The sequence below is a fragment of the Trachypithecus francoisi genome, unplaced genomic scaffold (genome assembly GCF_009764315.1).
Source record: "Trachypithecus francoisi isolate TF-2019V2 unplaced genomic scaffold, Tfra_2.0 Lachesis_group5, whole genome shotgun sequence".
In the NCBI taxonomy this organism is placed as follows: Eukaryota; Metazoa; Chordata; class Mammalia; order Primates; family Cercopithecidae; genus Trachypithecus; species Trachypithecus francoisi.
Genome location: NW_022681470.1, coordinates 123175009 through 123319187, shown reverse-complemented (window position 1 = coordinate 123319187; position 144179 = coordinate 123175009).

The following is a 144179-nucleotide window of genomic DNA, read 5'->3' as shown; positions in this document are numbered from 1 at the left end:
GCCCGGACTGGAGTGCAGTGGCCAGATCTCAGCTCACTGCAAGCTCCGCCTCCCGGGTTTCCGCCATTCTCCTGCCTCAGCCTCCCGAGTAGCTGGGACTACAGGCGCCCGCCACCTCGCCCGGCTAGTTTTTGTATTTTTAGTAGAGACGGGGTTTCACCGTATTAGCCAGGATGGTCTCGATCTCCCGACCTTGTGATCCGCCCGTCTCGGCCTCCCAAAGTGCTGGGATTACAGGCTTGAGCCACCGCGCCCGGCCAATTATTTTCTTTAAGATCTGTTGAGTCATTAAAACCACAATGTCATATTTTCTCTTATGCTTCCTTTTTCTAAGTTTAGCTTTGATTTTCAGATGTAGTTCTTTGGTTCGTCTGCATTTTTTGAAAAGTGTATTTTTTAATTTACATGAAGTACAATTCTTTTTTGTTTTTATTTTTGACTAAACTTTTGTGTGAGCTTTGATAGATGAATGGACTTGTGTAACCACTGCCACAATCAGAATGCAGAATAGTTCCACCACTCCAAGAATCCCTTTGTGTTGTCCCTATACAAACTCTCCATCTACTCCCAGACACTAGCATCCACTGATCTGTTCTATACTCCTGTAAGTTTTGTCTTTTTCAGAAAGTCATAGAAATTGAATATACAATATGTAATCTTTGAGTCCAGTTTCTTCCACGATTAAGATTTAATCATGTTGGTTCATGTGTCAATAATTTATTCTTTTTCTTGCTGAATACTATTCCATTGTATGTATGTACCACAGTTTGTTTATCTAGTAAGCTACTGTAAGATATTTAGGTTGTTTTCAGTTCTGGTGATTGTGAATTTGCTGCTATAAATAATTTTGAATAGGTTTTCGTGTGGGCATACATTTTCATTTCTCCAAAGCAAATAACAAAGGTAAGTGCTCATTTTACCTTATAAGAATCTGTCAAACTGTTTTCCAGAGTAACTGTTAGCATTTTACAATGTGGAAGGATTCCAATTACTCCGCATCCTTGTCAGCATTCAATATTATCTTTTATTTATTATTTTTTAGCCATTCTAACTATTGTCTCATCTGCACCTCATTCTGGTCTTAATTTGCATTTTCCTCATGGCAAGTGATTTCAAACTTCTTTTCATGTGCTTGTTTGCCATCACATGTTCTTTGAGGAACTACGTATTCAAATCTTTTGCTCATTCTAGGGGGGTTATTTTCTTATTGTTGAATTTCAAGGGATAGGGTTATTCCTGATATTTAGTCTAGCTCTCCTTGTAGGAACTGGAAGAGGAATAGTTGTCATTAGCCATCACATTCTGTCTTGGGCACATACCTGCATCAAGACATCCTAATAATTCCTACAAATGCTTAATAGTGTTAACTGTTACGTTAGTGTTAATTGTGGTTATATGGGGGAAGTTCTCTACTCTCGGTAATAAAATTGTCTTTTCACTTCCTATTGTCACCAAAGCATAAAAAAAGTTCTTTATATATTCCATATATAAGCTGCTCATTGGACATATGGTTTGTAAATATTATCTCCCAGTATACAGTTTGTTACTTTTATTTATTTTATTTTATTTTATTATTATTATACTTTAAGTTCTAGGGTACTTTTAAAGAATCCTGGCCAGTTATTTCATAGACTAATCTTCGTTTCAGGTTTGTCTGATGTTTCTATGATTAAGTTCAGGTTATGCATTTTGGGCCAGAATACCAGAGAAATGACCTTTATCTTTGGTTGTCTCTGTGCTTCATGTTAGGTGATATATGATGTAGATATGTCTTATTGTTGTGATGCTTTCATTTTTTACATAGGGGTTTGAGTTATCAGATTATGATATTAGTACATTAAAGTCTATCATTATGAGTGAACTTGTCAGTTTCTTCTTGAAATTCTACCAGTTATTGAGGTAGGAATTTTTAGGCTTTAAAAAATAACATGATAATTAATGTCTTTCGTGTTTATTCCTTAGTCTTGTGTGTTGCTTCCTTCTTTGTTGCTATGATGGTTTTTGACTTTAAATTCTCTTTGGTCTGATAGTAATATTGGTAATTTTCCCCACTTACCCCTTCCTTTTTAGTCTTTTAAATGTTTTTTAGCTCAATTTTGGTGTCTTGCCAATATTTCAGACTTTTATTTTTAAAAGATGCACTTATATTTTATCATAAATATTAACATATTTAGACTCATTGCTACCACTTTATTTTTCAATTTTTTCTAAGTATTCATCTTCCTTTCTTTTCTTTCTTCTTTAGAAAAAAATTCTTTTTTATTTCCTGTGCAGGTTTACAGGATCTGTGTTCAATTTCTCTTTGGGGCAAGGTCTCCCTTAATTGTTTTACGTGAGTAATTAAATATTTTTCTAACAAGGCCTACATTAATTTAGTGTTTTTCTCTTAATCACAAACACACTACGAAGATCTTAGTTAAGTTTAACTTTCCTTTGAACGTCTCACCCAATTCCACTTGCACACATGCATACATTCACATTGCTATTGCTGTTTAGAACAATAGTTTTATTATTAAAAATACTTAATAAACTATTTCATTTAAAAATCAATAGTTAAATACAATTTGAAGCAAACATTTATTAACCTATCTGTTCACTGTTGTTTTTACGTATCTTTTCTTTAGGGCACAGTTTTCTTTTATTATATATAACCTTCAATAGTTCCAAATTATTGTTTCTCAGCACACTGAATGGTTAAATATTGATCTCCTCAGGCCTAAAGGTGAACCAGTGATTTTCAGGTGACCAAGTGCTTCCAGCTAGGCATAGCTTTGCTTATTCACTCCTATTATGATTTTCTAAGTATGCCATGATTTTAAAATGTTTGGTAAATGTCACTCCAACAGCCTTTCACTGTGAGTCTGGAGCTTAAACTCTCATCTTTGAATATCCGAACAGCTCTTTATTACCTGGATTTAAAATTTGAGGCTGACAGTTGTTTTTCTTCAGCATTTCAATATTACTTTATTCTATATATTGCTTCTAATGGGACATATCCTGTCAGATTAATCCTCATTCTTTTGTTCATAATCCTCTTGCCCTGAGATAGCTTTTGTGATTATCGCTTTATCCTTAATGCTTTTACATTTCACAATGATGCAATTAGGTGTAAGTTTGTTTTCATTTATCTTGCTAAAACACTTTGAAGTTCAGAAGTAGTGTCTCCTTTCCACTTCGAAAAATTCTCACTCATTTCATCTTTAAATTTTGTGTCTCCATCACTTTAAAAAATCTGAACTCTGATGTTGGAACTCCTCTATTCTCTATGTCTCTTAACTGTTTTGGTTCCCGTTTAAATCACTTTGTGACTCTATGCTGCGTTATGGGTGAAGACTTCAGTACTATTATCCACTTAATCTCTTCTCATCTGTCTGCTACTGTGTCCAGGCTAGATTTTATTCTATCTTTTAAGATTTTTTTCTCCCACAATGGCTACATTTTTTATAGCCAAAATTTCTATTTGCCTATTTATTTTTATATTGTGATGATAAGAATTCTAAGGTCATTTCTGTGATCCATGTCCATGTTGGTATATACGCTTTTCCCTTTGAATGTAGGTGGGACCTGTAACTTGCTTCTAACCAATTCAGTTCAACAAAAGTGATAGAATATTATTCCCATGATTATGTTTTGCTATACAGCAAAACTGAAGAGAATTTGCAGATGTAGTCAAAATTACTCTATTGACTTTAGAGTAATCTAAAGGGAGATTATCCTGGGTGGGCCTGTCCTAACCAATCAAACCGTTTTAAAGAGGGTCCAGAGGTCATAGATGGGGGCAGTGGGGTTGCTTTTCTCTGGGTCTTGAAGAAACTAGTTGCCATGATTTCCACAGCTACAAGGAAATACATTTTGCCAACAACCATATGTGCTGTGAAGAGGCCCCCAAACCTCCAGTGAGACCACACCCCTGGCTGACACTTTGATTACAATGTGGGAGACCCTTAGTAGAGAAGACAGATACACTGCAACTGGCCTCCTGGACCACAGCAACTTTGAGATAATAAATGTATGATGTGTTTAGTCACTAAGTTTGTGGTAATCTGTTACCCATAAAACTAATATATATTTGTATCAATTTTTGTTTTATGGTTTGCTGGTTTAATTTCAGTATTTCTTGTTCTTTTCTTGACTATTATTTTTATCTCTTTAGTTATTTTATAATTAATTAAACTTTATGCCTCTTTTCTATTGTTTTTATTTCCTATTATCTGCATTGGATTTTGAATTAATTTTGTCAGCTGTCTAAGAAGTACATTTTTTTTCATGTAGTTTTGGGGTTCAGGCTTATTTAAATAGGAAATGTTCTCCCCTTTATCCCTTCCCACCACCTTCTTTATCTAAATCTCTGTTCCCACATTACCTGTTGCTTTGAACTGCCTCCCAGAGGACTGCTGTTTCAGAAAGAGACTTTGTATCAGCTGCACCATGGTGATTAGTCCTGAAGCCAGCTGGTTTATTTCTTTAGGTCCTGTCATGGAGATATTTCTGTCTTGTCCTCCCACCTCCTTAGGTAACATTCATAGAATAACTAACCCAGGAAGCAGACATTTTTTCAGATTTCTTTTAAAATAGGGAGCTTCATCATACCAGCCGCTGGTTTCAATCAGTTAGCCTGGTCTCCCTGGTAACATAAGACATTTTGCTATTTGTTGTTCCTCAGACTCTTCCAGCCCCAAGTCTATTTCTGAATCAGAAGCTCATCTGGTTTGCAGCTTCAGCTCTGCTCACTCCTCTAGTCCATTTTGGGATCTCAGGTGTATTTACCTTAATTTGAAGCCTAGTTGTGTTTTTTTCTCTTTTAATTGGAAATATTTATTATCATTATCCATTTATGTAGGGAATGACAGAATGTAAACTTATAATTCTTATTTACTTTACTGAAAACTAGAAAAAGGCTCATAACCATATTATTTTACTAGATATGGAACTATATTTAATACTGAATGCAATATTCACACCAGTATTCATGTATTAACATGTACTTATCTCATCTTTTTGGATACTTATAACATTTTTGCTCATTTTCTGAGTATTATCTCTTAGTCGTGGGTCCCTGACATCAATTTTATACCCTGATTTCTCTCAATGGCCAGAGTTGGCTGGATTAACGGTTGGTATCTAGGTAACCTGGGTAAATCAAAGGTTTTTCCCGAGAATTTGAAATTGAGAGAAAAAGAGGAAAATAGAGAGTACTCAGTTGCCTTTCCTGTGGCTTACCTATGTTAAGCTAATCAGGCCAAGTTTACTTTCAATGAAAGAAAAAGAAGAAGGTAGTTTTTTTTTCCCCCCAGACAAACAGGAGAGATAACCTGAGTAGAAACAAAGGTTAGAGATGGATAGAGGGCTTTATAATTCCACAATAATCTTTCCTATATGTGAATTTTAAGAGATACGTACAGATCCTTTACAATAAAGTTATCTAGTTGGTGTTACTTTATTGAATTTCTATTTCTTGCAAGTAAAATGAGTCCCAACTAACTGCGAGGGGTCTGCCTATCATTCACTTGGCTAAGCTGGACCTATGCTTTCCAGAACACCCTTCCCTTAATACTCTGGGCTAGAGTTGGCTGAAAGTGGTACTTGCATGAGATTTGTATAGCAGAAGGAAACCAGCATCCATTGCTCTCCGAAGGTTGTGATGACAGTCTTGTGATGAGATCTGTGGCTGTGGTGGCAGACTGAGTGATAAACTGATGGGTTACAGCTTGTTCTTTAAAAATCTCCTCTTCTCCACATCCAGCAATCTTGCCAGCTGCTGATCTTGCTGACCAATAAAAGCCTCATGTCCATCACCAGGTACTTGGAGGCAGACCCCTAGACTTCTTCCAGAGGCTTCTCCACCACCTCCCATTACTCAGTTCCATGTATATGTCTGAACATGAAATCAGTGGTTTCTCAGACTGACTGATTTCTGACTCCTCTGACTTTCCAGTTTTTCCTTTCAGACATTCATTAAGGAAGATCTAATTCCTACAGCAAATCTCTCATCCCATAGCTCATAATCATTTTGCTTCCCTGACTGAACCCACATTAGTGATACACTGATGTAACTTGTCATGTTAAAGCATTCCTCAGGAGTATGATTTCCAATCAATTTCCTCAATATGCTTCTCTACTGAAAGACTAGCTCCCATGTCTTCTAAATTGCTCCATTGCAAAGTTTTCTGTACCAATAAAGATTATTTTCTTCACAAATATTATTAAATTATTATATACAACATAACCTTTGAAATTTAAATCTATGGATTTTTTTCATACTGTTTATTGAGCAACTACTACATACTAAGCAAAACTCTCAAACTGGGGATGTAATAGTAAATAAGATTAAAATGCCTCTGATTTTATAGATTTTTGCATTCCATTTGGAGGGGGGATACAAACAAGCAAAAAGAAAACAAATACATACATAAGATAATTTCAAATAGTGCATATATTATGAAGGAAATGGGCAAGGAGATCTGAGAGAGAATAACTAGCAGTGATAGCTTCTTTAGACCAAGAGGTCAAAGAAGCACTCTTAGAAGTTGTCATTCGAACAGAAACAAGTGTCATGGAGGACCACCTCCATGTCATAGAGATCTTGGGAGAAAACACTCCAGGAAGAGGGAAACAGTGAAGTGCAAAGGCCTAAGAGGAGAAAGAACTTAGCAAGTTCTAAAGAAGGGAGAAGAGTGGCAGAAGATGAGGTCTGAGAGGTAGAAGGTATGAGTTAAATAATATGGGCCTTGTAGGTTACAGAAAAGAGTTTGAACTTTTTCTAAGTACAATGAAATACCAGTGCTGAATTTAGCTTTGTTATATGTTTTCTGTTTTAAACTTCCCTCTGATGACTGGGTGAGGATGGATGGTAAGGAAATAAGAGTGGAAACGGGCCGGGTGCGGTGGCTCAAGCCTGTAATTCCAGCACTTTGGGAGGCCGAGACGGGTGGATCACGAGGTCAGGAGATCGAGACCATGCTGGCTAACACGGTGAAACCCTGTCTCTACTAAAAAATACAAAAAACTAGCCGGGCGAGGTGGTGGGCGCCTGTAATCCCAGCTACTCAGGAGGCTGAGGCAGGAGAATGGCGTCAACCTGGGAGGCGGAGTTTGCAGTGAGCTGAGATCCGGCCACTGCGCTCCAGCCTGGGCGACAGAGCCAGACTCAGTCTCAAAAAAAAAAAAAAAAAAAGAGTGGAAACGAAGACTAGCATAACGAGCATGGAGAAGAGGCAGGACTCAGAGCTGGAATTATGTAGCACCTTTTTTCTCTCATGTCCCTTCATTATTTATTTCAGGAAGGGAAGTTTTTCCCTCACATTCATTGAAAATGTGAACCATTCTGTCTTTTCTGATTAATTTAGATAAATTTTATTCACTTAGAATTATTTCCAAAGTTAGAATGTGCATTCACATAGAATAATCGACACTTAGTTTTCATTCAAAGCTCAAGCCTGTTGCAGGTGCAAAGCCTACATCTGGGCAGGGATTGTGGTTGGCTTATTTCCACCTCCTACTGTGTGGTTTCTGTTTCCTGGTAAGGGAGATGGAGGAACAAATGAAAGCTAAAGGGAACTGGGGCAGGAAGGCTCTGACTTGCCTGGTACCTCAATTCCCTCTATGCCTATCTGATATTTAGAACTCATGCTTTCCTTTCTGGAGTACTTTTTTGTTTAATCAGCAACCCTACCTACACCCCCAATCACCTGCAATCTTACTGATGAGGGATGCTCTCTCTGCTTTTTCATTAACTACTTCTAGAGTCCTTTTGGATGGTCCTATGGGGCATGATATATGTGAACCTTACATCAACTCTTAGAGTATATGGACAAAATCTGATAAATGAGGAACATTTAGGCATCATTACACTGAAAAATTCTAGGAGAACATTCATAGGGACTTAGTCACCTCTTTTTTTACTACTTCTTTCAGAGCAGATAGCTCCTTATATATTCACTTTTGAATTTTCCAGGAAGGAGTCAGATACCAGTTTATTGTATTTCCCATGCTGCAGGGAATTTCCCTTGTATTCCCTTGCTCCTCACTGACACAAACCTGTCTTCCCAGACATATGTCTTATGCCGTCAAATAACCCACCTACTATAGCCCCTTCTGCAGTCTAACACAACACATGAGTCATTCCTCACTTGTTCCATGAAACATAGCAGAGTGGTTTAAAAATATAATTAGGGACACAGACAGCTTGGGATCAAATACGAGTTCAACCTGTTAGCTGTGTGACTTTCAGTAAAGTATTGAAGTTGCTTGCACCCCAATTTCTTTGACTGAAAAATAGTGATAATAATGAGAATACCATATAGAGTTGTGTGAGGTTTAAAAGAGTCATTATTTGCATAGATTAGTGTCTGGCTCATTGTAAGCACTCAATAGCTGTTGCCTGTTACTCCCTGAAGCTTTTTATTCCTAGAACACTGCCTCTCTTTCAGCCTGTCCAACACTGCTGTGCCCTTAGTTCCTGATGATTTGAATACCTTGGCATCTCTCTTCTTTAGTAACCTCTTCTTCAAGGGAATTGTGTACCACGTTACCTCAGAAATTCTCTCACTTTTTCCCTTGTCTCATCATTATAACAGTTGTAAACCTTCCATCATCTCACTTTTAAATGATCTAATTCTCTGTCTACAACCTTCTGTTTTCCCTCTGGTATCTCAACTTCAATAATCCCTCAACCTGACCAGAACCCATAATCCATTGATCTTACCATATTTGCACTATCTCTCAGCCCCATCATGTTCTCAAGTTACCTTTTACATATTCTAAATTTCATAATGGAACAGTAGACTCAATACTTTACCCATAATCCTTACCTTTCACGATCTTCTTGCTTTATTTGTACACACTTGGCAATAGCCCAGTCATGGCCTAATCCACTCCTTCCTTGGTCAGCTCCTGCAGGTGTGGACCTTGTTGCACATAGACGAAGACATCCTACCATGTTAACCTGTCTCACATCAAATTCATGGAAACTAGTCTCAAATGGGGTCCAATTGGTTTCCATCAAATTCTATAACCTTCCCCCAATTATTTGCTTTTCTATCCAGTGGAGGAAATTTTCATACCTTCTCAACCACCCTCAAACTTCTTCCTCTGCCTATGTCTCAACTGATGATTTAATAAGAAAAGGGAAGTAATTAGAAGAGATTGGACACAAGCTTTCTTGACTGTGTTTACCCAATTAGCAGCATGTGCACATACATATCCTTTCTTTTCTCCTCTTGCTGAAGATGTACTAAACATGATGCCACATAGGAAAAAGCCCCACTGCCCCCACTCCTCCCTGCCCATGTGCACCTGTCCCATTTCCTTTCATTGACTCAGTTATCTTCTCTCACTCATCAGGTTTTCCTATCTACTGAATCATGCTCATTAGCATCAGATACACTCATATATCTCAATCAATTAAAAAAATTCTCAGCTGGGCGCAGTGGCCCATACCTGTAATTTCAGCAGTTTGGGAGGCCAAGGCAGATGGATCACTTGAGGTCAGGAGTTCATGACCAGCCTGGTCAACATGGTGAAACCGCATCTCTACTAAAAATACAAAAATTAGCCAGGCTTGGTGGCATGTGCCTGTAGTCCCAGGCACTTGGGAGGCTGAGGCAGGAGAATTGCTTGAACATGGGAGACGGAGGTTGCAGTGAGCTGAGATTGCACCACTGCACTCCAGCCTGGGTGACAGAGCAAGACTCCGTCTAAAAACAAACAAACAAACACAAAAACCAAAACCAACCAAACAAAAAAGTATTCTCCGACTTCTCCTGACCTTCAAATTTCCTCCTTTTAATGCCCTCTTTTTAGCAGAACTCAGAGTTTTATAACTGCTGATTCCAGTTATTGCTGGTCAGTCTCTCGATTCACTGAAGCTGATTACTGCTTCACCCTTAATGTCACTTAGACTCATGATTTAAAATTCCACCTACCTATTGGCAACTCCCAAGATTAAAGTTTTAGCATGTCTACTAGATATTGAACAGAGGTATAATACAATTAGCATATTCCCAGTCACTGTACTTCACCTTCCCAACTCCCACTACTATTCTCTTCAGTCTTTCCCAATTCACCAATACCATCCTTCCCCTTACTCAGGCCAAAAATCCTTAGGCTCATGCTTGACTTCTTTCTTTCTCACATACTGTGTATCTAATTAGTGAAACCTATTAGGCCTACCCACCTCCATTGTTTTTATCCTGGCCCATGCCACCACTATCTCTGACCTGGAATTTTGCAATAGCTTCCTATTGCAACCCTGACTGCTTCTCCCCAGAAATATTGCTGTCAATTCAGAACACAGCAGTTGAAGTCATCCTCATAAACCCCTATGGCATGAAGACTAATTTGAGGGGAATTCTTTTTAACAAAATAGAACTAAAATCTTTAACATAGAAGGTGGAAGTAAGTGGCAGGAATTAAAGCATTCTGTTTATTCTATTAGATAACAACTAATTAAATCCATGCATTGCATTTGGAGAATTATGGGAGGAGGGGTTTTCTATGTCATGAAGCAATGTTCCATGAAGCTAATTCTCTGGTATAAATTTTCAATAAACCTGATGAAAGTGCTATATGCTAATTAGCCTTAAAATGGAAAGAACATTTTTAAACTTAATTAACACTATGTTATTTTTTGTGGCCTGTTGACAGAGACCAAGTTGTGTGGGAAACTTCCTTAAGAAAGGTATGCTTACTATATATATTAACTGTGGACTCTCACATTGTGAATCCATATTTTCCACTAGAGAGGTCTATTGGAAATAGAATTTTCCTCTAATAAGAACATATTGTTAGTGAAGAAATAAGTTAAATTTAGATTGGCTAGGCTCAGCGGAAACAAAGTAGGCACTCTTTTCCTATAAGTACGTGAAGAATCCTTTCATAAAGTTGTAATTGCTAGTCTTCTTAGTCATATGGTAAGTACTTACTGATATCCATTTTGGCAATGTTGGACATATAAATGTTGCATTATATATATGAAAGCAAGCTGGAAAATATTTAATTAGCGATGGTATTATTACCTATAGAGAGGAATGTTTCCATCCTATCACTGATGGGACACTTGGAATCACCTGTTTCCTGAACCTCATTTTCATGTTCAATAGCTCAAATATTCTGGTAATCCCATGCCCACTTTGTGAACTTGAGCTTCGGAAAGGAGGCAGATAGGATATGAAACAAATGTAAGCACCAGCCACACTACTCAAGAGAAAAGACTCCAGTGAATCCTCCCTCTTCTGAGTCTCCCTAGTTTTTCTCTCCCTTCTCTGATGCCCAGCTTTCTTGGTAGCTTAGGTAAAAATTTACATATGAAACATCCTTAAACAGAAAGGTTAAGAGTCTTGACTTTCCCCAACTGTAATATAGAGCATCCTCATATTTACAGTAAAATTCTTCAGTTCATTTAATTACTTGCATCATTCATGTGGGGCTTTTGTTTGGTAGATTCTTCCTTAGATCTTTCAGTATGCAATGCTTATACAGAACTTTCATTTCAAAATGTAAATATAAGGTCATTAGACTGTGCCCAGAAGTCATATGCCTACAGGACACTTATTCTTCTATAGTGTACCTTAAATGGCAGTCCCCATTAGTGAAATGCTCCTAATCCATAATCCCCTATTCAGAAAGAGGTTTGTTTTACTTTGTTTTCAAGTTTCAGTTATTAAAAATACTATCATAATACAAAATTTCCCCTCAAAACTTACAGTTTTGTTTAAATGCTTGATCTTGCTAAGTTTTGACAGGTTGCAAATTGTTTAATGCAGGTGCTTCAATTCCTTATTAGTTGGATTGACGTAAGAGCAGAAGCCAGATTGTCTTCTCTTTGCTGACATGGTCACATAGATGATAGGGCCTAGTTGTGCACTCATCTGTTAAACTCCATTAATAATATAATAGTTGACAGTTTTACAAGCTGACCAACTCAGTGTTTTATTTCATTGCTACTATACTAACTATACAAAGGAATGCATCGAATAAAAGTAATGACTTTTTTTTTTTTTTTTTTTTTTTTTTTTTTTTTTTTTTTTTTTGAGGCGGAGTCTCGCTCTGTCGCCCAGGCTGGAGTGCAGTGGCCGGATCTCAGCTCACTGCAAGCTCCGCCTCCCGGGTTCACGCCATTCTCCTGCCTCAGCCTCCCGAGTAGCTGGGACTACAGGCGCCCGCCATCTCGCCCGGCTAGTTTTTGTATTTTTTAGTAGAGACGGGGTTTCACCGTGTTAGCCAGGATGGTCTCGATCTCCTGACCTCGTGATCCGCCCGTCTCGGCCTCCCAAAGTGCTGGGATTACAGGCTTGAGCCACCGCGCCCGGCCGAGTAATGACACTTTGAAAGGCAACCAGTATTTCAAAAATAGTCGTTGGAATATATACAGACTCTGTGGAAGAGTTGAGAGATTATGCCCTATGCTAATATTTATTCACATCATTTTTTTACTGCATATGTCGTAATTGTCAGCTTGAATCACTAAGAAATGCAGAGGTTAGGAAATGGTATTCTTGAAAATTTCCTCCGGACAATTTTTAATGAACAGGCATATAAATATTTTGTTATCTTGAGGAAGAAGAGAAAATGTCCAATTTACATAATCTCAATTTCTTTGTTATCTACCCCACTGAAATATCTTAATGTTTTTGCATGATTTGCTACATAGATTAAAGTAAAATCACTAGGAGAAGCAAAGTATATATTGTAATAGAATGAACAAATATAGCTGTGAACACTGGGCAAGGACTCTTGGCAGCTCTTCCCTGAAAGCTGTGGAGGACCTGCTGTGCGGAGCCTTCAGGCATTCTGACAGTGAAAAAGCACACTGATAAATAATGTTTTAAAACATTTAATTAATAACTAAGGCCACAGTATGTATCCCTTCTAACTCAGACAAGAGGGGTTTTTTTTTTCTTCTTCTTCTTTACTCTGCAGTATTAGCTATTTTCCCAAGAGGTAATATGCAAAAGATAGGAGGAAATACCAATGTGTTTTTAATTAGTGTTTTTGACTATAAAAACTTTATAAGCATTCCAAAATGAATAATGGGGAGATAAAATGGCAACTCAATAACAACAACAACAACATGATACCATTGCCTGGAAATACAATACAGTGTTTAAAAGCGCAGGCTCTAGAGTTATACAGATTTGGAGTGGAAGCCTAACTTTGCCAGTGTAACCTCCCTGCATTTTCTCTGTAAAATAGGGATAATAATAGGACCTATGCCCAGTGCTCTTAGGGCTAACATAGATAATATATATAAAATACTTAGTGCTTGGCACATAACACTCGGTATATCTCAGCTATTCATAATATTATTTCAGGCTATAAGTCATTCGAGGGTCTTTGGGGCAGAAAACCCACAGACCCCTTTGGGTCTGCTATCCATAGAAGGTCACACACAGGACTCTCAATCTCCATATTCCTTCATGGTTTCCTCATGGATCCCTTTGAACTTGTTTTTTTTTTTTTTTTTTTTTTCCAAAAAAAAAAAATGAATGTGAGATGCCTTATGAATTCCTCCCCAAGCCACAAAACCAAATGTTCTCAAGTCCTGCTCATACTACAAACATGCCTGCGAATTCCACACTGGGGTTGTCCTTCTTATTTATCTTCCAGATGATGATTTATTTTCACCTATTCCCTTGTTCTTTCCAGGATAGGTTAATGTGGACTTGTAAATCCACATTAAATGTAAAACCTTCCTCAAAGAAGCCTTTTCTGACCACCACAGTCTAAGCTTGATGTCCCTCCCGTGTACTCCCAAAGCATCCTGTTTCTTCTGTCTCAGCTCCATGCCCTGTAACAATTACTCTGTTTTCTTGTTTTGCTTTCCCTTCCAGTTTATAAGCTCTACCAGGACAGGCAGCATGTGTGCCCACTGCCCAGCACAATGCGTGGTATATTGTAAGTGCTTAATAATTTGTATGTGGTTGTTGTTCATGATTGAGAGGGTGAGCTACCTATGCAAGTAGCTATATTCCAATGCCTGTGTCCTTAAGGATATATATGCTCCTCTGATAGAAATGCAGGTTTAGGGGATATGAAGTGAAAATTTAGTAATAGTAAAATAAATAAATTGATGCGCTACGGATAATCCTCTTTTATTTTTCACACTATTATCCCCTTTTAATTTTCACAAAGACTAAATTTTGCCATTTGTTTAGGAGACAAAAGAATGTATGAAAATATGAGCCTTGTTCACACACCCTCTTTGACTTATTCATTTATTTAATTATGTTGTGCACTTGGAAAATGACTAAGTTATCTATTTCACATAAGGTAATATAGTTACAAAAGGATTAGAATGTTCAGATAGTAAAATAACCAGAAGTAAATCTGTACATGGTTTTATATTTTACAGAGCACTTTCATACTATTGTTTCATAATAATTAGTCTTAATATGCACTCAATCTCATTTTCCCTTCAGATTGCCTATTGTCAGCCCAATGAATTTGGAAAATGACTTCCAGATCCAGAAATTTACCTAACCTTCCCTTACAACCTTGACTCTAATTCTTTTGTTTCCAACCAAAAAACAGCTCAAAGCTCTGTATTATTTTGTGCCCATTTGACTCTAGCTACTTTCCATCCAGTGGCAACACGTTTTTTTGTTTGTTTTGTTTTTTTTTTTCCTAAATGTAAGTTTCAGTCACATAGCTGAACATACCCTCACATCTTTTCTATCTTACTAATTATCAGTCTTCAAATGATTTTCCCCTTCTTTAATCCTCTACTAATTTGGCAAGAATGGCCTGGTACCATCTAGGTTTTTCACCCTATTTCAATATACTTGCATTGTGATTGGAAGGCTAATTTGTTCAGGACTTGTACAATGATGAGCTTTTCTCAAAACAGAAGCAGCAAGCTGCTTCACACCAACGTATACTTGGCCCCTCTCCTGTCAATCCATATGTAGCAGATGCAGATAGAATCTGTTGGTTGGCACAAGAAGCTCTGTTGCACATGGCTCCTATTTTTAAGCCTCTGTTGGTATCCATGTGCGGAGAACACGGCTTGTTACTGATGGACTCTGAATCACTCCACAAGGAACCAAATTCAGAAATTCATGCAAGCAACCTAAAAATGAAGAACTGCTTAGTGTGTACATGTGTGTGCCTGTGTGTGTGAATATATATTGACCAGGAAAACATGAATAATTCAGCCCCCTCGTACCTAGCCACTAAGATCACAGCACTCTAAATAGAATTGCAATGATTCTATATAAATCATATCAGTCTTGAAAGGTCCAATGATTTTATTGACAGATTTTCTCTCACTCCCCACCTTTTTAAACAGTACTATTACAGATACACAGATATATGAATTAATAGCTCTTTGATTTTAAATAATTGATGCAAAAGGCCATAAGGGTGGCTTGCTGTAATATGTCATTTTATGGAGAATAAAGGCCCAAAAGATAATTTCAAAAACATGTTATATCCTGTTATTAATGATAAAAGTGCATTAATTGATTTGACTGTCATCAAGACAAGAGATAAGTTTGATATGAGATTTTCAAATTGGTTCCTAGACAGTGAGAATCAAGTGATTACTTGATTTTTTGTTAGGGGTTCTAGTAATTCCTTACTATACATTATTTTTTATCACATGAAGTGTCTTTCAACATACACTAAAATTCTAACAAGAGTTTCTGGTAGAGAAAAGGACTGTTATTCAAAAAATATTTCTTTTGCTTAATGTTTTTCTTCCTATACCTGAGCTGACACTTTGTTCTTTTATCTTTATCTCATTCTTATCTGTTATGATATACACACACCTTGTATTTCCACCTCCTACTATCCTATAATAGCTGAATATATTAAGGAAGACCTAAGGTAATTCAGGCCAGTGAGGGATATGATGAAATAGAATGATTCTTTTGGAATAAGGGGCTCAAGAAAGGTTAGAGAGAGGCTAATACAATACAATAAAGCTTTTTTTAAAAAAAAAAATCATATAGATACACCACATCCACAAAAGGTGTATTTTAGTGTCCCCAAAACCTGCTGTAAGTATAATCTCAGACACTACACTATCTTGTCTCAGACTTTGATTTACAGTTTATAACTTAGTTTTGGAAAATACTGCCCTGTACCCTATACTGTGGGTATCTGTCAACAACCAATCGCATCCCAGACCAATGACACCCAGATAGAATTATCCTCTGGGTACAATTTGTTTATTATATATACAAAATGGAATAAAATATAAAATATCAGCATGTATATACAAAATAATGGACAGTATTAGTTTTGTGAAACATTTGTTTTGGTTATAGTTTGTGTGTGTGTGTGTGTGTGTGTGTGTGTGTGTGAGATTGGATTATGATTCAGTTGCTCAGCCTTCTATCCTTTCGAAATAGTTTGAAAGGAACTGCATTGGCTTATTATATCTGTAAAGTCAACATGGCTAGTTGGCCCATCTAATTACTTAAGGACTGGCTAGTAACAATCAGCTTAACCTCCTCACCCACTGTGTGTACCCACAACCTTGCTACTTCTCTGACCTCCCAGTACCCCAAACACCCTAAGCTTCACCAAGTATAGACAAATGACTAGTTAAGTAGAGTATTTTGAGATCACCTCCACTACACAAGGAATTGGTAAGAAGAATATTCCTGCTTTAGCACATCTGAGGGAGAGACAGATGTTGATGGCATGCTCTTTTCTCAGGCCATGCATAGATCACCTGTTGAAGGTAATCTATGATCAGCCCTATCTTCCCTTAAATCTATGCTCTGCCCCTTTCATAGGCAGTTAAGGATAAAAGTTGAGGTACAACCACTGACATTCTACCTCATGAATACAACAGAGTTTGCCAGAGTGTTTGGCTTGTGAGCATGGTGAAAACCTTGCTCTGTGCCACTCTGAGAAGGGGATACTTTTGATCGACCTCAAGTACTCGTACCAACCAAATTAATTATTACTTCCTTTCATGATCCTTGGCTGTGTGACTCACCTTTGCTCTGATCTTTTGCTTCTAGTTATCTCAGACCCTGTCATTAAACACCTTGTTTGGTTCTGTTTATCTGAACTGACCCTCAGTCCTGTCTTCAGGACAGAACTTTATATTTAATTTCAGTCTCTGTGTGCTTTTCACCTTAACACTGCATTCCCTAGGTCAGTTGAATCAGCCCTATACAGCGTTCTGGAAGGGAAAAGGGGATTAGAAAGATGTATCTTTCTTGCTGTTAGCTTGCATCCTAACTCACTTAGCCTCTGCCCCTCACTACCTGTCCACTGATGGAACAAGTTTTAGAAGGAAAGAGAAACTGACTGTGAAAGAGGAATGGAAGACAGAATCAAACTAACTTATGACTGTGCAATCTTCGCTTGCCTAAGTTGCAATATATATTCTCTTCTCTGTTCTATTACCTCCTTTCACTTTTTCTCTCAGGACAATTTCAAATTAAGGCCATCCTAGATCAGTTTTTTCTAGAAGCAGATCTTGAACCAAGGATTGGAGTGCAGATGATTTTATTAAGGACATGTTCTCCAGAAGCACCATGAAGGGAATAGGCAGCAGAATAGAGAGGGGAAAAAGCCCAGCCTGGCTTTGGTGGTTTTTTTTAAATCCAACTTAGAGTATAAGCCATACTTCAGAATTTCAGAATTTGTTCCCTACTCAGCAAAGGGGCAGGTTGTTTATGCTCTTACGCCAACTGGTCCATTAGGAAGTCCTTGGGGAGAGAAGGGCCCGGAAGCAGTAGTGCTGACCTCTGGGTACGTCTGGTTTTCCTCAATACCAAAGGCCAGTCTTCAGAGGCAAAGCAGGCAGGTGTTGGGGGAGGCCCACACAGGACTTGTAAAAGGGACCTTAAAAGATCTGGAAAGCCACCATGGGTGTCCAGTGCCTGTTTCTCTAGTCTGAAAAGTGGAAGCCATTTTCTAAATCATGAAAGAGTAATTTCTACTGGGACTCTGTTTCCAATCCAAAAGAATCATGTTTTCCAATTGCTGGTGTCAGGATTAGACAAAATGTTGTTTCCTAGACCCTGATCAATTCAGCCACAGTGGCAGAAAGTGACCTAAACTTGTTTAATACTACTGAGTCCTTACTATGGTTTAGGTACAATTTTAAGGCTAGAATATATATTATCTCTTTTAATCCCGCTTAATTCACTCATCAATCCAGTATGATACGCATTAGTATGTGGTTGAGCTGGGAAGTCTGACTTCAGAGCCTGCACATCTCTGCCAAAAGAGAAAAAAAGATAGCATGGATTCTGCAAAATTAGAAAGAAGAAACTTATGGCTCTCAGGCCTAAACTCAGTGGAATAAGAACCCCAAGCCTGTCACTAAGCTGGATTCTAAGATGTGTCATACATGACCGCATGCACAGGGTTTATGAATTGGAGCTATCATAATCAGAGTGTCATCTCCAGTGTTCCGGGACGCTTTTCCCTCCTAAGGGAAGATCTTGTTTTCTGACTAGTCTTCAGTACCGAGATAGCGATCTTCAGAGGTCCCAAGCCTTGTAAAGGTTATGGTGCATCTTCAATGTCAGATTTGAAATAAAAACAATACCAAACTACAAATCAATATAATGAAGCCTAACAATTGTTAGAATTTACTCAAAATGATTACTTCTTTCCTTATTTAAAATATATCAAAATCTTTCAGAAATTTATTTTTTCTCCCGTTTTGGCGGGGCAGGGAGAGGTCTTCCGGATTTCTGGTGTCTTGTGTACTAGCAGAGTCTTGACTGTTGAATAATCATCTCAACCACCTTCCTTTCTCTTGTCCTCACCCTCACCCTTCAGTATACTGTAGTCCTTCCTAATCCGCCATTCCACAGTCTCAGTTGATTGCAGTCAACTGCATCCTGAAAATAGGTGAGTGCAGTATATTAAGATATTGAGAGAGAGAGGGGCTACATGCACACAACTTTCATTACAGTATATTGTTATCAGTATAATTATTCTATTTTATTATGTTTTTGTTTTTAATCTCTTCTGTGCCTAATTTATAAATTAAACTTTATCATATGTATGTACATATGTATATATAGGAAAATATATAGTATGTATAGGGTTAGGTACCATCTGAGGTTTCAAGCATCCACTGAGGGACTTGGAAAGTATCCCCTATGGCTAAGTGGGAACCGCCATAAACACACTCTCTCTCTCGCACGTGTGTGTGTGCGCGCGCACACAATGTCACCCCAGAAGTTAGTCACCTTTTTCACCATGTGGTTCATAGCATTTATTAATCTCACATATCACCCATAAAAATAATGTTTTCTCTTAGGAATAAGGGAATCTATTTTCTAGAAATGAGATTTAAAAGCACATAGGGTTTTCTTTCACCCAGTTGCCTTTCTTTACAAATAGGAAGAGGCATGCTTTTTTCCTCCTTACTGTGTGATGGTTCTGTCCGTTGTATGATACCCTTTGGTATTGCTACAATTTCTACTACAAACTGAATTTTCCTCCTGTTACTGCTGGTTTATATTGTTCTCCCCTGCAGAGTTTCTTACCTGGTTTACTTCCATCAGCAGCAGTTTGTGAGTCTTGGATGCTTTGCTGTTTGTATTAAACTGTGAGTTTGTATCAAAGAAGCTGTGAATTCATTACCAGAAGACTGTGATTGTTTCCTGAAATTTGGTCTTAGTTACCTGACTTGTTCTTCATTATTAGTTACTTTTCATTTATAATTGTATCGTATTAACTGTTTTCTTAAGCTGCTGTCTTAAATGTTGCTTTAGAACATAATGGAATATAATACTTTAACAAAAAATGTGTGCATGTAATCATCTTTCCATTAAATTTGTTTCCAAAATATCTTTCAAATGTGTAGTATACATTCTCTCCAGCTTTTCATTTTACATATGCTTGTTTTGAAGTTAATGAATTCCTCGAGTTTTAGATAACTATTGACAAAATTTTTATATCAGTTGTCTTTATTAACATATCAAATTAATTCTGAATCAATGCTGTCTAGTAATACTAGAATGGAAAATGAGGTTGCATTATATTTTCTCTGAGAATTCTCTTCTAGAACTGCCTTTCCAACATCAGGAGCAAATCTATTAAAGTCACACCATCTTTGTCTTTTTAAGCCTTAGTTTCCCCCAAGTGCTCAGTGAGAAATAATATAAAAGGCTCCCTTGTGCTGTGTAGACTAATGACAAAAAATTATTGGATTAATGTTTGGAAAGTGTTTCAGAATTCTCTCAAGAAAGCTATTATGTAAGTAGCAAGTACTATTATTATTTTGCTTTTTCAACTTCCTTATTTTTCATCTCTCAAAGTCATTTGGGTCATTTACTATGGAATTTTCTGATTCCTTGACAATTTCTAATGGCTCTTTGGAGAGTCTTTTGAGGGCTTTTTAATCCCCCTGTTGATGATCTATCCATGCTTTTTTCACAACACATTAATATTCAGGTTTAAAATAAATAGTTGTAGCTATTTTGTACCTAGATGAAATTGCTTATCTTTTGGAGGAGAAATGTATGATCTTGCTTTTCTTTTTTTTTTTTTTTTTTTTTTTTGAGGCGGAGTCTCGCTCTGTCGCCCGGACTGGAGTGCAGTGGCCGGATCTCAGCTCACTGCAAGCTCCGTCTCCCAGGTTTACGCCATTCTCCTGCCTCAGTCTCCTGAGTAGCTGGGACTACAGGCGCCCGCCACCTCGCCCGGCTAGTTTTTGTATTTTTAGTAGAGACGGGGTTTCACCGTGTTAGCCAGGATGGTCTCGATCTCCTGACCTTGTGATCCGCCCGTCTCGGCCTCCCAAAGTGCTGGGATTACAGGCTTGAGCCACCGCGCCCGGCCGATCTTGCTTTTCAAATGGGATTTTTTATTTTTTGTAGACTTCCTTTGTGGGATGGTGAAAATGGAGCTAGGAATGCCAGTTATGAATGATACGCTTTGGAGAAAATATAATTGAGCATGGCCCTTAAGTCATCCTATGAAAGCACCCAAATGCTTTATACCTGTAGTAAGGCCATCTTTTTGCTCTCCAGATTAGAGTGAAAAGTTAGCAATGCTATTTTTTTATTATAGAGCATTTGCTATATTCCCATACATCTATTGTCAAATTTGTATTTCTCACAATCCCCAAAATTGAGGAATAGAAAGTGACAACATATTTTCTGACTTCCTGCTTATTTCTTCTAAGTTCCTGTGAATAGGAGATGGGACGACAGGCTAGTTTTTTTTTTTTTTTCCATAATATTATATTATTATGAAAATTCTAGAGTGGGAGAGAAGGATAAAACTGGTCATTAGGAGTATATTGCTAGTTAGTGGCAAAATTACATCTGTACAACGACTTAGGGTTTTATTCAGGATTTATTTTCATATGGAACTCCACCAAATATGGTCCCAAGTAAGTCTGACAGTTTAACATTTTACCTTTAGAAGTCTGGAATATAGAAAGGGAAAATACGCAAGCTCAAGCTTTCTCATCTTGGTAGTTTCCCTAAATTTTTTTTTTTAAATCTGACTGGACAATATTAAGTGCTTTGGTTTTTGAAAAAGTGAGAAGTACTAACTCTTTATTCTCATAATTAGCAATTGCAAGGAAATAATTACACATTATTGTGCATTTACTCTTCTGTATTTTACTAAGTATATTTTAAGGTAAACAAAAGCTCCAGTTGATGAGCACTAATGGAGTGTTCTTGCCACAAAGTAAGTTGATTCTGTATTTAATCAAGCCATCAGAGCTAACTTTCGTTTACAAGAAAAATAGAAAATAAAAATATAAACTTAAATAGCATTACAAAAAGTATAGGTAAATCAAAAAATGAGCCATTCTCCAGAATAAATAAACCAATTTTTGCTGTAAAGCAATGACGTGGGGAAAACAGGTATCAGGAATAAGGGCTTGCTTTATTTTAAACAACGACATATAATAGGTAGATCTTGTTTGAATTTTGATTCAAGTAAACCAACAGTGAAAAGGACATTTTTACAATACATCCAGGGAAATGTGATTATGGAGTGTTCCTTGGGCGATGACAGTGAGTTATCATTAATGTTTTAGGTGTAACAATGGCATCATAATTGCCTAGGAAAATGACATATTCTTAAAATAATACACTGAAATATATAAGGGTTAAATGAAAGGAGGTGTGGGATTTAAAATAGATCAGCAAAAGTAAAAAAAATATAGCCAAATCAAATGGAAGAAAATCTTGATGGTTGTATGGAGAATCATTCATTTTCTTCTTTTGTATATTCAGGATAAAATAAATTTTAAGTGGGGAAAAGGGCATATGCTTGAGAAGGCATTTCAGATTTCTTTTTTCTTTTCTTTTCTTTCTTTCTTTTTTTTTTTTTTTGAGACGGAGTCTCGATCTGTTGCCCAGGCTGGAGTGCGGTGGCGCCATCTCGGCTCACTGCAAGCTCTGCCTCCCGGGTTCACGCCATTCTCCTGGCTCAGCCTCCGGACTGGCTGCAAGTACAGGTGCCCGCCACCACGCCCGGCTAATTTTTGTATTTTTAGTAGAGACGGGGTTTCACCGTATTAGCCAAGATGGTCTCGATCTCCTGACCTCGTGATCCACCCGTCTCAGCCTCCCAAAGTGCTGGGATTACAGGCCTGAGCCACTGCGCCCAGCCAGATTTCTTGTTTTTTTTTTTTTTTTTTTTTTTTTTAACTTGTGTAACAACAATGTTATTGAATTCTTATTCACTGCCACTACTAATTATCTTCATGAAAAACTAATGAGTTGGATTATCTTCTTTTCCACTTGGGAACATCTGAAATGCATGATAGGTCTCTAATTATTCTATCTATCTATTATCTATCTATCTATCTAACTATCTATCTATCTCTTATCTATCTATCATCTGTCTTAGCAGTTACATTAAAACTTTTAATAAATTTAAAGCAGCGCGCACTCACTAGATGAAGTAAGAAACTGAAAAACACTCCTTTTCTTGACACTCTCACAGGTTTGTTCTTCTGTCTCCTCTCTCACAGCTTTGAGTCTTCATCATGTATTCTGGGAGAGGCCAGACATTCTCATCCTTGTGTACTTTGGTACATATTAGTCCCTTTGACAAAAATGCAGTCTCATTTCTCAATAATGAAAGACTTCTGTAATCATATTTAAAGCTTCAGTGCAAATACTCGATCATCTATGAAACTTGATTCCTTCCGTCTATTTTCTCAGTCTCCAGTGCTCCTTAGAACAGTTGCTTTTTCTATTTTTCTGTATGTTCTGCTGAATGACGAGATGCCCGAGGACAGGGCAGGTGCCCCATCTCTTCATAGTTGTATCTTCACTTAGCACAGAGCCTCATATATATTAGAAACTCTGTAGATATTTATTGAATGAGTGGGTTAAGGGGAGTCTGTTAGTCTAATTGCATGTGGGAAGTCTGAACACTGAGATGTGCTTATTGAAAGAAATACTTCCTAGTTTCTCTCCTCCCAGTCCCCCGGGATTGTGCTTTTGGCATCCTAGGCAGGAGCACTAGAATTTGACCAACTCAGATGTCTGGGGACTGGTTTTGCAGACTTTAAAATTCATGCCTCTTTTTCTCTTAAAACTCAACAACTTTGCCTTGAAGTAGAACATATTTCCATTGTTTCCATTCTATTGCAGCCACCTTTTTTTCTTTCTTCCAGTTTTACCACTTCCCCAGAGCTTTACTTCCTGACAGACTTCCTTCCCTGTGGTCTTCCCACAATTCATTTTCTGTTTACTGCTTATTGTAGGACTACATTAGTATGGAACGGATTGTGCACTTCATATTATGTCTCTTGTCTTCCCATGTTATGTACATATCAAAGACAACCTTCCCTGAAGCTGTGTTTGGCATCTTGGGACTCTCTCTTTGCAGAGTCAAAGATCTGAGACCAATACCTATTCACAGACTATTTCCATTGCTGCTGAACTCCTACAGGGAAAACAGTGGAGAAGTCTTGAAACCTATGGGCAAGTTCTTAAAGCTATCAGTTTCTTGACCTTTCTGGCTTATTCTTATTTCCCCCAAATGTGCTATATCTTTCTGAAATGCAAGCAGAAGGCTTGATCTCCCTTGGGCAGAAGCAGTGCCTTTTGTGACTTTCCTCTCTACTTAGATTAGTATAAGTCCTCTGTTAACTTGAGAAGCTCAATTCCAATCGTATAGGCTAACTGAAAACTCAGAAAGTCTATAAACTTTGAGAACTCTGATGTAGACTCCTTACCTCAATTGATATTTCAATGAATTCCACAACTTTGAGGTGTTTCTTTCCTTCATAGGGCAAGAAGAGTAGCATAAAGGTTACTCAAGGGAAGAGTCAGAACCACAGCATTTGAGTAAAAAGCCATAAAAATTATTTAGGAAACTACCAGAAAGTGGCTCTTGCCTTCTCAAGTTCCTCTCAAATCAACCTATGGTTATGTTCTATTACAAACTAAGAGAGATGTTTTCAGGATTAGGTAGAAAAGATGAAAAGATGTACAAAGAAAATAAAAGCAGGCTCTAGACATGAGGGTAATTGAAGGTTGTTAGACAGTAAAATAATTATATTCAATGTCCTCTAGAGTAGGGAAGCCTAATGGGGCAGATTAGGTACTTATAACTCAGTGTTTGAAATCATTGCCTATTCCCTTTCAAAGTAAAACATGGATCTCTGCAGATGACCATGGCAACACTTATAACAACAAATGTTATTTTCTTAAAGCAACTTAGTCTTATAATTCACAAGGAGAGAGAAGTAATGTCAAGAACAAAAAGTAACAGGCATGGCATAAAGACAAAAAAAGAATAGATATGGAAAATGTACTCCCAGAACTCTTCTGGTGATTAACAAGGGGGCTTTGTTGCATCATCTAACCATTTCTGAAGCTACTCTGACATATTTTCTACTTTGAAAACAGAGAAAGTAAAATTATAATTAGTTTGACATCTCATCATGCGTGAATTATCAAGCTCATTTTTGCTTGAGAGAAAGAAAAAATATCTTGAGCAACTCACACTAAGTTGCCCTTGAGACAGCATAGTCAGGAAAGACAGAATAGATGCTGCCCAAGATATTGCCCACTGGGTTTCTTCTTAATACACATGCCAAGACCAATCCACCAAGGAATGTCTTCATGTTTATCATTACGGTGATATACATGAGGATTTTCTACAATTGCTTTTTCCCTGCAGTAATTTGACTGTTGGAGATCTCATCAGTTTCTTTGTCAATGATGTGGGAGATATTTACTTCTAATGAGACAAGGGGCAACAGAGTGGAACAGCGTGTGAAACAAAGTAAAATAAAGAAAGGAAACTTAAATTATGGGGAGGTGTGTGAGAAAGACCATGGAGCCTGGGAATTGTGGAATGGTTTTATGACAGAGGAGTGACTGTGACTCTTGAAGTAGGTGATTCCCAAGAGGAAGCATAGGGTAGTAGTTACAGTAGTACCAGCATTAAAATTTTTGTGGTTTCACTTACTAGTTTTGTGATGTTGGGCACACTATTTAACCTTTGATGCATCAGTTTCCTTATGTATGAAACAGAAATAATAACAGCGCCTTTCTCATCGAGTAGTTATGAGAATTAAGTGAGTTACTGTCTGAACAACATTTAGAATAGTGCTTGACAGATCTCAAGTATAATATATGGGTTTGTTAATCAAGTAAATTTCCAAAATATTCTGGAAAGGTGGTCTCATCATGGATATGTAGGGAAATTAATAAACATTCACTTATGTCAAAATTTTATTTCATCCTTTAAATTCATATTTTCTATTTGTGTTATAACGTGTTCTTAGAATAACTTACTAATCTTTGTATATGCTGTGTAAGTTGTAGGAAGTGTCTGCAATTACTTTTTGTGTTGAATCACAAAAATTTGAAAGCTACTCTTTCAGATTAAGAATCTACTTATAAAACTTAAGCAGATATTTTATAGGAATATTTTGTAAGAGTATTGCCATTGTTTCAATAAGATCAGTATTCTGGAGACATTCATTTAACTTGTTGTGTCTCTTTCTAGAAGTGTCTATAGAATCTGAACTTCACAGAGTCTCTGTAAAGGGGAAACCTGGTGTACAATGTGATTACTGTAATTATCTGGTTGGATTATAAAAAGGTTGACCAGCAACAAATCAGATCCTCTTTGATGAGAAGTGGAACTGTGAGATAGAAACTTTGGTCAGTCATTGATTAGATCCTTAGCTAAGACTAATATAAAATTGGAATCAGTGTCAATATCACAGCTGTCATGTACAAGTGAAAGTTGGAGAGGAGCAAATATTAGCTGTTATATATTAGATTTTTTTTCATTATTTCAACCCTATTTCCTGATCTTCCTAAGTTATTTTCACGGATGTATATTCCTTGCAACCTAGTATTTCCAGGTTAGAATATTTTCTATGGTTTGGATGTGGTAATGCAAATAAAAGGATTAATACAAATGGCTAAGATTAGAGCAGCTTAATAAAAGAACAATTATACCACTGAGGTAGTGGGAAAACTGTAGAAGACAAATTGTTATGGTTTGTGTTTATATAAGTGAGAATTTTACATTGTAGCAGCTCATATTACTTACCACTTTTTACTGAAATTAGATATCTCCAAGTCTTTTCTTGAAACGTAATAAATGGAATGTAATCTTTTAAAATTTTTATACAATGTATCAGGATACTCATAAATTTCTATAAACTTTTTTAAAAACTTTTTTTTATTCAGAAGAAATTTCAAAATTCACACATATTCTAATACAAATAGAGAAGATTTATGGTGCTTCAGAAAAATTTCCATAAAATTGGGCAGATGCTCACATATATTTGTGTGCATTTTTAAATGAATGCACCTTGTTGTACTCCATCTGTTTGGTACTTTAAACTGTTTCTGGAAATGGCATCTCAAAGACTTGAGGAGCCTTACGTGCACATATATACAATAATAAGACTTCAGAGCTGCTTCATAGTGAAATAAAATATAAAAGCACAGTTGCCTAGGCAGTACTGCTTAAAACGTTTCTTTTATTAAGATTAAAACAGTTCATAGAATAACATCATAATATATTTAGGATCATTTTTCTTGTTTACTTGTGTTTTTCTGTCTTTCTGAATGTCTTTGGTTATAAAAATGTCCTATTATATTTTAAATACTGCAAGCATCAGAGAAGGAAAAGGCAGTGATTTGTACTTGTTACTGCACAAAGTCCAGTAAGGTTAATGAACTTCTACTACTAACAGGATTAAATATTCGATTTAAATCCAGGTCAGGTGAAGTATATGATTATTCTTTTTAAATCTACTATAATTGTACGTAAGCATTTCAATCTTAGTCTTTTTTGTGCCCAAACAAAATATGCTAGATAAAATGGTCGTCTTATTTAAACTCTGATCATTTAGTTTCCATCTAGTAAATTTCATTCATTACTTACAGAGAGGGAACAGGTTTAGGATTTTGTGCATTTTAAAGAAGAGCAAATAGCTTTGTGCAGCTGTTTGATGGAAGCTACAGGATCAATAAACATAATATGATTTTCAGTTCTGAAACTGAGATGAGAGTAAAGGATTTTTGACTTTAGTGGTATGTAGTATACTAGAGCTTAAACCACAGGACTAAGAATTTGTAAAGTAACACTGCCTCATGAAAATTATACTTTAATAAATCATGTAACACAAAACGCTGAATTTGTAAGAAATTCTTTATAGTAAACCATATTAATTTATCCACTTAAAAGATGGGTATATATTGGGCTAGCGTTTTAAATGGGATTCAAAGTTAGGATGTCTCAGTTAAATTTCTCTAGATTAGAATAAGATTGACAGCCTTATTTTGAGTAAAAACTGCCAGTTTTGTGTTTCCTGGGAAAAAAATCTTCCATATTGAATTTCCTCCATAGAAAGTATGGACATCTGGAGAGGGAAGGATGCTCCCTGGGGAAAAATTTACAGATCATTCTTCATAATTCTGTTTTAAATAGAATAGATATAAACCAACACACTCCTTCATTGATTTATTCACTCATTTAATACATTTTTTATTGTTTCCTATGTCTCAGATGTTTTGAAATCTTACCATACAGCTGTCAGTAAAACTAACTACTTGCCCTCCTGGAGCTTTCATTCTCCTAGAAAGCAACAGAGAATAAACTTGGAAACTCAGCAGAGTTATAAATAGAGCCCCTTTCAATCTCCAATGTTTTGATGAGAGTGAAACATTACTAGGTTCCTCTTTATATATATCAGCTGACAATAAGTATTGTCAAAAACAATAAGCTGGGTAAAGGACAAAGGAGTTTGCAGGAGGGAATGCCACTACTACTAATATAGAATGTCACGGAAAGCCCTTTAGTGAGAAAGGAGCAAGGAAGGCCAGTAGATAATGCAGGGAAGAGTGTTCCAGGCAAGTGCAAAAGCTCCAAGGCAGACTTTTGCTTGGACCATTCAAGGACCAGCAAAAAGACCAGTGTGGTTCCAGTAGAGCGGTGAGGGGCAGAACAGCAGGAGAGAAGTCAGGGAGTTTTTTTTTTAATTAATTAATTAATTTATTTATTTATTTTGAGACAGAGTCTCACTCTGTCGCCAGACTGAAGTGCTGCAGCCCCATGTCAGCTCACTGCATTTGTCTGACTCCCTGGTTCAAGTGAATCTCCTGCCTCAGCCTCCCGAGTAGCTGGGATTACAGGCATGCACCACCACACCCAGCTAATTTTTGTATTTTTAGTAGAGACAGGGTTTAATCATGTTAGCCTAGAAGGTCTCAATCTCCTGACCTCGTGACCAGCCTGCCTCGCCCTCCCAAAGTGCTGGGATTACAGGCGTGAGCCACTGCGCCTGGCCTCAATGGGTTCTTGAAGGACTTGGGCTGTTACTCTGAGTAAATGGGATTAATTATATAGTTTTGAGCACAGAAGTGACATGCTTTGACTCATGTTTTAAAAGGATCATTTGGGCTTCTGTGTTGATTACATGCTAGGAAGCAAGTAAGGAAAACAGCTACAGGGCAGATCCAGGCTGTGGGGATGGGCTCTTGAAAAAAGATTGATAGCACTGTTAGAAGTGGTTAGATTTTGAATATACAGGCATATCTTATATAAAATCTCTCTAATAAAGAACACCTCTTATTTGTCTGATTATCCACATTTCATATTACTCATATACAACTCTCTCAATACATTTTTAAGACTGTACTAATATAGGAAAAATTAATATTTGTGTCCTAAACACACAAACATTTAAAAATATAATATGCAGGAGAAAACTTGAAACTGAAAAATAGTTGCTAGAACTCCAGAATTATGTGTAGATATTAGAATAACAACAAATTGGCAAAAAAAAAAAAAAAAAAGGGATGTGCATTTTGGATTTTGCATATGCTGTGAGGCCTAACGGCATCACATTTAGCAGGAATGATGAGCATTATCTTTAAACATGAGGATGATAAGATGAGAAGCTTAACATTTTAAAGTATCCAATCCCTTATAGCTCTGTGCAAAAAATAATGGAAAGGTAAATAAAAATCGATTTTGCATTTTTTATCTAAATATATCAAATCTGTTTTTCAAGTTTTGACTTTTCAAAGATCTCTACAAATACCCAAATGACAGAGAATCTCTACTAGTTCCTCTGAGTTTGATAATTTGCCTGAAATTGCCCATTCATTACCCAAATTGTCAGTACCACCACCTTCTAAAGTAAGTGACAATGATAACTTTAATCTTTTACCCTTTTTCCTTCTCAACGTTTGCCAAGCCTCAAGTGTCCAACTCACTTGGTAAGTATGTATTAGAGTATTGTCTGTTTTTTCTGTACCTTTGTACATTTTGCCTACATATTTTGGATAAATATTATTTACCGTGAAAGATCTAACAACTCTAACATGAAAAATCTAACAACTTTTACTGTATTGTAGGTATCCTTTAGAAATTTAGTTGGGGACTTTTGATGTAACTCATTGTGTTTTACTCACTTGAAATAATGTGAAATAGGCTTCTGATTCGTGTTTTGGTGCAGAACATCTGATGCACAGGAACGCTTACTGATGTTAAGTAGAAGTTACCTATTCTTAAAAGGTAGGATCAACAGGGAAGGGATGGGGCATAAATGATTCCATGGTTTTTAGTCTGGGAAAATTGGAAGGATAGTCACATTTACTGAAATTGGTATGACTGCAGGAGGAGCAGGTCTTGGAGAAAAAGCAGAAATTCTGTCTTGGACATGTTGGGATTAAGATGCCTATTAGATATCCTAGTTGAAATATGAAATAGGTGGTTGAATAGATAAACCTGTTGTTCAGGAGAGGGAGCCAGGCTGGAGATGTAATGTTGGTAGTTACCAGTATAGGTTATCAGCATAGGTTTATAACCCTGAGATTTGTTTTGATCACAAAGGGTGTGGGTGTAGATGGAAAATAAGTTTAAAGAAAGAGCCCTGGGACTTTTCATCATTTAAGACCAAGGATATTTTAAAAATAATAATAATAAAGAAAGAAAAGAGCCAGCAAGGGAGGTGAGTAGAAGTGGCCAGTGAGGTAAGAGGAGAGCCAACGAAGAGGGACCTGAGAAGCCATGGATGAAGTTTCCTTCCTTTTCTTTCCTTCAGAAAAGAGGTGATAATATACTTTATTCAATGTTCCAGATCATTGGAGTAAGACAAGGGCTGACAACTAAGCAATGAGCTTAACAACCTGAAGGTCTTTGGTGATTTGATAAGGGCTATTTCACTGGAATGGAAGGGAAAAAAACCTGGGATCAAGGCAAAACCAGAGGGGAAGAATTGGCAACAATGAGTAGAGATAACTTTTGAGGAGTTCCTTTGGAAAAAGAACAAAGACATAGAATTTTAACCAGAAAAGAATACTGAGCAGAAACATTTTTGGATAGTTTTTTTTTTTTGTATTTTTTTTTTGACATGATGGATTCAGTACTGTGTCTGTAATGTTGAAAAAAAATAGAAAAACAAATGATTTAGGTAACAAAATATTGGCTGTAGAGATATCCTTAAGTGGGTAAGGGACCAGATCTTAAGCACAAGTGTGAGTTTGTGCAGAGTGGGGTGCTGGCAGTGGTGGCCTTAATGGGTACACTAACAATTCATTTCTAGGAACAGAAGAAAAGGCAGGGCATCTGGACACAGATGTAGGTAAGTAGGTAGATGTAGTAGTGGGAGTTTATGGAAAGTCTTTTCCAATTGCTTTAATCGTTGTCTATGTACAAAAGAGGCAAGTCCTTTAGTTGAGTGCTGAAAATAGTGAAATGAGTTTGAGGTTGTTTAGAAAATATGTCATCTCTAGGTCAAAAACTATTACTTATGCTAAGATCTAAGAAACGTGGAAGTGACATGAAAACAGAAGTCATTGGGAACAAGGAGGCAAAATAAGTGTGAGACAAAGGTGTTGCAAAAGACATCAAAATAGAAATGGATGTTTTTACAAAGACTTGCCACAGTAAGCAGAAAGGAGCCTTTTAAACAGGGTGCCACGAGCCTTCCAAAGTGTGCTATCAAATGGTTATCAATGTCCACAATATTTTTATATCTGACAAGATGATAAAATGGGACTCGTTCTATCCTTATTTTATCCAAAGCCCCACAGACTGAGAACAATACAAAGATACCTTGTTATTCTATGCCCAAAACCAAAGAGTTAGTCCACTTAATCAGGACATGTTAAAAGATCATGAGACTAGTTCAGACAACTTTAGCAATCTCTCACCTCTAGTCTCTGTAAGTGGAAGAGGTTGGAGAAGAGTGAGAATGTTGTGGAAAGAGTTTTTGGAGTGCCATAGAGTTTCACCTCCTCCTGCAAGCGACATAAGCTTTGAGAGGACTTTTTGTTTCATTTTTTAATTAAATTTATTATTCATTCATTCATTCATTCGTTCATTCTTTACAGAGGTAATCAAGTTATTGAGGGGACTTTCCAGGAGGGTTGAAATATGTCCACAGAGTTTTGGCTTGGGGTGGAAGAGCAGAGGAGAAAGGCTGCACTGGGAGTGAGTAAGCTGCACTTCCACCTGACTAGCACAGGGGTGATGAGTTTCCCATAGACCAAGTGGTCCGTGGGAGTAGGCTTGCCCAAAATAATTTTAAAGGAGACCTTGAAGGTCTTCCATCTTCTAGCCAAGAGCAAGGTGACCTGAATAGGAAAAGCAAGGCAATGCAAAACAAGACACCGTATCCTACAATTTCTGAATTGTAGGATGCTCATGAGGGCAGGAGTGGGTGACTGAATGATTAGGGAAAGTCAGAAAAACAGCATTGCCTTTACGTAAGGAGCTGTTTTTGTTTTCTAAAGAACCTACAAGAGCCTGCTTAGAAAAAAAGAGTTGTATCCAGGGATTCCCCACACCCTTATACAAAGTAAGACTGTGTCCTTGCCTTCTGATTCCTTCTTCCCCTGAGGCTGGACCCAGAAGGTTTTGAAGCTCTCACTATCACAGTAAGACAGACAATGGAAGAAAGAAGAAAGTACCATATTACACTCCCCACTTAAAGCTTTCAGGCCAGAGACAAGCCCTAGCTGGGAAAACGGGAGACTTAGCCTGGAAGTAAATTTCAAATTAGGGTATTACATTAAAAGGGACTGGTCATTTTAGTGCCTGGAATGACACTGTGACTAAAAAGGATCAGGAGTGTTAAGTGACCTGCCTGGAAATAAGTGATTTCCAAAGGAGGTTTGAAGAATAGTGGGGGAGGAATGAAATCGCATCATGATTCACTCATTGAGTGCTTCTCTTTCAACATGCCAGTTATACAACCTTATTAAAATTATAGATATATTTTGTATTGTTAAGCCTACACTGTCAGATGGAACACTGAGCCTAGCAAGTCTTGCCATATGGGTTAAATCGATACTACTCAGTGACTTTCTACAAGTTAATGGTAGATGATGTGACTTCACAAAACATTAAGTTGGTCTCAAAGAAAAATCAAGTATTTACTGGAACATGAGAATATTCCAGTTTTGAAAATATGAAGAAACATAGTCAAATAAGCTAATTATTCTGTTTCAATGGTAACCCAGTGATGAAGAGCAATCAAATGAAATCAACATGATAATATATAATATACAGTTTTCTACATTTTCAAAAAAATAACTCTATAAGATTCTTAAATAGGTCACCAGCAATTTGAGTTCCTAATTAAAACTGTGCCGTGATTAGAAAATGTGAAAACCTGCACAATATAGCCTATCAGCTGTGGCTGAGCTACTAAGCCCCACACCTTGGGAACATGGCTCAATTTAATGGCTCATGAATAGGTGATGATGAAACCATTGATATGTCCTAAGAGTCAGTTGATGTATTTGCGATCAAAAACATCAGCATTTGAATTCCCGATCTGTCCTTCATTTGAGTAGAGTGGCTCTCTGTAAGTTGCATACTCTACCATAATACAGTCATATATCATTTAACTATGGGACTACATTCTGAGAAATGCATTATTAGATGATTCTGTCATTGAGTGAACATCATAAAGCATACCTAAGCTATATGCAAACTTGTACAGCACTTTACTGTACTGAATGAGTACTGTAGGCAGTTGTGACACAATGATAAGAATTTGTGTACCTAAACACATCTAAACATACAAAAGGTACAGTAAAAATAAAGCATTACATTCTTACGAGACCATCATCATATATGCAGTTCACCATTGACCAAAACACCATTATTTGGCACATGACTGAGTATATATACATACACATGCATATGTATACATGTGTGTATAATTATATATAAAATGCAACACTATATTTAATCCTCGCTTTATAATATTGTAATGAAGATTAAGCAAGATAATAGGTAAAGAGTAAGATCCAATTCCTTTCCTTCCTTAAGGTTAGAGGCAACACCTTTTCATGTTTGCTTTCCTGGGATATTGCAGAGTAGGTAATGACGTGTTGACAGCTCTCACTTCAAATTCATGACCACTAACCTCAAGGGGGCAATCCTAAAAGCCATTCATACCTTTTTTCCTCCATAAATATCCAATAACTCCTCCTGCTTCTTATCCATTTGTGAATGTCCCCATAATCTTGATCATTCCTTCTTTCTTACCACTGGAAAATTTTATGCATGAGGTCATTCCTTCCTCAAATACTGAACTGACAGACTTCATCACATTTTTAGCATGCAGAGCCCCATTGTTTTTTCCTAATGAAATCTTACATAGAACATGAACGTAGAACTACTCTAATTCGAGCACAGGGTGTGGCCTGAGTGTGAGGTCTCAGAGCCCTGGATGCACAGCCATACCCTCCTTGTCACCCTCCATCACCCACCCCAGTGGCAGCCATATCAGTAGGTATTTATAGACATATTTCTCATTTCTTGGTACTCTACCCATGGCAACTCACTATTCATGGATAGGTATATGTAAAGCATTTAGACACTTGATCAGTTTCTCTTCCTGCTCTCCCTTAAACATAGGCTTTCCTAAAGTTTCTGGTCTCAGGCCCTTTATGATTTGTTTCAGACTCCTGCTTCAACGATCTTATCATCTCATCTAATGCCAGCTGTCACTTATTTATAGACAACTTCCTGTTATACATCTCTAGTCCCATCTCCTAGGTCATTGATCAACCTTTCCCTCTGCCAGAGTCATTGCCACATATCTTAACCCTGGTTTCTCCTTTTGTCCCAAAGCCAGTTCCACTTTCTTCTTTCTGTTTATGGTCACAATGTTCTTCTTCCAAGCTTAAAACTTCACAGTCATCTTTGAATTCTTTTTTTTTTTTTTTTTTTTTTTTTGAGACGGAGTCTGGCTCTGCCGCCCAGGCTGGAGTGCAGTGGCCTGGTCTCAGCTCACTGCAAGCTCCGCCTCCTGGGTTTACGCCATTCTCCTGCCTCAGCCTCCCAAGCAGCTGGGACTACAGGCGCCCGCCATGTCGCCCGGCTAGTTTTTTGTATTTTTTAGTAGAGACGGGGTTTCACCATGTTAGCCAGGATGGTCTCGATCTCCTGACCTCGTGATCCGCCCGTCTCGGCCTCCCAAAGTGCTGGGATTACAGGCTTGAGCCACCGTTGTCATAGTATACAGATTCTGCCTCTGAAGTTCAACTCACATACCTCCTCTTTTGTCCCTTCCTAAAACAATCACCCTGGTTTAATTTCTCATTGCAGTTTGTTTGGTCTAATGCAATGAATACTGAATTAGTTCCACCACCTCCAGCCTTCCCCTACACAAATCCATCACACTCACTGTTGCCAGGCTGATCTTCCCAAAGCACTGATCCACCTATTTCACTACCACAATCCTTCAATGACTTTCTTTCACCAATTGGATTAAGAACACACTCTTCTGCCTAGAATTCTTGGCCTACCACAATGTGTTCCCAACCTGTTTTTTGTGCATTATCTTGTCTAATGGCTCATAAAAAGTCTACATTAAAGACAAATTAGAAATTTTGCTGTTGTCCAAACACATCCCACGTTAGAGATATATTCCTCTGCATTTTATCTTTCTGCATCTGTGCAATTTGTAGATGCCCTTCAAAGCAGAATAATACAATGATTTAGAGTCTTGGCTTTAGAGTTAGACAAACCTGGGTTCAAGTGCTTCCATTTAAAGGCTCTATGACCTTGGGTTGGTTACTTAACCTCTTCAGAGCTAAATTTTACATTTGTAAAATGAGGATAATAATATTACATACATTATAAAGTTGCTGGGAGAATTAAATGAGATAATATGTCTTCACACTTAACGTTTTTAAGCAATGGTATGACATAGGAAGTGCTAGTGAGTACATTTCCTCAAACACGTAAGGTACTGTCCTCAGGAACTTTGCACCTGCTGTCCTTATTCCTGTAATACTCTTCCCCCAGGTACATGCATGACTTGTGCTCCTAGGTCACTATTAAAATGTCACTTCTTCAAAGGAGTCTTACCTAACCATCCTAAGAGTACTCACTGTATCCACTCTATTCCTTTATTTTGTTTCTTTTTCTTTAAAACAACTGACATTATATTATGTATGTATGTATTTATTTGTATATTGCCTGCTGCACTCAAATGTAAACTCCTTCTGAGTCAGGTCTTAGTCTATTCTGTTTATTGCCACATTCCAGGCACCCAGGACAGTGCCTGGCATATGGCGGCTATTAATGGATTTTTATTAAATGAATAAATAACCAAATTAATCTTTTAAATCAAGTTTAGCTTTAATTAAAGGTAGTTCCAAATATTTTTGTTATAATAAGTTTTTTGATCAGCCCGCTGAGTTAGTTACTGCCTTCTATGAAATCTGTATATACTGCCCTAACAAAAATGTATATTCTGATTTAGATATTTATGTCTGATCTTAGCAGTGTTTGGCAGATCAAGTATTTCTCAAGAATAGGAATATTCTAACAACAGAATTGAGTAGTTGTGACAGACTGTAAGGTCTACACACACACACACCCCCCTATATATAGTAAATATATATTTTAATTTAAATTAAAATTTAAATATATATAAATATATGTATACCCAGTCGCCACCACGCAATGAATTTTATATAGAAGTTACTCAATAATATAAAACCATTATTAAATAACTATTTAATACATAGTATGCAATTATATATCAATGAGATAAATAATAGAGAAGCAATGATAGTAAACATTGTAACTAGATAATGGAAATAGTCATAATTTATTGAACACCTAATGATGCTCAGTGTTGATTTCAATAATAGCGTGAAGAAATGGGCGTATGAAGCTCTTGGAAGTTAGGTCGCTTTTCCAGGGTCACCAAGAAGGAAGAATAATCATAGCCACAACAGCAGCCAGCATTTATTGAATATGTATTAGGCATCGGGCTGTGAACTTTACATGCATCACATCGTTTAATTTAATCTTTACAACATACTTCTGAGATAGATAATACAATCCTTATTTTATAAAGAAAATGAGGTTCAGCAAGTTTAAGTAATTTGCTTGATATCACATAACTCGTGAGTAGTAGAAGAGCAGGGTATGCCTGACTCCAAACCTTAGCAGAGTAATCACTGTATTCTGCTTTGAAACTTTTGTACTATAGGTACCTGCAACAATAGTCTCATGATGGAGGAATGAATTATTTACACTAGGAGGCTGGGATTACTTGATTTGTTTTGAAGAGAACTGAAAATAAGTCCACATTTGAAGTCTTTTATATTCTGGCTCCCCCATCTTTCAACCTATCTGCTCCTGCTCCCTCCCAAGCCTTTCAGGCCACCAAGGCTGTCTGAAACCTCATAGGCCTCTGAGCAGGCTGTATGTATTTCTTTTCCTTTGTTTTTGCTTCTCCACCTCTTCTCCACCCCGACCCCCCAGAATCCTCTAATCTCTCTTCTCCACTTATTTGATTTTTCTCTCTGCCCAAATGCCACCACATTCATGGTACCTGAATTCTTCTTGCTTTTATTGGCTCATGGTAAAATCTACATTCTATACAATTCTAATAGAAGAGGCATTTGGTGCTTCTTTGCACAGCACTTGATACTGATATTTAACTTTGTTTGTGTGTCTGTATATGTCTTGTGTTCTCCCCATTGGAATTTTAAGGACCAAATTCTATCATGACTTTTGTTTCTCCATCATAATAACAAAATACTGACACACAGTAGGTATTAAATTCCTACTTAATTGAGTTGAATGTACTAATAAAAATAATCCCTTTAAATTATACAATTAGTTTTTAATAAAGTATAAATGTTTTAATAGAAAGTAATACAACTAAATTAAGTGAATGTACTTCTATTACCTGCTAGAGGCATAAATTTAATGAGATAGAAGGGTCAAAGAAAGTACAATGGAATAGGGATGCTTTGTACAAGGGTCAACTAAGTATTAAAAAATGGTCTCAGGGTTAGGATTCATCTGTTGGGATTCATATTTTGCTTTTTGTATAAATGAAAAGTTCAGGACTAAAATAAGTACCCAAGTTATATTACTATTGTAGAGATCCAAATAGCAATGCACACAGCTTGAAATTATTATTTAGCAATCATCTCAGCCAGAACTGAATATCAATTAACATTAAGATGTCACTGTTCACATGGCACTGTGCTAGGCACTTAGAAGGGGTTGGAGGCACTTTCCTTAATCTCCGCTTGTATGAAGCTTACAGTTAAGATAAATGCATTAAAAGAGGCATACATATCCATGCATATATTAACAAGAGATCTAAATTATAGGATACAGAGTGTGGGGGAAGAGAAATACAAAACATTTTAAAGTGTTCTCACGGCATTCTATATTTTGATGTCATTCTGAAATGATTTGTAAAAAAGAGAGAAGACAAGTGGGACTGGAAATGCTGAAAAGAGGAAAATAAAATGTAAATGTGTTTAGTGGGAGGGCTCATATCTCCAACTGCTTTTGTATTTTTTTGCATTGCTAGCACATCACTGGAGTGACCAATATGTGTTTTGTAATCCTCTGCTAATTTTCCTTATAAATACACTTTAGATAAGTTTTCCTTATACAAATAAACCTACTCTTCACCAGAGGCTACTCATCCTATGTCATTGACTCTGCTACCTCATCAGACTTGCTTTTCTTTCACTGTTCTTTCCCTCTTCTATACAAACTTAATCGTCTGCATCTTTTCTCATTTCTCCTTCTATGAACACTACGATGACCTCACTAAATTGTTGAGGTTTCATGCTCTTCCTGACTTTTCTTGGCCTCTGAAAGCCCCATTGCATTTTCTCAACCTATAAAGAGGCACATAAAATCCAACAAAGAGTCGACAAGCCAAGATTCCCAATCTATCTTCCTGGCTGACATAGGCTGACTTCCCGAGAATGCTAGGGCCCTGCTCATGATCTATGGGATTTGGCACAAGCAGTGACGATTTCTAAGCCCACGCAAAGGGAAATCAATTATGTTGGGCATTCTTCTTTGAGATCCAAAGGATTTATTTCTTCAACATAAAATACTGCTGCATTTATTTAGGCTTGAAGGCAAAAGGCTAAGCAAAAGGTACAGAATTTGTGATTGAGTCTAAATAGTTACTGTTAAGAAGTGGAGAACTGAATGCTGTGGTGAAGCAAGCTTAGAGACTCCACCAGGAAGTGAAAAGCTAAAGCCCGTACATTAAAGTTTGTCTTATATTTAAACGCTTGCTTTTCCTCATTCTTCATGTCAAACAAAACAAACAAAACTTGTTGCTTCTAGCTCAGATATATCTATAAAATTAACCTCCTTTTCCCCATGCTGACACTGTCTTGGTTTGCCTTGCTTAACTCCACTCAATAAATGCCCTCCCAGATTTTTCCAGCATCCACTACTTCTTTCAAATTTATGCTCCACATCCCTACTGGAGATCCTTCTATGGACTAAATTGTGTCCTCTCTTCCCTCTAAATTCATATGTTGAAGCCCTAACCTCCAATGTGATGGTATTCAGAGATGAAACCCGTGGGAGAAAATTAGGTTTAGGTAAGATTTTTGAGGGTGGATCTCATGATGGGATTAGTACCCTTATAGAAGAGATATCAGAAAGTTCTGTCTCCTCTCTCTCTTTCTCTCTCTCTCTCTCTCCCTCTCTGCCATGTGAGGACACAGTGAGAAGATGGCCATCTGCAAGCCATGAAGAGAACCCTCACCAGGATGTGACTGTGCTGACTGATCTTGGACTTCCAGGAAGGAAGGAAGGGAGAGACAGAGAAAGAAAAGACAAAGGGGAAGGGGAAGGAAGGAAAGAAAGAAGAGAAAAGAAAGGGGAAAAATGGATGGATTTTGGGCTACCAGCTCAAGTTGATGAGTGATTTTAATTGGTATGGCCCTTTTTCCTCTGGGAGGGCCCCAACAATGTTGCTTTCTGTATGAAAAGAGGAAAATACTTTATTACGCTAGTTGGTAACTAGGATATATATTTCCAACCAGTTGCCATCCTCAGTCCACTCACCTAGTGGTATAAGTTTAGTAGCTGTTGACAAAGTGATTATTCACTCTTACTGTTTTCTACCCATTGAGAAAGTACATAGGAATATTCATTTTTAGGTGGATCCAGGTCCACTGAACAGTTCTTAGAGGAAAAAGATACTAATGCATGGTAATCACTCACTTGCCTTAAACTTTTTGGACTGTTTAAGAACATGGATATTGTTATGATAAAAAAGAGCCCAGAGCCTATGTGTTTGGAAAAGATAAAGGAGAAATCAAACAACATATTTCTTCCTCTATATTTTTACAACCACTTCTTCCCCCATTATGAATATAAAGCTGCTTATATGATTTTTATGTGTAGCTTAATAAAATGTAATAGGAAAGAAAGATATTTAAAGCTCAAACTACTTGTAGCTGTTTCTGTCCTCGAATAGAGATGCTGTAACTTGTACCAGTGTGGAGACAGAGCCCTATGTCATCTTCTCCCCTTGGCAGAAACTGGTGAAGGAAGTTAGGGATGGGGATCAGGGGCAGGGAGTGGAGGGAGATGCTTAGTAGATGACTCATTTAAGTGTACAAGAGAATCTTCAGAAAACATCCAGGGCTGAAGACGGGGATAAAGAAAGCTGAATTTCTTGGCATAAGAAATAGGGAGACTTTTTATTTTTGCTTGGGTATTTTTACTTTTTGAAGAGCAGAAAAGAGAGAAAGAAGCTAAATAAATGGCTGCATGTGTGTTGGAGATGGGTGGGGCTAAAGCTCAATCTGGTGGGAGTATTTTAAAGAACATTTTAAGAACAGAAAATTAGGTATAAAATGACAAATTGAGCATGTGGGTCTACCATCCCCTCCACCAAGTCCCAATAAACATATATGTATGTTTATATATGTATCTATATGTTTGTATATATGTTTTTATATGTGTTTATATATGTTTATATATTTATATGTATGTATATATGTTTATATATGTGTATATATATGTTTACACACACACACCATTGATAGCATAATTGTACTGGAAAATAAGAAGGGAAGCAGGCAGTGCTTGAGGATTTTAAGGAAATCTTGGAAGACTGAAATGAGAATTATGAAGAAAAGCGAGAGGAGTGATCCACTGGCCAAAAGTAGCCAAATAAGGTAAGTCTTACTAGAAATAGCCTAGAGACGCTCCAAATTTAGAGTCACTACGGAAAGAGCCAGTGTAGGCCAGAGTGCAATCAGAGAGATTGGGCCCAGCTGGTACCATTTTCTCCCTCTCCCGGGCATTCACAGATTGTGGTGGCTGATCATCTCTTTTTTGCAAAAAGTGAGCCACCAGGTGAAGAGAATTCTGTGTCAGTGTAGGAGAGGAACAAATCAAGATAGAAGTAATGCTGCACCCTCAAGTAAACATGGAGTGGAATATGAAAAACGAATATTACCAGAAGAGAAATTTACTAAAATTCTGCACTGCCAGAGAGTCTCTGGCCTTCCTGTCTACCTTGCACTCATATACTCCATAACATACACATAGCCTGCCATTTGCCTTTCCATTTAAGGAAGAATTCTGTTAGGGTAAAAGACCTAAAATGACCGCAGAGGAAAAATATATTAATAGGTATACTAACCAACAAATAGCCACAAACCAATAACAAAGTATTTCCACTTTGTTTTGTGGAGCAAAATCAACAATAGGACGGAGAAGGCAAAGATCAGAGAATGGGACAACTGATGCTAGAGGAAACACAGGTAAACAAACATAGAGAAGATGATCCTAAAAAAAAATTTATGACTACTACAAAAATTTTAAGGAGAAATGCAGAGCAATTTCTAAGTCGAATAGTAGGAAAGTAATAGCGACTAGAAAAAATTTTATGGAAAAAGGGATGCGAGCGGAGTTTAGTGGGTCAAAGCCGCATTCGTAGGGGTCTGCCTTTTCTGCGTAGGAGTTAAGTAAGGGTAATCAAAATATAATGATTATTAGTAGCAGGGTTAGGAGGGTATTAATTGTTAGGGCTAGTACTAGGTTTAACAAGGAGAAATGCGAGAATAGTTCAGTATTCAAATGAGAATGTATTATTTGGAACAAAGAGAACTCAGAATAAGAATTATTTAATTAACTTAAAATTATAATTGTTAAATTAAAATTTCAGAGATAGACTGAATAATGTAAAAGATAGTATTAAAGCTAAAACAAATGATTTGGAAAATAAGGTCAAGGAACTCTCTTCCCAAAAATATAAATAATATTTGAAAATGTTGAAAATGGTAGAAGGAAGATACAGCAGATTCAACCACTGTAACATGATCTTTAATGACAGAGAAACAATGGAAAAGAGAAAATGATCAAAGACATAGAAAAAATTACACATTCAAAAAATATATACACACAGATTTTTGGTCCACTGTATACTAAATAGGATAAATTAAACTGAAAAATAATATAGCACAGAATGAAGGAATTTCAAGACTTGCAGTAGAAAACGGAGATTGAACTCAAATCCACTGAAGCAAAAGGTGAAAGTGAGAGCTTTAAGCACTGGAGTGAGTTGAAAAGTACTGCAAGATATCAGGGAGGAGGTTGTTAAATATGGTTAGGACGTTTGTGTTTGCTAATTGTTGTTTATGGAAGTTATGCAGCTACCTGCCCAGCCACTGTGACACAGGAGTGCTTTCTCCTTTGATGATTACATTTCAAAGGGATGGCCTCAAGTCATTGAGAAAGACATTCTTGGGTTGTAAAACTGGTAGGAGATTGGGAGAAGACTTACATGTCAAAGAGGTAGAGAAAGAATTTACAACTGCAAGTTCTAGAAAAGGGAAGTCAAGTGCCTAAATCACAAAGAAACTTGTGATCTTTAATCCCAGCACTTTGGGAGGCTGAGGTGGGAGGATTCCCTGAGCCCAGGAGTTTGAGACCAGCCTGGGTAACTTAATGAGACCCTGTCTCTCCAAAAAAAAAAAAAAAAAAAAAAAAAAAAAAAAAAAAAAAAAAGGCCAGGCATGGTGGCACACTCCTGTAGTCCCAGGTACTTGGGAGGCTGATGTGGGAGGATTATGTCAGCCTGGGAAGTTGAGGCTGTAGTAAGCTGTGACAGTGCCACTGTACTCTGCCTGGGTGACAGAGCAAGACCCTGTTTCAAAAAAGAAAGACAGGAAGAAAGAAAGGAAAGAAGGAAGGAAGGAGAGAGAGAGAGAGAGAGAGGGAGAGAGAGAGAGAAGAAGAAAGAAAGAAAGAAAGAAAGAAAGAAAGAAAGAAAGAAAGAAGAAAGAAAGAGAGAGAGAAAGAAAGAGAAGGAAGGAAGGAAGGCAGGAGGAAAGAAAGAGAAGGAAGAAAGAAGAAAAGAAAGAAAGGAAGAAAGAAAAGAAAGAAAGGAGGGAAGGAGGGAGGAAAGAAGGAAGGAAGGAAGGGGAAGAAAGGAAGAAACAAAGGAAGGAAGGGGAAGAAAGGAAGGAACAAAGGAAGGAAGGAAAGAAGGTAGGAAGAAAGGAAGGAGAGAAGAAAAAAGGAAAAGAAGGAAGAAAAAAGGGAAGGAAGTAAAGAAAAAAAAGAAGGAAAAAAGGAAGGAAGAAGGAAAGACCTGTCAAAATTCTAGTCAATCTGTGGGGAATGTTAAGACCAAGCCTGTCCAACCTGCAGCCTGTGGGCCACAGGCATCCCAGGATGGCTTTGAATGCAGTTCAAAACAAATTCATAAACTTTCTTAAAACATTATGAGATTTTTTGTGACTTTTTTTTCCTTTAACTCATCAACTATTGTTAGTATTAGTGTATTTTATGTGTGGGCAAGATAATTATTCCCACGTGGCCCAGGGAACACAAAAGATTGGACACCCCTGGTTAATACCATCTTGGTCACCACCATGTGTACCAGGTGGGCACGGGTTCAATGTTTCCTGCTGGAATGCAAGCTGCCTCTCATTTAACTTAAATAAAACATCTGTATTAATTTTCTATTGTTCTTGTAACACGTTTCCACAAACTTGTCTCCATTTCTGAAGGTCACCTATCTCACTTGTGGGAAAACCAAGGTGTCCACACCTTGAAGGAATCAGAAGGCTGCTTCCTTCTGGAGGCTCTAGGGAAAAATCAGTCATTTATCTTTTCCAGATTCTGGAGTCCACATACCTTCCTTGGCTTGTTGTTCCTTCTTCCATTTTCAAAGCCAGTAATACAGCATATTCTCTCCTCTCTGATCTCTGATTTCGTTGTCACATCTCTTTTGACTTTGACCTTCTTGACTGCCTCTTTGGGGACCATTTTATCCTCTTTGTTGAGCCTATCCAGATAATCCAAGATAATCTTATATGAAGATCCTTAATTTAATTTATCTCCACAATCGATTTTGCTATGTAAAGTGGCATATTCAAAGGCTTTAAGGACTAGGATGGGGACATCTTTAGGGGGCCATTATTCCACCTACCACTACTTCGTAGGCTGCTAACTTGTTTGCCGCTGTCAGTTCAGGACCCCTGTCTTAAACTCTGTGTCTGTTCCCACCCTATCCACAGGTCCAGGAAAGAGTCCTGGGGAATAGGATTTACATATACATGTGTACACGAGCACAAACCACAAGGTCACTCGCACAGTCACTTTCACCTGAGCAGACAGGTCTCTTACACTGTACCACTCAGTCCATGTCTGCAGCCTTAGGGAGTATGATATCCCTTAGGCTGGAGACAGTCTGGTCTACTCTTCTCCTCCTCAGGTACCCCAGTGTTTCTAATAGTTTTACCTACCCAGATGTGTTCCTGATGATGATGCTGGTTTCACTTGCAAATTCCCACATAATGCTTAGCCCTCTGGTTTGGGTATTTTAATTTTACTGGATAATGATCGTGGTGATTTTAAACATTTCCTGTTGCTTGTTAAACTGCATGCCCGATTCAGCTCCAAATAACAGCTTTTGCATGCAAGTGAAAATTTAGCTCCTAGTATTTAACAACTACTATAATTTTAAAATCTACTTTCAATTAAGAAAACCTTGTAATTCTAAAAAGTGGTTGTGTTCCAAAGAAGTGCTGAAATGTCAACTGAATACAAGTCCACTTTATGTCTGGCAGGAACTGTTCAGTTGTCGTGTGGCTTAGCATTGAAAAGCTCACTCCAAAGTGCTACTGACAGGCCTGGTCTAGTGTGGCATTTAGTACTTGTCTTTATACATTTCACCATGGTGTCAGAACAATCTCCAGTAATCAAAAGAGGTGAAAAGAGCTAGAATAAAATATTTGTTAAATCTAAACATACACAATTGATGTGTTCAAGAAAATGTGCATAAGGAATGTATTATTGATTTTAATAATGAAGAACATTTATGATTCTGGAAACAAGGCAGCTTTTGAGAATATGACAGTAATCTCCTTTATGTTGCCAAAACTCTATGTAGATGGATTAGTTTTACGAAAAAAGGATAGTCTTTAAAGCAGCACACCTTTTTGAAAATCTAGTAGGAATCTGTCACTGAAGAATCAAGTCCAAGTTTCATGGAAAATTTCCTTTATGTTTTAAAATTTAATTTATGTTGAAATTAGTGCAGGTAGTTGACATAGAAAAGAGTTGAATTATTTACATAGAATACTTGGAGATCCTACTTGGTGCATAAAAGGCTTGAAATCTATCAGCTGATCATTTTTTGGACAGTTGCTGACACTAGATGTTTACAGGCATAAGATAAATCAGAATTTCTTTAAAAAGAAAAGTTTCCTTAAAAAATCTAAAAACAGAGGTATCATATAATCCAGCAATTCCACTTCTAGGTATCTACCCAAAAGAAAGGAAATCAGTGTATTGAAGAGATATCTACACTCCCTTATTTGTTGAATCACTGTTTGTAATAGCTAAGATTTGGAAGCAACATGTGTCCATCAGCCGATGAATGGATAAAGAAAATGTGGTGCTTATACACAATAGAGTACTATTCAGCCATAAAAAGAATGAGATCCTATCATTTGCAACAACATGGATGGAACTGGAGATCATTATGTTAAGTGAAATAAGTCAGGCATAGAATGACAAACATCACATGTTCTCACTTATTTGTGGGACCTAAAACTCAAAAAAAACTCTTGGACATAGAGAGTAAAAGTATGGTTATCAGAGGCTGGGAAAGGTAGTGTGTTTGAGGGTGGGGTAGGACATACAGGGGAGATTAGGGTGATTTATGGGCACACAAAAAAATGGACCGAGAGATGAAAAGACCTACCATTTGGTAGCACAACAGAGTGACTATCGTCAATAATGATTGTACATTTTAAAACAACTAGATGAGTATAATCAGACTGTTTGTAATATGAAGGATAAATACTTGAGGGAATGAATGCCCCATTCTCTATGATGTGATTATTACACATTGCATGCCTGTATCAAAACATCTTATGTACCCTATTAAAGATTTATACCTACTATGTGCCCACAAAATTAAAAATAAAACAAAACAAAATTAGTATAATCTTTAATCATTTAACATATAAAAGGTAAGGTCATGTCTATGCTAAAATGAAAGAAAGAGCGAATTTGTGGTAAATTGTATAGCTTTTGTTTCCCTGGCAGTGTTTATTTTATAATTGGGTCTTTCTTTTATGTATGTTTAAAGTAAGCATCATTAAAAACATTTAATCAAAACATCATGTTTTTGTTTGTTTATTTGTAAGAAATTGTATTTCAACAGATGTAGGTTAAAAATGTGCTAGTTTGGTTTATTTTCTTTGTTATTTTATCTTCTTTTTTTTTTTTTTTCTTTCAGACCATCACTCAGCCTTGGTGAATTGTTTTGATTAGAGAGAGAGGTCTTTGAGATGGTTTGCAGTGAGAGCGTCATGGTTTGTGCAGGCAGGCAGGCAGTATTCTTTTTGTCTTTTTATCTGGCCAAGGACATCTACATATTTTTTCAATAGGTGCACAAAAATTTGTAGGTGGGGGTGGAACACAAGTTTCATTCTCTCCATAGACACAGCACTAAAAATATCAAATTGAACACATTTCTACTTGAGAAGGCTCAAGATTCGTCCTTAGCCTGGGTTGTGCATGTTCTTCCTTTTAATATGCGTTTTTTAAAAACACCAGGGGAAATTTAAGCTGTGTTTATTAAAGCAGAAATGTATTGATGACATGTGTTGGAGGTTTTATTTCAATCCCCCGAGTTCTGCAATGAACAGATCTGTTTTACACTCAGCCCAGGCATCCTGATTTACCCACTGGCCCTTCTGTCAGATACCTGGTGATTTTATTTTTCATCCATGATATGGTTCGGTTGCCCCCATTAAAAGATACATGTTTAATTGAAACTTTTAAAGAAAATGTGACAAAATCTTATTTAAAGAAGTTTATCACACATTTTAAAGAACTTTTTGAGACAGAAAAGATTTTAAGAGAAAAAAAGCCTTCATTTTTTAACTGTTTGTAGTGATGCTCAGTGACATTGCTTTGATATAGAAGAGCGTACTAAGGGCTGTTTTAGCTGACTTCCTGAGATCAACCCATTTTAATGCACTTGTCCAATAATTAACTCAATACTAGATGAAAGCAGTCTTCCAAATCCCAACATAAAGTTTTAATACCAAGCCAGGTATGAGGCATCCAAACTCATTGCAGCAAACAGATTTCTAAATGTGGCTTTTTCTTTCATGCAGAGAAGGGACTGATTAGTTTCCCAAACCATGAAAATTGTTTTCTTGTGCCTTCCTGCCTTCCTTCCTTCCTTCCTTCCTTCCTTCCTTCCTTCCTTCCCTCCTTCCTCCTTCCCTCCTTCCCTCCTCCCTCCCTCCCTCCCTCCCTCCCTCCCTCCCTCCCTCCCTCCCTCCCTCCTTTCTTTCTTTCTTTCTTTCTTTCTTTCTTTCTTTCTTTCTTTCTTTCTTTCTTTCTTTCTGGTGGTGGGGGGAGGGGGTTTCTGAAACTGATTACTTGCTTGTCTCCAGTACTCACAGATCCGCCTGCCATATATGGTAGCAAAGTCTGGGGCTCAACTTATCTTAGCTGTTGCCCACAATTTATGAAGAGATAATCCAGTTCATAGGAAATGAGATACTTCAAGTATTTGAGGAATGGCAAGTATTTATTTGTCAGCATGAATTCAGCTTCAAATACGTTTCCTACTGATCTCTGGACTACTCCTCTACGCCATGTTGATCCATGCAGTAATAATTGTAAAGAGTTTCCAGGATTTCTTTCACTATCAGAAAAAAACACCCTGGAATCACTTCGCCTGTGGTTTATAGTGAAAACAGCCGTCTGAGCATTTTGAGCTTACAGCTGTGGATAAGGTGTGTAATTTGTTTGGTGGTGAGTTCTGTGATATGAAAAGTGAATTACAATTGGGAAGGGTAGTGGCAAGAGGGATACTATTATTAAAGAAAAAGAAGAAAAGAAAAAATATATTATTTCAGCAGCAAGGATTTTTAAGGTTTAATTCCCCTCCCTACCCCCTCGAGTTTGCCGGCTTGAGCCTACTCACCAGCTTCGTTACCACCCATAAAAGCATATGGATTTTAAGCTGATGAACAAGGTGAACATGGGTTATGCCTTGTCCTCTGCCAATGCTATGAGAATATCGTTGTTCACTAGAAGAAATGCTGGCAGATAAAAATAAATAGAATATAATAATTTTTATTCAAATTGGATAGCAAATGCATGTAAAATATTCCTAAAATTGTGCATAACCTTCGACTCAGATACACTTTTAAGAATATAGAAATAATCATGTGTTTGAGCCAAGAGTTTGCTGCCTAACCATGGCAGATTAAAAATAGGTAAAATTAGAAACAACTTGAATGTCCAATTGTGGTCTCAATGAACATATGGAGGTACACTCTAGTGAAAATGTAAGTAGGTGGGCTTATACCTTCACAGCAATGATACTGTGTTGATACTACTCTAGATACTGAGCATAAAGAATTAAGGAAGAAAAATAAGGTCTATGATCTTATTGAATTTATGTTACGTGTGGAAGAGTTGATAGTGACAGAAAAGTACATTTAATATATATTTTTAAGGGAAACATTAGTTGGCTAAACCTGGATTTCCCAGGAAGCAAATCTAATGGCAGATGGCTTATGTACTATTGCTTTATTACAAGTGCCATCCCAGGAAAGAGAAGTGACCGAGCAGGGGAGTAAGGCAGAGAAGAAAGGGAGAGCCAACAGGAGGACAAGGCATTATTGATATTGATAGTGATGTTGGTCACTGCTGAGTTAAACTCATTACTGGTTAAGTGAGGCTGGGCCCTCCTCAAGTAGCCATGTAAACCATCTCTCTAGACTCTGTAGAGTAAGGGTTAAAAGTAGAAAGGGGGAAGAATGTGTCCACTGGCTTCTATATCTATTGGTCAGTTTTTTTTTTCCTGTGGGGTGTTAATTCTTACACACTTCCAGGTTATTCATGCATGGACGGACACTGAGTAGATTCATCTGTGGGCATTCCCAAGGCATTTCAGGTATGCATGTTTGAAGTAGGTCAGAGCCCACCCAGGAGATGCCTGGGTGTTTGATACATGAAGGACACTAATTGAGTAGATTACAGACTATATGATTACTATGATTCTATTTTTGATGTAGAAATACTTAAAATGTTAACAATGATTATATTTGGGTTTTTGGAATATGGTTTGTATTTGTGTTCTTTTTGTCTGTCTTTGCATTTTTTTTCTTGCAGTGAAGATGGATTGCTTTTGTAGTAAGAAAAAAACTAAAAAGTTATATTTTTAAAACAGAAATTTGTCATTCTTTGTATTACATAAATTATTATTTTCTCCAGTGTTAATTATTTACTTAAAATTTGTCATTCTTCACATTTCACAAATTATGGTTTTTCACTGTTAATTATTTACTTAAGTTCAGCCTAATTTATCCAAGTATTTTTTTTTTAGACAGGGTCTCGCTGTCACCCAGGCTGTAGTGCGGTAGTGTGATGGCGGCTCACTGCAACCTCCACCTCCCAGGTTCAAGCAGTTCTCCTGCCTTAGCCTTCTGAGTAGCTGGGACGACAGGCATGCGCCACTGCACCTGGCTAATTTTTGTACATTTAGTAGAGATGTGGTTTCATCATGTTGGCTAGACTTGGTCTCGAACTCCTGGCCTCATGTGACCCACTCACTTCAGCCTCCCAAAGTGCTGGGACTACAGGCTTGAGCCACTGCGCACGGCCTCAAATATCTTACTTAATAATGTAGACTAAGATAATCAACCCCAGCAAATGATCAAACTGCCAAATTAATTACTAGCTCTCTGTAATCTGTATGTATAAATATAATGTTAATAATGTCATCATCATAGGCTATATCCCTGAATGCTAGGAACATATGATATAGTGTATTAGAGGGTAAAGAAAAATTTTCTATGGATATATCTGAAGTATGAAGGAGAGATGGAGAATATGGGTGCTGGGGTGCAATTTTAGACAGGGTGGTCAAAGAATGTTTCATCGAGAGGTTGACATGGGAGAAAGAAGTGAGGGGAGTGAGGGAGTGCAGTAGAGATAACTTAGGAGAAGAATATTTGGAGAGAGAGAGCAACAGGTGCAGATCCCTGATATGGAAATGTGCCTGGCATGTTCGAGGAGCAATAAGGAAACTGGAGCGGTGAAGCTGAGTGAGAGAATAGTGGAATCACAATGCTTTACATAGTAGGTGCTCAATAAACATTAGTTGAATTGCAGTCAGTATAGTTTTGAAATTGAGAAGCTTGTAGCTTATATGTTATATTTTTTCATAGGTTTAAGTTTTAGTACAATGTCTGGCAGAGAGTAGATTTGTGGAATTAATAAATTTCTCTCATCTTTGCATTCTCTAAATTGTTAATTTATATTTTAGAACTATCTTACAATTTTACAGTCTCCTATCTTATTACTTGCTGTAATTTATTTGATTTCACCGACCAACAATAAGCTTGGAGAGGGCAAGGCTGTGTGGTATCTTGTTCAATAGTGTAGTCCCAGCCTGGCAATACAACTTTTGAGAGAATAACTTGCCACCTTTCTAATGGTAATTGCCAGAACAGGTAAGTTCAAGGTATAAATCAGATAATAAGCAAGAAATTAAGTTCACTTTTTAAAAGTTGACCCCATCACTGGTCTTGTAAGCAGAAGTGTTCTGAAGTAAATTGGGGGTAGGAAGGGAAAACCATGTCAAGATTGTCTAGATGACAGCATGATGGAAGGAAGCATCCCCAAATAAGTTATGCAGATACACTGAGCTGGCAACAGTGGCCAATTTGCAGGAAAGTAGATGATGCTTTTTCTTCACTTGGGTGTATTTCACTCAAACATGTAGAATAAAAATAAACACATTTTTAAAGGAACACGGCGTGGCAGCCTGATTTTCTTCCATATTCATACTCTGTGCCTCGAGGCTTTCGAATGAATTGTTCCTTTTAATCTGAATATTTTCATCACTTTCTCTCCTTGTGCCAGCTAACCTACTCCGTTTTCAGGTTTCAGACAAATGCCATTTGTACTGAGAAGCCTTGCCTGTCTCCAAGGCTAGTTCAGGTCTGCCTTTTTATATGATCTCTTAGCACCCTGATTTCTCCAAGAGAACTTTTAACCATCTTGTAATTAAATACCAATTGGGAAATTAACTGTTCTGCTTCTGCCTCCCCTGTAGAAACCTAGTGTCTGCAGGACAGAGGCTATGTCTGTCTTGGTCATTTCCCTGTCTTCAAGGCTTCAGAGGTGTTTGAAATATATAATGCATTAAAGTTTGTAGAGATTAAAATTTTTGTTTAGATAAGTGTAATTGTAACAAAAGTCACAGAAAAGATTCAGTACCAGCTACATTTCTACAGTCTTAGTTTAAAGATATAAAGTGAACAGGTAATTCAGAAATAAAGTGTTCATAAGTGGGAAGAAGACAACTTAAATCTCTAGCCGCTGGAAGTACTTTCAGTTACCCTAAAAATATCACCTAGTATCTTATTAATACTCTGTCATGCAGATATGATCGAGTTAACTTACCTGGCAGAAATAATGAAAATCTGTCATATATCAGCTTCTGCTTCCAGTTATGCTCTGATGTCAACTATGTGTCTCTTTTTAAAGATTGTAATTCTTTATTTTTTATATTGGTTCAGCACAAAGTTATAACCAACTACTGAATCCTGCTACAATTACCAAACATTGCATAATTTCTGTTAATTATAGAGAACTAATGTGCAACCTCTCTGTATTAATGATAAAGCGATTAACCTAAAATATCAAATTGGTGTGAGTTTCTTATTTTCTCTTTACCACAGCCTGTTCTCAGTTTTGAGCAATTGTACATTGTACTTTATACATGTTAGCCCCAGATGAAGTTTATTTTTACATCAATCACAATAGCCTTAACACTCATCACCTTCAATTTTCTCACCTTTCCCCTTTACCAGATGTGTATGTGCGTGTATGTGAAAGGTGATATCTGCAATAGGAGTTCATTATAAATCAGATGAAGTTATGGACAATTAGGAATGCTAAGAGACATAATATTATATTATAATAGCCCTCTGAATTTACTTTGCTTCCTTTTTTAATATCAATAGATCTTGTAAGAGACACTTCCATTGTGTCTGACACTTCTGATGCTATGGTGTCAATGGAAGCATGTGTGAAAACCATTACCTTGTCAATTCTGTGATGTCAGTGGCAACTTGATGTCAATGAAAATGTATAAGCTTCTTCCATTATCATTGTAACAGCTTCTCTAGTCTTTTCAATGTATCAAGAGACACTAGTCTGTAAGAAAGGCTAAATACCTGAAATTGCTGCCTTCATTTCTTGAAATTAAAGCTAGGATACTGTATTACTTTCTTCTTACAGCCTAGCATTAGCAAAAATATATAGGAACACCAATAACACCAATAAATAAAATAATAAGCAGTTATTTTGTGGCTAAGAATGTAAATAGCACACAGTTTTGAATTTTCAGAATTCAAATGACTGGTGCACATAACTGGGAAAATTTTTGTTTATAAATGGAAGTAATGAAAAGAACTTTAGCTGTAGACAGTATACTGTGGTGAGCATAGGCTATGAAACACAGAATCAGGAAGGTCACTGGAAGCAATTACTTTACCTAATATTATGCCCATCAAAAGCAGCAGTGTTCCTGTTGTGACATTGAACTGTTTCATATAGTGATTTCCTAGGAAGAGAGTAATAATCGTGATGTATCACTAATCTTAGGTAAATAACAATTAGGTCCTTATGTAATAAAATAAGTATGGATTGCATTATGCAATTCACACAGTTCACTTTTCTTTCCCGTGTGTAGAGTGTGGTTTCACAAGGCTCACTTGCTTTGTTTATGACTCTTTAAGCATACATTTTGGCCCAATTTACTTTGGCAAATATTGACTATTTTAAAAAGTACTCAAATGTATACTTTTGCCAGGCAAAATACTCTCTCTCCCGCCATGTCTGTCTGTCTGATTTTTTTGTCTCTCAAATATAGTGGATCATTTGCTTTAGGTTCTTATCATTGGAGATGATAGAATTGGTGCATATACTTATAAAATATTAGGAAGTTGATTATTTATTTTCAGCAGTTTACTTATTAGTTCGTTGACACATAGAATTCTTAGAATGAGAAGAAATTTGAAAAAATTTAGAAATACATATAATGTGTATGTGTTTGTGTGTGTGTGTGTGTGTGCATACTTTCAGCTTCAAAGATCTAACATTGTAAAGGTGTATAAAATAAGTTCATAGGTAGATTACACATATTCCAATACACATGCTTTCATTTTTTTTAAAAGTTATGCATCCTGAAGTATTGAGAGACTACCGAAGAGAATTATGTTATTTGAACTGTCTTAAAGGAAACACCGAATTTTCTAGGTGGAGAATGTGTGGAATGCCATTCCTGAATTGCATAGATGAAATCAATTGATAAATAAAAAATGTTATTGATATACGTGTATATGTATTTGTGTATATATGCATATAATCACATAACCATGTTTTGACTTGATTCATAGCCCATAAAACACACATCTCACTTTTAATTTGAGGCTTAAATATGTTATGTTAATATTATGTACACCTAAACTTACCATTTTCCCCTAATCCTTTGATGATCATTATTTCTGGCATTTCAGTGTTTGCACAAAGAACAGAAAGTAATTAAAACTTTCAGACTTCAGATGAATTCATGTGCTACTTATGAGCAATTCTGATGAAAATTTGAAGAGAGAAAGTTGAACTCATTGAATAAGAGAAGAGTTTAAAATTATCTGTGGATTTCAATTAACTATGCAGATATCCTGACTCCCTATTTGTGGAACAATCACATTTTAAAGCATATTCTGTGTGTGCGTGTGTGCGCGTGTGTGTGTGTGTAAACATATTGAAGATTATGTACACTTTTAAAGATGCTATTTTCTATTGTTTAATAAAAGAGGATACTATTGCAAACAAAATCACCAAGCTTAATAATCCCTTTCCAAGGTGGAATCTCTGTTAGTTAATTCTGATGGATATATAATGTACTTCTTTTTTCTTTAAATTTATTTATTTTTTATTATTATACTTTAAGTTCTAGGGTACATGTGCATAACGTGCAGGTTTCTTACATATGTATACTTGTGCCATGTTGGTGTGCTGCACCCATCAACTCGTCAGTACCCATCAACTCGTCATTTACATCAGGTATAACTCCCAATGCCATCCCTTGCCTCTCTCTCTCCCCATAGTAGGCCCCAGTGTGTGATGTTCCCCTTTCCGAGTCCAAGTGTTCTCATTGTTCAATTCCCACCTATGAGTGAGAACATGCGGTGTTTGGTTTTCTGTTCTTGTGATAGTTTGCTAAGAATGATGGTTTCCAGCTGCATCCATGTCCCTACAAAGGACACAAACTCATCCCTTTTTATGGCTGCATAGTATTCCATGGTGTATATGTGCCACATTTTCTTTTTTTTTTTTTTTTTTTTGAGACGGAGTCTCGCTCTGTCGCCCAGGCTGGAGTGCAGTGGCCGGATCTCAGCTCACTGCAAGCTCTGCCTCCCGGGTTTATGCCATTCTCCTGCCTCAGCCTCCCGAGTAGCTGGGACTACAGGCGCCCGCCACCTCGCCCGGCTAGTTTTTTTTTGTATTTTTTAGTAGAGACGGGGTTTCACCATGTTAGCCAGGATGGTCTCGATCTCCTGACCTCGTGATCCGCCCGTCTCGGCCTCCCAAAGTGCTGGGATTACAGGCTTGAGCCACCGCGCCCGGCCGTGCCACATTTTCTTAATCCAGTCTGTCACAGATGGACATTTGGGTTGATTCCAAGTCTTTGCTATTGTGAACAGTGCCGCAATGAACATACGTGTGCATATGTCTTTATAGCAGCATGATTTATAATCCTTTGGGTGTATACCCAGTAATGGGATGGCTGGGTCATATGGCATTTCTAGTTCTAGATCCTTGAGGAATTGCCATACTGTTTTCCATAATGGTTGAACTAGTTTACAATTCCACCAACAGTGTAAAAGTGTTCCTATTTCTCCACATCCTCTCTAGCACCTGTTGTTTCCTGACTTTTTAATGATTGCCATTCTAACTGGCGTGAGATGGTATCTCATTGTGGTTTTGAATTGCATTTCTCTGATGGCCAGTGATGATGAACACTTTTTCATGTGTCTATGGGCTGCATGCATGTCTTCTTTTGAGAAATGTCTGTTCGTATCCTTTGCCCACTTTTTGATGGGGTTGTTTGTTTTTTTCTTGTAAATTTATTTGAGTTCTTTGTAGGTTCTGGATATTAGCCCTTTGTCAGATGAGTAGAAAATTTTCTCCCATTCTGTAGGTTGCCTGTTCACTCTGATGGTAGTTTCTTTTGCTGAGCAGAAGCTCTTTAGTTTAATTAGATCCCATTTGTCAATTTTGGCTTTTATTGCCGTTGCTTTTGGTGTTTTAGACATGAAGTCCTTGCCCATGCCTATGTCCTGAATGGTATTACCTAGGTTTTCTTCTAGGGTTTTTATGCTATTAGGTCTAACATTTAAGTCTCTAATCCATCTTGAATTAATTTTCATATAAGGAGTAAAGAAAGGATCCAGTTTCAGCTTTCTACTTATGTCTAGCCAATTTTCCCAGCACCATTTATTAAATAGGGAATCCTTTCCCCATTTCTTGTTTTTCTCAGGTTTGTCAAAGATCAGATGACTGTAGATGTGTGGTATTATTTCTGAAGACTCTATTCTGTTCCATTGGTCTATATCTCTGTTTTGGTACCAGTACCATGCTGTTTTGATTAATGTAGCCTTGTAGTATAGTTTGAAGTCAGGTAGCATGATGCCTCTAGCTTTGTTCTTTTGACTTAGGCAATGCGGGCTCTTTTTTGGTTCCATATGAACTTTAAAGCAGTTTTTTCCAATTCTGTGAAGAAAGTCATTGGTAGCTTGATGGGGATGGCATTGAATCTATAAATTACCTTGGGCAGTGTGGCCATTTTCATGATATTGATTCTTCCTATCCATGAGCATGGTATGTTCTTCCATTTGTTTGTGTCCTCTTTGATTTCACTGAGCAGTGGTTTGTAGTTCGCCTTGAAGAGTCCTTTATATCCCTTGTAAGTTGGATTCCTAGGTATTTTATTCTCTTTGAAGCAATTGTAAATGGAAGTTCATTCCTGATTTGGCTCTCTGTTTGTCTGTTACTGATGTATAAGAATGCTTGTGATTTTTGCACATTGATTTTGAATCTTGAGACTTTGCTGAAGTTGCTTATCAGCTTAAGGAGATTTGGGGCTGAGATGATGGGGTTTTCTAAATATACAATCATGTCATCTGCAAACAGGGACAATTTGACTTCTTCTTTTCCTAACTGAATACCCTTTATTTCATTCTGTTGCCTGATTGCCCTGGCCAGAACTTCCAACACTATGTTGAATAGGAGTGGTGAGAGAGGACATCCCTGTCTTGTGCCAGTTTTCAAAGGGAATTTTTCCAGTTTTTGCCCATTCAGTATGATATTGGCTGTGGGTTTGTCATAAATAGCTCTTATTATTTTGAGATACGTTCCATCAATATCGAATTTATTGAGAGTTTTTGGCATGAAGGGCTGTTGAATTTTGTCAAAGGCCTTTTCTGCATCTATTGAGATAAGCATGTGGTTTTTGTCGTTGGTTCTGTTTATATGCTGGATTATGTTTATTGATTTGCGTATGTTGAACCAGCCTTGCATCCCAGAGATGAAGCCCACTTGATCATGGTGGACAAGCTTTTTGATGTGCTGCTGGATTCGATTTGCCAGTATTTTATTGAGGATTTTTACATCAATGTTCATCAGGGATATTGGTCTAAAATTCTCTTTTTTTGTTGTGTGTCTGCCAGGCTTTGGTATCAGGATGATGTTGGCCTCATAAAATGAGTTAGGGAGGATTCCCTCTTTTTCTATTGATTGGAATAGTTTCAGAAGGAATGGTACCAGCTCCTCCTTGTACCTCTGGTAGAATCAGCTGTGAATCCATCTGGTCCTGGACTTTTTTTGATTGGTAGAAAAATCTAGAAGAAATGGATAATTTCCTGGACACTTACACCCTCCCAAGACTAAACCAGGAAGAAGTTGAATCCCTGAATAGACCAATAGCAGGCTCTGAAATTGAGGCAATAATTAATATAATGTACTTCTTTATTTTCACCCCTACACAAGGTTAGGAAGTAAGAAGAGAGGGGCTAAGGAACAGTGAGGATGAACATGTGTGTGCATCTCTCATCTCTCTTTCTATGTCTGTCTGTCTATCTTATCTTTCTATTATCTATCTATCTATCTATCTATCTATCTATCATCTATCTATCCATAATCAGATTCACCTGGGAGCTTGTTAGAAATGCAGAATCTTGTGTATAGATGACACACATGCGAGAGAGTGCATGTGCTATAGATATCTCTACATATCAAGAGATGGAGGGAGAAACTTTTAAAAAACAAGAGAGGAGAGAGGAGAACAAGAAGCTGTTGTTACCTGGAGGAAATAAAATCAATTATTAGGCTGGAAGCTCTGCTTTCAACCATGAGATTTGCTACCTCTCTGATCAGAGAAGGCCCCCTTAGAAAACATGCTGTCTTCATCACAGTGCTCTGTTTTCCCATTTGTGAAAGTGAAAATAAAAAGCTCCACTAAGGAAGATGTTTTCTAAACGTATTTAACAATCTTCCAATGTGGAATCAGGTACATCCTTACACAGCTGAATCTCATATTGGCAGCATATCTTCACACCTCAAATCTAAGACCTTGCAGGAAATTCAGACAGTATGTTCATTAGGAAGACAAAATAGTGACGTTGAAAAGAAACCAGACTTGCTCACCTCAAAATGTGAATCAAACCGTGCAGGGGTGGGGGTCAAAAATATCTCCACAGCCTGGCTTGATTTTCCTCAGGAGGGGAGGCTGTCATTCATTTCCTACTATGAATAGTTTGGGTAAAGCTGGGAAACTTTTCTTGCATTAACTCATTGTCTGCTTTCCTAATCTTTCTATTTTGTTGTTGTCAAAAGGCAGAGATGCTGAAAGACAATACATTCTAAACTAAATGCTGGCTTCCTCAGCTAAGTCAAACCCTATCCCCCAGGTCAAGGACTCTCTGAGTCAATGGCACACCATTCTGTATAGTCAAATTTAGATGGCGAGTCAGTTCATATAATCCAAATTCATGTCAATGGCATAGGAACTATTTAAAAGTACCTTGCTGTCATCTGTTTCTTAAAACTGATTAGCAGCAAATTACTGGAGACCATTCTATCAACGCATCAATATATCTTGATGCACTAGTGATTTTGGAGGGAGTTGTTTTTCTTCATATTTAGCTGCTTATCAGGTACTTTTTGATCCATACATATTTATTTTCAAGCACCATTTAGAAAATATTAACTAGAGTTGCTGCATCCACAGAAATTTAAAGCCACTTATTTTGTTTCCAATTAACAAATGTATTTCAAAGGCGGTGAAAGCTGATTAAAAAAACCTGCCAGCCGCTTTATAATACAAAATAATTTATCTCAAATGAAATTCAAAATTTAAAAATAGACTGTTTGCCAAGCATGTAATAGTTAATACAGCCTTGGTTTTCTTTCTAAAAAGCATTCGTTTAATCTTTGATGTATTTTACACACTGAATTCCAACTTGAAAATAATTTATATAATGCTGAGTCATTCCCTTGAGCTGAGTGTATCAAATTACCATTTTCCAACATTTATCAGGAACTTGTGTATCACAGGGGCTATTTTATGTAATTTTATGTAGGCTTCATAAACACTCTATGATGTAGATATCATTATATTATTATATCCATTTTATGGATGAGAAGACTGACATGAAATTAAATAAATTGTCCTAAAATTGCCTGGCTACTAAGAGCTGTGATTGGAATGCACACTCAGTTCAGTGTAGTTACACAGCCAGTGTATGTTCAACAATTCCATTCTAAGAATTAGAAAACTGTGGAATCAAAGAAATACTCCTTGGATAGTATTTCTCTATTCCATATAAGCCTGGTTCATTTTGGGTTGAAGTTAAAAAAAAAAAACCTATTAATATAAGCAGTAGAATAAAAATGTGGGAATCCAGGAGAAGTGGGAAAGAAAGGTAGAGAAGAAAGTCAGATAGTGTCTTAGTGGGGTTATGTTTAAGGGGATAGATGATATTCTGAGTCCTTGTTTCAATAGCAAGTGCAGTCCAGGAGTCAGTAGCATCAGATTCAACTGGGAACTTGTTAGAAATGCAGAATCTCATCCCCGCTTCAGACCTACCCAGTTAGAATCTGCATTTTCACCAGATCACCAGGTGATTAATGGACACATTAACTTTTGAGAAGCACTAGTCTAGGTGACTGATTTACTGAAAGAAGCTGAGTTGGTATTTTTACTTACTTTGGGGAGCTTGAATTGACCTGCAGTGCTGTATATAAACCTGGGGCTCAGTACTCTAATGAAGAAGGAGACTGCTAGGAGGGGTTGCCATGGGATTTAGAGTGGCTAAGGCACCAGCAATCTTTCTAGCCAGACTCAGGGGAAATCACATCAGAATAGTAGAGACTTGGCAAGCTGCCAACATTATCACAATCGCTTCTTTATCTTTCTTTTTCTCTTTCTGTCTAGACCTGTGTCTCATGCCCATGTATGCTTTCACTTCAGCTCCAGTCTGGGCATGTAGGGAACACAGTTGGATGATGTCAAAAGAGCGAATGCACAAAAATAGAATAAACTGGCAAGAGAAATTTTAAAAATAAGCAAACTTGGTGAAGCGGTGAACAAGTGTCTCAGAAAGGAAGAGAGAGAGAGAGAGATGGAAGGATAGAGAGAGAGGGATAGAGAGAGAATATGCATGGGTCAAAATTTAAGAGAATTACCAAGACCCCTGAGAACTGATATCTGTTTAGAATCTAAATTTAATACCTAGTTTTGTCACTCAAGCCATGAGGTTACTTTTTATCTGAGCAGATAATTTTTATACCATCAAGAGAAAGAAAAGACTCGGCTCGAGTAAATCTTTACTAGCAAAAGATTTCTAATATATTAATAACCTTTATTGAATTAAAAGGGTGTGACATTAAATTATAACCTTAACTGTCATAATAATATGGCATAATAGCATAATTATGATTAAATTATTATCACTATTACATCTGTCATGGATGAATCTCCTAGATAGATGAAAAAATCTAGCATGTTCATTATTTTACCTTCCCAGCAAGTGTCCTACAGTGGTGTCACAAATTCACATAATGTCATTGAGAGCTGGATTTTCTGTTAGAAATTCAGTTACACTGAAGTATGTGAAAACCCACAGATGGCAGAGTAGAAATCCTACTGAATATACATTTGATGAGATTACGTGTCTCATTTATTCCAGCCACAAATGAAATATTTTGCACTTATGAACTGTGCCACAGTCAAACTTGTTTTGGTGGCAGTGTGTGAATAATGATGAACTGGGTTGAAAACTTTAAAGCTTAGTGAAGCCTTGCCCTTTTTACTCTGTGAACACAGATACTCTACTGTCCCTTGAAGCACACTGCTCTTGATGAAATACTGTCTCTTTTCCTTTTTCCTTTTAAGTTTAAAGAATACATGTTATAATCAAATATATGCCAAGGTCATCATTAATGATTTAAAGAAAGGAAAGAAAAGAAGGCTTACACTTATATAGCATATACACAGAAGAAAAATTAATTCTACATGTGTTATATTTCATTTAATCCTTAAAATAATTTTTAAACTATGTATTATTATTATGATTTGGAGATGAGGAATTCCAGCTGAGAACAATTAAATGATTTGCTCAGTGTCACACAGCACAATACCACTTATTAGTGACATATCAAGGTAATACTTCACCTAGAATTTAGATGTTCAGTATATTTTTAAAACTTTCATTCATTTACAAAACATTTATTGACTACCAATTCTGTTCTAAGTATTGTACTACATACTAGTGTACAGTAATGAGCAAAGAGAGACAATATTTGTCATTTCTTGAAGCTTATTGTCTAACGAAAGGAGGGAAAGATGTGGGTTCAGGAAATCAATTAGATACTCACTTAGGAATGGAAAATGGAAAACCAAGTAATTCTCTAAAGGATAGCTCAAGCCAGAGGATGCTCATGTAGACCTGAAGTCATCAATATCTCCCCTCAAAATAAGCCTCTACCTTTATGAAATAGAAGGTGAGTATGTGTGTGTGAAAAGGGTGTGGGAACTGGGTGACAGGATGTTTTTAAACCATGGGAGCAGCATAGCATGTCAGTACAACAGGGAGCTTGACATTTTTTAATTAAAACGTGATCAGGCCGGGTGTGGGCTCACGCCTTTGGGAGGCTGAGGCAGGTGGATCACTTGAGATGAGGAGTTTGAGACCAGCCTAGCCAACATGGCGAAACCCCGTCTCTACTAAAAATACAAAAAATTAGCCTGGCGTGGTGGCGCGCACGTGTAGTTTCAGCTACTCAGGAGGCTGAAGTATGAGAGTCGCTAGAACCAGGGAGGTGGAGGTTGCAGTGAGCCAAGATCACACCACTGCATTCCAGCCTGGGCCACAGAGCGAGACTCTGCCTAAACAAACAAACAAGCAACCAAAAAAAACATGGTCAGTGTGGCTGAAGCATAAAAGATAAGAGGAAGAGTAGAGTGAGGAGAAGCAGGAAGGAGGAAGAAACTTTTGTATGCATGGTCTTCCAAGCCTGTGAAAGGTCAGAGGCAGTGGGAATCCCCTGAAGAGCTCCATATGGAGTTAGGAGTCGGATTAAAATGGTAAGATTTGCATTTTGAAAACTCACTGACATGTGTAGAATGAATAGAAAGGTATGTAGTGGTGGAAATCAAGAAAAATGAGATTTGAGACAAAGTTGGATTATGACTTTTAGATTTCTAAAATTCATTTTATTTTTAAAATTTTAACTAAACAAATTTTTAACTACAATTAAAGTTTTAATTTTTAACTTTTTAATGTTAGCATTACCACCATATTCATAAATAACATTTATATCCCACGATTTCTTGAATTATTAATTTCTGGTATTGACTTGCTGCTATGGTTTCTGAACACTTTGTATCTTCTATTTTATTTTTCACTATTTTCCCATTTTAATAATATTATAATTTTGGTGTCCAGTGATTTCATTGTTACTTGAATAAGATGAAGTAAACATTCTCTGATGATTCACATAATGAATTATGATTATAGTTTTTATTTTGTGCAATTTTTTGCTTTCTATAAGGAACTATTTTTGTTTTTCATTTGCTTAGATTTCTATAGACGTACTTTTATAATTTGACAAATGTTTCCATGCATATCTTTAGTTTTCTTCCAAATTCTCAAATATATCAAATGATCCAGTAGTTCAATTTCCCCTCCCTCCATCAAGGACCTTCCCAGTGTTAGACCTCCATTTCCTCATCCCGCTTGTACTGCTTGCGCTCTGGGACAGCTGCTTAGATGTTGAGGTGGGGTCTTTCTATTACTCCATGGAATTGCTTTATCTTCTCTCCTCTGGGAAGTCCCATGCCATTCTGACTTCTCCATATCATATGCACTACTTTTTCCCCCTCTTTGGAAGCTTTTAGTATCTCATCTGATTGCTGCTATTTTGAAACTCTATGATTATGAAACTATCTGTTTTAAAAGTGTTATTACATATAGTTTTGAGTAAATTGCAGATGTTTTCAATGTATAGGTTCAAATTTCCCTAAGATCATTTTTTAATAACTCTCCCTTCTGTTCCCTCTGACCTCTTCATCTAGACTGCTATTAGGTGAATGCTCCTCAAGAGCTCAACATTAAACCTTCATTTATTTATCTAACTGAGCCTCTCATTGTCTTATCTTTTCACTTCTATTTTCTATATGTCTTAATTTTTATTCTTTTGTGAGAGTTCCTGATTTTTAAAATCTTATCCTTGATATTAATTTGATTACTGTTGTTGATTTCAAGAATCTTTTTCATTTTCTCTGATTTCCTTTGATTTATACATCCTTCTATTTTATTGGATACAATATCTTGTTATGTCTTTATATCTCAGAGAAAATAAGGTAGAGAGTTTTAATTAAAGTACTGTCTGTTATCTCTGTGTCCCATCCCCCACTTCACTTTTGATTATGTTTGATTCTATATCTCATATAAAAAGCTTTCCTAAATTACCTTCTAATCTGCTGACATTCATTCCTATTTGCAGAGTGAGTTACTGGTTTCATGTCTGTAATGGCAGTCTAAGTGATTTGAATTAACCCTTATATTAAGAACAGCTATTTATTAAATAGGGAATCCTTTCCCAATTTCTTGTTTCTCTCAGGTTTGTCAAGCAAATCAAAACCACAATGAGATACCATCTCACACCAGTTAGAACGGCAATCATTAAAAAGTCAGGAAACAACAGGTGTTGGAGAGGATGTGGAGAAATAGAAACACTTTTACACTGTTGGTGGGATTGTAAACTAGTTCAACCATTATGGAAAACAGTGTGGCAATTCCTCAAGGATCTAGAACTAGATGTACCATATGACCCAGCCATCCCACTACTGGGTATATACCCAAAGGATTATAAATTATTCTACTACAAAGACACATGCACACGTATGTTTATTGTGGCACTATTCACAATAGCAAAGACTTGGAATCAACCCAAATGTCCATCTGTGACAGACTGGATTAAGAAAATGTGGCGCATATACACCATGGAATACTATGCAGCCATAAAAAAGGATGAGTTTGCGTCCTTTGTAGGGACATGGATGCAGCTGGAAACCATCATTCTTAGCAAACTATCACAAGAACAGAAAACCAAACACTGCATGTTCTCACTCATAGGTGGGAACTGAACAATGAGATCACTTGGACTCGGGAAGGGGAACATCACACACTGGGGCCTATCATGGGGAAGGGGGAGGGGTGAGGGATTGCATTGGGAGTTATACATGATATAAATGATGAATTGATGGGTGCTGATGAGTTGATGGGTGCAGCACACCAACATGGCACAAGTATACATATGTAAGAAACCTGCACGTTATGCACATGTACCCTAGAACTTAAAGTATAATAAAAAAAAAGAAAAAAAAAAAGAACAGCTATAAAAAGGGACATTTCAAACTAATAGAAGCTTAAATTGCAAGGAATTAGAATAATTCCTAATTTATATTAATATAATCACACTACCTAATATATTAAAAATTACAATAATTAGAAGAAAAATAGACTAGTCAAAAATCATAGGAAAAAGAATTTATCACCTCTAAAGTAACAATATAAAAGGCAGAGAAAAAATCAGGAATATTGATTTTGGAAGAATATAGATTTTTACCAGTATACAGAAGAGGATTTCAATAGCATGATTACAATTGGTTATATATATAATTTAAATAGCATCATTAAATTATATATGTGTATGTGTGTGTGTATATATGTGTGTATATGTATATATGTGAGATATATATATATATATATCCTGACAGCTACAAAACACATTCTTTTCAAGTACACAAGGGATATTTACAGAAATTAACAACATACTGAGCCATAAATACAGTCTCAACAAAATTGAAATTATATAGACTATATAAGCTTATAATAATGAAATTAAGCTAGAAATTAATATAAGAGAATGACTAGAAAAATCCCCGTTATTAAGAAAATAAAAAAATAAAAATAGCTTTAACTGAATGATAATAAATTCAATACTAAATGGAAAATGTATCTGAAGTCCTGATTAAATAAATGTGCACAGCCTTAAATTTATAAGATAAAAAAGCAGAAAGACTAAAACAAATGATATAAGCATCAAATTTAAGATGTCGACAAAAGAACAACAAATTAAACGTAAAGAAAACAAGAAGAAAGGAAGAGAAGATTACATAAATAGAAACAAATATACAATAAAGTATCGATAAACCCCAAAGTCAGTTTTTGTTTTGTTTTACAGTTAAACAAAATTAATAAATCCCTCCAAGACTAATGAAGAAAAAATTGAAAGGAGATGAAAAAAAGCTAATGTCAGGAATGACAAAGGGACATCAATCCCTAATTAAAAAGTATTTTAAACAACTTGATAAAAATAAAATAAAACATTAGTTAATATGGACAGACGCCTTCCTCTAGCCTAAGGGCCATGATTTACTCTTTCACCTTAAACAACTGGGAAACCAGACAAAATCAACGACATGACCATTTGCAGACATTAGAAAACAGATCATGCCAGATCATGATTCCCGAGAAAAAGAAAAACAAATTGAGCCCCATAACAAATTGAGCCCCAGCAAGCAGTTACCAGGTTGAAATGCAAGGAGAGGGAATTCAAATGGCCACTGAATTGATATGGCAGAGATTGAATTTGAGGAGGTCAAAGTGGCTAGAATTTGTGTGGCTGAGTACAGTGAGTAGGAATCTGCACAGATAGCGATATCCAGAGAGATGCAGAGGCATTCTCTCAAGTCTTTAGCTGAGTACTGATTGGCACGTGTGTGAGAGGAGACAATATGAATAGGGGAAAGATCTGACAGAAAGGAGGAGAGAGTATCCTTTCTACAGTTCATACTGGATTGGGAATTGTTCATGTTCCCACTGCCCTGAGTGCAAAGAACAAATGAGATGCCAGAAAGGAATCTGGTATTATTTAAACAAATATAACATAATCAAAAACTGAAAGGTAAAACTGGCAGTATTTGGGATCCGATTAAAAATTACCAGCCTTGCCAGGAAGCTGGGAAAAAAAAATGAGTCATAACCAAGAGAAGAAACAACCAATAGAACACACCCAGAAATTACTGATAGTGGGATTAGCAGAAAAGAACAGTAATACAGATATAAATATGTCCATGTGTTCAAGACATATAAAAAAATATGAACACACTGTGGTGAGAAAGAGAAGATTTAAGAAAGACTGAGATTAAGCATCTAGAGTTGAAAAAGTATAACACAGATTAAAAATATGCTGGGTGAAATAAAAGCATATCAGACATTAAAGAAGAAAATGTCTGTAAATATTAAGACATACTAATAGCAAATAACCAAGATGAAGTACAGAAGTTAAAAAGATATGAAAAAAAATCAACAGAGCATCAGTGACCTCTGGAATAATATCAAGTGATATGACACACATGTAATTAAAGTCCTAAGATGGGGGAGTGGGAGTATGACAGAAAAAATATTTGAAAAAATAATGGCCTCGAATTTTCTAAATTTAAGGAAAACTATAAACGTACATAAATTGTATTTCTATTGCTGCTGTAACAAATTACCACAAGTTCGTGGTTTAAGACAATAAAAATATACATCTTACAATTCCAGAGGTCAGAAGTCCACTAAAGGTCTCACTGGGTTAAAATTAAGGCGCAGGCTCAGCTGTGTTGCTTTCTGAAAGCTCCAGAGAAGAATTAATTTTCTTGTCTTTTCTAGATGCCAGAAGCTTCCTGCATTGCAGTGGCTGGCTGAGTCTTTCTCACATGGCATCACTCTGACACTGACTCTCTTGTTTCCCTCTTTAGCTTACGAGGACCGTTGTGATTACATCAGGCCCACTTGAATAATCCAGAGTAGTCTCCTCATCTGAAGGTCATCCGATTAGCAGGTTAAATTCTATCTGCCTCCTTAATTCCTCTCTGCTGTTATATAACATATTCACATGTCCTGTGGATGAAAATGGACATATTAGGGGAACACTATTCTGCCTACAAACTACATATCCAAGAAGTTGGGTGAACCTATCTAAGAGTAAACATAAAGACAACCATATCAATGCACATTATAAAACAATTATTGAAAATCAATGGTGAAAAGATATTAAAAGCAGCTGGAGAAGAAAATACACCTTATGTTCATAGAAACAAAAATATACGTAAGAGCACACTCTTTAACAGAAACTCTGCAAACCAGAAGATTATGGAAAGACTTTCTTTCTAAAGATATAGAAAGGTTAAAAATAAAAGAATAGAAGAAGGCATACCCTGCAAACTCTAATCACAAAAGCTAGAGTGGCTACATTAATATCAGACGAAGTGTACTTCAGAACAAAGAATATTACCAGGGATAACAGGAGACACTTCATAAAGTTAAAGGGTTATCATCAATTCTTCAAAAAGACATAAAGTTTTAAATGTGTATTCGCCTAATAACAGACCTTTAAAATACATGAAGCAAAAACTGATCAAACTGAAAGGACAATCAATAAATACATATGTATAGTTGGAGATTTCAACACTTTCAATAATTAACAGAATAAGTGAATGAAAAAATCAATAAAGATATAGAATAACCAAATAGTACTATTACCCAATTTGACCTAATTGACATTTATAGACCACTTTATCAACTACAGCAAAATACACCTTCATTGTAATTGCGTTGAGAACGTTGGATAAGGCAGACCATACATTAGCCAATAAAACAAGTCTTAGTAATTTTAAGAGGGTTGAAATTATGGAGGGTTGGATTTTAAAAGGGTTGGTGGTTTTTAAGACTACCTCAAAATTACAGTAGAAATAGCAGAACAATATGTGGAAAGTACCAATATTTAGAATTTAAACAATAAGTCCCTAATAACCCAGAGGTCAAGGAAAAAACACATGGGAAATTAGAAAATAGTTTGGACTCAGTAAAGTATGAACATATCATATCAAAATTTCTGGGATATGAAGCAGTGCCAAAGGGAATGTTATCAAATTATATTCTTAGAAAAGTGGAAAGTTCTCAAATTAATAACTTAGCATTCACATTAAGAAAGTAGAAAAAGAAGAGTAATTTAAATGGATGAAATGATCAAATAAGTAAAAATACTTAATTTTAACACCATATATAAATGTACACATACATATAGGTGTCTGTATATATACACATATATGTGTGTGTGTATATATAATATATATATATATTTTTTACCAAAACTGACAGAAGAAGAAATAATGAATCTTAATAGTTCTGTCATGCTTAGAGACATGAACCTTGTAATTTCAAACCTCTTCACAAAAAAATACCATGCAAAGATGGCTTCACAAGTGAATTCTGCCATGTAGTTTTACAATCTCTACTGGAGAAGAGAAAAACAATAAATGTCCCCTAACTCATTCTACAATCCAGGTTTAATCTTGATTTGAAAACTTGACAAGGACATTCAATAAATAAATAATACAGCCTAATCTCACTTGTAAGTATAGATGCAAAATAGCAAACACAATTATCAAAATATAGCCAGCAATAGGTATACTGAGTGGTACACCACCACCAAATTGCATTTATCCAGGAATGAAAAGTTGTCTTAGTATTTAAAAGTCAGTCTATATAATTAATCACATTAACAGAAGAAAGGGGAAGTTTTTATCTGAATAGATGCAGAAAAATAATTTCAAAAAATTTAATGCCTATTCATGCTAAAAGTACATTTGGAAAATTAAGAATAGATGAATCTAGGAAATAATATACAACTAACATCATAAGAGGAAAAACATTGGCATCTTTTCAACTGAGATCATGAAGATACATAAAGTGGTCAACTTTCACAATTTTTATTCAACACTTTAACAATGGTAGCGTGTGCAGTGAGGCAAGAGAAAAAAATAAAAGCACAGTAGTAGTCTTCCTTTATTGTGTTTTTGCTTTCCACAGTTTCAGTTGCTCACAGTCAACTATGGTCCAAAAATGCTAAAAGGAAAATTCCAGAAATACATGATCAATAAATTTTAAATTGTGCACCATTCTTAGTAGGGTGATAAAATCTCACGTTGTCCTTCTCTGTTCAGCCATGAATATGAATCATTTATTTGTCCTGAGTATCCATGCTGTGTATACCACCTGTCTGTTAGTCATCAACATCTTGTGCTGCTGATATCCAGCCATCAATATCATAATGGCTCAATGATCCAGGATCATCTGAATCAGATGATCCTCCTTTTAACATAACATCAAAAGGTCAATAATAGTGTAACACTGTATCACATGTCTATGTCATTCCCCTCATTTTATCTCATTACAGAGGCATTTTGTCATCTCACGTCATCACAAGAAAAGTGAATATGGTACAATAAGATATTTTGAGGAGGGGCAAGAAAGAGAGACTACAGTCACATAACTTTTATTGCAGTGCATTTTTCTAATTGTTCTAATTTTATTATTAGTTATTGTTAATCTCATACTCTGCCTAATTTATAAATCAAACTTTATCATAGGTATGTATATATGTATAGGGAAAACAGTAGATATAGAGTTTAGTATTAACTGCAGTTTCTGGCACCCATTTGGGACCTTGAAACGTATGCCCCACAGATAAGCAGGAACTACTGCATTAAGGATTTTGAAGGAAAAAATAAAATGGTCATTATTTGCTGATGATATGCTTGTATATATATAGAAAATCTGAAAGAGTTACAGATAAATTATTAGCATCAATGAATTAGTCTAGCAAGTTTTCTGGACACAGATTCAATATCCAAAAATTAACAATATTTCTCTACACAAGGAATAAACAATTCCAAAATGAAACACAGAAAGATAGTATTTATAATACACCAAATATTCAATTCATAAAAATAATTCTAAGAGAAAAGACACACAGTATTTATAGAAAAATCTATAAAATATTATTGAGAGAAATTAAAGAAGACCTAAACAAATAAAATGATATGTAATTTTTATGCATGAGAAGACTATGTTGAAGCAATTGTAGTTATTTACTGATCTACAAACACCAAGCAATCTCAAATGATATTCCACTTATTATCTATTTAACAGAAAATACATTAATTTTAACATTTATTTGGAAATGCAAATGGTCAAAAATAGCCAAAGCATTCTTAATAAAACAAGGTAGAAGAATTTATTCTACTATTTATCAAAAATTTTTTGAATCTATAGTAACAAACAATTTTATATTCTCTGAAGAATATAAAACAGACTAGTAGACATAATTTTCAAGATCTAGAAACAGACTTGCACAATATTAAACTCTTGATTTATAAAAATCTAGTTCTTCTGAGCAATGCTGAAAGGAAAGTCTTCAAAAACGGTCTAGGGTCAATTGGATATCCACATTTTATAAAGAAAAACTTGGCCCTTTCTTTGTAGCATACGTAAAAATTATGTTCAGGTAGATTGTAGATATATGAATGATAAAATAATAAAGCTACAAGGGGGATTTATTAATCTTTTGAGTCCCAGAATAGGAGTCCCCTTCATAATAATTTCTTGTTTTATAATGCTGTGTATTTTATTTTATTCACTTAATTATTCTGGAAAGTGCTCATACTCTTCCTCAGATTCTCAATAGGATCTATTGAAAAAAAATTTCAGGAATTTCTATAAACCAATACAAGAATATAGTCAAGCTGTTGGAGGTAGGGGACACTTTTTTAAATAGAACTCTAAAAGCAGAAACCATTAAATACAAACTAATTAATGGACTATATTAAAATTAGGAACTCTTTAATCAAAAGGCACCATTAAGAGAGTGAAAATGCAAGCCACAGATTGGTATACATAACTATAAGAAATTGTTATTTAAGATATATAACTTATTCATTTAAATTAATAAGAAAAATGACATACCGATAGAAAATTGGGCAATAATTTGACCAGACATTTTACATAAGATCCAAAATCATTAACTGTCAGGGAAATACATGTTGAAACAAAAATGAGGTACTAGTACAAATGCTCAAATATTATTGATGGTAGAGTGAATTATTACAACTGGCTTTGAAAACTATTATTGTCTATCAAGTTCAACATGTGCATACCTTACAACTAGCACAGGCTCACCAATAGACGTGTATAATAATGTTTATAATAACAATATTTGAATCATGAGGCAAAATGGCCAATTAGAAGCAGCTGCATTCCATGGCACTCACAGAGAGGAAGGAAATGGGGAGAGCGAATTCAGCACCTTCAACTGAAATACCTAGGTTCTCGCATTGGGACTGATGAGGCAAACAGCTTGACCCATGGAAACAAAGAAAAGTGGGGTGGTGGGGTGATGGCCCACTCGGGAGCAGTACAGAACCAAAGGAACTCCCACCCCTAGGCAAGAGAAGTGGTGAGTGGTTGTGTGACCTCACCACATAACATCACCACATAACAGACTTGATGGAGCTGAAAGACACAACAGGAGAACTTCACAATGCAATCACAAGTATCAATAGCAGAATAGACCAAGAGAGGCATGCTTCTCCCACAAATCTTTTGCAACCTGCAGATCAGAAGATCCCCTTGTGAGCCCATGCCATGAGGGCCTTAGGTTCAATATAACCCAAGAACTGTGTAGAGCTGTGTGGAGGCTCAGCAGAGCAGCTGCTTGGGCACACACGGAGACACAGGAGTTTTACATATTCTGGCTCCAGGATCCCTGGCAAGGCAGAAAATCCATCTGTACATATCCCTAGGAAGAAAGCTGAATCCAGGGATCCAAGCAGCAGGCCCCACTTCCAGGGCCCCTCACAAGTTAAGACCTACTGGCTTGTAATCCCAGGTAGTCAATGGCAGTAGGTTGGAATCTGCCTGAGATAGGACTGAGATCCCAGAGGGAGAGGTGGCCACCATATCTGTGGTTCAGTAGACTCAGCCATTCCAGCCTGCTGATTGTGGAGAAAACAGATTGTTCAGACAAGGAATGTCCTCCCCGATAATACACCACAGCTGCCTTGCCAGATCATAGCCAGACTGCTTATTTAAGCAGGACGCTGACACATTCCTCCTCACTGGGTGGGACCTTGGTTTTGTAGATATAGCTCTGATCTCAACCTGGGACAGAGCTACCATGGGGAGGGGCAGCTGCCATCTCTGCAGCTACACAGACTCAGCCATTCCAGCCTGCTGACTGTGGAGAATATAGGTGGTCTGGATGAAGAAGGGTGCCTTTGGTGCAGCATACCTGCTCCAGCAAGAAGCAGCCAGATTGATTCTTTGGGTGGGTCTCTGATCCTGTTCCTCCTGACTAGGTGAGACCTTCCAGCAGGAGTCCCCAACCACCTCCTACAGGTGCATGCAGACTGGCAACAGGTCAATGCTCTCCTGGGATGGAGCTTCCAGAGGAAGAGACTAGCTGGCATATTTGCTGTTTCCCGACCTTCACTGGTGGTACCTTCAGGTACATGAGAAGCTGAGGCAACTGGGGTCTGGAACAGACCCCAGAAACTGCAGCAACCCTATGGTAAAGTGACACATTAAAAGAAAAACAAACAGAAAACAACAACAACAACAAAAGACTTCACAAAAACCCCATTCAGAGGTACATCAAAGATCAAAGGTAGATAAGCCCACAAAGATGAGAAAGATTCAATGCAAACATGCTGAAAACTCAAGAAACTAGATTGCCTCTTCTTTTCCCAATGACTGCATCTCCTCCAGCAAAAATTGGGCTGAGGTTGAGATGGCTGAATTGACAGAAGTAGGTTTCAGAAGGTGAGTAATAACAAAGTTCACTGAGCTGAAGGAAAATGTTGTAACCCAATGCAAAGAAACTAAGAATCATTGTAAAACAACAAAGGAGCTGATAGCCAGAATAGCCAGGTTAGAGAGGAACATAACAGACCTGGTGGAGCTGAAAGATACAACATTAAAACTTCACAATGCAATCACAAGTATCAATAGCAGAATAGACCAAGCAGAGGAAAGAATCTCAGAGCTGGAAGATTATCTATCTGAAATAAGACTAGTACACAAGAATAGAGAAAAACGAAATGAATAAAACCTCCAAGAAAGATGAGATAATGTAAAAAGACTGAACCTATGGGTGATTGGGGTACCTGAAAAAGATGGGGAGAAAGGAACCAAGTTGGAAAACATACTTCAGGATATAATCCAGGAGAACTTCTCCAACCTAGCATTGCAGGCCAACATTTAAATTCAGGAAATCCAGAGAACCCCAGTAAAATACTCCATGAGAAGATCAACGTCAAGACACATAATCATCACATTTTCAAAGGTTAAAATGAAAGAAAAAATGTTAAGGACAGCCAGAGAGAAAGACCAGGTCACCTACAAAGGGAAACTCCTCAGACTAACAGTGGACATCTCAGTGGAAACCCTACAAGCCAGAAAAGATTGGGGGCCAATATTCAACATCCTTAAAGAAAAGAATTTCCAACTCAGAATTTCATAACCGGCCAAACTAAACTTCATAAGTGGAGAAGTAAGATTCTTTTAAGACAAGCAAATGCTGAGGGACTTTATCACCACCAGGCCTGCCTTGTAAGAGCTCCTAAAGGAAGCACTAACTATGGAAAAGAAACACTATTAGCAGCCACTACAAAAACAAACTGAACCACACATACCAGTGACGTTATGAAGCAACCACATAAATAAGTCTGAAAAATAACCAGCTAGCATCATAATGACAGAATCAAATTCACACATAACAATACTGACCTTAAATGTAAATGGACTAAGTGCCCCAGTTAAAAGGCACATAATGGCAAACTAGATAAAGAGCCAAGACCCACAAGTATGCTGTCTTTAAGAGATCTATCTCATGAGCAAAGACATGCATAGGCTCAAAATAAAGGAATGGAGGAAAATTTACCAAGCAAATGGAAAACAGAAAAAAGCAGAGGTTGCCATCCTGCTTTCTGACTTTAAACCAACAAAGATAAAAAAAAGACAAAGAAGGACATTACATAATGAGAAAAGGTTCAGTTCAACAAGAAGACTTAACTATCCTCAATATATATGTGCCTATTACAGGAGAATCCAGATTCATAAAGCAAGTTCTTAAAGACCTACAGAGAGACTTAGACCTCTACATAATAATAGTCAGAGACTTTTAACACCACACTGACGATATTAGATTATTGAGACAGAAAATTAACAAAGATATTCAGGACATAAACTGAGCTCTGGATCAAGTGGACCCAATAGATATCTACAGAACTCTCCACTCAAAAACAACAGAATATACATTCTTCTTATCACCACACAACACTTACTCTAAAATTGATCACATAATTGGAAGTAAAATACTCCTCAGCAAATGCAAAAGAACTGAAATCATAACAGTCTCTCAGACCACAGCACAACAAAATTACAACTCAAGATTAAGAAATTCACTCAAAGTCACACAACTACATGGAAATTGAACAACCCACTCTTGAATGACTCCTGTGTAAATAATGAAATTAAGGCAGAAATCAAGAAATTCTTTGAAACTAAAGAAAACAAAAAGACAACATACTAGAATCTCTGGAATGCAGCTAAGGAAGTGTTAAGAGGTAAACTTATAGCACTCAATACCCACATCAAAAAGCTAGAAAGATCTCAAAGATCTCAAGTTAACAAACTAACATCTTAACTTAAAAAACTGGAGAACTAAGAGCAAACAAACCCCAAAGCTAGCAGAAGGCAAAAAATAAGCAATATCAGAGCCAAACTGAAGGAGATAGAGAGACTAAAAACCCTTCAAAAAATCAATGAATTCAGTAGGTGATTTTTTGAAAAAATAATAGCATAGATAGATGCTAGCTTTATTAATGAAGAAGAAAAGAGAGAATATCAAATAGACACAGTAAAAAATGATAAAGCAGATATCACCACTTACCCCATGGAAATACAATCATCAGACAATACCATAAGTACTTCTATGCACATAAACTAGAAAACCTAGGAGAAATGGATAAATTCTTGGACACATATACCCTCCCAAGACTGGGTCAGGAAGAAATTGAATCCCTCAATAGACCGATAACAAGTTCTGAAGTTGAAGCAGTAATAAATAGCCTACCAACCAGAAAAAGCCAAGGACCAGACAGATTCACAGCTAAACTCTACCAGAGGTGCAGAGAAGAGCTGGTACCATTTCTACTGAAACTATTCCAAAAAATTGAAAAGGAGGAACTTTTCCCTAAGTCATTCTATGAGGCCAGCATCATCCTGATATCAAAACCTAACAGAGATACAACGAAAACTTCAGGCCAATATCCTTGATGAACATCAGTGCAGAAATCCTCATTATAACACTGGCAAACTGAATCCAGTGCACATCAAAAAGCTTATCCACTGTGATTAAGTTGGCTTCATCCTTGGTATTCAAGGTTGGTTCAACATGTGCAAATCAATAACTATGATTCATCACATAAACTGTACTAAAGACCAAAACCACATGATTATTACAATAGATGCAGAAAAGACCTTTGATAAAATTCAACATCCTTCATGCTAAAAACTCAATAAACTAAGTATTAAAGGAAAATATCTCAAAATAATAAGAGGCATCTATTACAAATCCAGTCAATATCATATTGAATGGGCAAAAGCTGGAAGCATTCCGCTTGAAAACCAGCAGAAGACAAGAATGCCCTCTCTCACCACTCTTATTAAACATAGTATTTAAAGTTCTGGTCATGGCAATCAGGCAAAAGAATGAAATAAAAGTATACAAATAGAAAGAGAGAAATTCAAATTATCTGTTGCAGATGACATGATCCTGTATTTAGATAACCCCATCATCTCAGCCCAAAAGCTTCTTAAACTGATAAGCAACTTCAGCAAAGTCTCAGGACATAAAATCAATGTGCAAGAAACACAAGCATTCCTATACACCAACAATTGACAAGCAGATAGCCAAATAATTAATGAACTGCTATTTAGAATTGTTACAAAGAGAATAAAATAACTAGGAACACAGCTAACAAAGGAAGTAAAGTACCTCTTTAAGGAGCACTACAAACTACTGCTCAAAGAAATCAGAGAGGACACAAACAAATAAAAACCACTCCATGCTCAAGGATAGGAAGAATCCAAATTGTAAAAATGGCCATACTGCCCAAAGTAATTTATAGATTAAATGCTATTCCCATTAAATTACAATTTACATTCTTCACAAAAATAGAAAACACTACTTTAAAATTCACATGGAACCAAAAAGGAGCCCATATAGCCAAGACAATCCTAGGCAAAAAGAACAAAGCTGGAGGCATCACGCTCCCTGACTTCAAACTATACTACAATGTTACAGTAACCAAAACAGCATTGTACTGGTACAAAAACAGACACACAGACCAATGGAATGGAATAGAGAACTCTTCTAAGACTGCACACATGCAACCATCTGATCTTTGACAAATCCAACAAAAACAAGCAATAAGGAAAAGACTCCCTATTTAATAAATGGTGCTGCAAGTGCTGGCTAGTCATATGCAGAAAATTGAAAGTGGACCGTTTCTTACACCATATACAAAAATTATCTCAAGATTGATTAAAGACTTAAGTGTAACATCCCAAACTATAAAAACTCTAGAAGAAAATCTAGGCAATATCATTCAGGACATAGGCATGGGCAAAGATTCCATGATAAAAATGCCAAAAGCAATCACAACAAAAGCCAAAATTGACAAATGGGATCTAATTAAACCAAAAAGCCCCTGCACAGCAAAAGAAACTATCGTCAGAGTGACCATAGAACCTACAGAGTGGGATAATACTTTTTCAATCAATCCACCTGACAAGGGTCTAATATGCAGAGTCTTCAAGGAATTTAAAGACATTTACAAGCAAAAGACAACCACTTTAAAAAGTGGGCAAAGGATATGAACAGACCCTTTGCAAAAGAAGACATACATGCAACCAACAAATACACGAAAAAAGCTCAACATCACTAATCAATAGAGTAATGCAATCAAAACCACAGTAAGATACCATTTCATGCTGGTTAGAATGGCAATTATTAAAAAGTACAAAAACAGGAGGAGTGCAGTGGCTCACACCTGTAATCCCAGCAGTTTGGGAAGCTGAGGCAGGTGGATCACTTGAGGTCAGGAGTTTAAGACCAGCCTGACCAACATGGTAAAACTCTGTCTCTATTAAAAGTACAAATAAATTAGCTGGGCATGGTGGTGCATGCCTGTAGTCCTAGCTGCTGGGGAGGCTGAGACAGGAGAATTGCTTGAACCCTGGAGGCAGAGGTTGCAGGGAGCTGATACCACACTACTGTACTCCAGCCTAGGAGACAGAGAGAGACTCGTCTCAAAAAAAAAAAAAAAAAAAAAAAAAAAAAAAAAAAAAATCCAAAAACAACAGATGCCGTCAAGGTTGAGGAGAAAAAGGAATACTTTTATGCTGTTAGTGGGAGTGGAAATTAGTTCAACCATTGTGAAAGAGAGTGTTGTGATTCCTCAGAGATCTAGAGGCAGAAATACCATTTGACCTAGCAATTCCATTCCTGGGTATATACTCAAAGGAATACAAATCATTCTATTATAAAGATACATGCACACGTATGTTCATTGCAGCACTATTCACAATAGCAAAGACAGGGAATCAACCAAAATGACCATCAATAATAGACTGGATAAAGAAAATGTGGTACACATACACCATGGAATACAATGCAGCCATAAAAAGGAATGAGATTATGTCCCTTACAGGGACATGGATAAAGTTGGAAGCCATTATCCTCAGCAAACTAATGCAGGAACAGTAAACCAAACAGCACATGCTCTCACTTATAAGTGGGAGCTGAATGCAGAGAACACATGGACATATGGCGGGGAACGAAACACATTGGGCACCTGTGGGGGCTGAGGGAAGGGAGTGCGTCAGGAAGAATAGCTAATGGACGCTGGGCTTAATCCCAGGTTATGGGATGATCTGTGCAGCAAACCACCACGGCACATGTTTACCTATTTAACATCCTGCACGCCCTGTACATGTACCCATAAACTAAAAATAAAAGTTGAAAAAAATTTAAAAAGGGAAAGGTCAACCACGAGGGCTGCAGAACATGGGATCCTTTTATTTTTATATATAATGTGCAAATTATTGTATATAATTTATGGTCCTAGTTTTCACATGGGGAAGGATCATGAAAAATGTGCTGTTTTTATTTTCAACCTGACAGTTTTTAGGCTTGAATGCTTCCAAGTCAAGTGTTTACGTTTGTTCTTGTATGTACTAGCGAACAGGGTATCAAACACTTTGTAGCTGTTGGTGCTGAAAAGAAAAAAATACTCATCCCAAAATCGAAACATCTATCTATGATCAAATGGATAAAGTGAATTAAATTTAAATGTGAATGAAGGAACTGCTATATACACCTGGATGAATATCACAAATACATTGAGGGAAACCAGCCAGACAAAAAGTAATACATAATATATAATCCCACTTACAAAACATTTTAAAATAGATAAAGCTAAAGCTAAACTACAGTTTTTGTAGTTAGAATAATTGTTACCTTTGAGGAGGTGGGAGTGGCTAGGGAGGGACTACCAGCAGCACTTCTGGGATCTTGGCAATGATTCATTTCTTAATTTGGTGGTAGTTACATAGGTTTCCTCACTTTGGCATAATTCAGTGAGCCACACACTTAAGTTTGTGTACTTCCTATATGTGCATCATAATTTAATTAAAATGTTTTAAAAAGTGCTAAGAAACTGACTGGAAACTTTGTGCTTAAAAATAGAGTTTGTCAATCAGTAAGCTTTACTACAGGTGAGTATTCAGTGTGTAGTTGTTTAAATGGGGAAACCCGAGATGTCAGCAATTCAAAGAACCTGTTTTAGGAGGAAATTAATGAGAATAAATTTACAATAGAACTATTTCCAAAAGCTACAGGTACATTAGACAGGTGTGGTGGGTTCTACAATTGGCATGATATGGGAGAGTGGAGGCTTAGTAAATATAAACATTCACCTTGCTCCATGGTGAGTGAAGGGGTCAGGATTTATAAAAGAGACCCAAAGGAAGGTAGAAAATACACTATACATCAGAACTTCCCTGGAGGAATTCTGGGGAGATGTGAGGAAATACATGAAAAGAGTCTCAATTTAAAATACTCATGGATTACTTTTTTAAAAAACATACAATTTCTATAAAAGGCATATCAATGTGGCCCTAATCTGCTCTTGAGTATTCATAACATTGAAAATTTTAAACAAATAGAAAAGTGTATTCTAAAACTTGCTTTTACCTAAAAATATATATATATTACGTTTTTCCTACATAAATACATGCCTCAGTGATTTGGGGTGGTACATGATTTTCATTTTCGTTTTTTTGTTTGTTTGTTTTTCTGAGATGGAGTCTTGCTCTGTTGCCCAGGCTGGAATGCAGTGGTGTGATCTCGGCTCATTGTAACTTCTGCCTCCGTGGTCCAAGCAATTCTCCTGCCTCAGCCTCCTGAGAATCTGGGATTAGAGACACACACCACTATGCCCGGCTAATTTTTGTATTCTTAGTAGAGACGGGGTTTCACCATGTTGGCCAGGCTGGTCTCGAACTCCTGAACTCATGATCTGCCCACTTCTGCCTCCCAAAGTGCTGGGATTACAGGCATGAGCCACTGCGCCCAGCCCAGGTATATAATTTTTAATTGCATTGGAGTATTTTAATTTTTTAAAATAATCTGTTAACAGATATTTCACTCATTTATTCATGTGCTTATTTCTTCATTCATGTAAAAACACTTCCCCAATTTAAGAATAGATCTGAGTGACTGGAAAATAGTTTAAATAACCACTGTTATTTTACACATGTATACAGCTATTGTGGATAAGCCAGCAATGTTAATAATCAGGAATGTTAATAACGTGAAGCCAAGCAATGACTTAGAATTAAGAAAAATGTTATATTTCAAACAAGAGACTCACTCTGTGGGTCACACTCCTGTGGGATGGTCTGCAGTGAAAAAACTTCCCCTTGTGGTATGACAGGAGTGTGGGAAGTAAAAGTCCATGGTAGTAAGGGAAGTATAGCCTTTCCAATTTTCACCTTTTTACACATACTTGAGAATTCTAAGCAGCAGTTCTACAAAGGGTTGACTGCTCCCATTAAAAAAAAAAGAAAAAAAAAAAACCTACCCAAATTAAGATCTACCATATGATCAGTAGTGCTGCATATTACTGTGTGCTCTCTTTTTCATCTATTTTGACCCCTGGAAATAATGATCTTCCTTGATTTTACATTTATTACTCCTTTGTCTTCAAAAAATATTTTTGTCATGTGTTTTTTAAACAGTGTATCATTTATACTATCTTGCTTTTGAAATTTATAAAATTGATAAGAAATGATACATTGTATGAAGTTTTCTGGAGCTTAGTTTTTAAATACTATTTATTTTTTTCTGAGATTCTTCTATGTTCTTACACGTCGCTATAGTTTATTATACAAAACTACATTGTGTACAGGTGTCATAATTTATTTATGCCTTCTCCTGTTGATGAATGTTTGTGTTGTTTCTATTTTCCATTTTTCATTTAATAAACGCTAATGCTATGAACATATATATATATATATATATATATATGTATTTTGATGAACATATGAAAGAGTTTCTCTATGATGTAGTCCTGGGGATTTGGGATGGGTGGCCAGCTGTGAAATGAACAAATGGTCACTCTGCAAGCAGGAAGGAGTCTCAGCAAATACAAAGATAGAACTGTTTGATGAAAATTTCAAGGTCAGAGTGAATATTTTCCAGTTTCTCAGAGGTATTAGAGTCTGGCGATACTGAAAAAGGCAAGGAGCTAATATGATGGGTTGTGTCACTATGGAAAACAGTATGGCAGTTTCAAAAAGTTAAACATGGAATTACCATATGATCCAGCAATTCCACTACTGGGTATCTACTCAGAAGAATTGAAATCAGGGAATTAAATATATATTTGTACACCAACATTCATAGTGGCATATTCATAATGACCAAAAGATGCAAACTACCGAAAGGTCCATCAATGAATGAGTGGATAAGCAAAATGTGATATATACGTACAATAAAATATTATTCAGTCTTGAAAAAGGAAGGAAATTCTGAAACATGCTACAACATGGAAAAATCTCAAAGACATGCTAAGTGAAATAAGACAGAAACAAAAGGACAAATGCTGTATGAATCCACTCATATGAGGTAACTAGAGTAATTACATTTTAGAGTTGGAGAATAGGATGGTAATTGCCAGGGTCTGAAAAGACGAGGGGAGGAAAAGTTGTTTTTTAATTGGTACAGAGTTTCAGTTTGTGAAAATGAAAATGTTCTGGAGGGAGATGGTGCTGATGATTGCACAACAATGTAAATATACTTAATGTTGCTGAGCTATACACCAAAAAACTGGGTTAAATGGTAAATTTTATTTATATTTTAGCACAATAAAATGAGTCGCATAATACTAAAATAACTCTAACTTATAACTGTATTTATAAAATCAGCTGTAATTTCTATTTTTGTTGTTCTTCTCCACTGTTCAATATAGTTAAGTATATAAGTAAAATTTGTAAGAAATGTAATCAAATATATGTGTGTATGTGTGCATGTGTGTGTATATATATATATATAAAATATATTTTGTGTATATATATATATATTCTCAATACATGCTAGAGTTCCTTATAAGAAACTGTGAATAGGATAGAAAATAACATCAATAACATTTCTGGTTATATTTGTATTTTGCATGAACTTGTTTGCACAAACATATAACCTAATTCAAAAACATAACCTGAAGAACAGTTCAGTGAAAAATAGTAGTCAAACTTACTCTAACTTATTACTTATTGATTAGCCAGACATCCCAAGATGATAGTGCCATGCATAAAAAAAAATTATGTTTCTCTAGTCAGATAATACAACTTTAATCAAAGAACATAAAGCCCACTGCTTCCTTTATAAGCATACTATTGCAGGGTTTAATATTGCAAAGACCAGAAATTATTTTCTTTATGTCTGTGTTAAGCAGTTTTGTTTTGGATTAGGCATCCTTATTACTAAGCATTAATTTTTACGAAGTAGAATATAATTTGGGGCTGCTTTTGTCAATAGTTCACTGCCCTCTCCATCTCATTAGATAATTTCTTTGTCATTGAGTTGTGTTTGTAACACTACCTAGTCAGCCTCATCGATGAGTTTCATTAAAGACTTGTTTATTTCTCTTTCCAAATCATTAATAATGTTGTTAAATAAAACCAAACTGAACAAAGAACTTCTTTGTTGCAGCCTATGCAACACCAAACCTGAACTGAAAATAGAACCATTTTTTATTCTCTGCTTATAGACTTTCATCCTTTATTTAATCCATTTTGATGGTACTTTTATGTAGGGCAATTAGAATTAATTTTGTTAGTTGCTTTTCATGATGTTGTGAGCTCCCATCTCATTTAATATAATAATTTTCCCAGAGTAGGGCTCTGGGAAGTAGCAGTGCAGGAAGATAGGAAATGCTCCATTTTAGAAGGACAACATATTTCAATGCTAACTACATTCATTATAGATTGGGTACACCTTGAAGGAGTAGAGCATACACATGACTTCCTCAGACCAAATGTTATGATGAATAATTTGATGGAAAAATAAGAGCATTATAGAGGTAGACCTAAGGAAAAGGACAACAGTTGAGGAAGATTATCATTATTCTAAGCAGATACTTTTAGATAGAAAATTATTGGCTCTAGGGTAGTGATGACCCATAGAACTTTTGTGATTAGGGAAAGATTCTGTAATCTGCACTGTTCAATACAGAAGGCACTAGCTTGCTTATGATTCTCAAGCATTTATCCTTGGACAACTACAACTAAAGACATGAATTTTTAATTTCATTAAACTTTAGTTCATTTAAACTTATATAGTGGCTGCACACAGTGGCCTATGCCTGTAATCCCAGCATTTTGGGAGGCCAAGGTAGGAGGATCACTTTAGGCTAGGAGTTTGAAACCAGCTGGGGAAATACAGCAAGCCTCCCTCTGTACAGAAAAAGAAAAAAAATTTAGCCAGACATGGTAGCATGCACATCTGTACTTCCAGCTACTTAGGAGGCTGAGATGGGAGGATCACTTGAGCCCAAGTGGTCAAGGCTGTTAGCTATGTTCACTCCACTGCAGTCTCTAAACTAAAAAAGTATTTTAATAGCCGCATATGACTAGTGGCTACCACATTGACAGCACAGTTCTAGAGCTTTAGGGCAGCTACTTTACAGGTCAAAGAGGAGAAAACAGGGACTTCCTGGTAGAGGTAGTTCTAATTTAGAATCCAGAATAAGAGCAGCCAGGTAAAGAGCTCTTAAGGTTTCTTCCTCTATGATACAACCATAGCCAACAAATGAATTGGAAGCAAGCACTCATTTTGCCCCCAGTGCAATGAAGTGCAACTTCCTTCATAGCAAACTCATCAGAAGCTGAATAATGGTAAATGGAGCAAAGAAAATGATGAATTTTCTTCAAGTAATGATTAAAAGTATACTTAAATCAATGATTAGTCACCATGTTTTGCATGTACCTACTAACATTAAATTATATTTGAAAAATATATGCCCATTATACCTTTCTTCTTGATTGCATGCATTCATTCATATTTACTGTAAAATATTATACTAACATACATTAAATGAACTGTGATTATTGCTTTTAAGGAGTGTTCATTTTTCTATTACTGTACAGGTATCTTTTACTTGTTTTCTAGTAATTTAATTTAGATTGTTGTTTCCTTTCTCTTTCCCAATTCCGTTCTTAATCCTGCCACTATGGTGCTGTGATTTCATCCACACCACCTCAAAAATAGCAGATTCCTTAAGCTTTTTATTTATTAAGGGAGCGCAATTAGTGTAATATGCATGAATTACAAAAGGCTTTGCACCGAACTGAAAGTTTTATGGAAGAACTTATAAAAAATTATTGCAATTGTTATGTTGGAGAGTCAGTCAGTTTCCACAAGGGATAATCTCAGGCCTTATGTTACTCAGTATTTTAATCTCTAGCTACAATAGAGTTTACAAGGCATTAGTTAAGTGACAATGAACAGCAAGTGGAGTTTAAATCTGGGCATTTCTGCTATCTAGAATTTGTAGGTGTGATTACAAATATGGATGTGAAAATTCTGTTTGTCCATAAGTTGTCTTTTCTTTTGGATAAATAGGTAGGAATGGAATTACTGGCTCTAAACGTATGCTTAAATGTATAAGACACTACAAAACTTTTTCTAAAATGTCTGTATTATTTTTCATTATGATCAGTAATGTGTGAGAGGTCCCACTGCTCTGTCTCCTCAGCAGTACTTGGTGTTGTCAATTTTTAAGTTTAGCTAATGAGTCCACTGTGACACCTCACTTTGGATTTAATTTGCATTTTCATATGACGAATGATGTTGAGCATCTTTTCATGCCATCAGTATCTCTTTTTTGAAGTGTCTGTTCAATTCATTTGCCAACATTTTTAAATTGGGTGGTTTGTTATCCTAGTCTCACTTCATGAGAGTTTTTTATATATTATGGCTACAAGTTCTTTTTCAAACACATGTTTGCAAATATTTTCTCCTAATCTGTGCTTTGCCTTTTCATTTTCTTAATAGTGTCTTTTGAAGAGCAGTTTTAGTTTTTATGGTTCTAATTTACCAGTTTTTTAATGAATTGTGATTTTTCTGTCTTCTCTAAAATATTTTGCTAATTTAAGATCACAAAGATTCTCCTGTGTTTTCGCTTAAAAGTTTTGGGTTTTGGCCAGGCGCGGTGGCTCAAGCCTGTAATCCCAGCACTTTGGGAGGCCGAGAAGGGCGGATCACGAGGTCAGGAGATCGACACCATCCTGGCTAACACCGTGAAACCCCGTCTCTACTAAAAAATACAAAAAAACTAGCCGGGCGGGGTGGCGGGCGCCTGTAGTCCCAGCTACTTGGGAGGCTGAGGCAGGAGAATGGCGTAAGCCCGGAAGGCGGAGCTTGCAGTGAGCTGAGATCCGGCCACTGCACTCCAGCCTGGGCAATAGAGCGAGACTCCGTCCCAAAAAAAAAAAAAAAAAAAAAAAAGTTTTGGGTTTTACATCAAGGTTTATAGTTCATTTTGAGTTTATTTATAAATATGATGACATGAGTATTTAAATACTTTTTAAAAATGTATGTCCAATTGTTCTGGCATCATTTTTGGAAAGATCATTCTTTACACACTGAATTGCCCTGGCAACTTTAGTAAATAATCAATCTGTCATATATGTTTGGGTCTATTTCTGGACTCCATTTTGTTCAATTGTTCTATATATCAATGCTTTACAGTAAATCTGGAAATTGAGTAATGAAGGTTCTTCATTTTTATTCCTTTATTTTATTCCTTTTTCTTAAATTGCCTCCATTATTCTAGGTTCTTTGCTCTTTGCCCCTAAATTTTAGAATCAGCTTACTGATTTTTACAAAAAAAAAATTCCAAACCAAACCAAAACAACAAAAAAAAGGCCTGTTTGAGATTTTGATTTGGATTGCACTAAATCTATAGACCAAATCAGAGAGAATTGAAATCTTAAGAGTACTGTTTTCTGACTCATGAACATGTTATTCTCTTCATTTATTTAGGGCTTTGATTTATTTAAATCAGTATTTTATAGTTTTCAGTACAACAAGTTTTGTATTTCTTTTGTCAGATATATCCCCAGATTATCCCATTAAATACTTAAGTTGTTAATGTTTTCAATGCTATTATATTTATATTTTTTGCATTAATTTATATATAAGCATACTATTATATTTTTCACATATTTAATCTTATCCAGTGACATTTAGGAATGATTTGTCTTTTTTATGAACTTACCCGTTTATCATTATGTAAAGTCCTTCTTTATCCCTAGTAATACAGCTTGTTGTGAAGTTTATTTCATCTGAAGTTAATATTACCACTCCAGCTTTTAAAAATTATTGTTTACAATATTTTTAATCCTTTTACTTTTAACTTATACTTGCCTTTGTACTTAATATGAATTTCTTGTAGACAATGTATAATTGGATTTTCCTTTATTACCCAGTTTTTAAAATCTCTGCTTTTTGATTAGGATAATTAGACAATTTACACTTAGTATGATTATTGATAGTATTGGATTTAAATTTACTACCTTACTAATTGCTTTTAACTAATTCATTTGATTCTTTGTTACTTCTTCTTATTTTAAATTAAATATTTTAAAAATGCTTCTATTTCCATTTTTGGCTAATTACTTATATCCCTCCACTACCTTTTAGTTGTTCCCTAGGGGTTAGTACACATATTTACCTTATCAGAGGCTACTTTCAAATAACAATATAGGCAGGTCGTGGTGGCTTACACTTGTAATCCCAGCACTTTAGGAGGCCAAGATGGGTGGATTGCTTGAGCCCAGGAGTTTGAGGCCTGCGTGGACAACATAGTGAGATCCCTGTCTCTACAAAACAAAATTTATCCAGGCATGGTGTTGTAGCCTGTAGTCCCAGCTACTCAGGAGGCTAAGGCAGGTGGATAGCATGAGCCTGAGACATTGAGGATGCAGTGAGCTGTGACTGTACCACTGCACTCTAGCCTGGGTGACAGAACAAGACTCTTGTCTCAAAAAAAAATTATATATACTCGCTCATAAATAGCATCAGAACCTTAAAACAGAATATTTCCAAACCCTTTTCCCATCCTTTGTGATATTGTTGTTACATATTTTAATATTATATAGAGTTTAAACTCCATAATATTGTCACAAATCTTGCAATAAACACTCAAATATTTTAAAGAGATTAAAAATGAGGGGCGGAGCAAGATGGCCGAATAGGAACAGCTCCAGTCTCCAACTCCCAGCGCGAGTAACACAGAAGACCGGTGATTTCTGCATTTTCAACTGAGGTACTGGGGTCATCTCTCTAGGGAGTGCCGGACAATCGGTGCTGGTCAGCTGCTGCAGCCTGACCAGCGTGAGCTGAAGCAGGGCGAGGCATCGCCTCACCTGGAAGCGCAAGGGGGAAGGAAATCCTTCTTCCTAGCCAGGGGAACTGAGACACATAACACCTGGAAAATCGCGTAACTCCCACCCCAATACTGCGCTTTAAGGAAACAGGCACACCAGGAGAATATATCCCACACCTGGCCGGGAGGGTCCCACGCCCACGGAGCCTCCCTCACTGCTAACACAGACGTCTGCGGCGATCTATCCGCAAGGCAGCAGCGAGGCTGGGGGAGGGGCGCCCGCCATTGCTGAGGCTTAAGTAGGTAAACAAAGCCGCTGGGAAGCTCGAACTGGGTGGAGCTCACAGCAGCTCAAGGAAACCTGCCTGTCTCTGTAGACTCCACCTCTGGGGACAGCCCACAGCTGAGGTCCAATAGGGAAAGCAGCGGGGGCGGTGCAGAGGCGAACGACTCTGTCTGACAGCTTTGGGGAGAGCCGTGGATCTCCCAACGCGGAGGTTGAGATCCGAGAACGGACAGACTGCCTGCTCAGGTGGGTCCCTGACCCCTGAGTAGCCTAGCTGGGAGACATCCCCCACTAGGGGCAGTCTGACACCCCACACCTCACAGGGTGGAGTCATCCCTGAGAGGAAACTTCCAAAGGAAGAATCAGACAGGTACACTCGCTGCTCAGCAATATTCTATCTCTGGCAACCTCTGCTGCTGATACCCAGGCAAACAGGGTCTGGAGTGGACCTCAAGCAATCTCCAACAGACCAACAGACAGTCCTTCTGACTGTCAGACGGAAAACTATCAAACAGGAAGGACACCTATACCAAAACCCCATCAGTACGTCACCATCATCAAAGACCAGAGACAGATAAAACCACAAAGATGGGGAAAAAGCAGGGCAGAAAAGCTGGAAATTCAAAAAATAAGAGCGCATCTCCCCCTGCAAAGGAGCGCAGCCCATCGCCAGCAACGGATCAAAGCTGGTCAGAGAATGACTTTGACGAGATGAGAGAAGAAGGCTTCAGTCCATCAAACTTCTCAGAGCTAAAGGAGGAATTACGTACCCAGCGCAAAGAAACTAAAAATCTTGAAAAAAAAGTGGAAGAATTGACAGCTAGACTAATTAATGCAGAGAAGATCATAAATGAAATGACAGAGATGAAAACCATGACACGAGAAATACGTGACAAATGCACAAGCTTCAGTAACCGACTCGATCAACTGGAAGAAAGAGTGTCAGCGATTGAGGATCAAATGAATGAAATGAAGCGAGAAGAGAAAACCAAAAGAAAAAAGAAGAAAAAGAAATGAACAAAGCCTGCAAGAAGTATGGGATTATGTAAAAAGACCAAATCTACGTATGATTGGGGTGCCTGAAAGTGAGGGGGAAAATGGAACCAAGTTGGAAAACACTCTTCAGGATATCATCCAGGAGAACTTCCCCAACCTAGTAGGGCAGGCCAACATTCAAATTCAGGAAATACGGAGAACGCCACAAAGATACTCCTCCAGAAGAGCAACTCCAAGACACATAATTGCCAGATTCACCAAAGTTGAAATGAAGGAAAAAATCTTAAGGGCAGCCAGAGAGAAAGGTCGGGTTACCCACAAAGGGAAGCCCATCAGACTAACAGCAGATCTCTCGGCAGAAACTCTACAAGCCAGAAGAGAGTGGGGGCCAATATTCAACGTTCTTAAAGAAAAGAATTTTCAACCCAGAATTTCATATCCAGCCAAACTAAGTTTCATCAGTGAAGGAGAAATAAAATCCTTTACAGATAAGCAAATGCTTAGAGATTTTGTCACCACCAGGCCTGCCTTACAAGAGACCCTGAAGGAAGCCCTAAACATGGAAAGGAACAACCGGTACCAGCCATTGCAAAAACATGCCAAAATGTAAAGACCATCGAGGCTAGGAAGAAACTGCATCAACTAATGAGCAAAATAACCAGTTAATATCATAATGACAGGATCAAGTTCACACATAACAATATTAACCTTAAATGTAAATGGACTAAATGCTCCAATTAAAAGACACAGACTGGCAAACTGGATAAAGAGTCAAGACCCATCAGTCTGCTGTATTCAGGAGACCCATCTCACATGCAGAGACATACATAGGCTCAAAATAAAGGGATGGAGAAAGATCTACCAAGCAAATGGAGAACAAAAAAAAGCAGGGGTTGCAATCCTAGTCTCTGATAAAACAGACTTTAAACCATCAAAGATCAAAAGAGACAAAGAAGGCCATTACATAATGGTAAAGGGATCAATTCAACAGGAAGAGCTAACTGTCCTAAATATATATGCACCCAATACAGGAGCACCCAGATTCATAAAGCAAGTCCTTAGAGACCTACAAAGAGACTTAGACTCCCATACAATAATAATGGGAGATTTCAACACTCCACTGTCAACATTAGACAGATCAACGAGACAGAAAGTTAACAAGGATATCCAGGAATTGAACTCATCTCTGCACCAAGCGGACCTAATAGAAATCTATAGAACTCTCCACCCCAAATCAACAGAATATACATTCTTCTCAGCACCACATCGCACTTATTCCAAAATTGACCACATAATTGGAAGTAAAGCACTCCTCAGCAAATGTACAAGAACAGAAATTATAACAAACTGTCTCTCAGACCACAGTGCAATCAAACTAGAACTCAGGACTAAGAAACTTAATCAAAACCGCTCAACTACATGGAAACTGAATAACCTGCTCCTGAATGACTACTGGGTACATAACGAAATGAAAGCAGAAATAAAGATGTTCTTTGAAACCAATGAGAACAAAGATACAACATACCAGAATCTCTGGGACACATTTAAAGCAGTGTGTAGAGGGAAATTTATAGCACTAAATGCCCACAAGAGAAAGCAGGAAAGATCTAAAATTGACACTTAACATCACAATTAAAAGAACTAGAGAGGCAAGAGCAAACACATTCAAAAGCTAGCAGAAGGCAAGAAATAACTAAGATCAGAGCAGAACTGAAGGAGATAGAGTCACAAAAAACCCTCCAAAAAATCAATGAATCCAGGAGTTGGTTTTTTGAAAAGATCAACAAAATTGACAGACGGCTAGCAAGACTAATAAAGAAGAAAAGAGAGAGGAATCAAATAGACGCAATAAAAAATGATAAAGGGGATATCACCACCGACCCCACAGAAATACAAACTACCATCAGAGAATACTATAAATGCCTCTACGCAAATCGACTAGAAAATCTAGAAGAAATGGATAATTTCCTGGACACTTACACTCTCCCAAGACTGAACCAGGAAGAAGTTGAATCCCTGAATAGACCAATAACAGGCTCTGAAATTGAGGCAACAATTAATAGCCTACCCACGAAAAAAGTCCAGGACCAGATGGGTTCACAGCTGAATTCTACCAGAGGTACAAGGAGGAGCTGGTACCATTCCTTCTGAAACTATTCCAATCAATAGAAAAAGAGGGAATCCTCCCTAACTCTTTTTATGAGGCCAACATCATCCTGATACCAAAGCCTGGCAGAGACACAACAAAAAAAGAGAATTTTAGACCAATATCCCTGATGACCATCGATGCAAAAATTCTCAATAAAATACTGGCAAACCGGATTCAGCAGCACATCAAATAGCTTATCCACCATGATCAAGTGGGCTTCATCCCTGGGATGCAAGGCTGGTTCAACATTCGCAAATCAATAAACGTAATCCAGCATATAAACAGAACCAAAGACAAGAACCACATGATTATCTCAATAGATGCAGAAAAGGCTTTTGACAAAATTCAACAGCCCTTTATGCTAAAAACGCTCAATAAATTCGGTATTGATGGAACGTACCTCAAAATAATAAGAGCTATTTACGACAAACCCACAGCTAATATCATACTGAATGGGCAAAAACTGGAAAAATTCCCTTTGAAAACTGGCACAAGACAGGGATGCCCTCTCTCACCACTCCTATTCAACATAGTCTTGGAAGTTCTGGCTAGGGCAATCAGGCAAGAGAAAGAAATCAAGGGTATCCAGTTAGGAAAAGAAGAAGTCAAATTGTCCCTGTTTGCAGATGACATGATTGTATATTTAGAAAAACCCATCGTCTCAGCCCAAAATCTCCTTAAGCTGATAAGCAACTTCAGCAAAGTCTCAGGATACAAAATTAATGTGCAAAAATCACAAGCATTCTTATACACCAGTAACAGACAAGCAGAGAGCCAAGTCAGGAATGAACTTCCATTCACAATTGCTTCAAAGAGAATAAAATACCTAGGAATCCAGCTTACAAGGGATGTAAAGGACCTCTTCAAGGAGAACTACAAACCACTGCTCAGTGAAATCAAAGAGGACACAAACAAATGGAAGAACATACCATGCTCATGGATAGGAAGAATCAATATCGTGAAAATGGCCATACTGCCCAAGGTTATTTATAGATTCAATGCCATCCCCATCAAGCTACCAATGAGTTTCTTCACAGAATTGGAAAAAACTGCTTTAAAGTTCATATGGAACCAAAAAAGAGCCCGCATTGCCAAGACAATCCTAGGTCAAAAGGACAAAGCTGGAGGCGTCACGCTACCTGACTTCAAACTATACTACAAGGCTACAGTAACCAAAACAGCATGGTACTGGTACCACAACAGAGAAATAGACCAGTGGAACAGAACAGAGTCCTCAGAATAATACCACACATCTACAGCCATCTGATCTTTGACAAACCTGACAAAAACAAGAAATGGGGAAAGGATTCCCTATTTAATAAATGGTGCTGGGAAAATTGGCTAGCCACAAGTAGAAAGCTGAAACTGGATCCTTTCCTTACCCCTTATACGAAAATTAATTCAAGATGGATTAGAGACTTAAATGTTAGACCTAATACCATAAAAACCCTAGAAGAAAATCTAGGTAGTACCATTCAGGACATAGGCATGGGCAAGGACTTCATGTCTAAAACACCAAAAGCAACGGCAGCAAAAGCCAAAATTGACACATGGGATCTCATTAAACTAAAGAGCTTTTGCACAGCAAAAGAAACTACCATCAGTGTGAACAGGCAACCTACAGAATGGGAGAAAATTTTTGCAATCTACTCATCTGACAAAGGGCTAATATCCAGAATCTACAAAGAACTCAAACAAATTTACAAGAAAAAAACAAACAACCCCATCAAAAAGTGGGGAAAGGATATGAACAGACATTTCTCAAAAGAAGACATCCATACAGCCAACAGACACATGAAAAAATGCTCGTCATCACTCGCCATCAGAGAAATGCAAATCAAAACCACAATGAGATACCATCTCACACCAGTTAGAATGGCAATCATTAAGAAGTCAGGAAACAATAGGTGTTGGAGAGGATGTGGAGAAATAGGAACACTTTTACACTGTTGGTGGGATTGTAAACTAGTTCAACCATTATGGAAAACAGTATGGCGATTCCTCAAGGATCTAGAACTAGATGTACCATATGACCCAGCCATCCCACTACTGGGTATATACTCAAAGGATTATAAATTACTCTACTACAAAGACACATGCACACGTATGTTTATTGCGGCACTATTCACAATAGGAAAGACTTGGAATCAACCCAAATGTCCATCTGTGACAGACTGGATTAAGAAAATGTGGCACATATACACCATGGAATACTATGCAGCCATCAAAAAGGATGAGTTTGCATCCTTTGTAGGGACATGGATGCAGCTGGAAACCATCATTCTTAGCAAACTATCACAAGAAGAGAAAACCAAACACCGCATGTTCTCACTCATAGGTGGGAACTGAACAATGAGATCACTTGGACTCGGGAAGGGGAACATCACACACTGGGGCCTATCATGGGGAGGGGGGAGGAGGGAGGGATTGCATTGGGGAGTTATACATGATATAAACGTTATGCACATGTACCCTAGAACTTAAAGTATAATAAAAAATAAAAAAATAAATAAAATAAATAAAAAAAAAAATGAGGAATATATGCTTTTTATATTGACCTTCATTTGTGTAGTTAACACCAATCTTCATTTCTTTGTGGAGATTCAATTCTAATGTGATGACTTACTCTGCCTAAAGACTTTTGTTTAGCATCTCTTAAAATGCAGTTCTACTGACATAAATTCTGTCAGGCTTTGTTTGACTGAAAAAAAGTCTTTATTTTACCTTCCTTTTGAAAAGTATTTTTCCTGGGTGCAGAATTATGGGTTCATAGTATTTTTTTGTCTTTCAGTACTTTAAAAATGTTACTTCCTTGACCTCTAACTTGCGTAGTAGGGCTAAACATCCCACTTGACTTATTTTGGGATCATTCCATCTGTGGTTTGATGTCTTCACTCACTTTCAAGAAATTCTTGGTCAAATTTCCTTCTGTCTAGGACTTCAATTTCATTTACATTAGATCATTCAACATTGTCCCGCAGTTCTTGAATTCTGTCTCCCATTCTGTAGGTTTGTCTCCTTATTGATTGCCTACTTTGTGGTACAGTAGTTTTTCATTCAATGTAATCCTGTTTTTGCTTTTGTTGCTCATGCTTTTGAGGTCTTATTTTAAAAATCCTTGCCCAGTCCAACTCATGAAGCATTTTCCCTAGGTTTTCTTCCAGTATTTTCACAGTTTTGAATATTACCTTTTAGTCTTTAATCCATTTAGAGTTGACTTTCGTAAAGGGCGAAAAATAGGTGTCTAATTTTATTCTTTTGCATGTGGATATCCAATTTTCACTGTACTGTTTATTGAAAACTGTCCTCCCCTCCATGTGTGTTTTTGTTGACTTTGCTGAAAATCAATTGGCTGTAAATGTATGGACATCTTTCTGGGTTCCCTATTGTGTTCCATCAGTCTATGCATCTGTTTTAATGCAAGTACTATGTTATTTTGGTTACTATGACTTTGTACTGTATTTTGAACTCAGGTAGTGTGATGCCTTCAGCTTCGTTCTTTTTGCTTATGATTGCTTTGACTATCTGGCATCTTTTGAATTTGCATATGAATTTAAGATAATTCTTTTCTATGTATGTGGAGAATGCCATTAGTGTTTTGATAGGGATTGCCCTGAATTTGTAGACTATTTTGAGTATTATGGATATTTTAACAGTATTAATTCTTCCAATCTATAAACATGGGATGTCTTTTCATTTATTTAGGTTCTCTTCAATTTCTTTCATCATCCAACAGCAAAAAAGAAACCCAAATAATCCAATTAAAAATGTGAAAAAGGCTAAAATAGACATTTTTCAAAAGAAGACATGCAAATGGCTGACAGATATATGAAAAAATAGTCAACATCACTAATCATCAGGGAAATGCAAGTCCAAAGCAAAATGAGATCTCTCCTTACTCCAGTTAGAATGGCTATTATCAAAAAGACAAAAAAGAAATGGTGTCAAGGATGTGAAGAAAGGGGCACTCATATACTGTTAATGGGGATGTAAATTACTGTAGTCATTATGGAAAATAGTATGAGGTTCCTCAAAAAATTAAAAATAGAACTACCATATGATCCAGCAATCCTATATATTGGGTATACATCCAAAGAAAATGAAATTAGTATGTTGAAGAGACATCTGCATGCCCAAATTTGTTGCAGCACTGCAGCACTATTAAAAATAGTCAAGCTATTGAATCAATCTTAATGCTCATCTACAGAAGAAAGGATAAAAAAAAGTACACACACACACACACACACACACAAATGCACTCATGTACATGCATATGTGCCTCCCCAACCACATGCAACTGTAAGTTCATTAAACCTCTTTCTTTTGTAGATTGTCCAGTCTCTGGTATGTCTTTATCAGCAATGTGAAAACAGACTAGTACAGTACATTGGTACCAGTAAAGCAGGGCACTACTGAAAACATACCCAAAAATGTGGAAGTGACTTTGGAACTGGATAGCAGGCAGAGGTTGGAACAGTTTAGAGGGCTCAGAAGAAAACAGGAAAATGTGGGAAATTTTGGAACTTCCTAGAGACTTGTTGAATGTATTTGCACAAAATGCTGATAATGATATGAACAATAGAGTCCAGGCTGAGGTGGTCTCAGATGGAAATGAGAAACTTGCTGGGAACTGGAGCAAAGTTGACTCTTGTTACGTTTTAACAAAGAGACTGGTTTCATTTTTGACCCTGCCCTAGAGATTTGTGAAATTTTGAACTTGAGAGAGATGATTTAGGGCATCTGTTGGAAGAAATTTCTAAGCAACAAAGCATTCAAGATGTGACTTGGGTGCTGTTAAAGGCATTCAATTTTATAAGGGAAGCAGAGTATAAAAGTTGAGAAAATATGCAGCCTGACTATGCAATAGAAAAGAAAATCCCATTTTCTGAGGAGAAATTCAAGCTGGCTGCAGAAATTTGCATAAGTAATGAGGAGACAAATATTAATGCCCAAATCAATGGGTAAAATGTTTCTAGGGCATGTCAGAGGTATTCACAGCAGCCCCTCCCATCAGGTCCTGAGGCCTAGGAGGAAAAAATGGTTTTGAGGGCTGGGCTCAGGGTCCCTGTGCTGTTTGCAGCCTAGGGACTTGGTCCCCTGCCTCCCATACACTCCGGATGTGGCTGAAAGGGGCCATTGTAGAGATTGGGCCATGACTTCAGAGGGTGTAAGCCCAAGCCTTGGCAACTTCCACGTGGTATTGAGCATGCAAGTGCAAAGAAGTCAAAAATTGAGGTTTGGGAACCTCTGCTAGAATTCAGAGGATGTATGGAAGTGCCTGGATACCCAGGCAGAAGTTTGCTACTGGGGTGGGGCCCTCATAGATAACCTTTGCTAGGGCAGTGCAGAAAGGAAATGTGGGATCAGAGCCCCCATACAGAGTCCCTACTGGAGCACCACCTAGTGGAGCTTTGAGAAGAGGGCCACCATCCTCCAGACCCCAGAATGGTAGATCCACCAACAGCTTGCACTGTGTACCTGGAAAAGCCGCAGACACTCAATGCCAGCCCATGAAAGCAGCCTGGAGGGAGGCTGTACCCTGCAAAGCCAAGGAGTGGAGCTGCCCAAGACCATGAGAACCCACTTCTTCTATAAGTATGACCTGGATGTGAGATATGGAGTCAAAGGAGATCATTTTGGAGCTTTAACATTTCACTGCCCCACTGGAGTTTGGACTTACCTGGGGCCTGTAGCCCCTTTGTTTTGGCCAATTTCTCCCATTTGGAATGAGTATATTTACCCACTTCCTATACCCTTACTGTATCTAGGAAGTAATTTACTTGCTTTTGATTTTCCAGACTCATAAGAAGAAGAGACTTGCCTTGTCTCAAATGAGACTTTGGGCGGTGGACTTTTGAGTTAATGCTGAAATGAGCTAAAACTTTGGGAGACTGTAGGGAAGGCATGATTGGTTTTGAAATGTGAAGACATGAGATTTGGGAGGGGCCAGGGGTCAAATGATATGGTTTGACTGTGTGCCCACTCAAATCTCATCTTGAATTCCTGTATGTTGTGGGTGGGACCCAGTGGGAGGTAATTGAATCATGGGGGAAGGGCTTTTCCATGCTGTTCTCATGATAGTGAAAAAGTCTCATGAGATCTGATGGTTTTAAAAAGGGGAGTTTCCCTGCACAAGCTCTCTTCTCTTGTTTGCCGCCATGTGAGACATGCCTTTCACCTTCTGCAAAGATTGTGAGGCCTCCACATCCACACGTAACTGTAAGTTCATTAAGTTTCTTTCTTTTGAAAATTACCCAGTGTCAGGTATGTCTTTATCAGCATCATGAAAATGGATGAATACAGTAGCAAATAACAATGCAGTGTATATTCAAGATAGCTAGAAGACTTTGAATGTTGTCACAACAAAGAAATTATAGAAGTTTAAAATAACTCATGTGTAATTACTCTGATTTGGTCATCTTCCAGTTTATACATGCATTGAAACATCACACTCCACCCCCAAAATATGCATAATTTTTGTGTGTCAATTATAAATTTAAAAATTAATTAAAAATAAAATTGATCAAGGTGCATAAGAGTTAAAGGGGATCTTGTGAAAATAGTTACCACAACTGCAATAAAGATAATAACAATAATATTGATAAAGCAGATGAACATATCATAGACATATATTTTAATATTAAAAAAAGTTGTATTCTTTATGAACAAAAATTTACTAAGCTAATATGTTCCTATTTTCACTTTATGTAGTGAACCTTAGTCATTACCAGAAGTGTAACTCAGATTCTGTTAGATTAAAAATATTTCTAAGGAAATGATGACACGGTGACATCAAATTCTTGACCTTTCACTTTCCTAGGGTGGTATCTTTTTAGGCATACATAGCATCATGGAAGGGGGTATTATGGCTCATGACCACCCTCTGGTGTTTTCTGTGATTGTGGTGTACTTTGCTTCAATTGGCTGTTATCATATGCTAACAGGTGTGCTGAGGTTCACAGTTCTGCCATGGCCTTCAGCAATCAGGTCTAAGTAATCTGACTCCTCCTCTTCCTTATTCATATGCAGGTCTGCCAGTCCTCTCTTAGTATTGTCATGCCTCCTTACCATTCTTTGAAGGAAACTGGGGTGTATCTTAGGCCCATTATTAGTCAAGGGCCTGATTCAGCCATTGCTACTCTTCATCTGGCATCACAAGGGAAGTGGGGCTTCAATAAGATAATTGGTGTATCACCTATGGCTATTACGTATAAAGCAAGGCATGTGTTCTCTCTGTTCTCACATCATAAAACAAACTTAAGATCTTTATATCCCTCTCTCTATCTCATGGTAACCAAGGCTAAGAAAGCTAGAGCTTGGAACCTTCAAAGGAAATATCCTCTGTTTTATATAATTGCTCCCCTATACCAATTCATGTCTCTTTCCCTATATCCTGTTGACTGCTTTTTTTCTGGAGAGAAAATTAACTTCTATGTTATGCATTCTTACTTTGTGTGCGTGCGTGTGTGTTTGCGTGTGTGTGTAATTTTATGCTTTGTCTCTGATATTTTACATTAAACTTGGAATTAAAAATTGCTCAAGTACATTGTTTTCAAGACTGTATGTAAAACAGCATCCAGAAGTGCAATAGATTTAATTGTTTAGGCTATATCTACTTTCTCTCTGAGAAGATTATTATTCTTAAGAAAATGTTAAATAAAGTGAGCAAGATTGCACTGAATCTATGACAGCACAGGGAATGAAGTTAGAGAAAGACTATTATCCTAAATATTGAGTATTAACCTTACTAACAATTTTGATACATCCAACACTAGACTTGTGTCTCATATAAATTATTTATTTCTACAAAAACTAGTCATGTAGTTTATATTATTTTAGAAATATAATTAAGTAGCTTATTAAGGGAGAACTATACCAACTTTCATTTTGTAAATAAGAACACTGAGATTTGGAATGTGAGATTAATTTAAATAATGATATGCTGCTTGTCAATAAAAAACTAGGACCAGAACCTAAGATTCCAGATGCTTTCTCTGCTTTATATTGACCAGATAGTTAGGTGTCAAATAGATCTACTTTAATTTAAATGAAGTTATTAGCCTTTTTGGAGACAGACCTCCAATTTAGGGTGATTTTCACAAATTATGTGATCCCTGAGAGAAATAAGTGCCATGTACTAAATAATGTGATAAAAATAAATTAAAATAAAGGAAATAAATTTCTAGGCATTATTACTTTATATGCTTAAAATGAGTCAGTGAGAGTACTCCTATTCAAACAATTCACTTGGCAACGAAATATGTTAACAGTAAAGTAACAAGAAATATGTAGAAAGAAATCTTCCTTAAACACTCAACAGTTACTTGAATACAACTTCATTTTTTATTCTTATGACAGCAGAGGAATTATAAGAGAATGAGGATGTTTCAATATGGGGCAGAAAAAAATGGAAGGGTTACGGAGGACAGGTGGCATTGATTGATTTTGACTGGAGAAAGTGATGCTGTGGGCAAACTTCACCCTTTTGAAGCTGAGTATTATTCTAAAGTGAGGATAACAGATTTTTAAAAATTTTATCATATTTGAACTACACAAAAGAATGCATGTAAGAACAGATGTAGGTTATGATGCAGAATATTAGCAAGAATATATGCGAAAACAATTAAGAACTAGAATATGACAGTGTTACCTCTACCTATACACTGTTCTGACCTTAGTCTTTCTACAGATGTAACTTCTATCCCAGAGTTTCTTCTCTAATTTTTAACATTTTGTCTTTTATATTTTAAGCTTTTCATTCATTGTGCATTGATTTTTATGTATAATGTGAAGTAGCAATCTAATGTCAGTTCATTCTCATTGATCACTTCAGGTTTCTTTTTCCTGTAATGTTCCATGAAACATTTCATATATATTAACTTTGTTTACATGTGTGAGTCTGTTTCTGAAGTCTTCAAATTGTACCAGTAGTGAAATAGTCTTACTTCATCATCAATACTAGATATTTCTAATTATTATAGTTGTATGATAAGTATTTTTTTTCTATTTTAACTTTTATTTTAGAATCAAGGGGTACATGTTAAGGTTTGTTACAAAGGTATACAGAATTAGAAAAAGCTATTATAAAATTACTATAAAATGAAAAAAGAGCCCACACAGCCAAAGCAATTCTAAGCTAAAAGAACAAAGCTAGAGGATCACATTATCTAACTTCAAACTATGTTCCATGGTATTGGTACAAAAACAGACACATAGATAAATGAAACAGACTAGAGAACCCAGAAATAAAACCACACACTTACAGCCATCTGATCTTAGACAAACTCAACAAAAATAAGTGATAGGGAATAGAGTTCCTATTAAATAAATGTTGCCGGGATAACTGGCTATCCATATGCAGAAGAATGAAACTGAACCCCTAATTATCACCATATAAAGAAATTGACTCAAGATGGATTAGAGACTTAAATGTAAGACATAAAACTATAAAACTCCTAGAATAAAACTTAGGAAATACACTTTTTGATATCAGCCTTGGCAAATAATTTATGGCTAAGTTCTCAAAAGCAATTGCATCAAAAACAAAAATTATCAATTAAACTAAATTTTAATGCACAGCAAAAGAAACTATCAAAAGAAACTATCAAAGGAGTAAACAGATAACCTACTTCACAAACTGTGCATCTACAAAGGTCTAATATCCAGAATCTATAAATATCTTAAAGCAATAATCAAAAAAGAAATATAATAAATCTTGATATCTGAAAAGGCAAGACCCCTTTCACCCTATACTTTACCAGGACTCTCCTCATTATTCTTTGACTTTTCCTCTTCTATATAAATTTGATATCAGTTTGTCTAGTTTTTCTCTATTTGAGTTGTCATTAAAAGTTATTTAAATCCACAGAAAATATTTAAAGTTAGAGAAAACCTGACATCTTAAAATATTGAATTATCCTATCCAGGTGTATGGTATCTCATTTTTTAGGTGTTCTGAAGATATTTCATAATTCTATATTTTACAGATAGATTGTACACAGATTTTTGCTATTTATTTATATATATTGTTATTGCTTATAATAAATGTTATATTTTTAAAATTATATTTTCTAAATGTATGCTTGGTATATTTGTATATATTGATTATATATCCAGAAAACTTATTAAACTCCTCAACTTGTTTCTGGATAGATGTTCCATGAGTTCTTGAAAAGACTGTTTTGGGTGTTTCCATTATTTGGTGGAGTGTTCTATAAATATGAATTAGATCAAGTTGTGTCTACTGGTTCTGTCAATTATTGAGAGAATGGTAATAAAATCTCTGAGTTTATAGATTTATTTATCTTTGCAGTTACATCAGTTTTTACTTCAGGTATCATGAAGTAAACCTTTTATTATCAGGCATATGTGTTAGTCCATCTTCATACTGCTATAAAGGACTGCCTGAGACTGGGTAATTTATAAAGAAAAGAAGCTTAGTTGACTCAAAGTTCCACATGGTTGGAGAGGCCTCAGGAAACTTACAATTATGGAGGAAGGAGAAGAGGCATGTCTTATATGGTGGCAGGCGAGAGAGAGTGTGTACAGAAGGAAATGTCAAATGTTTATGAAACCATCGGATTTATTAAGAAATTACTATCAGAAGAACAGCATAGGGAAAACCACCCCCATGACATAATCATCTCCCACCAGGTCCTGCCTTCACACATGGGAATTATGGGGATTACAATTTGAGATGAAATTTGGGTGGGGGCACAGAACCAAACTGTATGAGTGTATAAACTTTTAGATGTATTATCTTATCTTAATGAATTGACCTCATCTTCATTATTAAATTATTCATTCTATTCCTGATAATATTTTGTTCTGAACCCTATTTTGTCTAATATTAATACAGTTATTACAGCTTTCTTTGGATTAGTGTTGAAAAAGTATATCTTTTTCATTATTTGACTTTTAATCAGTTTCTTTATACTTAAAAAGGGTTTCTTGTAGGCAAAATAAATTTGAATCTTTAAAGAAATACAAAGTAACATTTTACATTAATTTGGCTATTTAGACCATTTACATTTAATATATTTATTAGTAAGGTTCGGTATAAATCTGACATCTTTCAATTTTTTTTCTATGTGTCACATTTGTTCCTTGTTCCTTTTTTCTCCTTTTCAGCCTTCTTTTGAATTTAGCACTTTTTACTCTTTGATTATTCCATTTGAGCTCTTAGGTTTGCTTATTCACTCAAATTTTTTTACTGGTTTTAATAAAATGTATATAGTGTATGACTTTACACAATTTGTCTTAAAGTATTACCACATAAAACCATATTTTGTAGAAGAACTTTACAATAATATAGTTTTATTTCTTCACTTTAAGTTTTCATTCTCTGATGTCAGATATTTTTACTTTTACACATAATATAAACCCTACAGTTCGTTGTTATTATTTTTGTTAAACACTTAATTATATTTTATGGGGATTTTAAATTTAAATTTTAAAAATCTACTCACTTATTTAGCATTTTAGGTACTCTATAATCCTTTCTGTGGATTCATATTTATGCCTGGTATCATTTTATTCCTGTTTGCAGGATATTCCTTAACATTATTTATAGTATAACTTTGTTGGTGATGAATTATTTTGACTTTGTATATGTACAAATGTTTTCACTTCACCTTAATATTTGAAAGATATTTTTGTAAGATGACAGCATCTGTTTTATTTCATCACTTTAAAGAAGTTCACCCACAGGCTTTTGGTTTGGCCCTGTTTCCAACAAGAAATCTGCTGCCATTTCTGCTAAGAATGCTTCTGTCAGAAGAAGCATTCTTTGTACTTGTCAAAGATGTGTAGACACATAAAAAATAAGACAGTATGTATGGGCATCAGAAAACTCAATGGACAAACATATATGCAAAAACTTAATATGTAGTATTAAACATAGACTATCAACCATAGATTAAAATAGGAAATTATCTGATTAAGAATGAAAAGAAAGCCTAGTTTGAAAATTATAGCAGGAAACTGAAGTTATGTAGACTAAAATACCAAATTTGAAAAAAAGAAATTCCAGGAATAAAAATACACTAACAGAAATGAAAAACTCAGTGGATCGTTTTAGCAGCAGCATAGATACAGCCAAAGAGAGCATTAGTGAAATGGACAATAGTTAGGAATAAATTATGCATTGTGCAGCTAGAGAGACAAAAGGATGGACAATAGACAAGAGGGGAAAATTTTTTTTTTTTCCCAAAAAGGTAAATTGTGAATTATTTCCAGGGATATTGCTATGATCTCCAGATAGCACTCACAGCTGGCCTCTCTTATCTGGGGTTCATGTAGCACATGGGTAGCTTCAGTGGCCTATTTACCAGATAGACAATATTCCGAGGAAATCCATGAACAACATTAGATATGATGCTAGATTATACCAAAATTTTAATCCAAGTATACAGAAAGAATTTGTAGTACATACCCTGACAAAAATAACCCTGATATAGCATCAGAAAGGTTTGCTATGGGCACACTTGACTATAATGGTCAAATGGGAGCCAGGAGTTCATTTGCAAAAGTATCTAAAGTGTTTTTATAAGTTGGAATTTTATAAAAATGTCGAGATGTTTAACTGAGAGTGGATGAACCCAGACCACAGAGTAAGAACTACACAGATTATATTACATGACTATAAATAAATTCAAAGCAATATTTTGAATTAACTTCCACTTTTGCATTAGAAAATGATAAAACCTTTAGCCAGATGTAGCTAAGGGAATTGTTTCTCTTCTGGTTCTAAGTTTCCTTTCTTTTGGAGTGGTGTCTAAATTCTATGCATGTCAAAGACCTTTGCTCTTATGGTTGTTTCCTTATACTAAAATTTTATTAATAATACTTTTTTATTTAGTTGAACAATTATGTCTGGATCTATTATGATAGTCCAAATGTTCTGTTTTCTGACTGTCATCTGAATAGTCTCTGTGTCTTTCATATTAACCTGTATTGTAAAGATCAAGAAAGGAAAAATATATTGAGATACTTTATGGAATGAGTTTACTATTATCTGCTCTACATAAAGTGAATCTTTTAATAATTTGATTACCATCAAATGGATTTTAAGTATTTTCTAGATTAAAACTCTTTGAAGGCAGAGATCATATTAAGCTCATTCTTTTGCATTGCTAACACCAAGCTTAGTGTAGTACATAGAAGGGGTACTCAATGTTGAATAAGCAAGAATAAATGAATTAAACAATGTTTTATGATCTTTAAAATGTATAATTAGCCTGTTTATATATGCTATTTTTACCTATATGTACATAAGATGGAGGCTTATTCAGTGTTTCCAAAAGGTATTTTGTTATTAATGTGTCCTATATAAACACTTAGATATTAAAATTCATACTACATATGTACATGTTGGGTCACAGGCTTTGTAGGGAGTTGTGTCAGCTTATTTACATATGTCTACCTTTTATGTAGTGAGGGCCACAATTTTAAGAAATCTCATATTTATTTTCGTAGCTTAGGACACAGATATGATGTGGATGGTGTCAACCTCATTAACTGCTGCTTTTCAAATTTAAGTAATTTTTTTCTTGTGTTTAGTTCAAAAAGAGTTTCAACAAAATAGAAAAATACTGATTAGAGTTTACTTTTTGATTTAAATTGAAACTAATCTAAACCAGATTTCTGTTTAGGGTTTGGTTCAACTCCCAGCTCAAGGATAAATACTAATTTTAGTCAGTAATTTTGAACTGAATTTCAGATAGAAAGCAATTTCAAAGTATTTGTCTGAGGATACTTTTTGTATGAATATGCTTTTTCTTTATTTCTTTTTTCTCAATAAGCATAGGTAAAAATTCTTTATAATCTCCAACGTTCCCTGGATATTTTCGTGAATTTTCTTCTGCTTAGAATATGTATTGATTTCTTTAGAACACAATTTTCAGCTTTTGTGTGAGCGATAAAGGAGATTCAACATTACATTTCAGAAATGACTTTTGGGGGCTGGTAGAAAGATCATATATTGAAGATATGTTCTTGCACTATGATCTGGAAAAAAACTGAATATAGTCCTTTGTAGCTGTTTCTCTTTACAAAGTACTTTCTCTAAGATTTCTAAAAAATGTTTTATAGAAATAAAATAAAATGTCAATCTGCATTGCTGAACAATTTCTATAGTTCTCAAATAGATTGCTCCTGATATATTTTTAAGAACCTTTTGTTGCTTATTCTGTGACTGTGTTATTTTATTTTAATTTAGTACTGTCATGTGAATAATAAGCAGTCAAGGCTAAACATTTCTGCTTTGCAATTCTCTGAATGTTAATAATTATACTAATTAGCAATTCACAACAAACAGGTCTCAGTCACAGTGAATCATTTCTGCCACATTCACCACAATTTTAAGATCATGAGTAAATTTCAAGATACTGTTGTTTTAGAAATTCTCTTCTGTGAACAAAACTCCTCCCTAAATCCACTCAGGTCTAAAAGAATGCACAGATCATTGAGGATGTAAACAAAAACAAAAATTACCTATTTTAAGGAATACATTTTTATCCTCAATCGAGTTAAACCTCTCGTGTTCAGTTTTAATGCAGATTATTTAGCAATCTATAACGTAAAAAATAACTTTGCCTGAAGAATTCAGTGGCTCATATCATTTTTGTTAGACAATTCCTTATGACTGGGAAGGCCGAATGTCCAAGTGATTTATCAACAGCTAAAATGTTAAATAGCTGGGATGCATGTTCTTCCCTTGCTTGCATCTGGGTAACCCCTATTGGTCCTAAGCAGCATAGCAACTGTCATCATGTCTTGAAAAAGTTGTTATCTGGCCGGATGCGGTGGCTCACACCTGTAATCCTACACTTTGGGAGGCTGAGGCAGGCGGATCACCTGAGGTCTGGAGTTCGAGACCAGCATGACCAACATGGTGAAACCACATCTCTACTAAAAATACAAAATTAGCTGAGCATGGTGGCACATACCTGTAATCATAGCTACTCGGGAGGCTGAGGCAGGAGAATTGCTTGAACCCAGGAGGCAGAGGTTGCAGTGAGCTGAGATCGCACCATTGCACTCCAGCCTGGGCAACAAGAGCGAACTAAGTCTCAAAAATAAAAAATAAAAATGTTGTCATCCATCCTAGACTTAGCTAATGCCCTGCTCTTCTCCCCATCTTCAACTCACGTAGGAAGCTATATTATGCCTTCTTCATCACTTACCTCATTACAATTGCAAACATTGATTTTTCTTTTTCTTTTGAGTTCTGAGCTCTTTGAGACCTATCTGTGGATTTTCAGCACTCAGCAAAACTCCAGTATAGGCAACACAATAAATATTGTTGAATAAATAAATTGGTATAAGTGAACATACCTATAAATATTTCTTCCATTAGTTAATTCATGGTCATTAATTGCACACATATTTGAGTGCCTACTACGTGCCAAAAGGATATTGTGCTACATAGCGATAGCAACACGAATGGCAGGTTTTGTTAACTAAGTGATATGTCAATTTTGAATGAATAGATATTTCTACCTTTTGATCTTTCCCTTTCAGTATTATGCCCACCATGTCCTCTAATATGCATACTTAAGTTTAATTTTTTTAAATGGGCAAAGTGCACCTTGCACATATTTAAGCAGAGCTTTAGTATTGATTAAAAGTTGTAATGCAGTACTTCCCTTGCTGACCTCCCAGTCCACTAATACTGTCTGTATTCATCGGCAGACCTTTGTAAGCATCCACCATGTGTTAGACTCTCACTGTGCTTGGTGCTTAGGAAAGAGTAGAGAAAGGCATATACTATTCCCACTGGCCTTATGAGAGCTACAGTCTAGTGGGAGAGGCAGGTGTTTTCCAAATAACTATTTAATAATTACTGTGATTAATATTACAAAGGGGAATAAAATGCTATAAGAACACAAAATATGAGAGTGAATTTAGAATGAAGAGGGGGTCTTTGCACTGTTTCCTATACCTAGAGCACTCTTCCCACTCTCATTTCAGATCTCACTCTAACAGCTACTTTTTAGAGACCTCCTTAACCTGCTCTCCCACGACATCTCAGGCTCATCTAAATTATATCTTTGTATTTGTCTCTTATAACATTCCATTGCGTCCCTTCAAACCCATTATCATACATGTGTTACATGTGAATTTATGTAATTATTCATTGTTTATATTTTCTGTTGAGTTTTAAGCTCCAAGGAAGTGAGAGCTGCATTTCTTTTGTTCACATATTCAAGGTTTAACACATGAACTTATCACGTGTTCAATAAATACAAATGACATAAATAAATGGAGGAATAAATGAATGAGTAAATGTATAAATGAATAAATTGATATTTAAGCTAGATTTTGAGCAACAGTGAGTTGGAAGTAGCTACATAGAGAATAGAATGCCTTCCAGACAGATGGAACAGCATGTTTGAAAGTGCCTGAAACGCCAGAGACATATAGGCTCATTTTTGAAGCAACTCCTGAGTATCAGAAGGCAAAGAGTAAAGAGAAAAAGGGCACAATATGAGGCTGGAGGCGCTGGAACACCCCATAGCTTCCAGAGCCTGTTATACCCTGTTAGGACGTTCAAATTATATTTAGTATTATATATAATACTTGTGTGTGTGCATGTATATGCTCAATTGGTACTGAATTACCACACTGTATTTCAGCCCCCCAGATAAGGAAAACTTGATATTTTTGTACCTGCAAACCGTCGAGATGTATACTTAATTATGTTATTTGGAACAGTGTTTTCAAAACAGATCACTACTGGAGATTATAGAATAGGCAAACTGACTTAGCACAGAAAAAACATGGTGCACAACACATTCAAATTCAGTCAGACCCTCCACGTGCCTGAAGAACCTGTTGGGAAATGGCTGTATAATGAGAGGCTGCCTGCTCCTGCCCTTCTTGACGTTTGCTCAAGAACTATGGCTTAGTGTTTGTGTGTGTATGTGTGTTTTCCCCTGTGATTATCCAAAATCAGGAATGCAGTTAACAAATAGTAATGACACACTGTAAATAAAATTTTCCACCTAAGGCTTCACCTCACTAGTTAGCCTCATTTTCAGAAGGCTGAAACATACATACAGTCACACACATTGTCTATACAACTACTTTGAAATGCAAATGAGATTTGAGATTACATTATATTGTGTCTAGACCTTGATGTTCCAAGTCAGAAAATTATACTTTAGAGTATAAGTGACTCAGTGCATTTAGAGTTTGGCCTTAGGTGGGAATATGCTACATTCACACCATCGGCTGCAACTGTGAATGGAGAAATGAAGAAAGGTGATATAAACACAAGGATTGGCATATCAGGTTTTCCTTTTCTTAAAGTCAGCTTATGAGTTCTCATAAGTCATTTTGTTAAGGCGTGAACTTTGTGCTTTCTCCATTTTGAATCTCTAAGAGAACAGGGAGCTTTTTATTTGGCAAACTCTTGCAAAGATGCAAACCCCTGGACATCTAAAGCATCTCTCATTCATTAGATGCAGTCAGACAGAGGTTCATATCCTCCCAGTGACTTTGCTACCACACTGTAGCTTCCTGGAGCGATGCTGGAGTGCATTCCTTTCTGGGTTGGAGTCTTTTGCATGACAGGCTCTGAACACATTCACTGAATATGTTAAAGAACTCAGATCCTTTCTGGGCATGACCTTATTTGTTGTGAATACTCTCAAGGGAGGGTATTAGTTGTTCCCAGTCCCTGGAATACTCCTAATTTGTGGTGTAATGCTAACTGATGCCAGCTAATATTTATTACAGGCTTATTTTGTTCCATTAGTTTTCACATATTAAGTCATTTATTTCTTACAATACACCTAGAAAGTAAACACAGATGAGGTTCACAGAGTTTATTCAAAGTCCATAACTATGAATCATAAAGCTGGAATTTGGACACAAGCAGTCTGACTTCCTCCATCTTAATGTCTAGGCTGTGTTGTTACTGAAGTGGCGTGATGTGGCTTTTTAGATGACACATTGATGAGCAGTTTTTATTTTAATAGTGTTTATTTCAATTATATTAGAAATATGCAATTTGCACATCAAAGTCACGATTTCATGGATATTGCTTAGGATAGAGCTAAGGCAAAAAGGTGATTCCATTTAAATTTATATATAAAAATATTAAAAAACTAGTAAAACATAGATATGACAAAAATATATGGCAAAACAATGACTAAAATTGTGTAACATATCCCTAATATACTAAAGTACGGAGAAAATCTATTTGATTTGCATCAGGGTGGGCCACATGGCAAAGTCAATGCTTTTATACACTTAAGGGTGCTGTTATTTAGACATACTGTGGTTATTACGCTTCATGCTCTGTTATTCTTCAACAAAATGGCAATTACAGAGGCAGGTGTATGCTTTACTGAATGCCAGAAAGGTGGAAAGATTTTTCAAATTAGACATAGCTTTCTAATTTTCCAGGAGAATATTATTTATTATTACATTTTAATGTTTCCAGTAATTTACTGTGATTTGACGAACAACTTACAAATTACAGTATTAGACTGTGATGACTAAATACTCCTTGGGGGCAGGGCTTGCAGCTACAAATCTGTATTCCACCCTGGTAGGGTGCTTGTTGGATTGAATTGGATGCATGACTTCCTTTCTAAAATCTGGCAGTACAGAGAATTATTTGTTTCTAACCCACACACCTCCCCACCACATAAGAAATTAGATAGCCTCAAATCTCTATTTCTCCTTATCTGCTGTTTTCTTCCAAGCTTCTAGAAACCAGCAACTTATCAAGCACCCCTAAATCATGGTAATCCTTTCCCTAAGCATAGAACTGAAGGCAACTAGTAATAAAATATATATTTTTTCTATCCTGCTATACTTGTTAAATAGGGAATAAATTAAAGGATAGAAGAGCTATAAAAATTTAGATCATTGTACTTATTAAAAGTCAGGGATGATCTTTTAGGGCTAAAATAATAAAGTTTTAATTTGATCTGCAATATTTCCTATCTGAAAAAGGCCCCCAGCAGTACCTGCTCTTGTTTAGCCCTTGTTCCCATCCTAGTTCTAAAGCTTTTCCCCAAATTTCTTCCTTCATGAAATTTACACATGGAATTAGACGGGTGACTTGGATCAAGCTATAAGAAATTCAGAGTGGTTCCTGTAAGCTCCTTCCAAAGATCCCAAATGATGGTTACAGAGTCAGAAATTTTTTTATTAGGGGTTTATTACTCCACATTAAGTAATTGTGTTTTCAGAAATTCCCTGTCAAAATAATAATGCAAGTAATACAAACAACACTATAATTGGCTGCTAAGACCTTGATATTTTTCTTGGATAGTTAGCAACTAGTGTTAAGTCAATAAGGAAACTGTGTAAATTCTTTTAAACAAGTCTTTTTTCCTTTACAAAGCAAGACAAATTTACTCTAGATAACTTGGAAAATACTACTAAACAAAGGAAAATCATCCAAAATTCTATCATTCCTGATAACTTTACATTATATTTTATGTATATTCTTCTAAACTTAAATATACATTTATGTGTTTATTTTTTCATATTTTCTCAAATATTTGAATATCTTAATAGTCTTCTACAGCATATAATGTTACTCTTTTCCTTGAATGTACTATTTTATAATTAATCTCCTCTGTTCAAAAATTAAGTTGAGTCCATATTTTTTGATACTGTAAACAACGTTGCATTGAAATTTTAAATAATTAACTCTGAGTTTTTATGACAATTTCCTTAGAATGAATTATGAGGTATTTTTGAAAAGTTGCATGCCTAGGTGTGATGTCAGTCTGAGTGAAGGAAGGGCCAATGGTAATGGCATATGACATGATGTCAATGATAAACTGCCTCTTTGACAATTTCACCAAAGATTTCCTCGTCCTTTATCGAGCAGTGTGCACAGTTAAAATGTGTGTGCTCTGCTCTACAGAGCTTTCCTTTAGTCCTCTTTTGACATTCCATTGGGACTTCTTTACTCTTTCTCATTGGACTGTAAGTAACTTGATGGCTAGAGGATGTTGTTCCCAAATAAAGACAATATTTTCAAAAATGACTTATCAAATATTTAACTCGGAGAGTTATCTTTGCTAGGATTCTCAATCAGAAAGTTTTCTTTAAACTGAGGTTGCTTTATTCTAATAAATCAAATGATTTTTGTCTGCTATTGACCCTGCACTTGGCTTAGTGCTCACTTTTACTAATCATTACTACCTTAAAAGGAAGGCTAGTGTGTTGTGATGGAAATACACACAGAGAAATAGGTAATGTGACTTATATTTTTTAAAAAAGCTTTTGCGTCAGTGAATATTTTCATGAAGACATGATGGAGGTATATAATATTTCCGTAAAACATAATATAAAATCACCAAGGAACCTAAATTAATGAATCTGCAAGTAGTTTTTTCCTGTACAGGGACACTAACTCAATAGACACCTGTAACCATGTTGCTAACCTGTTCCATGAAATTGAATGAATAAAATGCTGTGTGCACAATGGGTCTTCAGATATTTGAAGAGTTCATCATGACTACACTGATGGGACAGTTTCAACTTAAGCTCTATGAAATTACTGAGGGAAGAGAGAATCTTAAAGGATTCTAAGACATTAACTAAAAGCTTGAAAATGTATGCCAACCTGTTGGCATTGTCTATTTTTGAGAGAAAGAAAATACTGGGAAGCAATGTGTTTGCAACATAGTCCCAAGGTACAGGCTTAGTTCAATAATTCAAATCTGTGAACAAAAGCAGAGCTCTTTCTTGGTACATTAATTATACTTTCACTAGACTTTAAAATGGAGGAGTTATGTAGACTTCTCTCCTTAATTCAACAATTTTCTGAGAGGTCACTGAGAGCTTTGTCTTTCCTACAGTATTTTTGAGGGAAAATGTGTTTAATAAGTAAAATTGTTTCTCAAGAGCTTGAGGACTTGACACTGATAGACCAGAGCTGAAGATGCTCAGCTCTGCCAGAGCCTTTTACATTAGTTCATATCCTCAGGAGTTTTGGACTGTCAGTGCTGAAGGGTTTGAAATTGGGAAATATATTACTCAAGTTTGCCCATTAAAATATTGGAGGAAAAAAGTACTGAAGTTGCAGCCAGCGTGACATGCAGTATGTGACACTGGAAAAATGCTGTGAATTTCAGGGGTTGTCTGAGCATAGAATCATGTGATGTGACAAGTGCAGCAATACTTTTTTTGTGAACAGCTGATTTAATAGGAAGAGAAAACTCCATAGAAAGGCATCAGTGCATAAACTCCTCCTTCTCTAAACTCAATGCTATTAATTCTTTGATTCAAAGAGTCAAATTTTGTCAGAAAAATGGAATACACTCTGACATTCTCTGCCAAATGGATAGACACCAAAAAATGACATTGAATGATATTTATGTTCGGACAAACTTACTAAAGGAAGGCTGTGAAGAATTATTATTGGCATGGGACTTTCTTGTTTAAAGTCCAACAGACTTTATTGTTTCAGTCACATATTTTGCTATTTTGACTATTTACCATCATTTATATTGAACAAATAATTTTAACATGTTATCTTATTTGATATTATAAATAGGCAGGGAAAAAAGCTAAGGTTCCAGAGAAGACAATGATGATAATAGTGATTTCACTCAATACAAATGGATGTAGAATTGGCAAGAATAATAATCCTGTCAAACCAAATACATATATTGAATAGTTTCTGTGCTTTTTTAAATGCACTCACTATATACAAGAGCTTTAAAATAATACAAAGCATAACATTTATTGCCAGGAAACTTGAAGTGTTTCATGAACACTAAGCTCAGTTTTTCCCTATGTATCAGAAAATAGTAAAAAGCTACTCCTTGCCTTTCTTGTATTGTCTTTTAATATCCAGTTGCCCCTGGGCTTTATGGGAAAATCACTAACAGATTGACACCCAGCCAGAAGCCTGTACGACCGAGTGTGTGTTAACATTTCTTTAAATATCTCCTAAAAGACAAAGCAAAATATGACACAAGAGATTCTGAGAACATGCAATTCCGCCCCTCTGAGCATTCCCCAAGGACATTCTCTTGCTCCTCTTTCACTTGTGGTCAAGATAAATCTCTCTTCCTTCTAGGATATCCCTAATAGAATGTCCTTATTGAGTTAACAATTTCTTATGTTTGCAATGACATTTATAAAGAATTTTTGCATATGTTATGTCATTTGATCTAACAATGACCAATTAAACAGATAGACCAGATAATAATACCCCAACCCAGTACCCACGTCTTCTGATTCCCAGGGCAGGTGTCCCATCTCACCTCCAAACTCGAGGTTAGAAAATAGAGAGGGTTGTTTGAAATGTCATGGTAGTGCTTCATGGTGGTACTCATCAGAGAGTATAATTCAAATTATCTGCTAGCCAGCTTCTGTCAAAAGTCTGGCTGAGATGGTGAGAGAATAAATTTCTGGAGATAATTTGGCAGTATGTGACAAAAGATTTAAAAATGCTCCAACACTTCAACACAGAAATTCAATTTTTTATAATTTATCAGAAATGTGTGCAAAGATATATGTATGATGATAGTAAGGACCTTATTGCTTATAATATGGAAAATTTTAAACCTAAATATCTAAATTTAAAAATTGGTTACAATACTGTGATATATGTTTACAGTGCAATATGAAACTGAAATTTAAAATTATGTTGTATAATGCTATTCAATGATTAAGAATAGCATTTCTGGCCGGGCGTGGTGGCTCACGCCTGTAATCCCAGCACTTTGGTAGACCAAGGTGGGCAGATCACGAGGTCAGGAGATCGAGATCATCCTTGCTAACACTGTGAAACCCTGTCTCTACTAAAAATAAAATAAACAAAAAAATAAAAAAATAGCCAGGCGTGGTGGTGGGCGCCTGTAGTCCCAGCTACTTGGGAGGCTGAGGCAGGAGAATGACTTGCAGTGAACCGAGATTGCACCACTGTACTCTAGCCTGGGTGACAGAGCGAGACTCCATCTCAAAAAAAAAAAAAAAAAGAATAGTGTTTCTGATACATCCATAAATTAAATAATAGACAGAAAAACTATATACTGTATCATTACATTTTTGGAAAAATATATTTTATGCATGAAAGATTATTGGCTGAAAACACATAGCAATGTGTAAACAGTTTTCTGGGCAGTAGGATTAGTGGTGGTTTATTTCACTTTCTGCTTTTTTGCTTTGTGTGTGTGTGTGTGTGTGTGTGTATTCCCATTTGACATGTATTACCTCTGTAATTAAGGTTAAAATGTCTATGCAAAAAGAAAGCCTGGCTGAGAGAACTGATGCCTGTAGAAGATAGCATAAGAAACATGTTCAGCCAGTGCTTTAATCATTCTAAGTTCTAAACTCATGTCCAGATAGAGAACATAAAGATAACATAAAAATATTAGTTTAGCCAATCTAAACGTCACCTCCCATTTATAGCTTATTTTGTACAATTAATGTTGAAGTTGTTATTTGTTATGTTCTTCAATGTCCTTTTTATACACTTATAAATGATAAATTATTTTTCGAATACAGTAATGGAAAAGAATTTGTCTTTCAGATTTGTAATGTTTGCATCTAAGTTCTAAAATATAAGGGGAAATTTCACAAACCTATTTGATTCTCTCCATCAATATATACAAAATATTAAAATAAATTGCAATAAATCTATAATGTTTGTGGTTAGCATATTTTATTTCTCCATGTTGTTTTTGTTTTTAAAAGATTTTTAATTTAGACAATATTATTAGATATATAATTTATATTCCTCCCCTTTTTTAAAAAAAGTTATAACTTATGAAATAAATGATTTCCCCAGGGACCGTTCTTCTTACTGTACATCTGAAAAATTTAGAAACAATGCCTAGTCACATGGCTTTCATGGTACAGTGGAAATTTTAGAGGGTCGGGTCAAAAAAACCCTTGATATAAGTCCCTAGGACACTACATATTACCTCTGTGACAACGGACAAGTCACAATCTATCTGGACATGTGACATTATCTAAAAAATTTTATATAATACCTAGGAGTGAAAGAGACCATTCATTATCTTATCTCTAAGAGCTATACCTAACCTCCTTTGTCCTTGTTCTGCCTTCTGCCAGAGGGACTGTAAAAAGCCAACTTATTATCTTCCCAGTCTCTTTGTTGCTAGGTATGGGCATGTGACTCACATATCCCTTGATAAGATTTTTGGGATAGGTTTTTGAGAAACATTTTTTTCTTCTTGATAAAGAAGTAAATTCTGTTTGTTTCACTCCTTTGCCAACACTTGTCCCAACTACCTGCTTCTGGCTTTGTTTTGCCTAAAGCTGTGAAAAATATTATTCAAACACAAAACGGCAAACCGAAGAATGAAAAGTCAACATGTATCAAATGATGAAGGGGAAAGATGGAAGGAGCCTGGATTCTTGATGGCATCATTGAATCCTCCATGCAAGGCCAGCAATCAAGCTGTCATTACCTAAATGTAGATATATTATTATGTTCAAGGAATAAACCCTTCTCTGATTAAATTATTGCCATCTAGGTTTTCTGTTGCCTGCAGTTGAGCCATCTTGATGCTCAATGTCACAGAATTATTCTGAAAGTTAAATGAAGTAATGCATGCACAATTGCTTGAATAACTACAGATATACTGTTATTTAAAGAGGTAACACAGAACAATGGAAAAGGCATTGGACTTGAACTCTGACTAATTTAGCCTGGAATCCTAGAAAGTCACCTTATTAGATCTTCTTTATAGGAAAATGTAAACAATCTCTGTGTGTCAGTTGTGTCATCTCTAAAACGGAAATAATTAGCATCTTGGAGGATTGTTGTAAAGGGTAAAGGAGATAAGATATGGGAAAGCTCGTGGCATAGGGCTTGATACATGTTATTCAATAAACGTAAATTAGAGAGGAAAATTAGCAATTAGCAGTGTGGTCTACCTCAAGTGAACACACTTCCTTTTTCTGAGTGAGATTACATTGCCCCTTGAACACTTACAAAACTATGCAAAGTTTATAGAGCTAGAAGATACTTCAGCGTATCCTATTAATAAAAGTAGTGAAAGGATAGTTTTTTTTTCTCTAATTCTGTGAAGAATGTTAATGGTAGTTTAATGGGACTGGCATTGAATCTATAGATTACTTTGGAAAGTATGGCCATTTTCACAATATTGATTCTTCCTATCCATGAGCATGGAATGTTTTTCCATTTGTTTGTGTCCTCATTGAGTTCTTTGAGGATTAGTTTGTAGTTCTCTTTGAAGAGGTCCCTCACTTTCCTTGTCAACTGTGTTCCTAGGTATCTTATTTTTTTTGGCAGCAATTGTGAATAGGAGTTCATTCATGATTCATCTCTCTGCTTGCCTATTGTTGGTGTATAGGAATGCTAGAGATTTTTGCACATTGATTTTGTATCCTGAGGCTTTGCTGAAGTTGCTTATCAGCTTAAGAAGCTTTTGGGCTGAGAAAATGGGGTTTTCTAGGTATAGGATCATGCCATCTGCAAACAAAGATAATTTGGCTTCCTCTCTTTCTATTTGGATACCCGTTATTTCTTTACCTTGCCTGATTGCCCCAGCCAGAACTTTCAATACTATGTTGAATAAGAGTGGTGAAAGAGGGCATTCTTGTCTTCTACCAGTTTAAAAGCCATATGGAACCAAAAATGAGCCCAAATAGCCAAGACAATCCTAAGCAAAAAGAGCAAACCTGCAGGCATCACGCTACCCAACTTCGAACTATACTACAGGGTTATAGTAAGCAAAACGGCATGGTACTGGTACAAAAACAGACACATAGACCAATGGAACAGAAAAGAGAACTCAGAAATAAGACTGCACACCTACAACCATCTGATCTTCAACAAACCTGACAAAAACAAGCAATGGGAAAAGGACTTCCTATTTAATAAATGATACTGGGAGAACTGGTTAGCCATATGCAGAAAATTGAAATTAGACCCTTTCCTTATGCTTTTTACAAAAACTAACTCAAGATGGATTGAAGACTTTAAAGTTGATATGATTTGGCTCTGGATCCCCACCCAAATCTCACCTTGAATTGTAATCCCCATAATCCCCACATGTCAAGGGCAGGACAGGGTGGAGGTAATTGGATCACGGGGCAGTTTCCCCCATGCTGTTCTCATGATAGTGAGTGAGTTCTCATGAGACCTGATGGTTTTATAAGGGGCTCTTTTCCCTTTGGTCAACACTTCTCCCTCCTGCCACCTTGTGAAGAAACTGCCTTGCTTCCCCTTTACCTTCCGCTATGATTGTTAGTTTCCTGAGGCCTTCCCAGCCATGCTGAACTGTGAGTCAGTTAAACCTCTTTCCTTTCTATTAATAAATACCCAGTCTCAGCAATTCTTTACAGCAATATGGAAACAGACTAACACAAATTTAAAACCCAAAACTATAACGTTTTTGGTTTATAGAAGAAATCTAGGCAATACCATTCAGGCAAAGATTTTGTTATGAAAATGCAAAAAGCAATTGCAACAAAAGCAAAAGTTGACAAATGGGATCATATTAAATAAAAGAGCTTCTGCAGAGCAAAATAAACTATCATCAGAGTGAACAAACTACAGAATTGGAGAAAATTTTTACAATCTATCCATCTGACAAAGGTATAATATACAGAGTACAAGGAACTTAATCAAACTTACAGAAAAAACACAAACAGTCCCATTAAAAAGTGGGCAAAGGATATTAACGGACACTTCTCAAAAGAAGACATACATAGAGGAGGAAATATGAAAAAAAGCTCAATATCACTGATCATTAGAAAAATGCAAATCAAAACCACAATGAGATACTATCTCATGCCAGTGAGAATGGTGATTATTAAAAAGTCCAAAAATAATAGATGCCGACAATGTCATGGAGAAAAAGAAATGATTTTACACTGTTGGTGGGAGTGTAAATTAGTTCAACCATTGTGGAAGACAGTGTGGCAATTCCTCAAAGACTTAGAGGCAGAAATACCATTTGACCCAGCAATTCCATTACTGGGTATATACTCAAAGGAATGTAAATCATCCTATTGTAAAGATGCATACACACGCATACTCCTTGCAGCACTATTTATGGTAGCAAAGACAGGGAATCAACCTAAATGCCCATCAGTGGTAGACTGGAAAAAGAAAATGTGGTACACATACACCATAGAATACTATGCAGCCATAAAAAGGAACAAGATTGTGTTCTATGCAGGGACATGATGGAACTGGAAGCTGTTATCTTCAGCAAACTATTGCAGGAAAAGAAAACCAGACACTCCATGTTCTCACTTATAAGTGGGAGCTGAATGATGAGAACACATGGATACATCATGGGGAACAACACACACTGGGGGCCATTTGTGGTGGGACTAGGGGGAGGGAGAGCATCAGGAAAAATAGGTCATGGATGCTAGGGTTGATACCTACGTGATGGGATGATCTGTGCAGCAAACCACCATGGCTCATGTTTTACCTATGTAACAAACCTGCATATCCTGTACATGTACCCCTGAACTTAGGATAAAAGTTTAAGAAAAAAAGTAGTAGAAAGAATTTGATTAGTTTATTGAGTGTTATATAGATCTAGGCACCATTTAAAGAACTTCACATATACTAATTTAATCCTCATAAAGGTTTATGTGGTAGATGTTATCATTTGCTTCATTTCACAGATGAGGAAAATGCAGTGCAGAGAGATTAAGGTATTAACTCCAGATTAGATACCTAATAAATTGAGCAGCCAGAATTCAAACTCAGGCAGTCTAGCTCCAGAGCTTGTACTCTTAATCTCTGTATTATGTTGTCTTCTAACAAAATTACTAACACATTGACCAAACCCTGTATGTATTCATATAAAAGTCTGGATCCATGCCGAGCGCGGTGGCTCAAGCCTGTAATCCCAGCACTTTGGGAGGCCGAGGCGGGCGGATCACGAAGTCAGGAGATCGAGACCTTCCTGGCTAACACAGTGAAACCCCGTCTCTACTAAAAAATACAAAAAAGTAGCCGGGCGAGGTGGCAAGCGCCTGTAGTCCCAGCTACTCAGCAGGCTGAGGCAGGAGAATGGCATGAACCCGGGAGGCGGAGCTTGCAGTGAGCTGAGATCCGGCCACTGCACACTAGCCCGGGCCACAGAGCGAGACTCCATCTCAAAAAAAAAAAAAAAAAAAAAAAGTTTGGATCCAACTATCCCTGCTTACAGGCTTGGATTGTTTGCAAAAGAGATGGTAGAGCTGCTTCTCATAGTTAGTTTTTGGATAAAAGAATATACCGGGCCTGATATAGTTTGAATATGTGTCCCCTCAAATCTCATGTTGAAATGTAATCCGCAGTGTTGGGAGTAGGGCCCAGTGGGAGCTGTTTGGCTCATGGGGGCAGATCATGAATGGCTATCATCATCCCCTTAGTAATAAGTGAGTTCATGTGAGATCTGGTTGTTTACAAGTGTGTGGTGCCTCCCACTCTCTTTCCCTCTCTCTTGCCCCTGTTCTTGCCATGTGAGATGACTGGCTTCCCTCTTCGCCTTCTGCCATGATTGAAAGCTCCCTGAGGCTTCACCAGAAGCTAAGCAGATGTTGGCACTATGCTTTCTGTACAGCCTGCAGAACCGTAAGCCAATTAAGCCTCTTTTCTTTATAAATAATCCAGCTTCAGGTATTCTTTTATAGCAATACAAGAATGGCCTAACACAGGGCCATTCCATCTATTTTAGCTTCTGGGGAGTAAGATAACAGAAGGTTCTAAATCCCCATTGGGTATCATCACATTAGGCCTGGCTGAGCAAAATTTCAAGCCCAGGCTTTCTTACTAGGCTTTTAAATAAAAGGATAAGTTGCCCGCTAAATAAAGGAGTATAGAGGGAACCAAAAGCAGACCTGGAACTTGCCTATGCTCTTCATTTTTCCTCAGCATAAATTTGCAGTTACCTTAATAGAGGAAACTTGTTAGCATTTTGGCACACTATCCTAGGAAAATAATGACATTTATTAATGTTCTTTATTCCTATAAAAATGAAAATTGCTTTATGGAGATATGGATGATATGAGACTTATATTTCCATAAGGATGCCCAGAAAATACAACAGAGTAAGCAAACTTCTTAGCTAGGCATAAATCTATGTAAGGTTATAAGAGTGAAAGTGATTGTGGACTTACTTAAAATGGATATGGTGGTTTCACTCTCCTAGCTTGTCTTCCTGTATTGTAGAAGCTAAAAGCTTAAATTATATCATTCCTAGACTTTATTGCAGTTAAAATTCAAGACATGAATTAGCTTCTGCCGATTAAATCAATTCACATACCATTGAGAACATGGAAATGTGGAGGGGGAGCTCTTTATGCCACCTGAGTGTTTCAACTGGCTGGTGCGATGGTATTTGCCAGGGAGCTGGATGGAAGTGAGACAGTTGGGTCCCATGCTGCCCATTCTTGGATTTTGCTTGCAAAACGGGTGGCTTCAAAGGTTTCCCTGGATCAACCTAGAGGATAATTAAATCAAAGTAAACTTTACAGGCAGCAAGATAAGGTAGGGAGTGAGTCAGATTTATTCCTTAGTTTTTGTAAGAAATTAAAAAGGCTCAGATGGCTCTGTAGGAATGTGTAGAAGGGCTTGTGGTATTCCCTTGAAGTGTACCAAGGTACCAGGTAATTCAGCTACATGACACGTTTCAGAAAGAAGATGGATAGGGGTTATGACAAATGTTACAAAATGTCTACAGAGCCGTCCAGAACCAAGGTGCCTAATCAAGAGGGAATGCAACTGAATCCTAGCTGCCTGAGAGAAAAATATGGATCACAGATATATAACCTAAGCATATTATAGTGTCAGAAGTCAACAGAAGTCCTGAGGTAGTGCTAGTCAATTTCAGCAGGCGTCTTGTCCATGGCTTGTGTTGAGTTGAGATGAGTCAGGTTACGAAACTTGATGCAAGTTCCTGAGCTCCCAAGTCCCATTGTTGCTCTCACCAATGCTGTACGCCTCACCCATATCACAAAAGAGCAGAGGAGGGCTCTGGAAGACTGGAAGACTATGCATTTTAACCTAAAAATTCTAGGTATCACCTAAAGCGAACACTTAAATTATTGCATCAGGCAAAGTTTACCACGTAAGGCTAAAATTTAGATATTCCTTTCCACCTGTTTCCCAGTAGGTGGATTATGATAATGATCAGATCAAATGAAGAGCATAAAGCGTCCACATTTTTTTCAGTGTAAGGGAAAAAAATATGAGTATCTTTCAGACTCTCCTGCATAGACTATATTTAGTTCATTCTGACTATCTGCAACCTTAATTACCTTCCCCCAATTCAAGAAATATGCAGTCCACAAAAATGGAAGTTTTTCATAGATTAAATATCTTGCTTCCTTATGAGGGAAGAGTTCTAAGCAGGGAAACATAGAATTTTTTTCAGTTTTCCCTGTTAAGATATAATGAAATCATTTTAGTATTTGTTTTTACTCTGTAGAATACTTAGAACCTCAGATTAAGCCATATATTCAAATTTATGTACAATGACAATAAGGTTAAATCTACATTGATTTTTGAATAAATTGTGACATGACTCATCTGGGTCAACATGGATAATCAGCAGCTCACTGTATATTCTTTGGTTGTTCCTCCCCCACCATCCCCTGCTCCCACCACCTCCATCATAATGGCTGCACGTAAAGGATTCTTGTAAAAGGCTATCTGTGATTCACAGACTTGCCTGGGGTGGGTAAACACTAAATGCACCCTTTGTCAGCTAACATAAGGCTCATTTACTCAGCTTAGCTTCTTTCCCAGCCTCCCAGGTTGGTGCAGTATAATCCTCCTTTCCTCCTTATTTATTTTTTAAAGTTTCCTATAATCCATAAACATATGTTCTTTTCTTAAGGTAATGATTGTTTTTCAGATCAAAAAAAGAACTTTTCAATCTATTGATTACAGTAAAACTCACTAATCTTTTTGTTGCATAAATGTGTTTACATGTATATCTATGTCCTAGTTTTAGCATTTCTGCCCTTGTTCATTTTGATGTCCTTTAAAAAGTGACTTCTGTTTTTTCTTTTGATTTGCAAATAGCTTTGATTACTTTTTCTTTGCTTATGTTAGTCGACTCCATAAGGAGATCATCATGCAGAGGCACCTGTACCATGTTTAGGGACATTCAGCTATTAGTCAATTAGCCTACAGTCTCATGAGTATTTATAGTACTTGTAATATGGCAAAATCATGTGTATTAGAGCCAGTGAGCATGAATCATCCTTTACCCTAAGTTTGAAACCTACTTCCCTGGTGTGGCAGGCCAGGCCTCGCTAATACAAGCCTCCATGACAACCGTTTCAGCACTGACTGAGTAGTTAAGTTAAATATTAAAAGCTGAAAATGCCAGGGCCCTTACACAAAGGTTGGAATGTAACCAAAGCCCACCAAGAATCTTGCCTAGGCTTTTCCTGGGCCTTAAAGCATGACAAAACAATGAAGGAATTATTAACAGGACCCATTTGGGATTAAACAAGTTTTATTGGGGATCTGAAGAAACTCTCATACAAGTTTATTAGGGCTCTGAAGGAATACCCAAACCTCCGTGATTTAGCAGAAGACAAGATAAGGGTAATCACCCTAGTATCTGGACCCATTTAGATTAAGTAAATTTACTGTGACTCTAGAGGAAGGACTTCAGGACTCAGACCTTATAGATTAAAAGAAGCTAATCACTTATGTCTTTAGACAAATGCAGACTTACATGTAGACTTATAGGTTAGGAGGTATATAAGCTCTGGAAAACTTTATATTTGAATTGGTCTGGTGATAATTTCCATGTCTTCTTCCTGTAACTGGGTTATAGGAATAAAACTCTCTTCCTCCCCAGTTCATCTGCGTCTCGTAATTGGGACACGAGAAATAGCAACCCGACCCTCAGTTTGGTTTGGGAACACTGGGACTCTGTTTTGAAAGAGCATTGTGGAAAAATCTCATCTTTTGTGTAACAGTTATTTAAAAACAACCAACCAAATGAAGATTACTTAAGAGAAATGTGTGTTGAGGACTTAATTCCCTACAGCCCCAGTAATAGTGGGATTTTGTTGACATGCTTAGAAATGTCAGAGAAATGTTGACGCTTGTATCATATCCTCCATGTTTATGTTGGTCCTACCACTGCCAACATGCTACAAGTCATGAGCACTCTGCATGTGCTCAGTGGATTGACTGAATTCTTCCCTCATTTAGTCAGTCAGTCTGCAAACAATGATGACCTCTTGGGTTTGATCCAGATCACATGCTAAGCCCTCTAGGACCGAATGCACAACAATGAATCCTGTAGTTTTAGTTCTCAAAAAACTCTGCAGTCTAATGGTATAAACAAACACACTATGTGTCTCCAAAGCCAGCTGTGCATACGTATAGGTTGTTCTAAGCTATCCAGTAGAAGAAAGATTTATGCTTATATTTTTATCTAAAAATTAAGATACATATTAATGTACTGATAGTCAATGGTCACATGTCACTAAGGTACAAGTTTTCCTTCAGAAAGAGTGGAACTTCTGCAATGTGAAAAGAGTAGAGGCTTGCATTCTCACCTGTTTATTCATGTTCAATTTATTTTTGTGCCTGTAAGCAGAGAAGAAATTATAAAGTGACTTGCATCATACAAATTCACACTGATGATTTTAAGGATCCCTGAAAGAGATGTAAATAATAAAGAAACATTATCAAATTTGTATTCAGAACTTTCTATAACTGTAATAATTTTGGAGTATTGGAACAAGATAACCTATGAGAAAGCTACAGGACTCTGTTTTACTTAAGTTCCATAGCACTTAGAACAATTTCTATTTGTTGTATTTTATTTTTGTTTGCTTGGTTTTGCCTGCCTTCTCTATTAAATGACAAACTCCATGAAGGTAGGAACAAACTACTCTATCTTGTTCTCATTTATATGCTAGCACCTAGCACAATGTCGGGCACAAAGAAGGGGTTAAATCAATATTTGTAGAATGAATGAATGAAGTGGAGAGAGGAGATATTTGAGAGACATTTAGGATATGTAAATATATGTATTGTATAAGATATCTCTGAGACACTTTTCTTCAAGTGGGTATAGTAATTGTGACCTCAGTGAGGTGTCTGAAGAAGATTAAGTAAGATTACATAGGTAAAGATCCCAGCAGAAAGTAGGACACAGTCGTTTCTTTCAGTTCACTACTATTTTCTCCAAAACACATTACAATCAGTTCCAAATATTGTAAAAGTAGAGTGCTCATAACTCTTTTCAGAAAAGAAACTGTCAAAGTAGAAAGCACAGAGATTAGAATCATAATTGAGATTCTTTGGTTCAGAATAAATGCTTATCTTATGGATAAAGGATAATCAATTCAAAAGAACTTCTGCTCTTCCAAATTAATAATGCTGTGAGTCATTCTGTTGATTAGAAAGAAAAAGGCAAACATGTTTTTATGGGTGTGTCTTGTTGAAAGTATAATCTACACATGCCAAATAAATATGAAACAAAGGGATTAGTGGAGTTATTAATGCTGGAATAAGAATAATATTTTTACATACTTTGTTCTTCATAATAATTACTACAATTTGCTGCTTATTTCCCATTTGCTTGTTAAAAGTTTTTGCTCCCACAGAGCTGGAAGCACCTTGAACACAGAGAGCATGTCCATTTAGTTTACCACAGGTCCTAGTACATGGTATCCAAAATAAACTATCAGTTAAGTGAACAGAAAGATTCACTATAAGGTTTTTTTTTTTAACAGTGGTTCTGCCACCTATTGGCTTTGAGATTCTGGAAAGTTTCTTCAACTCTCTGAGCCTCATTTCCTTCATATGCAAAATGGAGATAAATTGTCCATCATGCTGGTGTAAGAATTAAATAAAAACAATGCTTAAAACATGAACCCTAGTGCAGCCACATAATATATGTTCAATAAATGTTACCTGTTAGTAGGATCTGTTTGAGTAAGTCAATTGAAAATTAAGACAAAGAGTTTTGCAGAATGGTTATATTTGTAGAGGCTTTTCAGGAACATACAGAAAACACACAATAATTGCCTCACTTAGAGTTGGGATTCTGACTTGCAGCTTCGTACTAGGGACTTTTCTGTGGACGATATATTCATCAGAGATAAATTACCTCCGACTTCAGTTGGACAGAGTAGGGGCTCCACAGTGGTGGGGATCAATAGATGGGGGTGGCCAGAGGCTTTAGTGCTGGGCCGATTTAATGAGTCTTGGAAAGAGTTGTAATAAAAGCTTTTAGGGGAAAGCTCCCCGTTGCTGCTTTTTGTGCTCTGTCTAGTACTTTAATGAATGCTGCTATAAAGAGTGTTTTATCTGTGCATTATGAGCCCAGGTTTGACTGTTCAGGCTCTCAGAAGGATTTTAGCTGTCTCGGGATAAGATTTTATGAAGGGAAGAAAAACTCATAGAGAAATATGATTTTTCATAATGAGTACTAATCTGAAGAAATTAACAGCAGTCACTGGTATTAAATCCCCAAATCACAAATTTTGGACTGATTCAAAATTTGCACCAATCAAACAATGGATTTTCATAGTATACTTCTCTTTGTATTATTGTTAACACTTTGGGCTGAATTACGGATTTGTTCTCCATGACATGTAAAAAAGCTTTAGAACTTAAAACACTAGTAAAATGCTGTTTATTCAACGTCACTCCTACCTTTTAAATCCCAATGCTTACCCTTCACAATTACATGTGATATGTTATTGAACATTGATTCAATTTTAAAAATACGAGGGCAATATTTGTACCAAGTGCACATTAACATAACTTGACCGGCTTCTAGAGTGGAATGACGTTTCAAAATAGCAAAGCGGAAGGCACTTCCTTTACATGTGTCTCAGCCTCACAGTGTCATACATACAGTAAACAATTTGCTTTTTAAGACTTTTTCTGTTTCATCCTAGATTTTTCTTCTGGGTTTTAAAAATAATTATACTTAAATGTGGAGTTAGCACTTTAGCAGAGATTTGAAGCCCCTTTTGGTACCTGCTATGATGAAGCTTAATAAGGCTAGGAAAGGAAGTGTAGTACTGAATGTATTGAATCCATCGAAAGTGTTCCCCCTCTCCTTTCCTATGAGTTGTTTCAAAAAGCATAAGATCCAGAGCCATTAGCAGGTGCAACCCAGTTAAATTCTTTGGTTGAAATGGATTATAGGGGGATCATTTCTGAAGATACTACTGATAAACTGAAATTCTCAAACTAAGTTAAAATATATTATTACATCCTTCTTTTATTAATAGCCTGTATAGGCCAGGCCCAGTCGCTCGTGCCTGTAATCCCAGCACTTTGGGGGGCCGAGCAAGGGGATCATCTAAGGTCAGGAGTTCAAGATCAGCCTGGTCAACATAGTGAAACTTCATCTATATTAAAAATACAAAAATTAGTTGGGTGTGCTGGCCCATGCCTGTAGTTCCAGCTACTTGGGAGGTTGAAGCAGAAGAATCACTTAAACCAGAAAGGACGAGGCTGCAGTGAATTGAAAATCTGCTACTGTACTCCAACATGGGTGTCAGAGTGAGACTCCATCTAAAAAAAAAAGCCTGTGCAAATGTAGACCATATACATACAGTTATTGTATCTCAAAATATTATTTATTTGAAAAGATCAATTTCCAAAGTATTTTATTTGCTTTTTAGACTTACTATAGTAGTGAATTTTAATTCATTGATCGGTTTCATTTTGCTTTCTCAATTATTATTATCCTGTAGAAAGTTGATAATAACATCATTTAAAAAATTTGTTTATTCACTAATGTTATTTATTCATTCGCTAGGTTACACATACTTTTATTGAGCATTTATTACGAGCTTTGATTGAGACCATAAAATTGAATAAAACAATGGGTGCTTTCTGTAACTCGCTTTGTGGTAAGGGGAGAGTCAGCAAAATAAACCGAATGTTTCAGAGACTGATAAGAAGTTTGTGTAGCTTCATAAAAGTTTACTGAAACGACTGAATATGTACTTGATACAGTTTGAATACATGTCCTTGCCAATCTCATGTTGAATTCTAATCCCCAACATTGGAGGTGGGGCCTGGTGGGAGGTGTTTGAGTCATGACAGCTGATCCCTTTTGGCTTGGTGCTGGTTTCCTGATGGTCAGTGAGTTCTTGGGAGATTTGGTTGTTTGAAAGTGTGTGGCATCTTCTCCTTTGCACTCTCTTGCTTCCACTTAGGCCATGTAACATGCCTGTTCTCACTTGGATTTCTGCCATGAGTAAAACTCCCTAAGGTCTCCCCAAAAGCCAAGAAGACATTGGTGCCAAACTTGTACAGGTTGCAGAACTGTGAGACAATTAAACCTCTTTTATTTATAAATTACCCAGTCTCAGGTATTTCTTTTTTCCTTTTTTATTTTATCCTCTCAGGGGGGAAGGTATTTCTTTATAGCAGTACAAGAACAGCGTAACACAGTGCTTTTAAAAAGAGCATTTTCCATTTTTGTTTTCTGATTATAAAACTAACATATCAATTTTAGGAAATTCATATTTTAGTACTTTTGTGTATATACTTCCCATCTTTTATCCACATGAAATTATATCTATAAGAGTTTTTACACATCTGAGTATACACTGCTTAGCGCCTGTTTTTTTGTGTGTGTTTTACTTAACACTCCACCATAAATATTTTCCCATGTCAATATTGATTACTTTGTAATTTTAATTTTGATAGTTACTCTTTGCTCCATTATTAGACATACCATAATTTAGTTCAATTCTTCCCAATTGGTTATTTAAAGATTTTTAAAATGCCATTGTCAATAAAGTTCCAATGAAAAATTTATAGCTAAATCTGATTATTTCCTTAAGAAAAATCTCCTAGACCTTAAATATTTATTTATTTATTTATTGAGACAGAGTCTCATTCTGTCTGCCAGGCTGGAGTGCAGTGGCGTGATCTCAGCTCACTGCAAGCTCCACCTCCTGAGTTCACGCCATTCTTCTGCCTCAACCTCCCAAGTATCTGGGACTACAGGTGCCCGCCGCCACACCCAGCTAATTTTTTGTATTTTTAGTAGAGATGGGGTTTCACTGTGTTAGCCAGGATGGTCTCAATCTCCTGATCTTGTGATCCACCCTCTTTGGCCTCCCAAAGTGCTAGGATTACAGGCGTGAGCCACCGTGCCCAGGCTAAATAATTATTTATTAACATATTCATATTTAAAGTATCTTATATATATAGATAAATGTTCTTCAGAAATTGTGCATTATATAAAGGTGCCCTGCATCTTTACACTTTACCATTCTTTTTGGTCTTCTCTATTTTGATGAGTGAACAAGTAGCATTGAATATTTTCCATTTTTATTAGCCATGTGTACTACTCACTAGTGAGTTACAATTAATGACCTTTACCTATTTTTTAATTTCAAAGGCCTCAGATTTTTAGTTTTGTAAAATAGTTGGTTATCCTAGCTTTGAAAACCTTCTACCTTTATATTCGTGATAAAATAATAAATAAATAATGAGAATGGCTGACCTTATCAAGCATGCAAGAAAGGGAAACCTTATGTATCAGAAGCAGAGAGGTAGCTGAGAGGCAGAACAATGATTATGCTAGCCAGTGCTATGGCAGGCCAAATGTGATGGTGTTGGTGTACAGGATACAGCATTGCCACCCAACTCAACTTCTGTGGTCTTGCTGTGGAATCAGACTGGTTGCAAAAGGCAACACTTAAACTTGGCTTTGCCTTGACTCTGGATGGCACAGAACATCTCTTTTGAGAATTCAAAATCCAAGTTTGTGCTTACTATTAATTTGGAGTCCAATTTAAGCTAGTTGTGTATTAAAACACATGCACACGCATCATGCACACTGAGAAATAAACATGGGAATTGGTCTCTGGCCACAGATACATGTCTGGTGTCTGTTGGGATCAAATGCAAAGCTTTCTAGGGAGACACTTCAAAAACCAGGATGCACATAATTTCCATAATAATGGCATGCTTTGCATAAGATAAGATAATGTAAAAAAAGACTAAACACTAAATGAAACAATCTACTGTGAATAAGACTTAGGAAAACAAGAGAAGTAACACCTACAAAATATGAGATAATAGAACAATGCTATTACAGAGATTGTAAAGTGAGATATTTAAAACTATTGATGTGATGAAATAAGTTATAGAAACAAAACAAGAGGACAGGAGATTGGTTTAAAAACAAAAACAAATTCCGTTTTGAAAAGGTACAAAATACACAGTCTAAATACTTAAAAAGAAACAAATCATCATTAAAGAAGAAACAATGCACGATCTAAACAGCAGATTGGAGATCACTAAAGAGTGAGAGAGTAAGGTGAGCTGGAAGAGAAATCTGTTGTGGGAAAAAAACTATAATACAGTACAGAAAGACAAAGAGATAGGGAATACTTTCAACTTGGGTTAATAAGAATTCCAGGAAGAAGTAAAAAGGATGGTTCAGAATTTTTGAGAATTAGTAAAAGTCATATATCTCCAATCCTAAGCTATGCAATTTCCAGGAATAATAATGGTAATAATTCTGGGAATAACATCAAAGAAAAAGAGAAATTTTAACAACCAGAAAAATGCAAATTCATTACAAAGGACCAATAATTAGACTAAAACCAGACTTCTTTTGATTATACTTTAAGTTCTAGGGTACATGTGCACAACGTGCAGGTTTGTTACATAGGTATACATGTGCCATGTTGGCTTGCTGCACCCATCAGCTCGTCATTTACATTAGGTATTTCTCCTAATGCTATCCCTTTCCCAGCCTCCCAGCCCCCGACAGACCCCAGTGTGTGACGTTCCGTGCCCTCTGCCCATGTGTTCTCATTGTTTAACTCCCACCTATGAGTGAGAATATGCAGTGTTTGGTTTTCTGTCCTTGTGATAGTTTGCTTAGAATGATCGTTTCCAGATTCATCCATGTCCCTGCAAAGGACATGAACTCATTTTTTATGGCTGCATAGTATTCCATGGTGTATATGTGCCACATTTTCTTAATCCAGTCTATCATTGATGGACCCTTCAGTTGGTTCCAGGTCTTCGCTATTGTGATTAGTGCCACAATAAACACAGGTGTGGATGTGTCTTTATAGTAACATGATTTAAAATCCTTTGGGTATATACCCAGTAATGGGATGTCTGGGTCAAATGGTATTTCTAGTTCTAGATCCTTGAGGAATCGCCACACTGTCTTCCACAATGGTTGAACTAATTTACACTCCCAACAACAGTGTAAAAGCATTCCTATTTCTCCACATCCTATACAGCATCTGTTGTTTCCTGACTTTTTAATGATTGACATTCTAGCTGGCAGGAGATGGTATCTCATTGTGGTTTTTGGCTAGGGCAATCAGGCAAGAGAAAGAAATAAAGGGTATTCAATTATGAAAAGAGGAAGTCAAATTGTCTCTGTTTGCAGATGACATGATTGTATATTTAGAAAACCCCATAATCTCACTCAAAAATCTCCTTAAGCTGATAAGCAAATTCAGCAACGTCTCAGGATACAAAATCAATGTGCAAAAATCACAAGCACTCTTATACACCAATAATAGAGAGCCAAATCATGAGTGAACTCCCACTCATAATTACTACAAAGAGAATAAAATACTCAGGAATCCAACAAGGGATGTAAAGGACCTCTTCAAGGAGAACTACAAATACTAATCAACAAAATAAAAGAGGACACAAACAAATGGAAGAATATTCCATGCTCATGGATAGTAAGAATCAATACTGTAAAAATGGCCATACTGTCCAAGGTAATTTATAAATTCAGTGCTATCCTCATCAAGCTACCACTGACTTTCTTCACAGAATTGGAAAAAACTGCTTTAAAGTTCATATGGAACCAAAAAAGAGCCCGCATAGCCAAGACAATCCTAACCAAAAAGAACAAAGCTGGAGGCATCATGCTACCTGACTTCAAACTATACTACAAGGCTACAGTAAGCAAAACAGCATGGTACTGGTACCAAAACTGAGATACAGACCAATGGAACAGAACGGAGGCCTCAGAAATAACACCACACATCTACAACCATCTGATCTTTGATAAACCCAACAAAAACAAGCAAGGGGGAAAGGATTCCTTATTTAATAAATGATGCTGGGAAAACTGGCTAGCCATATGTAGAAAGCTGAAACTGGATTGCTTCCTTATCCCTTATACAAAAATTAACTCAAGATGGATTAAAGACTTAAATATAAGATCTAATAGCATAAAAACTCTAGAAGAAAACCTAGGCAATACCACTCAGGACACAGGCATGGGCAAAGACTTCATGACTCAAACACCAAAAGCAGTGACAACAAAAGCTGAAATAGACAAATGAGATCTAAGTAAACTAAAGAGCTTCTGCACCGCAAAATAAACTATCATCAGAGTGAAGAGGCAACCTACAGAATGGGAGAAAATCTTTGCAATCTACCCATCTGACAAAGGACTAATATATAAAATCTACAAAGAACTTAAACAAATTTACAAGAAACAAACAAACAAACCCATCAAAAAGTAGGCAAAGGATATGAACAGACAATTCTGAAAAGAAGACATTTATGTGCCCAACAGACATATGAAAAAATGCTCATCATCACTGGTTATCAAAGAAATGCAAATAAAAACAGACTTTCAACCTCAACCATAGAAGCTGAAAAATAGTACAGTTAGAGGTTGGTGCAAAAGTGATTGCAGTTTTTGCCATTGAATGTGATAGAAAACTGAAATTACTTTTGCACCAACCTAATACTTCAAAGCACTAGAGTAGAACAAAGCCATCAGCATAGAAGCCTAAAACTATGTAAACTATCCTTCAAGAATGAATTCCAAATGATGTTTTTGGGAAACAGAAACAAAGTGCCACTTGCAGGACCTCCTAGAATTATACAGTACGTTCTTCATTAAGAAAGAAGTTGAACCAGAAGGAAGGAATAATAGTGAAGAGGCAATGTTGAGTGAAGAACTGACAGGTATATAGATAAATCTAAATTTGTATTGACTATAAAATCAATAATTTTAATAATAATAACCAATTTGAGTGATTAAAACCAAAGTACATCTAATTTATTGAAAATAATGACGAAAAATGGGAATAAAGAAGACTTGGATTTTAAGAAGGTGCAAAAAGGATTAACTTTATCTTTAGCTATTTCAAATATATATGTTAAACATTTAAGAGTAATAACTGAAAAAAATAGAAGTTATATTCAGAACTTTCATACCAGTAAAACTTGGAAAAGGGATTAGAAAAATGTCATAGATCCAAGAAATTGAAGGAAAAGAAATGAAAAAGAAGTACACAAAGGGTATTGTGATTAATCACCACATATTATGATAGGCATATATCCAAATACCAGCAATCACATTATTATAAACTAAAAAAAAATCTTGCTAGCTGAAACTAGACACTGTCAGACTGCATACTTATATGCGTATAGCCAGGTCTGTGTGATTAACAGAAGACGCAATTTGAAAAATAATGACTGGAAAGACTGAAATGAAAGTAAAAGGATCAGAAAAAATGTACAAGGCAAGTATTGACTAAAATGAAGCAGGTGTGGTTACCTAAACAAAGCAAAACATAAGGCAGAATTATTTAATAGGAATAAAGATGTAGGTCATTGAGAAATAGATCAATTCATCAGAAAAATGCAATAGTACTGAGCTTATAGACAGCTCACAATACAGCCTTAAATATAGAAAATCAAAACTGACATAATCACAAGGAGGAATTGAAAATACCCAGTCATATATTTTAACCCACCTCTCTCAAATATTGATAAATGAAGTGCACACAAAGTAATGTCTGAACAAAACTTGCATAACAAATCGAATCTAAATGGACATACGTGAACATCCTTGGAACAATTAGAGAATGTTTAGTCTATTTAAGCTTGCAGGAAACGAGGACAGAAAAATTGACCACCTTATAGACCCAAAGCAAGGGTTTGTAAATGAAAAGGAGAAAAGGATATCATATAGTTCATGTTCTAAGGCACTAATGCAATAAAGTTGAAATTAATTGTAAGAATTGACATACATGCACAGAAGTAGGAACTTGTGCATTGCTGGTGAGGGTAAAAGTTTTTATAACTATTTTAGAAGACCTATTTTAGGTGTAGTACCTAGTAAATCTAACATTATATACCACCTGTGCCACTAATTTCAGTTCTGCACAGAGGGAGAATAGACCAGTATTATTCATGGCAGCTCTGTAGATAATGGCAAAAAAAAAGTGAACATAACTTAACCGTTCCTTGGTAGGGAAATGGGCTAACCTGTTTTGTTAGTACAATAGATTATTGGGCAAAAATTCTTAACCTTAAATGTAAATGGACTAAATGGTCCAATTAAAAGACAGAGACTGGCTAATTGGATAAAGAGTCAAGACCCATCAGTTTGCTGTATTCAGGAGACCCATCTCACATGCAGAGACACACATAGGCTCAAAATAAAGGGATAGAGGAAGATATACCAAGCAAATGGAGAACAAAAAAAAAAAGCAGGGGTTGCAATCCTAGTCTCTGATAAAACAGACTTTAAACCATCAAAGATCAAAAGAGACAAAGAAGGCCATTACATAATGGTAAAGGGATCAATTCAACAGGAAAAGCTAACTATCCCAAATATATATGCACTCAATACAGGAGCACCCAGATTCATAAAGCAAGTCCTTAGAGACTTACAAAGAGACTTAGACACCCATACAATAATAATGGGGGACTTCAACACCCCACTGTCAACATTAGACAGATCAATGAGACAGAAAGATAACAAGGATATCCAGGAATTGAACTAAACTCTGCACTAAGCGGACCTAATAGACATCTACACAACTCTCCACCCCAAATCAACAGAATATACATTCTTCTCAGCAACACATCGCACTTATTCCAAAACTGACCACATAATTGGAAGTAAAGCACTCCTCAGCAAATGTACAAGAACAGAAATTGTAACAAACTGTCTCTCAGACAACAGTGCAATCAAAGTAGAACTCAGGACTAAGAAACTCAATCAAAACCGCTCAACTACATGGAAACTGAACAACCTGCTCCTGAATGACTACTGGGTACATAACAAAATGAAGGCAGAAATAAAGATGTTCTTTGAAACCAATGAGAACAAAGATACAACATACCAGAATCTCTGGGACACATTTAAAGCAGTGTGTAGAGGGAAATTTATAGCACTAAATGCCCACAGGAGAAAGCTGGAAAGATCTAAAATTGACACTCTAACATCACAATTAAAAGAACTAGAAAAGCAAGAGCAAACACATTCAAAAGCTAGCAGAAGGCAAGAAATAACTAAGATCAGAGCAGAACTGAAGGAGATAGAGACACAAAAATCCCTCCAAAAAATCAATGAATCCAGGAGTTGGTTTTTTGAAAAGATCAACAAAATTGATAGACTGCTAGCAAGACTAATAAAGAAGAAAAGAGAGAAGAATCAATTAGATGCAATAAAAAATGATAAAGGGGATATCACCACTGACCCCACAGAAATACAAACTACCATCAGAGAATACTATAAACATCTCTACGCAAATCAACTAGAAAATCTAGAAGAAATGGATAATTTCCTGGACACTTACACTCTCCCAAGACTAAACCAGGAAGAAGTTGAATCCCTGAATAGACCAATAGCAGGCTCTGAAATTGAGGCAATAATTAATAGCCTACCAACCAAAACAGTCCAGGACCAGATGGAGTCACAGCTGAATTCTACCAGAGGTACAAGGAGGAACTGGTACCATTCCTTCTGAAACTACTCCAATCAATAGAAAAAGAGGGAATCCTCCCTAACTCATTTTATGAGGCCAGCATCATCCTGATACCAAAGCCTGGCAGAGACACAACCAAAAAAGAGAATTTTAGACCAATATCCCTGATGAACATCAATGCAAAAATCCTCAATAAAATACTGGCAAACCGAATCCAGCAGCACATCAAAAAGCTTATCCACCATGATCAAGTGGGCTTCATCCCTGGGATGCAAGGCTGGTTCAACATTTGCAAATCAATAAACATAATCCAGCATATAAACAGAACCAAAGACAAAAACCACATGATTATCTCAATAGATGCAGAAAAGGTCTTTGACAAAATTCAACAGCCCTTCATGCTAAAAACTCTCAATAAATTCGATATTGATGGAACGTATCTCAAAATAATAAGAGCTATTTATGACAAACCCACAGCCAATATCATACTGAATGGGCAAAAACTGGAAGCATTCCCTTTGAAAAGTGGCACAAGACAGGGATGGCCTCTCTCACCACTCCTATTCAACATAGTCTTGGAAGTTCTGGCCAGGGCAATCAGGCAAGAGAAAGAAATAAAGGGTATTCAGTTAGGAAAAGAAGAAGCCAAATTGTCCCTGTTTGCAGATGACATGATTGTATATTTAGAACACCCCATCATCTCAGCCCAAAATCTCCTTAAGCTGATAAGCAACTTCAGCAAAGTCTCAGGATACAAAATTAATGTGCAAAAATCACAAGCATTCCTATACACCAGTAACAGACAAGCAGAGAGCCAAATCATGAATGAACTTCCATTCACAATTGCTTCAAAGAGAATAAAATACCTAGAAATCCAACTGACAAGGGATGTAAAGGACCTCTTCAAGGAGAACTACAAACCACTGCTCAGTGAAATCAAAGAGGACACAAACAAATGGAAGAACATACCATGCTCATGGATAGGAAGAATCAATATCGTGAAAATGGCCATACTGCCCAAGGTAATTTATAGATTCAATGCCATCCCCATCAAGCTACCAATGAGTTTCTTCACAGAATTGGAAAAAACTGCTTTAAAGTTCATATGGAACCAAAAAAGAGCTCACATTGCCAAGACAATCCTAAGTCAAAAGAACAAAGCTGGAGGCATCAAGCTACCTGACTTCAAACTATACTACAAGGCTACAGTAACCAAAACAGCATGGTACTGGTACCAAAACAGAGATATAGACCAATGGAACAGAACAGAGTCTTCAGAAATAATATCACACATCTACAGCCATCTGATCTTTGACAAACCTGAGAAAAACAAGAAACGGGGAAAAGATTCCCTATTTAATAAATGGTGCTGGAAAAATTGGCTAGACATAAGTAGAAAGCTGAAACTGGATCCTTTCCTTACACCTTATATGAAAATTAATTCAAGATGGATTAGAGACTTAAATGTTAGACCTAATACCATAAAAACCCTAGAAGAAAACCTAGGTAATACCATTCAGGACATAGGCATGGGCAAGGACTTCATGTCTAAAACACCAAAAGCAACGGCAACAAAAGCCAAAATTGACAATTGGGATCTAATTAAACTAAAGAGCTTCTGCACAGCAAAAGAAACTACCATCAGAGTGAACAGGCAACCTACAGAATGGGAAAAGATTTTTGCAATCTACTCATCTGACAAAGGGCTAATATCCAGAACCTACAAAGAACTCAAAGAAAAAAAACAAACAACCCCATCAAAAAGTGGGCAAAGGATATGAACAGACATTTCTCAAAAGAAGACATGCATACAGCCAACAGACACATGAAAAAATGCTCATGATCACTCGCTATCAGAGAAATGCAAATCAAAACCACAATGAGATACCATCTCACACCAGTTAGAATGGCAATCATTCAAAAATCAGGAAACAACAGGTGCTGGAGAGGATGTGGAGAAATAGGAACACTTTTACATTGTTGGTGGGATTGTAAATTAGTTCAACCATTATGGAAGACAGTATGGCGATTCCTCAAGGATCTAGAACTATAAGTACCATATGACCCAGCCATCCCATTACTGGGTATATATCCAAAGGATTATAAATCATGCTGCTATAAAAACACATGCACACGTATGTTCATTGTGGCACTATTCACAATAGCAAAGACTTGGAATCAACCCAAATGTCCATCAGTGACAGACTGGATTAAGAAAATGTGGTGCATATACACTATGGAATACTATGCAGCCATAAAAAAGGATGAGTTTGTGTCCTTTGTAGGGACATGGATGCAGCTGGAAACCATCATTCTGAGCAAACTATTGTAAGAACAGAAAACCAAACGCCACATGTTCTCACTCATAGGTGGGAACTGAACAATGAGACCACTTGGACATAGGAAGGGGAACATCACACACCGGGGCCTATTATGGGGTGGGGGTAGTGGGGAGGGATTGCATTGGGAGTTATACCTGATGTAAATGACGAGTTGATGGGTGCCAATGAGTTGATGGGTGCAGCACACCAACATGGCACAAGTATACATATGTAACAAACCTGCACGTTGTGCACATGTACCCTAGAACTTAAAGTATAATAATGTTTCTAGCAAATATAAGTTTTAAATTCTTTCTCACCGGAATTTTCCCTGGTAAGAGTTTTAGAGGGGCCAGCTGGTTGCCTGATAACTGTTTCTAAAGTAGATCCCACAATTAAGCTCTATCTTCTTGATCATTTGGGAGAATAGTTTTACGAAGAGGTTGATGCCAATATTTATGTCACCGGTAGAGAATGGTTCAGATATTTGAAATAATTCTAAAGGGATTTAGTTGGCATTGACTTCAGAGCACAGCCTGAGAGACCTAATCCTTTGAACATCAGAGACTTACTAAATTGGAAGAGCACATTCTGAGAGACATAATCCTCTGAACATCACAGACCTTACTCCTTTGAGACCTAAAGAGTAAGGCAAATTCCAATTTCTAAACAAATTTTAAGAGCCATGTTTTGGGCACACATTTACCTATGTAACAAACCTGCACGTCCTACACATGTTTCTGGAACTTAAAATAAAATAAAATTTAAAGAAAAAAAAATTCAAATGAATAAATTATATCTGCATGTGTCAATATGAATAATTAAAAAACATAAGCATTATTGCAAGAAGAAAGTTACAATTATTGTATACATTGTCTTAACATTTACATGATTGAAACAGTTTTGGACACGTATACAAACTGAGACAAGCATAAAAACATTTAGTGGAATGATGGCATGCATACTAACCAGGGTAATGACTGCCTCTGAAGAAGAGGAAGTGGTAAGTGTTTGTGAACTGGAGTTTTACTTGAAGCTCTAATTCTTCCCCCAGCCCCCTATACTGTTAACAATAAAGAAATCTAAAACAAATATGAGAAAAATGGTAATATTTTAAAAAATGAGTGATAAGTACATGGGTCTGTATTTCCTGTAAACACAGGAAATACATTATCTATATTTTCCTGTAAATTGAAAAAATATGAAATACCTAAAAATTTATAGCAATTAACTTAAAATATTTATTTGTAAGCACTCTACATTAAATTATTATGTGTCAAACATGTTATAAATACTTTTATCAACTTGCCTAATTTTGTTTTCGGTACTTTTAAACATCGAGAAGTTTTAATTTTTTCATTAAGTTAAATCTGTCATTTACATTTTTATTAGTTCTACCCTTACTTTTATATTTATGAAATTCTTTTCATTTCCAGGAATCAATAAGCATTGCAGTTTATTTTATTCTAGTTCTTTTTTTAACCTTCAATTTAGTACATTATTTAGAATTAACTTTACTCTAACTTATGTGCTAAGTATCTCTAAATTTCTCTTTTATATTTCAATAATTATTCAATATCTCTGAATCATATTATAAATGATCCTTTCATTCTCACTGACTAGAAATGAACTTTTCACATACACTAATTTTATATTATCTCATATGCTAGGCTTTATTTTTAAGATTTCATATTCTATGTCTCAATATCTGGTAGTTGCTTTCTTCCTGTCCTCTCCTTCAGCTCCCAACTACGTATATGTTTAATATTTTTTGTCTTGGCTACTCTCAAACATTTTTCTTACTGATGAACTCTAAAATCATTTTTGTTAGGTTCCAAATAAAACATTAAAATTGTGACTGGAATTGCACTGACTCTGTAAGTTAATTTGAGAAAGAACTGGCATTTTTCCACAGTAACTAGATTTTCCATTTAGTAACATATTACATTTCAGCATTTATTTAAGTTTTACTTTTGAGACTCATAATATTTTTCTCATTAGCTCTAAAAAATTTCTAAATTTCCTATATCTTAACATTTTTGTTAACTTTTTTTGTTTTTCTGTTACTATTTAGTTATATTTTTATGATTATTTGTAGCATAAAAGAAAGCTATTGTTTTGCATATTTACTCTGTATCTGGACATTGCATAACATCCTCAGATACTTGGGTATTCTAGCTTGGCTTTAATATCTTTTGAAAACACGTATAGAGTGGTTTCATTATATTATTTTGTATTATTGTTTTTTCTTTTTAGCTTGTATTTTAGATTCAAGGGATATGTATGCAGGTTTGTTTTAAAAGTGTATTGCATGATGCTAAAGTTTGGGATATGATTGGACCTGTCACCCAAGTAGTGAGCATGGTATGAAATAGATAGGTTTTCAGCCCTTTCCTCCTTCTCATCCTCCCCTGTCTTACAGACCCCAGGGTCCATTGTTCTCATCTTTATGTCAATGTGTACCCCAAGTTTAGCTCTCACTTACAAGTGAGAACTTGTGACATTTGGTTTTCTGTTCCTGTTTTAGTTTGCTTAGGATAATGGCCCCCAGCTGCATCCATATTGCTACAAAGGACATGATTTCATAGTCATGGCTGGGTGTTATTCCAATGTATATATGTTTATTTTCTTTATCTAGTCCACCACTGATGGGCTGCTGAGTTGATTTCCTCCCTGTTTTTGTTATTTTGAATAGTGCACTAATGAATATATAGGTGCATGGGTCTTTTTGGTAGAACAATTTATTTTCCTTGGGGACTATACCCAGTAATGGGATTGCTGAGTTAAATGATAGTTCTATTTTTAGTTCTTTGAGAAATCTCCAGACTACTTTCTAGAGTGGCTGAACTTATTTACCTCTCCCCAACAGTGTATAAGCATTCTCTTTTTGCCATAACCTTGCTAACATTTACTGTTGTTGGTTTTTTTGACTTTTTAATAATAGCTATCCTGACTGGTGTGAGATGGCACTAAAGAGCTTCTGCATAGCAAAAGAAATTATCAACAGAGTAAACAGATAACCTCCAGAGTGAGAGAAAATATTCACAAACTATGCATATGACAAAGGTCTAAGTCCAGAATCTCCAAGGTACTTAAACAAATCAACAAGCAGTAAACAATCCCATTTAAAAGCAAGCAAAGTACATGAACAGACACTTCTCAAAAGAAGACATACAAGCAGCCAACACATGAAAACATGCCCATCATCACTAATCATCACAGAAAAGCAAATTATTTTCTATTGTTTCACTTCAGCTATACCAGGGGTCTTCAAAAAGTTCATGGAAAATGCATATTACGAAAAACTATGTATAGATTTCAAACTAGTTTGAGGCCCTAAGAAGGACAAGATATCAGTTTGAAAAGAACCGCTATCAGAGCAACATGAATTCTGCTAAAATTGAAGAAAGAAAAAACATCAAATTTACGGTGAAGTTTTGGTAAAAGAATGGTGAAATATTGATGCTTTACAGAAAGATTATAAGGAAAATGCCCCAAAGAAATCAGTAGTTTATAAATGGATCATTTGTTTTAAGAAAGGACAAATGACATTGAAGATGAAACCCACAACAATAGACCATCCACATTAATTTGCAAGAAAAAATTCATCTTTTTCATGCCCTAATTGTAGAGAACTGACGATTAACAGCAAAAACAATAGCCAACACCATAGACATCTTAACTGGTTCAGTTTACACTATTCTGACTTAAAAATTAAAGTTGAGCAAACTTTCCAGTCAGTAAATATCAAAATGGTTGTGCTCAGATTAGCTGCAGGCAAGAGCAGAGCTTTCCATGGAAATTTTGAACAAGTGGGGTCAAGATCCTGAAGCATTTCTTTGAAGAATTATAAAAGGAGGTGAAACATGGTTTTACCACTATGATCCTGAAGACAAGGCACAATCAAAGCAATAGCTACTAAGAGGTGCAGGTGATCCAGTCAAAGCAAAAGGAGACCATTCAGAGCAAGAGTCATGGCAACAGGTTTTTGGGGTGCTAAAAGCATTTTGCATGTTGACCTTCTGGAGAGTCAAAGAACAATAGCATCTGTGTAATATGCGAATGTTTTGAGAAATTTAGCCAAAGTTTTAACAGAAAACACCCAGGAAAGCTTCACCAGAGAGTCCTCCACCATGACAATGCTCCTGCTTATTCAAAAGGACAATTTTGTGAGAGTTTATCTTATAGTCCTGATTTGACTCCTTCTGACTTTTCTTTTCTTTTTTTTGCCAATCTAAAAAAATCTGTGAAGGACACCCATTTTTCTTCAGTTAATAATGTAAAAACAACCCCCCCCCAAAAAAAAAAACTCTGCCTTGACGTGGTTGAATCCCCAGGACCCTCAGTTCTTTATGGATGGATTAAATGACTGGCTGGTATCATCACTAACAAAAGTGTCTTGAACTTGGAACTTATGTTGAGAAATAAAATTTATGTTTTTATTTCTATCTTTTATTTTAGTTTTTCCATGAACTTTTTGAAGTCTCTTCATATTTTTATTTATCGCTTGTTGGGAAATTTTAGAATAATAGTATGTATTTGTAGTAATAGTGGGCATCCTTCTTGTATTACTAACTTAAATATGTGATGTCAGCTATTGGCCAGAAATATATATTATTACTTTTCTGAGAAATTAATGGTAAATTCATAGTTTATTGAAAAATTTTGATCCAGCATGAATAAGTTAGATTTTCTGATATTAATTCAGATTTTCTGATTTTGATTTTTAAGATATGGCAATCAACGTACTTTGCTCACCTCCCACACTTCAACCTAAAATATGATTGTTTTCTTTTCTCTTTTCTTGAAGAAACCAGATATTATTACAGGTGAGTTTTCTCAATGTTGTTTTTTTTTTTTTTTTTTTTTTTTTGTTGAGACGGAGTCTCGCTCTGTCGCCCAGGCTGGAGTGCAGTGGCCGGATCTCAGCTCACTGCCAAGCTCCGCCTCCCGGGTTTTACGCCATTCTCTCGCCTCAGCCTCCCGAGTAGCTGGGACTACAGGCGCCCGCCATCTCGCCCGGCTAATTTTTTGTATATTTTAGTAGAGACGGGGTTTCACCGTGTTAGCCAGGATGGTCTCGATCTCCTGACCTCGTGATCCGCCCATCTCGGCCTCCCAAAGTGCTGGGATTACAGGCTTGAGCCACCGCGCCCGGCCTCTCAATGTTAAAACAGTGTAAGTGCATCAGTTTAAGGAAAAATACTTGGCTTGTTGGTGACCATGCTCACTAACTTCTTTGATTGTCGGGGACAAAAAATTCTATCATATATTTAAGGAAAATATTAATGATTTGGGAAAAATCATTATTTTAGAAACTTTTTATTAATATTAATGATATATTATATACTGTACTATGCACTATGAGGAACGCAGACATAAACATTAAATTGTGAAACAATAATGAATTTTCTTAGGCTTACTTTGTTCAAAAAAGAATAGAAGAAAAAAATTCCAACAGATCTATAAAATGGAATTTCCTGGACTGAAAAATCATTTAGCTTTTCTAAAAAAAGTATTTCTTTTATAGACTACACTTTAATTATAAAGGTCTTATTCCTTATCCATAGAAAACCAGCAGAGATGATTATTCCAAGGATAGCATCAAATGTCTAATATTTTTAAAACAGAAAGATTACATGAAAATTTTATACAGAGAATTATCTACCTCCTGCTATTGGCAGTTTCTTAGTTGAGTAATGTATCATTGCTGATTTTCTGTATAATAAGGCATACTTGACTTTGTTTGATTGGTTGATTCATTGCTAAAATAGTCCCACAGAGACTGAACTGTGATAGACAGTCTGGAGAGTCTGGTCACTCTCTATGTAACAGCATCCAGCACCGTGACTAGGATACCTTCTCTCTCACATACACACACATATAAATTGTTTCTTATTAAAGAATATATTCCCAAGTAGGATATTGAATTATAATAATAGAATTGTAGAGTAAGTCAATTTCTTCATTTTGAAGATGCAGAAACTGAGGTTCAAGGAGGTTAAGCAATATCCCTAGGATGATGTAACTACATAGAAGGTTCTCTACAGTGGAAATAACCTTCTGACTGCTTGTCCAGTACTTTCTCAGCCGCACCATACCAGTGAATAGTAGAGGCAGGCTGTTAGTTTTTAAAATTTGAATTATGATTCAAAAAAGAATGAACAAAGTTTATTTACTGGTTTTTGGAGTCTCCTTAAGTAAATATTACATTCTGGTGAAAGCTATACCAAGGGTGGTTAGGTAAATTACCAAAGAATCTCTAGGCTAAACAGAATTTGTGAAGTGAGAATCTATCTCAGACTTGAATCTGCTGAAAGCTCTATATTTGATAGATGTTTTGAATTTATATTGAAAGTTTGGAGAGAGAGAGAGAGAGGAGAGAGAAGAAGAGAAAAAGGGGGAATGGAGGAAGAGAGGAAGAAAGGAAGGGATAAAAGAAGAGTAAACAAATCTGGCATTGGAAGCATTTTTAAGAACTGGATATTAGATACATCACTTCAGAAATAACTCTTAGAAAGTTATCTAATGCATGCAGAAGCTATATTTACTGCTGGACTCTATTTACTTTAAAACCTATATTTTAATATGTTTTGAATTATTTTATATTTTTATTTGTAATTTACTGTGGTCTCTTTTGTTAGCAGGCTACCATCTATCTTTATTCTCTTAGTGTTCAACTAAACAGAGATACAGCTCAAAGGGTACAAATAGGATGTTAGTCAAAGGATACAAAATTTCAGTTAGACCGAAGGAATAAATTCAAGAGATCTATTGTACAGCATGGTGACTATGCTTCATATCAATGTATTGTATACTTGAAAATTGCTGAGAATGGATTTTAAGTGTTTACACTAAATAAATATGTGAGGTAATGCATAAGTTAGATTGATTTAACTATTGCACAATGTATATACATTTCAAAACATCATATTGTACACACAAATTCGTACAGTTTTTATTTGTCAACGAATAAAAGAATGCTAAGAAAAAGTAATAACAAATGAAGGCTTGAGGGCTTGTGATATCCATTCAGATTTTCCATCTGTGCAGGCCAGGCATATTTGGTGTTTTGGTGGGAGTGGTTTTTATATGTATGACATTGCCTTGTGATTGCTGTGGCCATGTGCAAAAGACATAATTTTAGACTGAAAAAATTTATAATAAAAATCATTACATATTAAATAAATACTTTGCCACTTTAAATTTCCAGTTGAGTTGGAGTGATTTTTTTCTGTTCTATTTTCTTTTTCTTTTTGATTGATTTTATTTGTTCTGAAAAGTATATATGCATTATTAAATACTCTGAATTTAAAAGAAACCTACCAGGATTTATTTGTGTAAATTAATCTTGAATATTAATTTTGGGTGGATGGTTCTATTATGAATTCTAGCAATACTCATTTTTTAAGCATAATTTAAAAAAATACCTTCACAGGTGAAAATATTCATTTCTGTATTTCATGAAGAGTTTTGTAAGATTTTCTTCTACATTTTATCTCTCTTTATTTTCTATAGAATCTTAGCTGGAGAAATATCAGGTGGAAACTTCCGGGAATTTTCCTTGTAGGGTAAATCTATAACAGAAACTTCAGGAGGGCAGATATTTTTATCTGCTTCTTTACTGTTGTATCATCAGAGGTTAAAATAAGGTTTGACACATAGTAGGTACACAGTAAATATCTGATGAAATGAAAGCAAACACTTGCATACACACTTGCCTCTTCTTGGCCCTCCAGCTAGTGAACATGGATGTGACATGAGAGTCCATTCTGAGCCATGAATCCTTGGGCCACAAAATAGGAAGTTGAAAGGGGTATGAATCTCAGAGCCATAGAATAGCTTGACATAAACTCTAACTTTTGATCAAAAAGAAATACAATAATCTCTTCTTAAGGTCATTGTTATCTGGAGATTTATGTTACTCATGAGTGAAACTCATCCAAACCCTGAAACTTTGCTTTTTAGAAAACAATAGAAAAGTAATGAGTCAAGTTTGATAGAAGTCTGTTG